Raw genomic sequence first — 135,908 nt, forward strand, 5'->3', positions numbered from 1 at the left:
TGAAAATTTACATCAAGACTCAGCGTCTGTATACAAAGACAATAAGAGAGTTATCCAGTACCTGACTGTAGTCATGAGTTCACAGGGAGAATGCCCCGGCGCAGGCGGGATGGGCAGTTGCATGGCTTTGAGGGGGTATTTGTGGTGTGACACTATCCAAATACATTTGGGTTTGCTATGTCTGTGTCGGTTTTTCTTGTCGTTCTCACTTTGCAGAGAGTTTTTAACTTGTTCATTTTTTGAAGTGAAAACTTGAATGTAAATAGTGACTGGTATAATAAAAAAAATAGTAAGTATGCTCGCATAGAAGTACTCCTTGAAAGGATGCAAATGTACTACTTTTTGGAATTCACAAACATTGGCAGTATGGCGTTACTATTCTCAGAAAGCTGCACCCGCCTCGGGTTTCCCAGCATACTACTGGAAATCAAACACTCACACAGCATTGGGATGAATTCGTGCAAGTAGCCTAACCAATGGTAACAAACTGGGGCAGCATTCCAACCCCTCGTTTCTCACCCTCTGTGCCACTCTAGACAGAGGCCCCTCGAATGCTGCTCAGCACTGACCCTGCTCCTCATGGAAACATCCGTCCTGAATTGTGGTCATCGCACCCCTCCACCCTGCAGCCAACTGCTTTTAAAGTGGGGAAATTTGAGATTCACGTCCCCCTAATCTCATTGACTGAGGCGCATTGACGCCCTTGGGCTAAGTTAGCGCTCTATAAGTTTTATATTCATTCATTCATCCCTGCCTGGGTGTGCTCAGCAACACCACTGGTCTTCTTTTCTGCCTCCTCATGTCACTGGCCCAATTACTATCTCCACACAGCTTTACCTTCCCTTTCTTCTTTGTCGCGAGGAGATATCCCTGTATCCCTAAGCTGTGAATCCTGCTTCGCACACACCACCCAAAATCAGGAAAATAAACAGGTGACACCAGATTCTTCAGAATCCAAATCTTTTTTTCATTTTTTTTTTCAAAACAAACACTTTCTTTCACAGTTATAGGAGAAGGGACCGACCCTTCCGCGACCCATAGCCAGGAAGGATCCGGCATGGTTTGGCATCAACAATGTTGCAAAAACAAGAGGCGCCTTTTCTGCAACAGAGGCGGGGCGCCGGGGTTCCCCAGCCAGCAGTGCCAGCGCCTGGGGTCTTTACATGACACAGTACGGTTCCCTGGGCAGCTGGGGCCTAGTCCTCCAGCATGGCAGGTGTGCGCTAAGGCAGCTCTTTAGGTCCTTGTTCAGCAGGAAACACACAATAGGGTTGACCCCAGCCTGCGCGAAGCTCATCCAGACAGCCGTAGACAGGTAGCGGTGAGGTAAGCTACAGGCCTTTACGAAGACCCGCCAGTAGCACGCCACAATGTAGGGCGACCAGAGCACCAAGAAGAAGAGCGTCAGGATATAGAACATCCTACCCAGCCTCTTTTCACTCTTGAATTCGTCCATGCCCAGCAGCCGCCTATTAGTGGTGTGCGCGTTCTGCCTGATGCCCAGCAGTGTTGGGGGCATGGGGCCCCGACCAAAGCCAGCGATCCAGTTGGCGGCAGCCTGACCAGTGGCACCTGGCCCATGGAACGTCCAGTTCTGGCTGATGGCTGGCACCATCTGCACTGGCTTCATCTTGCGATGGCGATACTCAAAAAGGATGAGCTTGACGTAGACAATGTGCGTGGCCACAATGAGCACAGCCAGCATCAGCATGAAGCCCAACGTGTCATTGGCCTTGAAGTAGCGGTGCTCAAAGATGCACTGGTCCTCCTCACGGATGAACTTGTAGGTGCCAACGTCAAACACTGGTGGGAAGGCCATCGCCACGGACAGCGTCCAGACCATGCAGATGATGGCGACACATGTCCAGAAGGTCATGCGCTTGGAGTAGAAGCGGTGGTGTGCGATTGCCATGTAGCGTGTGACGCTAATACAGAAAAGCATGAAGGCCGCGTGGAAGCAGAAGAGCACAGCCATGAAGGCCACAATTTTGCAGCTTAGGATGCTGTATGTCCAGGCTGAGCCATTCTTGATGGACACCAGCACGAAGGGGAAGCAGACCGCTGAGCGGATGACATCAGCCAGGCAGAGGTCCAGCAGGAAGTAGTAGGGGGCCTTGTGCAGTGCACGATCCTTCAGCACCAGCAGGGCCAGCAGCAAATTGCCCACTAGACTGATGCAGATGATGAGGCCCAGAAGCAGCAGCTTGATGTAGGTGGAGATGGCAGCAGAATGAGAGACGGTGCCGCTGAGCAGCTCATGGTCTGTGGCGTTGGCCATCGCGAGATGGCACAGCGTCCCGCCTCAGCTGTGCGACCTGGTCCTTGGCAGGCCCGGGCGCCAGTCAGCCATCCTCTGTAAGGAAAGAAAAGAAGAGATGTAAGCAATGGGGGTGAGAGGGTGCTACAGAGACAGTAACACATTCTAATGGGAAACAGTAGGGACGGTGTGAGACACAGTGTGCTGAGAGGGAGGAAATGAATCTAGAGCCAATGTTTAATGAGAGAGACAGCATACTGAAATTACAAGGGATATCCTAACAAGCTGGATCATCCTGGGAGAAGCAGTGTCACATGGGAGAGGTGCAGAAGACATCGCACATCATAGAAGGATCTAAGTTTCAATTCCAGCAGAATCTGGTACCAGTGGAGACATTCACCGACACAAGAGCACCAACGACATGGAACAACATTAAACATGATTCTTGGCTTTAATTGCACTTTCGTGTTTATTTTGAAACACTGGTGAAAGGTGAAAGTGAAGGACATGCGCATACAGATGAGAGTCATATGAAGGCGCTCACAGGACCAGCCATGGAGGAAGTGACATAGGAAGGCGCTCACAGGACTAGCCATGGAGGAAGTGACATATGAAGGCGCTCACAGGACTAGCCATGGAGGAAGTAACATAGGAAGGCGCTCCTAGGACCAGCCATGGAGGAAGTGACGTATGAAGGAGCTCCCAGGACCAGCCATGGAGGAAGTGACATATGAAGGCGCTCCTAGGACCAGCCATGGAGGAAGTGACGTATGAAGGAGCTCCCAGGACCAGCCATGGAGGAAGTGACATATGAAGGAGGTCCCAGGACCAGCCATGGAGGAAGTGACATATGAAGGCGCCCCTAGGACCAGCCATGGAGGAAGAAACATATGAAGGAGCTCCTGGGACCAGCCATGGAGGAAGTGACATATAAAGACGCTCACAGGACCAGCCATGGAGGAAGTGACATATGAAGGAGCTCACAGGACCAGCCATGGAGGAAGTGACATATGAAGACGCTCACAGGACCAGCCATGGAGGAAGTGACATATGAAGGAGCTTTTGGGACCAGCCATGGAGGAAGTGACATATATATGAAGGAGCTTCCAGGACCAGCCATGGAGTAAGTGACCACCACCCTCCACGCACTCAACACCGGCCGACCAGCCGCCTGCCACCAAGCCACTCCGAAGCACACCCACGGACCCTTCTCCTGCCAAACCTGCAAATTCACCTGCGTCTAAACCTACGCCCCACCACCCAGACCAGGCAACAACAACAACCAACTTAAGTGCATCCTGCTCAACACCCGCTCCGTCCACAAGCACGCCGCTGAACTCAGGGACCTCCTCGATACAACAGCACCAGATGTCGCCTTCCTCACAGAAACCTGGATGAACGCCTCCTCAGCCCTCGACATCGCCAAAGCCATCCCGGACGGCTACAAGATCACCCGAAAGGACCGCGTCAACCAAACCGGAGGAGGAATCGCCATCATCTACAGGAATACCATCAACGTCACGACCAACTCCTAAGATGCCTTCACCACCGCCCAACACCTACACTTCCAGATCCACACTGACCCCAAGACCACCCTCAGAGGAACCCTCATCTACAGACCCCAGGGCCTACGCACACAATTCAGTGAAGCCATCGCCGACTTCATCAGACCACATGCCCTCGCCTCATCAGACTACATCCTCCTAGGGGACCTGAACTTCCACCGGGAGAACAACAATGACAACAACACCACCACCGTGTTCGACAACATCGGCAACCTCGGAATCAAGCAACTGGTGAACACGCCCACCCACTACGCCGGCCACACGCTCGACCCCATCTTCTCCGCCAGCAGCCACGTTGCCTTCAGCCACTCCACCGGACTACACTGGACCGACCATAGCTGCATCCACTTCACCTTTAAGAAGACCACATCCCACCACCACCCGCAACATATCCCCTGTAGATACTGGAGCAAAGTCACCGCAGACCAGCTAACCACATCACTGAGCCAGAACCCACCTATCACCACCACTGACACCAACTACGCAGCCCGCAACCTCACACAGTGGATCGTCAACTGCGCCGACGCCCTTGCACCACTGAAGAACCCTCCAGACAAGCCCGGCAACAGGAAAACAACATGGTTCACCGACGACCTCAAAGAATCGAAGAAATCCTGCCGAACCCTCAAGAAAACCTGGCGCCGCGAACAGACAACAGAAAACATGACAGCCCTCAAGAACGCCACCCGCAAACACCACCAGCTGATCCGCACCACCAAAAAGACATCGTTCAAAAAACGGCTGGACAACATCACACACAACAGCAAGGAACTCTTCAGCATCATAAAAGAGCTCTCCAATCCCAACGCCAAAAGCAACGACATCACACCGTCACAAGACCTCTGCAACTCCCTCGCCACGTTCTTTCACCGCAAGATCGCCGATATCCACAACAGCTTCGGAGCCCAGACTCCGCCCCCAGCCACCGAACCAACGCCCCCCACAACCACCCTCAGCGCTTGGACTCCCATCAGCACGAAGACACAGCCCACGCTATGAACACCATCCACTCCGGCTTCACCTTCCGACCCTTGCCCTCACCACATCTTCAACAAAGCCGACACCATCATCGCTCCCCACCTACGGAACGTCATAAACAACTCCCTTGCATCTGCCACCTTCCCAGAGAGCTGGAAGCACGCAGAGATCAACGCCCTACTGAAGAAACCCACAGCAGACCCTAAAGACCTCAAACACTTCCGCCCCATCTCTCTTTTTCCCTTCCCAGCGAAAGTGATCGAGAAGATCGTCAATAAACAGCTGACCGCATTCCTCGAGACCAATGGATCCCTCGACCCATCCCAGTCCGGATTTCGACCCAACCACAGCACCGAGACTGCCCTCATCGCAGCCACCGACGACATCAGGACCCTACTTGACAACGGGAAAACCACCACCCTCATCCTCCTAGACCTCCCAGCCGCCTTTGATACAGTCTGCCATCGCACCCTAATAACCCGCCTCCACAACGCCGAGTTCTAAGGGAAAGCCCTGGACTGGATCACCTCGTTCGTCTCCGACAGAACCCAGAGAGTCCGCCTCCCTCCCTTCCGCTCCGCGGTCACCGAGATCATCTGCGGCGTACCCCAAAGCTCATCACTCAGCCCAACCCTCTTCAATATCTACATGAGCCCCCTCGCCACCATCGCACGCAAACACAACCTCAACATCATCTCATATGCCGACGACACCCAGCTGATACTCTCCCTCACCAAAGACCCAGCCGCTGCCAAGCTCAACCTCCAGGAAGGTATGAAAAACGTCGCTGAATGGATGAAACTCAGCCGTCTGAAACTGAACTCAGACAAGGCGGAGGTCCTCAACCTCGGACCATCCCCATCCGCCTAGGACGACTCCTGGTGGCCCACGGAACTGGGCACCGCACCGACACCCACTGACCACACACGCAACCTGGGATTCCTCCTGGACTCCTCTCTGACGATGACCAAGCAAGTCAACGACATCTCATCCTCATGTTTCAACACCCTGCGCATGCTCCGTAAGATCTTCCGGTGGATCCCTACCGGAACTAGAAAGATGGTCACCCAGACCCTCGTCACCAGCCGTCTAGACTACGGGAACGCCCTATACGCAGGAACCACAGTTAAACTTCAGAAAAGACTCCAACGCATACAGAACGCATCCGCACGACTCATCCTCGACATCCACAGCCACATATCCGCCCACCTCAGAAACCTGCACTGGCTCCCCATCAACAAAAGGATCACATTCAGGCTCCTCACCCACGCACACAAAGCGCTCCACGACACAGGTCCCGAATACCTCAACAACCGCCTCACGTTCTACACTCCTACACGCAAACTCCGCTCTGCCAGCCTCGCCCTCGCCACCATCCCACGGATCCGCAGAACCACCGCCGGAGGAAGATCATTCTCCTACCTGGCGGCCAAGACGTGGAACTCCCTCCCCGCCCACCTCAACTGACCCAGTACCACCTCACTTTCAGGAAACACCTCAAGACCTGGCTCTTCAAGCAGTAGCAGCACTCCCCCCCCCCCCCCCCCCCCAGCGCCTTGAGACCCTCACGGGTGACTAGCGCGCTCTACAAGTGTATTAATTGATGATTGAGTGACATATGAAGGAGCTCCCGGGACCAGCCTTGGAGGAAGTGACATATGAAGGCGCTCACAGGATAAGCCTAGGAGGAAGTGACATATGAAGGCTCTCACAGGACCAGCCATGGAGGAAGTGACATATGAAGGCGCTCACAGGACCAGCCATGAAGGAAGTGACATATGAAGGAGCTTCCGGGACCAGCCATGGAGGAAGTGACGTATGAAGGCGCTCAAAGGACCAGCCATGGAGGAAGTGACATGAAGGAGCTCCCGGGACCAGCCATGGAGTAAGTGACATATGAAGGAGCTCCCACGACCAAACATGGAGGAAGTGACATATGAAGGCGCTCCTAGGACCAGCCATGGAGGAACTGACATATGAAGGCGCTCACAGGACCAGCCATGAAGGAAGTGACAGATGAAGGAGTTCCCACGACCAAGCATGGAGGAAGTGACATATGAAGGAGCTTTTGGGACCAGCCATGGAGGAAGTGACATGAAGGCGCTCACAGGACTAGCCATGGAGGAAGTGACATATGAAGGAGCTCACAGGACCAGCCATGGAGGAAGTGACATATGAAGGTGCTCACAGGACTAGCCATGGAGAAAGTGACATATGAAGGAGCTCACAGGACCAGCCATGGAGGAAGTGACGTATGAAGGCGCTCACAGGACTAGCCATGGAGGAAGTGACATATGAAGGAGCTCACAGGACCAGCCATGGAGGAAGTGACATATGAAGGTGCTCACAGGACTAGCCATGGAGAAAGTGACATATGAAGGAGCTCACGGGACTAGCCATGGAGGAAGTGACATATGAAGGAGCTCACAGGACCAGCCATGGAGGAAGTGACATATGAAGGTGCTCACAGGACTAGCCATGGAGAAAGTGACATATGAAGGAGCTCACAGGACCAGCCATGGAGGAAGTGACGTATGAAGGCGCTCACAGGACAAGCCTTGGAGGAAGTGACATATGAAAGAGCTCCCGGGACCAGCCATGGAGTAAGTGACATATGAAGGAGCTCCCACGACCAAACATGGAGGAAGTGACATATGAAGGCGCTCCTAGGACCAGCCATGGAGGAACTGACATATGAAGGCGCTCACAGGACCAGCCATGAAGGAAGTGACAGATGAAGGAGTTCCCACGACCAAGCATGGAGGAAGTGACATATGAAGGAGCTTTTGGGACCAGCCATGGAGGAAGTGACATGAAGGCGCTCACAGGACTAGCCATGGAGGAAGTGACATATGAAGGAGCTCACAGGACCAGCCATGGAGGAAGTGACATATGAAGGTGCTCACAGGACTAGCCATGGAGAAAGTGACATATGAAGGAGCTCACAGGACCAGCCATGGAGGAAGTGACGTATGAAGGCGCTCACAGGACAAGCCTTGGAGGAAGTGACATATGAAAGAGCTTCCGGGACCAGCCATGGAGTAAGTGAGATATGAAGGCGCTCACAGGACCAGCCAATGGAGGAAGTGACATATAAAGGCGCTCACAGGACCAGCATTGGAGGAAGTGACATATGATGGCGCTCACTGGACCAACAAGGGAGAAGTGACATACAAAGTAGCTCAAGGTAGCAACCTTGGAGGAAGTGACATACGAAGGAGATTACAGGAGCCGCCCTGGAGGAAGTGACGCATGAAGGAAATCATGCAAACAGCCGAGGAAGACATGTTATACTGAGGAGGCCATAGGTGCAGCCCCCTGAGTGAAGTTGCAAACCGAAGAGAACATCGGACCAGTTGAGTTGTGTCATACTGAGGAGAACATGGGAGCAGCCAAAGGGGATGTGGCATACTGAGGAGATCATGTTACCCATCATGGAGGAAGTGTCATACCAAGGAGAACATGAGAGCAGCCGTGGGAGACATATTATACCTCGGTGATCATGGGAGCAGCCGAGGAGGAAGTGTTCATACTGAGGAGATCACGTTACCCACCATGGAGCAAGAGCTCATACCAAGGAGACATGGGAGCAGCTGAAGAGGAAGTCTCATATTGAGGAGATCATGGGCAAGGGAGAGAGGAGGACACATATATGTCAGTCTGAGAGACAAAGGATACACGAGGGTCATTCTGGGATAATTGGGGAGGGTCAGAGATACACAGAGGTCTTTTCGAGAGACAAGGAAGAGGGTGAGAGATGCACAGACAAACTTTAGAAGGTGAACCCGGTCAAGAGCGAACAGATATCCGTGGTTTGTGCTTTATGATTTTAGGCTATATTTTAGTTTATTCTTTAACAATTCATAACTTTGGTTCTACTGATTGGAATTTTGTCTTGTTTTATTTATTGAATTTTGATCTATTTTTCTAACTTGGTGTGTGATCCTTGTTGTGTGGTGTTTTTTTTACAGTTTTACTGCTTGAAGTGTTGCACAAATACTTTATAGTACAATACAGAATGGTCCCAGTAAACTAAGACTAGCAGGACATTATATATAGCATTACAAACGCATCAGAATAGCAATACTCCACAAAAGATGCACAGCAAATGTTATTTAATCACACTGCTACATAGGAAACTTGCATTATACACATATCAAATTTCAAATTCAATACATACAAAGGTGCCCAACAGGACAGGGACAAGGAAGAGGGGTAAGTGAGTCTGGTGAGGATAAGAAATCGTGAGGAAAGCATGGAAATTTGTGAAAGCATAAAAATGCCCAGCTCAAATTAATTCAGGCCCAAATCTTCAAGCCAAGGGTACACGAATTATTCATTAGTTCAAGTAGCTAGACCCTATTTTTGAAACACAATTGATTCAGTCTCTGTTTTTTCCGGGGGCTGGCGTAAAAAGGGAGAATGTCGACGTTTCGACCCCAAAAGTTTATCGTAGGCTGATTAACACGTTACACAGGGGACTTCATCAGGATTGTGATGGAGGGAGGGCACCTAAAGTCAAAGTATAAACCACAATTGATACTAAAGAAAGGTAGAAAATGCTAACAACCACTTTCATAGCCAAAAAAGGTCCGCAAATAATTACCAAAGATAATCCTACAATGAGGGTTTCAATGGGGGTGGAGGGCAACTGGCTCCTAAATGGAGTGAGCGACAGCAACACCTAAAAAATATAAGATGTTGTGATAGGGGACCATGATAGATTACAGGTCATTACACATGAATTGTCAGGACCTGCTTTCCATCGGTCTGCTCAGTAACTCTTTCTTCAGGAAACATTAGAGACGCTATCACATTGCCTCAAGAGCCCATCAATCACCCAGAGCAAGGGCTCAAAGTCCTTGTGGGCCGGTAGCATCCTACCTTCTTTTGCCATATCATCCAGCATCAGCAACCCTATCGTGAAGAATGTATCTACCCAAAGAGCACTGTGTGCTAGGCTCTCCCCAGCCATAACTTCTCATAGTTTTTGCAACCAAGAACCCAGTGGTGGGTGCAAACCTCTGCCCAAAAGAGCAGTCTACCAGACCCAGATCAATGCCAAGATCTCTGAGCAGAAAAGTCTCAGTTTAGAGCATTTCCAGAAGACATATATGGCTGACATCACTTTCATCTTATACCTTTATATGAGGTCTCACTGTGTGGAGCAGCTGATATCTTCCCTAAGTCTCTGCCATTGATTCATAGTAGCATCTCTACCCAAGGTTTAGTCTCATCTCATTGTATAATTTAATTTCTGGCTCTTACACACTTATTTAGTATTTTGTACGGGGCACTGTTAGATTCAACGGAGCCCGCCATGTATCTCTCAAAGGCAGTCAATGGTCACCGCTTGCCGCACTATAGATTTTCCAACCCAACACCTAATCATAGAATTTCTGTTCTTTCAACATATCTGAGATATTAGAAACAGCCACCCATTCGCCACCGCTCATACGCACTATCCTCTGGGAATGCGTCAATAGGGATGGAGAAGATGCAGTATCGCAGTCCTGTCTAAGACCGTCCACTTTGCTTTACTAACATGAATACAATACAGATTACTGGGCCCACGTAGCTTCAGCAACCATATTACGTAGCATAGGGGTTACTCGTGAGAGCCCAATCCATATACGCCCATTGCTAAGAATATTCTCGCTTCGTCCTCTCTCTTAAAACCTACAAATGTGCGACATTTTATCACGTCAGTCCATCCGAGCATCCCAGCTGTATGCATCCTTTTTATATTTGTCAATTCTGCCACTTCAGGCTTTAATAATGGTTTAGGAATAATTTAGACAGTTCTAAAATACCTTTGAACGTGTTTAACTTTGTATTTGCTTTGTTAAGTTTATATTTCAAACAGGAAAATACTGGCTTTTGAGGATTGTCCTATTTTTGCTTGTGTTGAACAGTTTTCAGCGAATGTTTTAGGTACACAAAACAGGCGGTTTCATACCAATCCAAGCTGAATGAATTCCGTACACAGCGTATTGACAAACAGTAGTATACCTGATGGATACAATTGTTTAATACAGCTGATCAATCAATCAATCAGGATACTTGTAAAGCGCACTACTTACCTGTGAGGGTCTCAAGGCGCTGAAAGGGGGGGGGGGGGGGTGCTGCTACTGCTCGAAGAGCCAGGTCTTGAGGAGTCTTCTGAAGGCGAGCAGGTCTTGGATCTGCCGTAACTGGGTCGGGAGGGTGTTCCAGGTCTTGGCGGCAAAGAAGAAGGATCTGCCACCGTAGGTCGTTTGTTGGATGCGGGGGACGGCGGCGAAGCTGGTGGAGCGGAGCTGGAGGGTGGGGGTGTAGAAGCTGAGTCTGCTGTTCAGGTAGGCTGGTCCGGTGTTGTGGAGTGCTTTGTGTGCGTGGGTGAGGAGCTTGAAGGTGATCCTCTTGTCGACGGGGAGCCAGTGCAGGTTTCTTAGGTGGGGGTGATGTGGCTGCGACGAGGGATGTTGAGGCTCAGGCGGGCGGAGGCGTTTTGGATGCGTTGCAATCATTGTAGGGGTTTGGTCGGGATTCCTGCGTAGAGTGCATTGCCGTAGTCCAGCCTGCTGCTGAAGAGGGCTTGGGTCACCGTTCTTCTGGTTTTGGTCGGGATCCACTTGTAGATCCTGCGGAGCATGCAGATTGTGTTGTAGCAAGAGGAGGAGATGGCGTTGACCTGTTTCAACATGGAGAGGGAGGAGTCGAGGATGAATCCTAGGTTGCGTGTGTGGTCCATGGGTGTAGGTGCTGTTCCAAGTGTGGTCGGCTACCAGGAGTTGTCCCAGGCAGAGGAGGTGGGGCCGAGGATGAGGACCTCCATCTTGTCCGAGTTCAGTTTCAGACGGCTGCTCCTCATCCGCCTACCCGTGGGCAGTTGCATGGAAATGTCCGTGCACTTCCCTGGTGGTTGCATGGAACGGCCTGTGCACATGGGTGGTTGCATGGAAATGCCCGTGCACTACCCATGGGTGGTTGCATGGAAACACCAGTGCACTACTCATGGGCGGTTGCATGGAGACACCCGTGCACTACCCAGGGGCGGTTGCATGGAGACACCAGTGCACTACCCATGGGCGGTTGCATGGAAACGCCTGTGAGCGACCCCTGACACCCCTGGTAGGTCGCTCCCCCCCACGCAGCTCCGACTGTGTGCTCCTACTGCCGCTGGTAAGTGTCCTCCGTCCTTTTTGCTTCTGTGCCACTGTCTCCCCCTCTTGTGCCTCGTTGTCTGCTCTGTGCCACTCGTTCCCCCCCTTGTGCCCCATTTTACCTTCTGTACCACTGTTTCCCCCTCTTTGTGCCTTGTTTTCTGCTCTGTGCCACTCGTTTCCCCCCCTTGTGCCCCATTTTGCTTTCTGTACCACTGTTTCCACGCCGCTGTGCCCCCGGCGGCCCCGCCTCCTGCCCACTCGCTGCTCCCGCCTCCCAGCTGCTCCTCCCTCCCACCTCCCCATATATGCTGGACGCTGCACAGCCGCGCAGCGGATGCATGCAGCAGGCGTGCCGCTGGCACGCCGAAGGCGCACCTAAGGCAAGCCCGTCTGCGCCCGTCTGCGCCCGTCTGCGCCCGTCCGTGCCTGGACCGCGCCCAGCGCCAGAACCCCTGGACCCTGACACCAGACTCCACTTTGACGCCAGCACCCTCCACGCACTCAACGCCGACCGAAACCACACCTGCTTCCAGGCCACTCCGAAACGGACCCACGGACCCTTCTCCTGCCGCACCTGCAGTTTCACCTGCGACAGAGCCACCAAACCTCCAAGGACTGGACTCAACCACCTCCGCTGCATACTCCTCAACACCCGCTCCGCACGCAAACACACCATCGAGCTCTGGTGTCTGCTCAATACCTCTGCCCCAGACGTGGCCTTCCTGACTGAGACCTGGTGGAACGACTCCTCGGCGCCCGACATCGCCATAGCCATCCCGGACGGCTACAAGATCACCCGCAGGGATCGCGCCAACTGAATCGGAGGAGGAATAGCGATCGTCCACAAGTCCACCCTCAAGGTCGCCACCCACGCAGACAACACCCTGAACACCGCCGAACACCTCCACTTCCGGATCCACACCGACCCCAACACCACCCTCAGAGGAACACTCCTCTACAGACCCCCCGGACCCCGGGCTCAGTTCAGCGACTCCATCGCCGACCTCACCAGCACCCACGCACTCGCCTCCACGGACTACATCCTCCTCGGGTACCTGAACTTCCACCTAGAGAACAACAATGACGCCAACTCCGCCACCCTGATCGACAACCTCGCCAACCTTGGCCTCAGACAACTCATCATCGCACCCACCCACGCCGCCGGCCACACGCTGGACCCCGTCTTCTCCACAGGCACCCACGTTGCCTTCGACCACACCACCTGTTGGACTTGGCCCTTCTGGCAGGTTCACCCCTAAACTTTTTGCTTTTAATGGTGACCTAGTGACGGTGATTTTTGGTTTCTGCGCACTTTCACTGTGTCCCAGTGGAAAGTGCGTGCGCACTCTGAGTGCGTGGAGTAAGGTTGGCCTGTCCGCCCATAGGAATGCATGGGGAATGTATGTGTCCCTGGTAGTTCCTGATGCGTGGGGTGTACAGGCTCGAGTCTGGTATGTGCGGACTCGTGTGATTGAATGCTGCGAAATGATGTATGCGGCGTGTATGTGTCTAGTGTGGAAGTGCCACTTCTAGACATGGCTGTGTGTGTGCTGTAAAGGTACTGGCGCGTGATTGGCTGAAGCTGGCTGAGGAGCCTGGCTCCAGGAGTCTGTGTGGGTCTGCCCCGGTGGTGGATGGCGAGATTAGCATGCTGATGTGAGGGAGGGGCTGCGCCTGGGTCCTGAATAGGGCCGGGCTTTTCCCACACAATGCTGGCTCCGCCCTCTGTGGTGCAACTGATGACCCTAGCCTGCCTGGTGAATGGAAAGGGTGGCTGGGGAAAACAAAATACTCCAAAACCAGCTGCGACTGGTTTCTCCCCCACCCTGCACCTTTAGACAAAGGAATTTCATGTATAAAAAGAGGCTGTGACCTCTTCTAAAACGTTCTTGTTCTCAACTCGAATCTACCAGGGGCATGCTGCTGCTTGGGCCCAGGGGAAGGCTTGCCTCCCTGGGCCCTGCCCAGCCCCTGGACTGCTGAGGTCCTGGACCCCTGAAGGACTTTGCTGTTTTCTGCGTGCCCTAGCGCTTTCCTTGGCCCCTAGCGCTTGGGAGCGCTGTTCCTCCTACCTAGCGCTTGGGAGCGCTGGTGATTGCCTTCTAGCGCTTGGGAGCGCTTCATTTCTGCCGTAGCGCTGAGAGCGCTTTGTTTGTCAAGCCGGTGCCCACCCAGCATTTGCCTGTCACGTGAAGATCTCTTGGACCCCCAGCGAATGCCTACCTCGCTTTATTTCTTATTGTCCTTATTCTCGAGGGAGCCTACCCTTCGTCATCCCCCCGAGTTCACCGCCGCTGGCCCGGGACCCCTCGTGACGTCCTCCCTGGGTCGCGCTAGGATTGGCTGCCGGCTCGGGATTCCCTTGTGACGTTTCCCCCAGGCCGCGCCGTGATTGGCTGCCGGCCCGAGGAGTTTTGGAGTGCGGCCCCCGAAGCGCGACGAGGCAGGGAGCGGCGGGAGCCTACTCCGCGCTCCTGCCTTTCCCCCCAGAAGCCGCCGCCCCCCCCCCCCCGGGGCTCCCAGGAGCGAGGGAGAGCCCTGGAGAGCGAGAGGAGGCCGGCGAAGAGGAAGAGACCGGCACGTCCCCAGACCCGGTGAGTGCAGTGAAGGAGAGGAGGGGCGTCGGGGCACATTGCCGGTGCCCGCCCCTCCCCTCCAGCGTGAGTGCCTGGGTGCTCCGAGGCCCGTGGGGCCTCCCCTGATGCAGAGTCCCCCGATAGGGACTCCACCTATGCGAGTCAGAGCCCGAGAGGCTCAGGGGGCAGTTCTCAATCGCGAGTCCTCCGAGAGGGACTCCACCAACCCCCCCCATGTTTAGCCATGAGCCCGAGAGGCTCCCCGGTGCCCAGTTGTCCCCGAGTCCCCCGGGAGGGACTCCAGCGAAGGCCCACATTGAACCAGCGCCCCGACAGGCCCCAGGGCGGCCTAATTGTTTCTCGAGCCCTGAGAGGCTCCCCCGTTGGCATTTGTTCTTCCGGGCCTGCAAGGCTCGGTCCCGGCATCCTTGTTGTCGAGCCCAGAGAGGCTCCAGGCGCCACAGTGACTTGGAAGAGACCACGAGACTCAAGGGGGCATCTCAGTTGTTCAGAGCCTGCGAGGCTCCAACGTGGCCCCAATCATTGTTCTACAGCTGCCCAGCACTTCTTGGGCAGCTGCCACGTTTAGGACCCTGACTTTGGACACAGGGCGTCCTAGCCCTAGAGAGGCCAGTTGGCCTAGGGACAGTCACAGGTGGTGACTAATGTAATTTTTGCGCAATTGTGTTCTTTGATACACCTCTGAATGTTTTTAGGCATCATGTGTTTTCCTTCCCTGCACCTCTGAATGTGTTGTTTATGCATCATGTGCCTTGTTCCTTACACCTCTGAATGTATGTTATGCATCATGTGTTATGTGCTTATACCCCTACAGGTATTGTGATACTTAGGTGGTTGTTCTTGCTAGTACAGGTGGTGCTAGTGAGGTCCTGGTTCCCTACGTAACATTTTCCTAAGGTGGTTAGGGTTGCGTAGGTGGTAGTTACCTGGTTACCAGTAGTTACTGGTGTGTGCTATTTTGTGCTACAGTGATTTTCTATGCTATGTTCTAAGTGATATTCCAAGTGCTAGTTCTAAAAGTGCATATTCCTGACAGTGGTCCAGGTGGCCCTGTCTTGTACATATCCCCTGTAAATTCTGCCCGTGCCTGTTGGCACATTGTAAAGTGTGTGTTTTTATCTAATGTGTTTTGGTGTAATACAAAGGCTATTTTTATACATAACCTTGTGTGGAGTTTCCCTTGTGGTGGGCCTTGGGTGTTGTTGCTGGGGGTGCGTGTGCAAACACTTAACTCACATCGCCTCCAAGTTTAGCCTTACTGCTCGTGCTACGTTACCAAGGGGGTGAGCAGGGGTTATCTTGGCGTGTAACTCCCTTGCCCTGACGTGGAAGTGGTGGTCTCTGACTGACTTTGGCGCAAGCCCTGGCCAGCCAGGTATCCCATTTCTAACACCACCGAACTCCACTGGACCGACCACCGCTGCATCCATTTCACCTTCAAGAAACCAACCACGCACCACCGCACCCAACAGCTGCCTCGCCGCTGCTGGAGCAAAGTCACCGAAGACCAGCTGATCACCACCCTCGCTGAGAAACCCACCCGCCGACCCCACCAACCCAGACGCTGCAGCCTGCAACCTCAGACAGTAGATCGACGACTGCGCCAACACCCTTGCCCCGCTCAAGAAACCCTCCAATAGCCACGCCAGCAAGAGAGCCACCTGGTTCACCAACGAGCTCCAGACCTTCAAACGCGCATGCCGGAAACTGGAGAAGATATGGCTCCACGAACGCACACCGGAAAACCATGCAGCCCACAAGGACAGCACCCGCAGACATCACCACCTCATCAGATTAGCCAAGAGATCCTCCTTCAAAGACCGCTTGGATAACAACGCACACGACAGCAAGGAGCTCTTCAGCATCGTAAAGGAACTCTCCAACCCCAGCGCCAACGCCAACGACATCCCGCCCTCACAAGAACTGTGCGACTCACTAGCCACCTTCTTCCACCGCAAGATCGCTGACAGCTTCAACACCACGACCACCTCAGACTCCACCTCCCCTGTAAACACTACCAGCGCCAACCGCCTGATCTCCTGGTCCAACGTCAACGACGACGAGACACGCAAGGTCATGAACTCGATCCACTCAGGATCTCCGTCAGACCCGTGCCCACACCACGTATTCAACAAAGCAGACGCTGCCATCGCACCCCAACTACGGAAGGTCATCAACATTTCCTTCGAAACAGAGACATTCCCGGAAAGCTGGAAGCACGCCGAAATCAACGCCCTCCTCAAGAAGCCCAAGGCGGACCCCAAGGACCTCAAGAACTTCCGGCCCATCTCCCTGCTCCCGTTCCCGGCAAAGGTCATCGAGAAAATCGTCAGCATGCAATTGGCCCGCCACCTGGAAGACAACAACATCTTGGACTCGTCCCAGTCCGGATTCAGACGAAACCGCAGCACCGAGACAGCCCTCATCGCAGACACAGACGACATCAGGCGCCAACTAGACAACGGCGAAACATCAGCCCTCATCCTCCTGGACCTGTCAGCCGCCTTCGACACGGTCTGCCATCGCACTCTAAAGACACGCCTCCTAGAAGCCGGATTCCAAGAGAAGGCCCTTGACTGGACCACGTCCTTCCTCTCCGGCAGAACCCAGAGCGTCCGCCTCCCAACCTTCCGATCTGAAGCCACCGACATCATCTGCGACGTCCCTCAGGGCTCATCTCTCAGCCCGACGCTGTTTAACGTCTACATGGCCCCCCTCGCACAAGTGGCCCGCCATCACAACCTCAACATCATCTCCTACGCCGACGACACCGAGCTCATCCTCTCTCTCACCAAGGACCCACACACCGCCAAAACCAACCTCCAGGAGGGAATGAAGGCCGTTGCCCACTGGATGAGGAGCAGCCGTCTGAAGCTGAACTCGGACAAGACGGAGGTCCTCATCCTCGGACCCACCCCCTCAGCCTGGGATGACTCCAGATGGCCGACCACACTGGGAACAGCACCAACACCCACTGACCATGCACGCAACCTAGGATTCATCCTCGACTCCTCCCTCTCCATGTCTAAGCAGGTCAACGCCGTCTCCTCCTCCTGCTACAACACCCTCCGCATGCTCCGCAGGATCTACAAGTGGATCCCGACCGAAACAAGAAGAACGGTGACACAGGCCCTCGTCAGCACAAGACTGGACTACGACAACGCACTCTACGCAGGAATCCCAGCCAAACACCTACTACGACTATAACGCATCCAAAACGCCTCCGCCCGACTGATCGTCAACGTCCCCCGCCGCAGCCACATCACCCCCCACCTGAGAGACCTACACTGGCTCCCCGTCGACAAGAGGATCACCTTCAAGCTCCTCACCCACGCACACAAAGCACTCCACAACGCCGAACCAGCCTACCTGAACAGCAGACTCAGCTTCTACACCCCCACCCGCCAGCTCCGCTCCGCCAGCCTCGCCCTCACCAGTGTCCCCCGCATCCATCGAACGACCTCCGGCGGCAGATCCTTCTCTTACCTCACCGCCAAGACCTGGAACACCCTCCCTAACCGCATACGGCAGACCCAAGACCTACTCGCCTTCAGAAGACTCCTCAAGACCTGGCTCTTCGAGCAGTAGCAGCACACCCCCCCCCCCCCCATAGTGCCTTGAGACCCTCACTTGTAAGTAGCGCGCTTTACAAGTACTCTGATTGATTGATTGATTGCACTACCCATGGGCAGTTGCATGGAAACACCTGTGCACTACCCATGGGGGGGGTTGCATGGAGACGCCCGTGCCCTACCCATGGGGGGTTATGGAGATGCCCCTGCACTACACATGGGACGTCCCCTTGAGGCAAAGTATTGCAAGGCAGCGCATTGGGCAGCTTTACGTTACTTTGGGTCACAATCCGATGCAAATTCCTATTTGTTTGGCGTTGTTAATTCCATCCACTACACTTTGCGTATGGTTTGCATTAAAAAAGTGATGCAAACCAGACACAAAGTGTTAGTAAACCAGGGCCTGTGATTTGCCCGCACATTGTTATATTATGTTGGTTTGTAGAGCACTAATCAAATGTGAGGGTATCCAGGCGTTAGAACAGGAGGAAGATGACATTTCCCCGCACGGTCATATAAATAGCCAGGTCGGAGGAGGAAGCTCTGGTGTGCTGTGGGAGTTTGTTCCGAGTTTTGGGTGCGATTTAGGAGAACACGCGCTGTCCTGCTGTGCTTTTGCGAATGCAGGGTATGGGTATGAGTGAGGCTGAGGATAGGTGTCTGTCTGGCTGGTGGAAGTGTATTTGGGCGTTCAGGTATTCAGGTCCAGTGTTGTGCAAGGCTTTGCAGGTGTGCGTGAGGAGTTTGAACTGGATGCGTTTGTGAATGGCGTGAGGTAAGGTGAGATATGGGTGCGGCGTGGGAGGTTGAGGATGAGTCTTGTGGCGATGGTCTGGAGTCTTTGTGGGAGCTGTTTGGAGATTCCGGCATAGAGTGCGTTGCCTTAGTCAAGTCTGCTAGTGATGAGTGCTTGCGTGATGTGATGGCTTGTCTGGAGTGCTGGGGCCGCCATTTGAAGATCTTACAGAACACGCACAGGATGTGGAAGCAGGCAGTGATTACTGCAATGACTTGTGCCGTCATGTTTAGCTTGCTGTCAAGGGTGATTCCCTTGTCCGGCATGGATGGTTGTTGTTGGTTCTGGCCGGGGTTGGCCAGCAGGTCGCGTTCCATGGAGAGGTCATGTTTCCGAGGACCAGTACTTCTGTCTTGTCAGAGGCAAGTTTCAGGCAGTTACTTCTCATCCATTCTGCCAGCATGGTCATGCAGTTGGTGAAGATGGTTCCAGTGGTGGTTGTCTTGTCTGTCAGCGAGAGGATGAGTTGGGTGTTGTCGGTATAGGAGATCATGGGGATGCTTTGGGATTGGATGATGTTCTATGTCACGTAGACATAGAAATGGGTAGGGCTGAGGGATGATCCGCAGATCAGCTTCTTTAACTCTGATGTGAACGGTGGCAGTCTGACGTTTTGGGTTCTTCCTGTGAGGAAGGAGCAGATGCATTTGAGATCAGATCTTTGGTTGCCAATCTCGTGGAGCCTTCTGATGAGTATGGTGCGGGAGACTGTGCTGAAAGCTGCAGAGAGGTCGAGCAAGATGAAGGCCACTGTATCACCTCGGTCTTGGATAGCCCGGATATTGTCTTTGGCTGCGATGAGGGTGGTTTCGGTGCTGTGGTTAGTTCTAAATCCTGATTGAGTTTTTGTGCAGTAGGTGGTGAGGTTCGAGGTGGGTTGTGGGTTGCTTGTTGACGGCCTTCTCTATTACTTTGGCTTTTGCACACTGCACACTGGGATTACTATGTTTCCAGCGTAGGGGCCTGTGGACAATATTATCAAACGAGGAACACAGAGAGTTCTCAGCTAGCCTCGGAAACCCTTGGATTGTGATGCGTTCACACTTCAGTGTTATTAATGACGAAAGGTGCCAGACTGAATGCTAAAAGTGTGTTCAGTACGCTAGAGAACATTTGCCATTTGCCCTAGTTTTTCAGCGGCTATGGTGCGAAGAGAAACATCACAATAAGTTTAACCTCAGGTGACTCAGACTCTGGAAACAGTCCCTAAAGCCTGAAAAGGCACTGTAGGAGCAGGAATTCATTGAACTGCTTAGGGCATCTGTGTCACTGCCCGTGTTCGACTGTGCATGGTCGGTCGAGTGCACTCAACAGTCTGAGAGAGTACCGGAGAGTACCAGAGGTGCTCCAGGGCTTTGCTGATGGCTCTGCTGACCAGAGCATTTAACCAGAGTGCCCCCCACCCACAATCGACGATGACTACAGCCCCCTCGTACTAGGCTAGGGTGAAACTAACGGTGGGTGCCAACTGATAACAGGTCATGGACGCATGTCTTTTGTCTACACTCTTGAAGGGAGGCAGTGTACGGTTCCTGCCCTAGCACAGCCTGCAGTAATATAGTGGGTGGGAGTCTGTGTGTCTGAGAGAGGTACAGTCTCTGTGTGTCTGTGTAAGTGTGTCTGCACATGCATGCATTGGTATGTGCAAGCATGAATGTGTCTGTGTGTAAGTGAATGCATGTGTCTGTATGTGTGTTTGACAGATGGTCTATGTGTATGTGCCTGTGTGAGGGTGTGTCTGCCCATGTATATATTGGAATGTGCATGCCTGAGTGTGTGTCTGTGTGGGAGTGCATGCATGTGTGTGTGTGCGAGTGTGTGTGTGAGAGACAGTCTATGTTTTGAGTATGTGCCTGTGTGTGTGTGTGTGTCTGCAAACACATGTACTGGTATGTGCATACATGGCTGTGTGTCTGTGTGGAAGTGAATGCATGTGTCTGTATGTGTGTTTGACAGATGGTCTATGTGTATGTGCCTGTGTGAGTGTGTGTCTGCCCATGTATATATTGGAATGTGCATGCCTGAGTGTGTGTCTGTGTGGGAGTGCATGCATGTGTGTGTGTGCGAGTGTGTGTGTGAGAGACAGTCTATGTTTTGAGTATGTGCCTGTGTGTGTGTGTCTGCAAACACATGTACTGGTATGTGCATACATGGCTGTGTGTCTGTGTGGAAGTGAATGCATGTGTCTGTATGTGTGTTTGACAGATGGTCTATGTGTATGTGCCTGTGTGAGTGTGTGTCTGCCCATGTATATATTGGAATGTGCATGCCTGAGTGTGTGTCTGTGTGGGAGTGCATGCATGTGTGTGTGTGCGAGTGTGTGTGTGAGAGACAGTCTATGTTTTGAGTATGTGCCTGTGTGTGTGTGTCTGCAAACACATGTACTGGTATGTGCATACATGGCTGTGTGTCTGTGTGGAAGTGAATGCATGTGTCTGTATGTGTGTTTGACAGATGGTCTATGTGTATGTGCCTGTGTGAGTGTGTGTGTGTGTGACCATGTATATATTGGAATGTGCATGCCCGAGTGTGTGTTTATTTGGGAGTGCATGCATGTGTGTGTGTGTGCGAGTGTGTGTGAGACAGTCTATGTTTTGAGTATGTGGCTGTGTGTGTGAGTCTGCAAATGCATGTACTGGTATGTGTGTCTGTGTGGGAGTGCATTTGTGTGTCCATGTGTGTGCCTCATTGTTTACTATGAATCTGAGATGCGTTTGCTCTTCCACTGGTCGTTACCGAATTGTGTGTCCCTTAACCCCTTCGACGCTGATGACGAGCTCAGCTCGTCATGAGGTACACCTCTTGTACGCTCATGACGAGCTGAGCTCGTCATGAACCGCGGGTTTTTCAAAAAGTCAGCGCACAGCGGGAAAATGCGCCGCACCGATGCGGTTAATGAGTAATGCCAGCCCGCTACCAAGTGCACCCTTCAAAGGATTCCAAAACAACAAGGTGATTGAAGAATTGCTTGGACTAATCTCAGCCACTGCCAGGGGCATTCCGACCGTCATCTTTTGTGTGGTTGATGTGACGCCCTAAGTGACCATGGGTATGTATGCCCAGTGCTGCGGCAACACACGATGGGCGGAATACTGAATGAATCAAACATCCACCCCCAGTCAAGAGATTTGGGTTAAATACAATGTTCTTTGGCTCGCCATGCCACCCCTGTTTGGACCCAGCCATATGCAAATCAGTCTTGACCCCGTGCCCCGTGGGAACAGTCCAGACTGAACTGCTAAGCCGGGTCCTCCCTGGACTGGAAACAAGGATCCTGGGACCGGATTCGGGGTAACACCCATCTTCATTCAGGATAGCTTTAATCTAGTGGCCAAGTGAGCAAGGGACCCACGTCTGGGCGTAACCATCCCACCCAGGGCAGAAAATGCTGCGGCAACAAATGGTGGACGGAATGCTGAATGAATCAAACATTCACCCTCAGTCAAGAGTCTGGGTTGAATCCATAGTACTTTTGCTCACTATGCCACCCCAGTTTCTAGGCTTAGATCTCTGTACTGGGGTGAATGTATGACATTGTTCAACATTCTGTCCATCAATTGTTCTTTTTGCATTTGTTACCCCGAGTGCGACGGGTATGCCCAGACTTGGGTCATGTGCTCTCCATGGCACTGGAGTCAAGCTAGCCTGGCTGATGAGGGGTGAAACCCCGAAACTGGTCCCAGGATGCTTGTTTCTGGTCCAGGGAAGGCCTGGCTTGGCAGTTCTGGCCGGACTGTTCCCATTGGGCCCAGGGTCAAGACTGATTTGCATATGGCTGGGTCCAAACTGGAATGGCATGTGGAGAAAAAAAAAGATGGATTTAGGCCCAGATCTCTGTACTGGGGTGAATGTTTGACATTGTTCAACATTCTGTCCATCAAGTGTTCTTTTTGCAAGGGTATGCCCAGACATGGGTTCTGTGCTCACTGGGCTACTGGAACTAAGCTGTGTCTGACTGAAGAGCCCCAATCAGGGCGAAACTGGTCCTGGGTTTCTTGTGTACAAAATGTCAGAAAAAGGCCTGTCAAAAAGCAACAAAGGAGTAGCTCTTCCCCGACAAGTTGAGCATCCGATCTGGCTTACTGGGCACTGGCACGCGAGATATTGAGCAGTTGCTCTTACTAACTGAGCACTAGCACGCGACATATTGAGCAGCTGCTCTTACTAACTGAGCACTAGCACGTGACATATTGAGCCACCACTATGCCTTATTGAGCACCAGCACCTTCGAATTTTTGAGCAGCTGCTCTGGCTTACTGAGCACCAGCTAATGACATATTGAGCCACTGCTCTGACTTACTGAGCACCAGCCATTGACATACTGAGCAGCAGATCTGGTGCAGTGAGCAATGGTACTCGAACAAATTGAGGAGCATTCTGGCTTACTGTGCACTAGCACTCAACATATTTAACAGACACTCAGGCTTTCTGAGCACTAGCATGTGACACATTGATCAGCCACTCTGGCTTTCTGAGCACTAGCATGTGACACATTGATCAGCCACTCTGGCTTACTGAGCACTAGCACTCAAACATACTGAGCAGCAGCTATGGCTTACTGAGCACTAATACTTGGATATATTGAGCAGCCACTCTGGCTTACTCAGCACTAGCACTCGAACATACTGAGCAGCAGCTATGGCTTACTGAGCACTAATACTTGGACATATTGAGCAGCCACTCTGGCTTACTGAGCACTAGCACTCGAACATACTGAGCAGCAACTATTGCTTACTGAGCACTAATACTTGGATATATTGAGCAGCCACTCTGGCTTACTGAGCACTAGCACTCGAACATACTGAGCAGCAGCTATGGCTTACTGAGCACTAATACTTGGATATATTGAGCAGCCACTCTGTCGTACTGAGCACTAGTGTTGGACCCGGCCTCGTGGCATGGTCCTACCCCTCCCGCATGGCGGGCCCAGGACGGCATCGGCCTCCGTCGACCCGCCGTCAACCCCCCTGAACACGAACCATCGACGAGAGCAGCCCCCCTGGCAACCCACGGCTCTCCCCTCTGGGACCCCGGCAGACCCTGCTCGCCAACACTGCCGGTCTGGCGACCATGCCAGACCACCCTTTCCGGCCCGACTCCATCTTGGGCCCATCACGTCCCGAGCACGTGGCCACAGCCTCCCTGGCCCTGGCCCCAGCGAAGCCCCGACATCGAGGCACCAAGATCCTCCCAGGTGGTAGAGTGGCCACTTGACGGATCCCGGAGGAGGGGAGTTTCGATGGACCTCCAGCCGTCCCCGGACGCCTGGTATCGATCGCCCTCCAGCCTCCCTGGGCGCTGGCTCCACCCCCCTGCTGAGTGTCTGGACACCTTCATCCCGGCCCCTCTGACCCCCAGGCCCGAGGGTCCGGACATCAAAGGACTCCAGTCCTATATCTGGGCCAGCCCTGGAGTAGGACTCCAGTTGTATCTTGGAGTCGAAGCCCTGCTGACCTTGTGGCGGCTGATCCTGATCCGAACTCATGCCCTAGAATCTTCGAGGCCCTGCTGACGCTGTCGCGGCCTGACCGAGCTGAACCACCTTCGAGGCCCTGCTGACGCTGTCGCGGCCTGACCAAGCTGAACCATCTTCGAGGCCCTGCTGACGCTGTCGCGGCCTGACCGAGCTGAACCATCTTCGAGGCCCTGCTGACGCTGACGCGGCCTGACCGAGCTGAACCACCTTCGAGGCCCTGCTGACGCTGTCGCGGCCTGACCGAACTGAACCATCTTCGAGGCCCTGCTGACGCTGTCGCGGCCTGACCGAACTAAACCATCTTCAAGGCCCTGCTGACGCTGTCGCGGCCTAACCCACGCTGAACTATACCAAGGCCCTGCTGACGCTGTCGCGGCCTGACCCCGTGAGCTATCCACGCCCCAGTTGGTGCCAAGACTGTCCCGCTACCCCCTTACTCCCGAAACCAAGACTTTACGGATCCCTCGATCCCGGCCTGCTAACCGGCCAAGAACGTGCCTTCATTTTATTATATAAAGATACTTGTGAATATTCCTTCGTGTGGTGTCCATCTGTAGTAGTGTGATTGCTCAGCTGTTACGATTGTAGGAGAGGAGCCTCTCCAAGGAGGCCTCCCTACGGCGCTCGGCCTATTCCAGAGAGAGGTGGGTCTCGGGGCGGACAGTCAGACATCTTCTGTCTCCCCTGGGATCGCCTTTCTAACAACTAGCACTCGAACATACTGAGCAGCTGCTATGGTTTACTGAGCACTAATGCTTGGACATATTGAGCAGCCACTCTGTCTTACTGAGCACTAGCACTCGAACATACTGAGCAGCTGCTATGGTTTACTGAGCACTAATGCTTGGACATATTGAGCAGCCACTCTGGCTTACTGAGCACTAATGCTTGGACATATTGAGCAGCCACTCTGGCTTTTTGAGCACTAGCACTCGAACATACTGAACAGCTGCTATGGTTTACTGAGCACTACTGCTTGGACATATTGAGCAGCCACTCTGGCTTACTGAGCACTAATGCTTGGACATATTGAGCAGCCACTCTGGCTTTTTGAGCACTAGCACTCGAACATACTGAACAGCTGCTATGGCTTACTGAGCACTAATACTTGGACATATTGAGCCGCCACTCTGGCTTACTCAGCACTAGCACTCGACATATTGAGCAGCCACTCTGGCTAACTCAACACTAGCACTCGACATATTGAGTAGCTACTCTGACTAACTGCATGCTAGCACTCAACATATTGAACAGCCACTCTGGCTTACTGAGCACTAGCACTCGACACACTGAGCAGCTGCTATGGCTTACTGCACACCAGCACTCTGAAATATCGAGTAGCTTTCTGACTTACTGAGCACTAGCCCTTGAACATACTGAGCAGCCTCTCTGGTGTACCGAGCCCTAGCACTCATCACATTGAGCAGCCACTCTGGCTTACTGAGCACTAGCACTCGACACACTGAGCAGCTGCTATGGCTTACTGCACACCAGCACTCTGAAATATTGAGCATCTTTCTGACTTACTGAGCACTAGCCCTTGAACATACTGAGCAGCTGCTCTGGCTTGCTGAGCGCTAGCACTTGACATATAGATCAGCACTCTGGCTTACTGACCACTAACTAGCACTTAACATATTGAGGAGCTGCTCTTGCTGAGTAGTAGCCCTCAAATTTTTGAGCAGTGCCTCTGGCTTACTGAGCACAAGCATGTGACATATTGAACAGCCGCTCTTGCTAATTGAGCACTAGCAGACAACATATTAAACATCTGCCCTTGCTGAGTACTAGCACTCGATATATTGAGCAGCCACTCTGGCTTACTAAGCACTAGCAGCACTAAAACATATTGAGCAGCCACTCTGGTACACTGAGTAGGACGTTTTGAATATCAGCAGCACCACAGATGAAAGGTGAGCAGTCCTGACATGATGTGCAGTGTCCTGGCATACTGAGCACTGGCACGTGACACGTTGAGCAGCTGCTCTGGCTTACTTAGCACTAGCACTCAACATATTGAGCAGCTGCTTTTACTGAGTACTAGCACTCAACATATTGAGCAGCTGCTTTTACTGAGTACTAGCACTCAACATATTGAGCAGCTGCATTTACTGAGTACTAGTACTCAACATATTGAGCAGCTGCTCTGGCGTATGAGCACTAGTACTTGCCTTTTTGAGCAGCTTCTCTGGCTTACTAAGCACTAGCAGCACTATGACATATTGAGCAGCCGCTCTGGTACACAGAGAAAAAGAAGCATCTACACCCCCCCAAAAACACGTTAATAAGATGAACCTAATGACACATCAGACTCCTACCTGGAATAAAATCCCTCATTCGAACAGTACTTCAATCACTATTCATTTCAAGGCTGGACTACGGCAACTCTGTACTTATGGACACGTCCAGAATCCCACCCTTTATGCCACGGCCGGGCTACTTTATGGGACTCGAAGATCAGGACACTTCACCGAGTCTTTATCACACTCAGTTGACTGGTGAGGAAGGGAATGATTCAAGCAGCTGGTATGGTTCATAAAACAAAGCACCAAACTAGAGACATACCCACCTACCCCTTAAATGAACTTATAGAGGCTCTCACCGACTCCAGACTGGTAACCATCTCTGTCTCTAAACCATCCTGCACGCAAGCAAGAACTGTAACTCTGGCTACAATATATGTAAACAAGATCCTGCTTCATTGCGCAGATCACTCGGATATACTGAACAATAGCTGAGAAGGATCCATGGCATAGATAGCAGGAACCTGGCACAGCGAGCAGCAACCTGGCACACTGGCCACACACTGGCACAGCGAGCAGCAACCTGGCATACTGACCACACACTGGCACAGTGAGCAGCAACCTGGCACACTGGCCACACACTGGCACAACGAGCAGCAACCTGGCATACTGACCACACACTGGCACAGTGAGCAGCAACCTGGCACACTGACCACACACTGGCACAGCGAGCAGCAACCTGGCATACTGACCACACACTGGCACAGCGAGCAGCAACCTGGCATACTGGCCACACACTGGCACAGAGAGCAGCAACCTGGCATACTGGCCACACACTGGCACAGTGAGCAGCAACCTGGCACACTGACCACACACTGGCACAGCGAGCAGCAACCTGGCATACTGACCACACACTGGCACAGCGAGCAGCAACCTGGCATACTGGCCACACACTGGCACAGAGAGCAGCAACCTGGCATACTGGCCACACACTGGCACAGTGAGCAGCAACCTGGCAAACGGACCACAGACTGGCACAGTGAGCAGCAACCTGGCATACTGACCACACACTGGCACAGTGAGCAGCAACCTGGCACACTGGCCACACACTGGCACAGTGAGCAGCAACCTGGCATACGGACCACAGACTGGCACAGTGAGCAGAAACCTGGCATACGGACCACAGACTGGCACAGTGAGCAGCAACCTGGCATACTGACCACACACTGGCACAGTGAGCAGCAACCTGGCACACTGGCCACACACTGGCATAGTGAGCAGCAACCTGGCATACTGGCCACACACTGGCACAGTGAGCAGCAACCTGGCATACTGACCACACACTGGCACAGAGAGCAGCAACCTGGCATACTGGCCACACACTGGCACAGAGAGCAGTAACCTGGCACACTGACCACACACTGGCACAGTGAGCAGCAACCTGGCATACTGACCACACACTGGCACAGTGAGCAGCAACCTGGCATACTGACCACACACTGGCAGAGTGAGCAGCAGCCTGGCATACTGACCACACACTGGCACATTGAGCTGCAACCTGGCATACTGACTACACACTGGCACAGTAAGCAGCAACCTGGCATACTGACCCCACACTGGCACAGTGAGCTGCAACCTGGCATACTGACCACACACTGGCACAGTGAGCAGCAACCTGGCATACTGACCACACACTGGCACAATAAGCAGCAACCTGGCATACTGACCACACACTGGCACAGTGATCTGCAACCTGGCATACTGACCACACACTGGCACAGTGAGCCTAAACCTGGCATACTGACCACACACTGGCACAGTGTGCAGCAACCTGGCATACTGACCACACACTGGCACAGTGAGCAGCAACCTGGCATACTGACCACACACTGGCACAGTGTGCAGCAACCTGGCATACTGGCCACACACTGGCACAGTGAGCAGCAACCTGGCACACTGGCCACACACTGGCACACTGAGCAGCAACGTGGAATACTGACCACACACTGGCAAAGCGAGCAGCAACCTTCCATACTGACCACACACTGGCACAGTGAGCAGCAACCTGGCATACAGACCACACACTGGCACAGTGAGCAGCAACCTGGCACACTGACCACACACTAGCACAGTGAGCAGCAACCTGCCACACTGGCCACACACTGGCACACTGAGCAGCAACGTGGAATACTGACCACACACTGGCAAAGCGAGCAGCAACCTTCCATACTGACCACACACTGGCACAGTGAGCAGCAACCTGGCACACTGGCCACACACTGGCACAGTGAGCAGCAACCTGGCATACTGGCCACACACTGGCACAGTGAGCAGCAACCTGGCATACCAACCACACACTGGCACATTGAGCAGCAACCTGGCATACTGACCACACACTGGCACAGTGAGCAGCAACCTGGCATACTGACCACACACTGAGCAGCAACCTGGCATACCAACAACTTACTGGCACATTGAGCAGCAACCTGGCATACTGACCACACACTGGCACAGTGAGCAGCAACCTGGCATAGTGGCCACACACTGGCACAGGGAGCAGCAACCTGGCATACCAACCACACATTGGCACACTGAGCAGCAACCTGGCACACTGGCCACACACTGGCACATTGAGCAGCAACCTGGCACACTGACCACATGCTGGCACAGAGAGCAGCAACCTGGCACACTGACCGCACACTAGCACAGTGAGCAGCAACCTGGCATACTGGCCATAACTGGCACAGTGAGCAGCAACCTGGCATACTGACCACACACTGGCACAGTGAGCAGCAACCTGGCATACTGACCACACACTGGCACAGTGAGCAGCAACCTGGTATACTGGCCACACACTGGCACAGTGAGCAGCAACCTGGCATACCGTCCGCACACTGGCACAGTGAGCAGCAACCTGGCATACTGACCACACACTGGCACAGTGAGCAGCAACCTGGCATACTGACCACCCACTGGCACAGTGAGCAGCAACCTGGCATACTGGCCACACACTGGCACAGTGAGCAGCAACCTGGCATATTGGCCACACACTGGCACAGTGAGCAGCAACCTGGCACACTGACCACACACTGGCACAGTGACCAGCAACCTGGCATACTGACCACACACTGGCACAGTGAGCAGCAACCTGGCATACTGGCCACACACTGGCACAGTGAGCAGCAACCTGGCATACCGTCCGCACACTGGCACAGTGAGCAGCAACCTGGCATACTGACCACACACTGGCACAGTGAGCAGCAACCTGGCATACTGACCACACACTGGCACAGTGAGCAGCAACCTGGCATACTGGCCACACACTGGCACAGTGAGCAGCAACCTGGCACACTGGCCACACACTGGTACAGAGAGCATCAACCTGGCATATTGGCCACACACTGGCACAGTGAGCAGCAACCTGGCACACTGACCACACACTGGCACAGTGAGCAGCAACCTGGCATACTGACCACACACTGGCACAGTGAGCAGCAACCTGGCATACTGGCCACACACTGGCACAGTGAGCAGCAACCTGGCATACCGTCCGCACACTGGCACAGTGAGCAGCAACCTGGCATACTGACCACACACTGGCACAGTGAGCAGCAACCTGGCATACTGACCACACACTGGCACAGTGAGCAGCAACCTGGCATACTGGCCACACACTGGCACAGTGAGCAGCAACCTGGCATATCAACCACACACTGGCACATTGAGCAGCAACCTGGCATACTGACCACACACTGGCACAGTGAGCAGCAACCTGGCATACTGGTCACACACTGGCACAGTGAGCAGCAACCTGGCATACTGGTCACACACTGGCACAGTGATCAGCAACCTGGCATACTGACCACACACTGGCACAGTGAGCAGCAACCTGGCATACTTACCACACACTGGCACAGTGAGCAGCAACCTGGCATACTGGCCACACACTGGCACATTGAGCAGCAACCTGGCACACTGACCACATACTGACACATTGAGCAGCAACCTGGCACACTGACCACATACTGACACATTGAGCAGCAACCTGGCATACTGACCACACACTGGCACAGAGAGCAGCTACCGGCATACTGACCACACACTGGCACAGTGAGCAGCAACCTGGCATACTGACCACACACTGGCACGGTGAGCAGCAACCTGGCATAGTGGCCACACACTGGCACAGCGAGTAGAAACCTGGCACACTGGCCACACACTGGCACAGTGAGCAGCAACCTGGCATACTGGCCACACACTGGCACAGTGAGCAGCAACCTGGCATACTGGCCACACACTGGCACAGTGAGCAGCAACCTGGCATACCAACCACACACTGGCACAGTGAGCAGCAACCTGGCATACTGGTCACACACTGGCACAGTGAGCAGCAACCTGGCATACTGGTCACACACTGGCACAGTGATCAGCAACCTGGCATACTGACCACACACTGGCACAGTGAGCAGCAACCTGGCATACTGGCCACACACTGGCACAGAGAACAGCAACCTGGCATACTGGCCACACACTGGCACAGTGAGCAGCAACCTGGCATACCAATCACACACTGGCATATTGAGCAGCAACCTGGCATACTGGCCACACACTGGCACATTGAGCAGCAACCTGGCACACTGACCACACACTGGCACAGAGAGCAGCTACCGGCATACTGGCCACACACTGGCACAGTGAGCAGCAACCTGGCATACTGGCCACACACTGGCACACTGAGCAGCAACCTGGCACACTGACCACACCCTGGCACAGTGAGCAGCAACCTGGCATACTAGCCACACATTGGCACAGTGAGCAGCAACCGGGCACACTAGCCACACATTGGCACAGTGATCAGCAACCCGTCATACTGGCCACACCTGTACTGTGTGTAGTTTGTTTTGCGCACCTTGGGACCGATGTAGGTAATTTCGATTTACCTACTCTTAAATACCGAATCATACCGATTCGGTATTTAAGAGTAGGTAAATATGAAATAGGCAGATGTAGCTAATTTTTCTTATTAAATTACCGAATCTGTATGATTCGGTATTTACCGATTCGGTAAATACCGAATCAGTATTTGCCATTGACTCCTATGGGCCTTGAAGCCCATAGGAATCAATGGCAAATGCCGATTTGGTAATTACCGAATCGGTAAATACCGAATCATGCCAGGGGGAACAGGGTGTCACTTTGACACCCTGTAGCACCCCAATGTCAGGCTTGTGTGCCATGTGGCACACATACAAGCCCTAAGGGCATGTCTGTGTGTCACATGGCACAGGTGTACATGCACAGATGTGCATGTACACCTGAATTCGTTAGTTACCATGCAATAGTATTACATGGTAAATAACGAATTCTGAGGGGCCTGTGGCACTGTTTAAAGCGCCACCTACATCTGCATTTACAGATTCGGTATTTTTACCGAGTCTGTATTTACCAATTCGGTAATTTTACCGATTCGGTAAATACAGATTCGGTAAAAATACAGAATCTGTAAATACATGCCCCCTACATTGGAAAAGGCATTTACCGGTTGGTAACGGCCGAATCCGGCCGTTACCAACCGGTAAATGCCTACCTACATCGGGCCCCTTGTGTTCCTACACCGCTGAATGTGTTCTTATGCATCATGTGTCTTCCCTACACCGCTGAATGTGTTTTTATGCATCATGTGTCTTCCCTACACCGCTGAATGTGTTTTTATGCGTCATGTGTCTTACTGACACCGCTGAATGTGTTTTTATGCGTTATGTGTCTTATCTACACCGCTGAATGTGTTCTTATGCATCATGTGTCTTCCCTACACCGCTGAATGTGTTTTTATGCGTCATGTGTCTTACTGACACCGCTGAATGTGTTTTTATGCGTCATGTGTCTTCCCTACACCGCTGAATGTGTTCTTATGCATCATGTGTCTTACCTACACCGCTGAATGTGTTTTTTTGCGTCATGTGTCTTACCTACACCGCTGAATGTGTTTTTATGCATTATGTGTGACGCTTCTGCTTGTTCTATGTTCTAAGTACTAGTTCTACCAAGTGCATATTCCTGACAGTGGTCCATGTGGCCCTGTCCCATGTATATAATCCCCTGTAAATTCTGCCCGTGCCTATGGCACAATGTACATCCTGTGATTCTGATTCTGATGTGTTCTGATAATACAAAGGCTATTTTTATATAACCTTGTGTGGAGTTCCTTTTGTGGGGGGCCTGGGATGTTGTTGCTGGGGGTGCGTGCGCAAATGCTTTACACATTGCCTCCAAGATAAGCCTGACTGCTCGTGCCAAGCTACCAAGGGGGTGAGCAGGGGTTATCTTTGGCGAGTGACTTCCTTGCCCTGACTAAAGTGGTGGTTTCTGCCTGACTTTGGCGCAAGCCTCAGCCAACCAGAAATCCCATTTCTAACTAGCAGCAACCTGGCATATTGGCCGCATGCTGGCACAGTGAGCAGCAACCTGGCATACTAGCCACACACCACTGAAAGCGGTTTTATGCATCATGTGTCTTCTCTACACCGCTGAATGTGTTCTTATGCATCATGTGTCTTCCCTACACCGCTGAATGTGTTTTTATGCGTCATGTGTCTTACTGACTCCGCTGAATGTGTTTTTATGCGTCATGTGTCTTACCTACACCGCTAAATGTGTTCTTATGCATCATGTGTCTTCCCTACACCACTGAATGTGTTTTTATGCGTCATGTGTCTTACTGACACCGCTGAATGCGTTTGTATGCGTCATGTGTCTTCCCTACACCGCTGAATGTGTTCTTATGCATCATGTGTCTTACCTACAGCGCTGAATGTGTTTTTAGGCGTCACGTGTCTTACCTACACCGCTGAATGTGTTTTTATGCATCGTGTGTGAAGCTTCTGCTTGTTCTATGTTCTAAGTACTAGTTCTCCCAAGTGCTTATTCCTGACAGTGGTCCATGTGGCCCTGTCCCATGTATATAATCCCCTGTAAATTCTGCCCGTGCCTATGGCACAATGTACATCCTGTGATTCTGATTCTGATGTGTTCTGATAATACAAAGGCTATTTTTATATAACCTTGTGTGGAGTTCCTTTTGTGGGGGGCCTGGGATGTTGTTGCTGGGGGTGCGTGCGCAAATGCTTTACACATTGCCTCCAAGATAAGCCTGACTGCTCGTGCCAAGCTACCAAGGGGGTGAGCAGGGGTTATCTTTGGCGAGTGACTTCCTTGCCCTGACTAAAGTGGTGGTTTCTGCCTGACTTTGGCGCAAGCCTCAGCCAACCAGAAATCCCATTTCTAACTAGCAGCAACCTGGCATATTGGCCGCATGCTGGCACAGTGAGCAGCAACCTGGCATACTAGCCACACACTGGCACAGTGAGCAGCAACCTGGCATACCGTCCGCACACTGGCACAGTGAGCAGCAACCTGGCATACTGGCCACACACTGGCACAGAGAACAGCAACCTGGCCTCACACTGGGACAGTGAGCAGCAACCTGGCATACTGGTCACACACTGGCACAGTGAGCAGCAACCTAGCATACCTGCCACACACTGGCACAGAGAACAGCAACCTGGCCTACTTGTAACACATTGGCACAGTGAGCAGCAACCTGGCATACCGTCCGCACACTGGAACAGTGAGCAGCAACCTGGCATACTGACCACACACTGGCACAGGGAGCAGCAACCTGGCATACTGGTAACACATTGGCACAGTGAGCAGCAACCTGGCACACTAGTCACACATTGGCCCTGTGAGCAGCAAACTGGCACACTAGCCACACATTGGCACGGTGAGCAGCAACCTGGCATTCTGACCACACACTGGCACAAAGAGCAGTAACCTGGCACACTGGCCACACACTGGCACAGAGAGCAGCAACCTGGCTTACCGTCCGCACACTGGCACAGTGAGCAGCAACCTGGCACACTGGACACACACTGGCACAGTGAGCAACAACCTGGCATACTGGCCACACACTGGCACAGTGAGCAGAAACCTGGCATACTGGTCACACACTGGCACAGTGATCTGCAACCTGGCATACCAACCACACACTGGCACACTGAGCAGCATCCTGGCATACTGGCCACATGCTGGTAAAGTGAGCAGCAACTTGGCACAGTGAGCAGCAATCTGGCATTCTGACCACACACTGGCACAAAGAGCAGCAACCTGGCACACTGGCCACACACTGGCACAGAGAGCAGCAACCTGGCTTACCGTCCGCACACTGGCACAGTGAGCAGCAACCTGGCACACTGGACACACACTGGCACAGTGAGCAACAACCTGGCATACTGGCCACACACTGGCACAGTGAGCAGCAATCTGGCATACTGGTCACACACTGGCACAGTGAGCAGCAACCTGGCATACCAACCACCCACTGGCACAGTGAGCAACAACCTGGCACACAGGCCACACACTGGCACACTGAGCGGCAACCTGGCATACCAACCAGACACTGGCACAGTGAGCAGGAACCTGGCAACTGGCCATGCACTGGCACAGTGAGCAGCAACCTGGCGTACTGACCACACACTGGCACAGTGAGCAGCAAACTGGCATACCAACCACCCACTGGCACAGTGAGCAACAACCTGGCACACAGACCACTCACTGGCACACTGGGCTGGCCCACGGACTATCAGAGGACTCCACTACCCCATAGGCAAACATTTTGGAGACTTCCTCCTTAATGCAGGACCAAACTCTGTCTGGGACACGGTAGGCCTTGTGCCGCACAGAGGGGCTACATCGTGGACACACCAATCGGTGACACTGGGGACCAGGGAAAATAGGTCTGAGAACTGTCTCAATAACTGGCGACCGTCTTCGTGCTGTTCAGGGGTCAGGGAGGAGGAGAGAACCACCCCCTCCATGGAGCTATCCTTTTCCTTAGCACACAGGAGATCGGTTAGAGGCTCGATTTCCTCTTCCACTCCATCATCGGTGGCTAGGAGCATGCTCACCTCAGACCACTCGAAATGGGGCTTGAGGCGGTTCACATGGAGGACCCTTAAAGGGTTCCTTGGGGACTGTACATCCACTAGGTAGGTGACCTGGCTCTTGCGCTCCACTACCATGAAGGGACCGGTCCATTTGTCCTGGAGCACGCAAGGTTCCACTGGGTCCATCACCGACACCTGCTGACCAGGTTGAAACTCTACCAGAGTGGCATTCTGGTCATACCAGCGTTTCATTTCTTCCTGGCTAGCCTCTAGGTTGGCCTCAGCGAGTTCCCTGAATTTCCGAGTCTGATTCCTTAACGCCAGGGTGTATCTGAATACATCCTGGGGAGGGTTCCAGGGGTCTGTCTCCCAGCCCTCTTTGACTAGGCTTAGAGGTCCTCGGACAGGGTGACCATAGAGCAGTTCAAAAGGGCTGAACCCTAAGGACTTCTGGGGAACTTCCCGGTAGGCGAACAGGAGGCAGGGCAGGAGGATGTCCCACTTACGCCTCAGGGGTTCTTCGAGGCCCATGATCATGCCCTTGAGGGTCCGGTTGAACCTCTCAACCAGGCCATTGCCTTGGGGGTGGTACAGGGTGGTGAATTTGTAAGTAACCCCACATTCCTGATACAGGGACTTCATGTATTTGGAAATGAAGTTGGTCCCCCTGTCGCTTACTACCTCACGGGGGAATCCCACCAGGGAGAATATCCCAATCAGGGCCCGCCCCACCAGGGGGGCCATCATCGTTCGGAGGGGGATGGCTTCGGGTACCTGGTGGCATGGACCACCAGGACTAGGATGAATTTGTGGCCCATGGCGGTCCGGGGATCCAGAGGTCCCACAATGTCAATCCCCACCCGCTCAAAAGGGGTACTGACCACCGGGAAGGGCTGGAGGGGGGCCTTGCTCCTTCCCCCACTCTTCCCACTTGCCTGGCAAGTCTGGCAAGACTTGCAGTGGGTTTCTACGTTTTGGTGCATCCGGGGCCAATAGAAGTGTGTGACAAGCCGGTGGTAGGTTTTATCTTGCCCCAGGTGCCCCGCTAAAGGCACATCATGAGCCAGGCCCAATAGGAAGTCTCTGAAGCGTAGGGGTACCACCAGCACACGGGCTGACCCTAGCTCAGCAGACTTAGGCTCGATATATAAGAGGCCATTTTCCCAGTAGATCCAGTGGGACCCGGATTGGTCGCCGGCCGCCTGGGAGGCGGCCTGCTGCCGCTCGCCTATGAGGGAGGGGCAGGTGGTCTGTTCCTGGCAGTACTCTTCCCTGGAAGTTCCACCCTCTTGTCGCCACTAGTCCAATCCAGGTAGGTCACCCAGTTCAGCGATCTGCTCGCCTGTAGGGCCCAGGGCATCCCCTTCAGGGTTTGCCTCCTCTAGGGTGGTGGGACTGGAGAGGTCTGGTTGCCCGTACTCCCCCTCTCTCCCCTTTAAGGCGGGGCTTTGGGCCACTCTCTCCAGCTCCAAATCCTCTTGAGCACCCATCTTGGCGGCCATGGACCGAGTGGTGGCGCACGCCCACTTGGGCAGTCCCAGCACTCCCAGGTGAGCCTTCCGCTCTACCTGTGTCCATGGTGAACTCTCCAGATCGTTGCCCAGTAACCAATCTACAGGCATGGTGGGTCGGACAGTTACTTGTAGGGTGCCTGAGACTCCCCCCCACTCAAAGGGAATTTGGGCCATTTTGCAGAGACTCTCAGAATTGTCTGCCGAAATGACGGGACAGAAGACGTGAGGTACAATTTGTTCTTCAGAGACCAAGTGACAGCGGACAGCCGTGACACTCGCACCGGTGTCTCGGAGGGCCCCTACCCGGTGCCCGTTGATGGTCACCCACTGGCGGTATTTCTTAGTGTTGGCTGGCAACGGGGTCCCGGAGACCATTTCACCATTCCCTAGGGAGACTAGGGACATCGCTACGGGCTCCCACTCCTCGGGAGCCTCTAACTCCTCCCCTAGGGCGACAGAGGCTGCCTGGCGGGTGGGGTGCCAGAGATGACTGACTTTTTGTAGACGGGACACTGGGTATCACTGGCATAGTGGCCTGGTTGTTGGCATTTGTAACAAGATATGGTGTTCCTTAGCCCCGGTCTGCCTGGAGGGACTTGTTACGGGGGGAGACTGTGAACATTGCTGCTGGTTCCCTTGGGGGCTACGTGGGGGCCCTGGCTGGAAATCCCTCTGCCTACCTTGGCCTCCCCCTCCTCACTGTCGGGGACCCTGCCCACTCCTGGCATAGTCTCCCACTGGGCCCCTGGGGACCCGGGTGTTCACCCAGCGGTCTGCCTCCACAGCAAGCCTTCTAGGGTTAGTAAGCTTGCTGTCAAGGAGGTGCTGGCGTAGTTCAACGAAGCAATTTAAGGACAGGTGCTACCAGGCTATCAAATCAAATAACTCTTCAAAAGTGGTGACCTTGCTGCCCTTGATTCAACCTTCTAATGCTCTGCAGTAAAAGTTAACATACTCTACCCAGGTGGTGCCAGGGAGCATTTTGCAATCCCTGAATCGTTCTCGGTACATCTCGGGGGTGAGCCCATATCTAGCTAACAGTGCCTCCTTCATGTGGCTGTAGGAATTCAGTACCGTGGAGGGTAGGTCTAACAGGGTATCCCTCCCCTCACTCAACCCGGCCCCCCAATCCTTCTCAGGGACCCGGTGGGAGGTCATAGCAACCTCATAGGCTTTAAACCATTGTTGGATGTCGCCATTCCTAAAGTATTCCTTGACTACGTCTTTGGGGATGTGTACCTTGGCTTCTACAGGGGGGGCCCTCGGTTCCCCGGGGGCCCGGCTTCCTCACTCCTATCCTTGAGCTCAAGTTCCCTCAAGCTCCGTTCATGTTCTAACTGGAGTTTCCTGCCCTCATGCTCCCGCTGTAGTTTTTTTCTTCTAACTCCCCTTGTAACCTCAATTCTTCTATAGCTAACTTCCTCTCTGCTAATTTTAGTTCCCCTTCGATTTTGAGCTTAGCCAGTTCTAACTCGTGGGCTCGGCTTCTCTCTCGGTCCGCCAGCTCCTCTGGGGACAGGCCTCTCTCTGACGCGCTGCTACGCGCAGGGGAGACTGCTCTCTCTCTCTCAGGGACCCCGGGTTAGTCCTGCCACCCATCCCCAACGCCGTTCCCTTCTACATGGGGGGTGGGGCTGGACTCTACCCAGGCCCCCTGGAAATCTTCCTTGGTGCTTAGGCCAGTGGTAGGGATTTGGAAGTCTTTACAGAATTGTTTTAGCTCCCTATGGGTGTAACTTTCTAGTTGGTCTTCCTGAAAGGTCAGGTTCACGCTGGGTCCGGTAAGACTCATGCTTGTCGGGGGGGGAGACTCTCCTTCAGCCAGTTTTGGAGCGAGTTGGACAACTGGGTTTAGTTTCCCAACCTTAAGGCTACGTTAGGGTCTGTCCTCACTATGTAGTAGGTCAGTCACTCACTGTACAGTCACTACAAATACCTGTTCATATCCTTCCGCTGCTACCAGTGTTGGAAGGGGAGGTTCTCTGGATGGTAGGGGTAGCTATCTCTGACCACCCAGGGACCCACCTCCTCCAGGAACGTTGCCGAGCGCTTTGTGTCGGACCCTCAGAGGGGAGGGTTAGGCATTTACAGTTGTGCACAGTAAGGTCTCACCACACCACAAAGGGACACCACACCAGTTGATGATACGAATAAAGGGTTCTTTCTATCACAATTCCTATCGGGCTCGCACTGTCCAAGAGTATACTATACAATCAGGTGGGGGGTAGGCACTTCCCCAGGCACGTGGAGACTAAGGGACAGTTCGGTCGGGTTCTTTACGTAGGAACATTGGCAGTACTCACAGTCCAAAAGGAGAGGGGGTCCCCAGTACACGGGCACGAGGTACCCAACGTTGGGCTCGGTTCTTCTGAGCCGTTAGGAGTAGTGGGGATGTTGCGGAGGGTGGTACGAGGCGAACCTGGCTGCCGGCTCTCAATCCCTGAGGCACGGGGGAGATTGTTGGATGGCCGATGCGGGGCGTACCAAGCGTATGGCTCTCAATCCTCGAGCCGTGTGCTACGCTGATGCTTCCAGTGCGTGGTGTACGGCTCGCACTCCGTGGTCTGCGGTGATCCTTCTAGGTGGCAATCAATCAATCAATCAATCAGGCATATTTGTAAAGCGCGCTACTCACCCGCTAGGGTCTCAAGGCGCTGGGAGGGGAGGGATCCGCTACTGCTCGAATAGCGAGGTCTTGAGTTGTTTCCTGAAGGAGAGATGGTCCTGGGTCAGTTGTAGGTGGATGGGGAGGGAGTTCCATGTCTTGGCCGCCAGGTAGGAGAAGGATCTTCCTCCGGCGGTGGCTCTGCGAATACGTGGGACGGTGGCGAGGGCGAGGCTGGTCGAGCGAAGCTGGCGGGTGGGTGTGTAGAATGTGAGGCGGTTGTTAAGGTACTTGGGGCCCAAGTCATGGAGAGCCTTGTGTGCATGGGTGAGGAGTCTGAACGTGATTCTCTTGTTGACGGGGAGCCAGTGCAGGTCTCTCAGGTGGGCAGAGATGTGGTTGTGGCGGGGGATGTCCAGGATGAGTCGTGCGGAGGCGTTCTGTATGCGCTGGAGCCTTGTCTGTAGTTTGGTTGTGGTTCGGCCTTGTTGAAGAGTGGTGCGGGCAGGGGTCGGTTGGGGATCCGGAGTGGATGGTGTTCATCGTGCGGGTGGTGTCTTCGGTGCTGACCGGGGTCCAGTTGCACAGGGTGGTGGTGGGGGGCGCTGGTTCGGTGGTTGGGTGCGTGGTCTGTGCGCCGAAGCTGTTGTGTATGTCAGTGATCTTGCTGTGGAAGAACGAGGTGAGTGAGTCGCAGAGGTCTTGCGAGGGTGTGATGTCGTTGTTGCAGGCGCTGGGGTTGGAGAGCTCTTTGACGAGGCTGAAGAGTTCCTTGCAGTTGTGGGTGTTGTTGTCCAGTCGTTCTTTGAATGTTGCCCTTTTGGTGGTGCGGATCAGTTGGTGGTGTTTGCGGGTGGCGTTCTTGAGGGCTGTCATGTTTTCTGTAGTCTGGTCATGGCGCCAGGCTTCCTCGAGGGTGCAGCAGTTTTTCTTGGAGGTTTTGAGTTCGTTGGTGAACCACGAGGCTTTCTTGCTGCCGGGTCTGCTGGGAGGGTTCTTCAGTGGTGCGAGGTCATCGGCGCAGTTGGTGAGCCACTGTGTGAAGTTGCGGGCTGCTTCGTTGGAGTCCGTTGTGTTGGTGGGAGTGTTTTGGCTGAGGGAGGTGGTGAGCTGGTCGGCGGTGATCTTGCTCCAGCTCCTGCGGGGAACCTGTTGCGGGTGGTGGTGGGTCGTGGTTCTCCTGAAGTTGAAGTGGACGCAGCTGTGATCAGTCCAGTGTAGTCCGGTGGAGTGGCTGAAGGAGATGTGCTTGCTGGAGGAGAAGACGGGGTCAAGCGTGTGGCCGGCGTAGTGGGTGGGGGTGTTCACCAGTTGCTTGAGTCCGAGGTTGGCGAGGTTGTCCAGCAGGGCGGCGGTGTTACTGTCATTGTTGTTCTCAAGGTGGAAGTTGAGGTCCCCTAGGAGGATGTAGTCTGAGGAGGTGAGGGCGTGCGGGCTGATGAAGTCTGCGATGGCTTCGCTGAATTGTGTGCGTGGACCCAGGGGTCTGTAGATGAGGGTGCCTCTGAGGGTGGTCTTGGGGTCGGTGTGTATCTGGAAGTGAAGGTGCTCGGTGGCGGTGAGGGTGTCTTCGGAGTTGGTCGTGATGCGGATGGTGTTTCTGTGGACGATGGCGATGCCTCCTCCGGTTTGGTTGATGAGGTCCCTCCGGGTGATCTTGCAGCCTTCCGGGATGGCTATGGCGATGTCGGGGGCTGAGGAGGAGTTCATCCAGGTTTCTGTGAGGAAGGCGACGTCTGGTGATGTTGTGTCGAGGAGGTTCCAGAGTTCAACGGCGTGTCTGTGGACGGAGCGGGTGTTAAGCAGGATGCACTTGAGGTGATTGTTGCTGGTGCCTGGCCTTGCGGGTGCGGTGCAGGTCCGGAGGCAGGTGAATTTGCAGGCTTGGCAGGTGAAGGGTCCGTGGGTGCGTTTCGGGGTGGCACGGTAGCAGGCGGGGTTCCGGCCGGCGTTGAGTGCGTTGAGAGTGGCGGCGTCGTAAGTTCATCGCGTGGCTGGCATCATCAGGGGCCAGGGGTCCTGGCGCTGGGCACGGTCCCGGCGCGGTCGGGCGCAGATGGGCTTGCCTTTGGTGCGCCAGCGGCGCGCCCGCTGCGCACGTCCGATGCGCGGTCGCTGCGTGGTCTGCATGAGAGTGCTGACGGGAGGGAGGAGCAGCTGGGTGGCGGGAGCAGGGCGGCGAATGGGAATGCAGGGGGGTCCGGGGGCGGGGCCGCAGGGAGCAGCGGCGGAAAAAAACGAGCGGCAGGAGGCAGCGGGCAACCAGGGAGAGCAGGCGGCAGCGGCGTGGGGGCGACCTAACCTGAAGTCAGGGTCAGAGGTCGCTCCTCTGGCTCGGTTCGCACTCCTCGAGCCACGGGACACGATGGTGGTTCCAGTGCGGGGCGTACCGGGTGTACGGCTCACACTCTGTGGTCTGCGGTGATCCTTCTAGGCGGCAAGTACGTGTCACACCGCTGGCTCGGCTCCCACTCCTCGAGCCGCGGGACACGATGGTGGTTCCAGTGCGGGGTGTACCGGGTGTACGGCTCGCACTCTGTGGTCTGCGATGATCCTTCTAGGCGGCAAGTACGTGTCGCACCGCTGGCTCGGCTCGCACTCCTCGAGCCGCGGGACACGATGGTGGTTCCAGTGCTGGGTGTACCGGATGTACGGCCCGCACTCTGTGGTCTGCGGTGATCCTTCTAGGCGGCAAGTACGTGTCGCACCGCTGGCTCGGCTCGCACTCCTCGAGCCGCGGGACACGATGGTGGTTCCAGTGCTGGGTGTACCGGATGTACGGCCCGCACTCTGTGGTCTGCGGTGATCCTTCTAGGCGGCAAGTACGTGTCGCACCGCTGGCTCGGCTCGCACTCCTCGAGCCATGGGACACGATGGTGGTTCCAGTGCGACGCGTACCGGGTGTACGGCTTGCACTTCGTAGTCTGCTGGGATCTTTCTAGGCGCAGGGACATGCCAGTGTCAAACTCGAGTCGCGACCAGGTCAGCAGGGCTCGAGCAGGGAGAAACAGAGCGTCCTTAGGGGTGAGTGGAGCCGCGACCTAGTCAGCAGGGCTCACTCCGGGTGCCAAGAGTCCATTTTTCCGGATCCAATCGAGCGAGCCGCGACCAAGTCAGCAGGGCTCGCTCCGGGTCCCAGGAGAGATAACCTTCAGATCAAACACCGGACGAGCCGCGACCAGGTCAGCAGGGCTCTCTCGGACGACAGCAAAAAACAACCCCTGAAAGCAGACGGGCCGCCAGTTATAGTCCTTTTTCCTTTGAAGTCCTGAGCTGTCGCAGGCGGGTCTATGGTGCCCCGGTGCTGATTGAGGTCTCCCTGCCAGCTGGCGTCTTGCCCCTTTGAAGCCTTGCCGCCGGGTTTCCAGATGACCGTTGGAGAGCGGGGCCATCCCTTGGGGAGGCAGGAGGTGTGATCAAAACTATTCCACCCCCCTCATTTGGGAGAGGCTCGCTACTCTCAGCCTGGCATGGGGCGTTTGGCGCTCAGGTTTTCCTTGGTTCGGGGCCCTGCGTGGGGAGTTAGGAGAGTAATGTAAGGAGACCCACGCCAAGGATGCCAGGTCTAACACACACTGAGCAGCAACCTGGCATACTGGCTACACACTGGCACAAAGAGCAGCATACTGGCCACACACTGGCACAGTGAGCAGCAACCTGGCATACTGACCACACACTGGCACACTGAGCAGCAACCTGGCATACTGACCACACACTGGCACAGGGAGCAGAAACCTGGCATACCAACCACACACTGGCACAGTGAGCAGCAACCTGGCATACTGACCACACACTGGCACAGGGAGCAGCAACCTGGCATACTGGCCACACACGGGCACAGTGGCCATTAAATATATTCAGCAGCGCTGAGAAGTGCAGATACTATCCCATTAAATGTATTGCAGAGGTGCTGAGAAGTGCAGGTATACTCCCATTACATGTATCTCAGCAGCGCTGAGAAGTGCAGGTACTCTCCCATTAAATGTATTGCAGCAGTGCTGAGAAGTGCAGGTACTCTTCCAATAAATGTATTGCAGCAGTGCTTAGAAGTGCAGGTATTCTCTCATTAAATGTATCACAGCAGCGCTGAGCAGTGCAGGTACTCTCCCATTAAATGTGTCTAAGCAGTGCTGTGAAGTGCAGGTACTCTCCCATTAAATGTATCACAGCAGCGCTGATCAGTGCAGGTACTCTCCCATTAAATGTGTCTAAGCAGTGCTGAGAAGTGCAGGTATTCTCCCATTACATGTATCTCAGCAGCGCTGAGGAGTGCAGGTACTCTCCCATTACATGTATCTCAGCAGCGCTGAGCAGTGCAGGTACTCGCCCATTAAATGTATCACAGCAGCACTGAGGACTGCAGGTACTCTCCCATTAAATGTATAACAGCAGCGCTGAGCAGTGCAGGTATTCTCCCATTAAATGTATCTAATCAGCACTGAGGAGTGCCGGTACTCCCCCATTACATGTATCTCAGAAGCACTGAGGAGTGCAGGTACTCTCCCATTACATGTATCTCAGCAGCACTGAGGAGTGCAGGTACTCTCCCATTACATGTATCTCAGCAGCGCTGAGGAGTGCAGGTACTCTCCCATTACATGTATCTCAGCAGCGCTGAGGAGTGCAGGTACTCTCCCATTACATGTATCTCAGCAGCGCTGAGGAGTGCAGGTACTCTCCCATTAAATGTATTGCAGCAGCGCTGAGGAGTGCAGGTACTCTCCCATTTCATGTATCTCAGCAGCGCTGAGGAGTGCAGGTACTCTCCCATTACATATATCTCAGCAGCGCTGAGGAGTGCAGGTACTCTCCCATTACATGTATCTCAGAAGCACTGAGGAGTGCAGGTACTCCCCCATTATATGTATCTCATCAGTGCTGAGAAGTGCAGGTACTCTCCCATTACATGTATCTCAGCAGCGCTGAGGAGTGCAGGTACTCTCCCATTACATGTATCTGAGCAGTGCTGAGAAGTGCAGGTACTCTCCCATTACATGTATCTGAGTAGCGCTGAGGAGTGCAGGTACTCTCCAATTACATGTATCTCAGCAGCGCTGAGGAGTGCAGGTACTCTCCCATTACATGTATCTCAGCAGCACTGAGGAGTGCAGATATTCTCCCATTAAATATATTGCAGCAGTGCTGAGCACTACCTGCACTGCTCAGCGCTGCTGAGATACATGTAATGGGAGAGTACCTGCACTCCTCAGCGCTGCTCAAATACATGTAATGGGAGAATACCTGCACTCCTCAGCGCTGCTGAGATACATGTAATGGGAGAGTACCTGCACTCCTCAATGCTGCTGAGATACATGAAATGGGAGAGTACCTGCACTCCTCAGCGCTGCTCAGATACATGTAATGGGAGAGTACCTGCACTCCTCAGCGCTGCTCAGATACATGTAATGGGAGAGTACCTGCACTCCTCAGCGCTGCTCAGATACATGTAATGGGAGAGTACCTGCACTCCTCAGCGCTGCTCAGATACATGTAATGGGAGAGTACCTGCACTCCTCAGTGCTTCTGAGATACATGTAATGGGAGAATACCTGCATTCCTAAGTGCTGATGAGATACATGTAATGGCAGAGTAACTGCACTCCTCAGTGCTGCTGAGATACATGTAATGGGAGAGTACCTGCACTTCTCAGTGCTTCTGAGATACATGTAATGGGAGAGTACCGCCACTCCTCAGTGCTGCTGTGATACATGTAATGGGAGAGTACCTGCACTCCTCAGTGCTGCTGAGATACATTTAATGGGAGAGTACCTGCACTCCTCAGTGCTGCTGAGATACATGTAATGGGAGAATACCTGCACTCCTCAGTGCTGCTGAGATACATGTAATGGGAGAGTACCTGCACTCCTCAGTGCTTCTGAGATACATGTAATGGGAGAGTACCTGCACTCCTCAGTGCTTCTGAGATACATTTAATGGGAGAGTTCCTTCACTTCTCAGTGCTGCTGAGATACATGTAATGGGAGAGTACCTGCAGTCCTCAGTGCTGCTGAGATACATGTAATGGGAGAATACCTGCACTCCTCAGCGCTGCTCAGATACATGTAATGGGAGAGTACCTGCACTCCTCAGTGCTGCTGTGATACATGTAATAGGAGAGTACCTGCACTCCTCAATGCTGCTGAGATACATGTAATGGGAGAGTACCTGCACTCCTCCTCGCTGCTGAGATACATGTAATGGCAGAGTACCTGCACTCCTCAGCGCTGCTGAGATACATGTAATGGAAGAGTACCTGCACTCCTCAGTGCTGCTGAGATACATTTAATGGGAGAGTATCTGCACTCCTCAGAGCTGCTGAGATAAATGAAATGGGAGAATACCTGCACTCCTCAGTGCTGCTGAGATACATGTAATGGGAGAGTACCTGCACTCCTCCTCAGTGCTGCTGTGATACATTTAAAGGGAGAGTACCTGCACTCCTCAGTGCTGCTGAGATGCATGTAATGGGAGAGTACCTGCACTCCTCCTCAGTGCTGCTGTGATACATTTAAAGGGAGAGTACCTGCACTCCTCAGTGCTTCTGAGATACATGTAATGGGAGAGTACCTGCACTCCTCAGCGCTGCTGAGATACATATAATGGGAGAGTACCTGCACTCCTCAGTACTGCAGAGATACATGTAATGGGAGAGTACCTGCACTGGGGCGTGGCTTGGCACGCAATGGCGGAGGTCGCAGCCGGGTAGAGCTCTGAGCCGAGCTCCCCTTCCCCGGGCCGATTCTCCGCCATTTACGCTCAGAATCACCCGAAATCGCAGGCGGACCGTCCCGGAGCCCTCCTGAGCCAGCAACCTGATTTTCGGTTCCGGGAACCGAGCGTACCAGCACCGGACTTTCCTACGGGCGGCAGGCGGATTTGGCCGCCACCCAGACGGCCGGCAAAACTGCGGGAGCCCGCGGCCTGGGCCTGCCCTACAGGCCTCACTGCGGAGCGCGGGGCTGGACTTGTGTGGTGCCCCCGCGCACAACACCTGAGACCCGGGGCCGCATTGCCGCTCCGATCCCGCCCCCCGCTTTGTCCCCGGAGGTTCCTGGGGGCCTGGGCCGGGAGGTGCGGGACGCCTGGCCGGCGCGACCGCAGTGGCGGGCGCCATTAACAGCGGCCCCCTGACTGAATGCAAGGTGGCCCCCTGGGATATCAACATCGTCGCCCAGCTGCAGCCTGAGAGCGAGACGCCTGACCCTGCACACTGGACCCGGTGGGTCAGCCGTGGCTGCGGACGGAGACCCCTCTCCCGCGCTGCGGAGGAGGCCCTTCCCCAGGCCGATTCTCCGCTATTTACGCTCAGAACCACCCGACATCGCAGGCGGACCGTCCCGGAGCCCTCCTGAGCCAGCAGCCTGATTTTCGGTTCCGGGAACCGAGCGCACCAGCACCGGCCTTTCCTACGGGCGGCAGGCGGACTTGGCCACCACCCAGACGGCCGGCAAAGCTGCGGGAGCCCGCGGCCTGGGCCTGTCCTACAGGCCTCACAAGCGGACTTGGCCGCCACCCAGACGGCTGGCAAAACTGCGGGAGCCTCACTGCGGAGCGCGGGGCTGGACTTGTGCGGTGCCCCCGCGCACAACACCTGGGACCCGGGGCCACATTGCCGCTCCGATCCCGCCCCCCGCTTTGTCCCCGGAGGTTCCTGGGGGACTGGGCCGGGAGGTGCGGGACGCCTGGCCGGCGCGACCGCAGTGGCGGGCGCCATTAACAGCGGCCCCCTGACTGAATGCAAGGTGGCCCCCTGGGATATCAACATCGTCGCCCAGTTGCAGCCTGAGAGCGAGGCGCCTGACCCTGGACACTGGATCCCGGTGGGTCTGCCGTGGCTGCGGACGGAGACCCCTCTCCCGCGCTGCGGAGGAGGCCCTGGACACATCGGGCGGGGTCGCGGCCCTGCGGCGCCTATCCTCACCAGTGGGTCGGCGGTGCTGAGACCAGACCGCGACCCCCAGCCCAGCGAGCACCTCGCCCCGCCCGGGGGGACACGACTGCTGAGCCGACGGCGGCCTAGAGGACGGTAAGGGTCAACACCGAAGCACAACGTCGCAAAGGCCCGACCACCCAGTATCATTGGCGGTGGCCTTGGACCTGCGGTCCCGCCTTCCTGGACCCTCCGGCGCCCACACAGTGTCATTTGGCCTGCCCAGTTCACCCGAGGACCCCAGCGGACCCCCCGCACAGAGGCTGGAGACGAAATAGTGTTAGTTGACTACTAGAATAACACGGGACATCTTGCTGCAACGTCATCGGCCGCCCACAGGGTGTGTGGAGTCAACCGAACTGTTGGTGGTTGCTGGCCCCGCATCACTAATATACCAACGTGACCGGGCACCACGGGCATTGCTCGCCAGCGCCCGAGCGCATACATCGCACAGTTAGACAAGATGCCCTGCACATGTCCGGATGGGTGAGAACCCGCACTGGCACCGGGGGAGCTTTGCCGACGGGAAAAACGAACAAAACACTGCGCAAGATGGCCGCGGACCAGGTGACCGCGAGATTGGACAGCGTTCTAGCCGCCATGGAACGCATGGAACAATCGCTCCAGCTGACCAGAACGTCCCTGGAGTCCAAAATAGACAGCGTTGCCATAGACCTGACTCATCTATGTGATGACCACAAGAAACTGTCTGATCGAACCAAAACACTGGAAGGCACAGTGACGGACCTTGGACCCAAAGTCACGCAAACGGATAAACAGGTACAGGACCTTGTCGATAGAGTAGAATTCCTTGAAGAGCGCGCCGAGGATGCCGAAGGGAGGGCGAGACGCAACAACATCAGGCTTGTGGGTGTCCCGGAAAAATGGGAAGGCCCTCGTCCTACCCAACGAGTTGAGGACTGGCTGCGAGAACTACTACCTGAGGGCACGCTATCGGCTCAATTTGTAGTGGAACGTGCGCACCGCGTACCCACGAGACCCCACACCACAGGCGCCAACCCGAGGTCGCTACTCTTTAGAGTCCTGAACTACCGGGACAGAGACGCGATCCTGAGAGAAACCAGGAGACTTGGGGAAGTCCGCATCGAAAATACCACTGTGATGTTTTTCCCGGACTACACCATCCAGGTGCAACGCCAAAGACACGACTTCCTGGACGTGAAACGACGTCTCCGCACCGAGGGCCTCAAGTACTCCCTACTCTATCCAGCCAAACTGAGAGTGGAAGCGAGAGACAAGACCTACTTCTTTAATACTCCTGAGGAGGTCAACGAATGGCTTGATAGTGGTATTAACTCAACGCCCAGACAGGCGCAAAGCTACGAGACGAGACCGCGACCACGCGGACAACGCCGCCGCCGCAGAAACAGGGAACAGGGAACTGGTCGTCTAGAAGAACTGACGAGACACTCCCCACCACCGGACCAGATGATCCAGGAACAACGCGATGCACTCTGGAGGGTCTCCCAGCTGAGCGCCTCGCCAACCTCGGATGTGGTTCAGGCCCCCAGCCCAGGAGTGGAACCCAGCGATGATGAGGCAATCTACGGGATACCAGACTCCCAACAGTCGGTGGAAATGCCAGTAGTCACGCCTCAAACGGCAGACATGCTACATTGAAAGCACACAAGAATCACTATTCCAGACCCAGCCCAGGCGGCGGGAATGAGAACATTGTCCGGGCAGCTGCGGCGCAACTGAACCTATCAGCCGCTGCCCGTGATGTCCACCGCAGACCTGAGGACATGAGGCATGTACCTGCGCAGTGAGTACCTGTCCGGCTATATAGCCACTGTCGGGGAGGATGGGACGCGGGAACACGCCACAGCTCTGTACATTCTCTCCCGCCCACCAGCTGCTCGCATAGCTTGGGGACTGTCTGGCGCCAGAGACTTGGTGGTAACGGCGCTCCTGCCTCCCCACTGCCGGATACAGGTTACCCCGCAGCGCGCAACGGGGTTGCCTTTCTGGGCACTAACGTTGTCCATAAGGCCCGGGGAAGGGCTTTGATCTTCCTTATTGTACACTTAATTGACTCGCCAGGACCGTGAGTAGCACACGATCCCCCTAGACTTGAATCGTTGTCCCTCTTCTTTAAAGAGTATGGACGGTGGCCCGTTTAGCTGCTGCCCTTTTGGTATTTCAGGGAAGTCTCCCTATAGTTGGTTATTGTTATTCCATGTTTCTTCCTCCCTTTTTAATGTCTTCCTGATTAATCATGAGTGCGATGGGGGGGGTGGCCGGGGGAGAGTTGGCGGTGGAGATTTTGTGGATGGGTGCTGGGCTGTGGTTACGGGGGTGGGAAGGAGGAAAATACTGATGTATGATGACAGCGACCAAAATATGTACCTGGAATATTAGGGGTATGCACACACCAGCACGCCGTTATCAGATATACTCATACTTGAAAAGACACCAGGTACAAATTGCACTTCTGCAGGAAACACACTTGAACAAGGCAGAGGTGGTTGCACTGCGGCGTAGATGGAGGGGGCAACTGTATGCTACTGAGTACTCCTCGTTTGCCCGGGGAGCGCTCATATGGGTGAAGCCAGGCACTCCCTTTGCGATGATTGAAGTGCTGACTGATCCGGAGGGCAGATATGTGTTGGTAAAGGGCCGCATGGATGGGCAATCTATAGTACTAGCATCCATATACTCTCCGAACACGGAACAGGGGGGCTTCCTGGCACGCGTCTCGGAAAAACTGGCACCCTGGCATGGAGTCCCCTGGGTGCTGGGAGGGGATTACAACACAGTATTGGATCCCGCACTGGACCGCTCGGCCCCACCTAGGCCTGATGCTGCGTCTCTGGGAGCCGTTAAAGCGCTCACCCAATGGGCGACACAGTGGGACCTGAGGGATGCATGGCGCGCGCATAACCCTAACACCAAAATATACTCCTATTACTCAGGGGCACGCTCGTTACATGTCCGCCTGGATAGATATATGGTGTCATCGGAATTGTTACCGCACATAACAGATTTACAATACCTTGGCCGAACACACTCTGACCACAACCCACACACGCTGCTGATAGCTTGGGAACGCCCCCACCCGCCCATCCCCACGTGGCGCTTGCAGCCGGCCCTACTGCTGGACGCCCCCTCCCGAGACTCCCTGCAGGCACGCGTAGCAGATTATTTCACTGACAACTCAGGCACGGCGTCCTCCCCGCAGGTCGAGTGGGACGCATTCAAAGTGGTAATGCAAGGTCACTGCTTGGGAACACAGGGCGGTATACAGAAACAGTTAGAAACCGAACTGCGCCGGGTGGAGGCTGACTTACTCCGCCGGGAACAGGAGGCGGTTGAGGGGACGGACGCCGGACTGGATGAGGCCCGTGTGGAACATGGGGCGCTGCTAGAAAGACTGCGTCACGTTAATTATGCGGCGCACTCGGCGCGGACACACCAACACAGCGACAAACCCGGAAAACTGCTGGCCTGGCTAGTCAGACAAGAAAACCGTACTGAGCCGATATCAGCCATCCAGACGCCCATGGGAGAAGTAGTGCACACACAGAGCAAAATACATCAGGCCTTTGTGCAGCATTATCAGGCCCTATACAGGTCACAGCTGAGGGTTTCGTCGGCGACTATCACAGATTACTTAGCGAACATCCCACTACCGTCTCTTACAGAAGCGCGACGGGGAGACCTGGGAGCGCCTTTCACGCAGGAGGAGTTGCGTGAAGCTATCTTCGCACTTTCCAATGGCAAATCTCCGGGCCCAGACGGCCTCCCTGCCGAATTCTTTAAAACATGTTCCGATATACTGATCCCAGAACTGCTCAAACTGTATAACGCTGCGATAGAGGACTCAGCACTTCCTGCTACGCTAAATGAAGCTAACCTAGTCTCTCTTCTGAAGCCGGGTAGAGACGGTACCAACGTGGGCTCCTACAGGCCTCTGGCTATGTTGAACACCGACTATAAAATCTTCACCTCTTTGCTGGCTCGTCGCCTAGCCACGGAGGTCCCTGCCTTGGTCCATACTGACCAAAACGGTTTTGTGCCAGCGAGGAGCACCTCGCGCAATATCCGCCGTCTCTTCCGGGTACAGGTAGAAGCGGTGTCACAATGGCCGAGATCGGGCTGTCTGGTCCTAGACCTCGAAAAGGCCTTCGACTCGGTGGAGTGGCCCTACTTGGGGGCAGTGCTGGACAAATTTGACCTGGGAGGTGCGTTCGAGGAAATGGTGGACCTCATTTATCAACAGCCGAGTGTCAGAGTGCGAACGGGCGGGCTACTCTCTGAGGCGGTGCGGGTGCGCAGAGGCACCAGACAAGGTTGCCCACTATCGCCCCTACTCTTTTCTCTGGCAATTGAACCCCTGGCAGCGCTACTGCGGTCGCGGGGAGCGGGATGGGGAATCCCGCTGGCTGATGGTACACATGTGGTTTCACTGTACGCGGACGATTTGCTTCTGTACGTCCGAGACCTCACAGCAGTGCCAGATGAATTGTCGGATATTTTCCAGACATTCGAAACAGTATCAGGACTTAGAGTCAACTGGGCAAAGTCCAGAGTGTACTCTTTCAGCCGTGAAACACAGGAATGTGATGTGACCCTTGGAGGTGTCAGACTGACCTGGTACCCCACCTCCTTTAAGTACCTTGGAGTGCACATATATAGGGACTTGGAGAGCATATTGGAAGGTAACCTGGGACGTGCCGTGAACTCTTTACGAGCACAGATGGCTTTCTGGAGGACACTGCCCCTGAACGTACCGAGCAGGATTGCTCTGATCAAAATGATAGCACTGCCCAGATTGCTCTATCACTTTGCCAACATCCCGTCCTACGTCCCCGCTAAATTCTTCCGAGACCTAGAATCAATGGCCCGCAGCCTGATCTGGAATGGGGGACGGCCCTGTGTGGCCCTGACAAAACTATACTCCCCAGCAACAGAGGGTGGACTGGCAGTTCCTAATATGGAACTGTACTATCTAGCTGCGCAGCTGCAATGGGTGACGCACTGGCTAAGTGGCACGCACCTGGATGATACGGCCACCTCTACGTACACATGGACGCACGCGCAGGTATGCGCACTGTTCCATCCCTTGACTAATGGCCCGCGCCCGCTGCCCCTACATGTAAATATTTTTGTCCACCCTAAGCGTGGAAGGGCATACTCAGACATGAGTCCCTTGCTCATTGCACCATCAGGATTCAAGCAAGCCGGGCCGAAGACGGCTGTAATGCCAGAAACCGGTCCCCGGAAGCTTGTTTCCTTCCCAGTGTAAGAATTGGCTTTTGTAGTCTGGTCTGCCCTGTTCCCATGATGCACTGGGCCAGGGACAGACTAATTTGCATACAGCCAGGTTCTGAAACTGGGATGGTGCAATGAGCTAAAAAACGGTGTTGGATCTAGCCCTGATCTCTTGACTGGGTGAGAGTATTCTGCTTAATTCAGAGACTCTGTCCCTCACCACCCCTTGTTGTAAATATTTTTGTCCAACCTAAGCGTGGAAGGGCATACTCAGACATGAGTCCCTTGCTCATTGCACCATCAGGATTCAAGCAAGCCGGGCCGAAGACGGCTGGAATGCCAGAAACCGGTCCCCGGAAGCTTGTTTCCTTCCCAGTGTAAGAATTGGCTTTTGTAGTCTGGTCTGCCCTGTTCCCATGATGCACTGGGCCAGGGACAGACTAATTTGCATACAGCCAGGTTCTGAAACTGGGATGGTGCAATGAGCTAAAAAACGGTGTTGGATCTAGCCCTGATCTCTTGACAGGGTGAGAGTATTCTGCTTAATTCAGAGACTCTGTCCCTCACCACCCCTTGTTGTAAATTATTTTGTCCACCCTAAGCGTGGAAGGGTATGCTCAGATGTGAGTCCCTTGCTCATTGCACCATCAGGATTCAAGCAAGCCGGGCCGAAGACGGCTGTAATGCCAGAAACCGGTCCCCGGAAGCTTGTTTCCTTCCCAGTGTAAGAATTGGCTTTTGTAGTCTGGTCTGCCCTGTTCCCATGATGCACTGGGCCAGGGACAGACTAATTTGCATACAGCCAGGTTCTGAAACTGGGATGGTGCAATGAGCTAAAAAACGGTGTTGGATCTAGCCCTGATCTCTTGACTGGGTGAGAGTATTCTGCTTAATTCAGAGACTCTGTCCCTCACCACCCCTTGTTGTAAATATTTTTGTCCAACCTAAGCGTGGAAGGGTATACTCAGACATGAGTCCCTTGCTCATTGCACCATCAGGATTCAAGCAAGCCGGGCCGAAGACGGCTGTAATGCCAGAAACCGGTCCCCGGAAGCTTGTTTCCTTCCCAGTGTAAGAATTGGCTTTTGTAGTCTGGTCTGCCCTGTTCCCATGATGCACTGGGCCAGGGACAGACTAATTTGCATACAGCCAGGTTCTGAAACTGGGATGGTGCAATGAGCTAAAAAACGGTGTTGGATCTAGCCCTGATCTCTTGACTGGGTGAGAGTATTCTGCTTAATTCAGAGACTCTGTCCCTCACCACCCCTTGTTGTAAATATTTTTGTCCAACCTAAGCGTGGAAGGGCATACTCAGACATGAGTCCCTTGCTCATTGCACCATCAGGATTCAAGCAAGCCGGGCCGAAGACGGCTGTAATGCCAGAAACCGGTCCCCGGAAGCTTGTTTCCTTCCCAGTGTAAGAATTGGCTTTTGTAGTCTGGTCTGCCCTGTTCCCATGATGCACTGGGCCAGGGACAGACTAATTTGCATACAGCCAGGTTCTGAAACTGGGATGGTGCAATGAGCTAAAAAACGGTGTTGGATCTAGCCCTGATCTCTTGACTGGGTGAGAGTATTCTGCTTAATTCAGAGACTCTGTCCCTCACCACCCCTTGTTGTAAATATTTTTGTCCACCCTAAGCGTGGAAGGGCATACTCAGACATGAGTCCCTTGCTCATTGCACCATCAGGATTCAAGCAAGCCGGGCCGAAGACGACTGTAATGCCAGAAACCGGTCCCCGGAAGCTTGTTTCCTTCCCAGTGTAAGAATTGGCTTTTGTAGTCTGATCTGCCCTGTTCCCATGATGCACTGGGCCAGGGACAGACTAATTTGCATACAGCCAGGTTCTGAAACTGGGATGGTGCAATGAGCTAAAAAACGGTGTTGGATCTAGCCCTGATCTCTTGACTGGGTGAGAGTATTCTGCTTAATTCAGAGACTCTGTCCCTCACCACCCCTTGTTGTAAATATTTTTGTCCACCCTAAGCGTGGAAGGGTATACTCAGACATGAGTCCCTTGCTCATTGCACCATCAGGATTCAAGCAAGCCGGGCCGAAGACGGCTGTAATGCCAGAAACCGGTCCCCGGAAGCTTGTTTCCTTCCCAGTGTAAGAATTGGCTTTTGTAGTCTGGTCTGCCCTGTTCCCATGATGCACTGGGCCAGGGACAGACTAATTTGCATACAGCCAGGTTCTGAAACTGGGATGGTGCAATGAGCTAAAAAACGGTGTTGGATCTAGCCCTGATCTCTTGACTGGGTGAGAGTATTCTGCTTAATTCAGAGACTCTGTCCCTCACCACCCCTTGTTGTAAATATTTTTGTCCAACCTAAGCGTGGAAGGGCATACTCAGACATGAGTCCCTTGCTCATTGCACCATCAGGATTCAAGCAAGCCGGGCCGAAGACGGCTGTAATGCCAGAAACCGGTCCCCGGAAGCTTGTTTCCTTCCCAGTGTAAGAATTGGCTTTTGTAGTCTGGTCTGCCCTGTTCCCATGATGCACTGGGCCAGGGACAGACTAATTTGCATACAGCCAGGTTCTGAAACTGGGATGGTGCAATGAGCTAAAAAACGGTGTTGGATCTAGCCCTGATCTCTTGACTGGGTGAGAGTATTCTGCTTAATTCAGAGACTCTGTCCCTCACCACCCCTTGTTGTAAATATTTTTGTCCAACCTAAGCGTGGAAGGGCATACTCAGACATGAGTCCCTTGCTCATTGCACCATCAGGATTCAAGCAAGCCGGGCCGAAGACGGCTGGAATGCCAGAAACCGGTCCCCGGAAGCTTGTTTCCTTCCCAGTGTAAGAATTGGCTTTTGTAGTCTGGTCTGCCCTGTTCCCATGATGCACTGGGCCAGGGACAGACTAATTTGCATACAGCCAGGTTCTGAAACTGGGATGGTGCAATGAGCTAAAAAACGGTGTTGGATCTAGCCCTGATCTCTTGACTGGGTGAGAGTACTCTGCTTAATTCAGAGACTCTGTCCATCACCACCCCTTGTTGTAAATACGCTGCCCCTACATGTGGCAGTGGCCCGCAAGTGTTTCCTCCGCAGTTTAAAACTAACACGGGAAGTCAAGCCGTATGCCCCTGCGATTCCTTTATTGGGCACACCCAGGAGAAACGGAACAGTAACAGAGCGCATTCTGGAGTGTTGGTCGGAGGCTGCAGTGGAGACAATGGGTGACCTATATGCGGACGGCGCAATGCTTCCATATGGGGAGCTGGTAGAGAGCACGGGTCTACCGCCGGGGCAGTTCCTGACCCATGCGTCCATATTAAGAACATATACGGACTCTTGGGGAGACATTGGGGAGGAGCCGCAGATGCACCATGTAATGCAATACCTCCATGTAATGGGTAACGGTACTCACATTACCCACTGGCTGGCACAGGCTCTCCTCCTACATATGCTTAGATCAAGAGGGAGAGAGAGGACTAGATAAGCTAGACCGAATCCCCTGGATTATATGCATATATCAATAAGGACTAGCTAGATTAAGAAGGATAAAGAAGACTCAGATGGGTACGTCATGTAGCAGCAAGGAATGAGGAGAAACGTTGTTTTCCTCATAAAGCCCTCACCCACCGACCTAGTCGGTGGCATGCTTCATCATCGGGCCCACCACAGTGGCACCCAATGTGCCCCGGGTGTGCTTCAACGCCAGGAGACTGCGGAGCTGGTATGTTGCTGAGTGTGCGGTGAAGAAGGGTGTGAGAAGTGAAGTTGATTAAAAGCTATGCAGGCGGTCCCAGCACCCGAGGGTTGCTTATTTTTAATGAACTGGGCCTCTGCTAGCGGATAAAAGGCAAGAAGACGTGTTGGAGTGCTTGTTATGACCTCCAGCGTCTAGTGCGGTCTACATGTTTCAGCCAGTGCCTTGTTAATTTTAAGCTGGCTTTCCTCAGGACCTTTTTGTATGTGAAAGTGCAAAAGTAAACTTAATATTTAAGTGGTTATGTGGTCTTTTGGCTATGTGTGGCGCACGCTAAGGCGCTATAGCTGTTTGAGGGGATTCCCTCAAGCTTGACTACATACAACACATAGGACAAAGACAAGACGTACAAGGTAGAGTCATTTCAGTATGGTATAATGTACCACAAGATGCCGGCTTATAAGGTGGTGGTCGGCCTATAATCGGCTATGGTGAGCTCATGGCACGTGCATGAAGCTGGTGAGAATTGTAACAAAACCGATAGTGTTTTGGTGGTGGGCTAAAAAAGCGTATTTACAAGGTGAGGTACAGGTAAGTGTAATATTGGATCCTCACTCTGTTTTGTCTTGTAAAAAGCTTCATGGGTCGCCTGGCAGAGAAAGAGACCCTAGTGGAATAAAAGGTAGTTCAACAAATCTCCAACCTGTTGGGAAAAAGGTGGCTTACCCTGTTGTAGCTGTAGTGGATCAGATTTACTCACGAGTTTTTCGGTCTGGTTCCTCCTTGGACCTATTCGTCCTTCCGCGGCGCCCGGTATGAGGTGAGTGGGGCGTCCGGTTTCGTTTTTATACTCCCTTGTAGATCGATTTCACCTGTGAGTGGTAAAAACAAAGGGAGGGATGCGCGCTAATAGCCGTGTCATTGTCGGCCTGATCGCGCATGTGTAGTGGAGGTGGTGCGCGGTATTGCGCATGCGCGAATAGTTAACGCTGGTACTGAGTCTGTGAGCATGCGCGGTGAAGTCGCGCATGCGCGTTGGTGCCCATTGAAGTCAGAATCTTGACTGTGGTGTGGGCAAATCGCGCAATTATGTGATGGGATGGGTATTGATCTTAACCCCTTCGACGCTCATGACGAGCTGGGCTCGTCATGAGGTAGCCTCCTCGCACGCTCATGACGAGCCCAGCTCGTCATGTAAAGTGCGCTTTCGCAAAATCCAGCGTACGGGGGGGAATCATGCCGCACGCATGCGGTTAATGAACTGCCAAGGCCTGGAACAGGGGTAGTGATGGCCTGGTCGAGTGGTTGGCTAACCGAGGTGACTACTCTATAGTACCCAGACCGAAAAACTCGTGAGTAAATCTGATCCACTACAGCTACAACAGGGTAAAACAACGTTTCTCCTCATTCCTTGTTGCTAGATGACGTACCCATCTGAGTCTTCTTTATCCTTCTTAATCTAGCTAGTCCTTATTGATATATGCATCTCCTCCTACATACACAGCGGTCTACACAGCCGGCGCGGGACAAGTGGGCGGCCCACCGACAGAGGGAATGGACGGATACGGAGTGGTCCATGATCTTAGCCTGCCCTATGAACATCCCACGCAATGCCCGCTTCCTCACCATCCAATTGTATATAATACACCAGGCATACTTGTCGCCAGATAGGATCATACTTCATGATCAACACCGCAGCCTGTCCCAGATGCGACCTGATAGGCGCGGACATCTTACACATGCTCTGGAATTGCCCCTCACTAGACACATACTGGAGGGAGGTAACGTCCCTCCTAACGCGCAGCGCTGGCCCGGGACTACCACACACTTGGGAGGCATGCATGCTAGGTTTATATAGGAGGACCAAGCTAAACAAGACACACGCCAGGTTCTGGGATCTAGGCCTCATCACGGCCAAACGGCTGATCACTAAACATTGGAAAAGGAGGGAGCCGCCAATCCCTAAGTACTGGTGCGCTTCCTTCACTAACTGGGCCAGGGCGGAAAGCATAGCTTTACATCGGGAGGAGGTCGCGGGCCTAAGACAGTTCCCCATTGCGCAGCTCTGGGACGGTTTTGTGAGATCCCTCCAGAAAGAAGGTGCGAACAGGGGACTCATATAGGGTCCACAATACATGAAATGACACGAACGAAATGAAGGAAGGTGCGTTAGGTGAATGAAACCCCCCAACCCCCCCCCCGGCGATAGGCATTCACCCGCTGACATGAAACCATACAGGCCTGTTCTGGTGCCTTACCGCCCGCCCTCCGTGGAGTCACTCCTTCGATGCACTCTCCCTTCCCGTGAACCCCCCCCCCCCTCCCCCTACTACCACCCCCGTTTATATGTTCTGGATTCTTATCTCCCATACGTGGTTTGTCCACCAGGAAGTACACACGAATAACGACTTAGGCGAGGGGACTGGCACAGGCCACGTCTCTCTCTCCAGCTCACTGACGATATATAGACCCACCCGTACGAATCACTGCACAATGCAGAGATGAGATGTAAGACTCAGCTGTCCCTCAGTGGGTGGAGCGATTCGAAGCGAAGGCAGGCCACACACGTGTCTCATTTACACCCACATTCTTGTCACGCAACTACGGTCTGCGAGCTCTCCCTGGGCTCGAAAACAAGGTTGCGGAATGGTTCTCTGATGACACGACTGACAAAATGGGACATACCGATGAGAACTGTCCAGTTTACAGAGTTGAAATGTTCTTTTTTGTTTTTACTCATATTTACTAAAACATGACGTCATTTATACATAAATTGTACACAAGGGCACCTATAGCGTGAAGATTATTGCTCATGAAAAGTAATGTTTGGTAACCGGTACGCGACTACATGCATGATACTTGTGCTTCACTGTCTTATACGTGCATCCTCCAGTTGCGGCCGGCCCTATGGGTTGTAGGCTGCGCCATATGTACTACACTGTGAAAACTTAATAAACGTCTTTTAAAAAAAAAAAAAAAAAAAAATGGGAGAGTACCTGCACTCCTCAGTACTGCAGAGATACATGTAATGGGAGAGTACCTGCACTCCTCAGCGCTGCTCAGATACATGTAATGGGAGAGTACCTGCACTCCTCAGTGCTGCTGAGATACATGTAATGGGAGAGTACCTGCACTCCTCAGTGCTGCTCAGATACATATAATGGGAGAGTACCTGCACTCCTCAGTGCTGCTGAGATACATGTAATGGGAGAACACCTGTACTTCTCAGTGCTGCAGATATACATGTAATGGGAAAGTACCTGCACTCCTCAGCGCTGCTGAGATACATGTAATGGGAGAGTACCTGCACTCCTCAGCGCTGCTGAGATACATGTAATGGGAGAGTACCTGCACTCCTCAGTGCTGCTGAGATACATGTAATGGGAGAGTACCTGCACTCCTCAGCGCTGCTGAGATACATGTAATGGGAGAGTACCTGCACTCCTCAGTGCTGCTGAGATACATGTAATGGGAGAGTACCTGCACTCCTCAGTGCTTCTGAGATACATTTAATGGGAGAGTTCCTGAAATTCTCAGTGCTGCTGAGATACATGTAATGGGAGAGTACCTGCAGTCCTCAGTGCTTCTGAGATACATTTAATGGGAGAGTTCCTGCACTTCTCAGTGCTGCTGAGATACATGTAATGGGAGAATACCTGCACTCCTCAGCGCTGCTCAGATACATGTAATGGGAGAGTACCTGCACTCCTCCTCGCTGCTGAGATACATGTAATGGGAGAGTACCTGCACTCCTCAGCGCTGCTCAGATACATGTAATGGGAGAGTACCTGGACTCCTCAGTGCTGCTGTGATACATGTAATGGGAGAGTACCTGCACTCCTCAATGCTGCTGAGATACATGTAATGGGAGAGTACCTGCACTCCTCAGCGCTGCTGAGATACATGTAATGGGAGAGTACCTGCACTCCTCAGTGCTGCTGAGATACATATAATGGGAGAGTACCTGCACTCCTCAGTGCTGTTGAGATACATGAAATGGGAGAATATCTGCACTGCTCAGCGCTGCTGAGATACATGTAATGGGAGAGTACCTGCACTCCTCAGTGCTGCTGAGATACATTTAATGGGAGAATACCTGCACACCTCAGTGCTGCTGAGATACATGTAATGGGAGAGTACCTGCACTCCTCAGCGCTGCTCAGATACATATAATGGGAGAGTACCTGCACTCCTCAGCGCTGCTCAGATACATATAAAGGGAGAGTACCTGCACTCCTCAGTGCTGCTGAGATACATTTAATGGGAGAATACCTGCACTCCTCAGTGCTGCTGAGATACATGTAATGGGAGAGTACCTGCACTCCTCAGTGCTGCTGAGATACATGTAATGGAAGAATACCTGCACTCCTAAGTGCTGCTGAGATACATATAATGGGAGAGTACCTGCACTCCTCAGTACTGCAGAGATACATGTAATGGGAGAGTACCTGCACTCCTCAGCGCTGCTGAGATACATGTAATGGGAGAGTACCTGCACTGCTCCGTGCTGCTGAAATACATGTAATGGGAGAATACCTGCACTCCTCAGTGCTGCTGAGATACATGTAATGGGAGAGTACCTGCACACCTCAGCGCTGCACGGATACATATAATGGGAGAGTACCTGCACTCCTCAGTGCTGCTCAGATACATTTAATGGGAGAGTACCTGCACTCCTCAGTGCTGCTGAGATACATGTAATGGGAGAGTACCTGCACTCCTCAGCGCTGCTCAGATACATATAATGGGAGAGTACCTGCACTCCTCAGTGCTGCTGAGATACATTTAATGGGAGAATACCTGCACTCCTCAGTTCTGCTGAGATACATGTAATGGGAGAGTACCTGCACTCCTCAGTGCTGCTGAGATACATGTAATGGAAGAATACCTGCACTCCTAAGTGCTGCTGAGATACATATAATGGGAGAGTACCTGCACTCCTCAGTACTGCAGAGATACATGTAATGGGAGAGTACCTGCACTCCTCAGCGCTGCTGAGATACATGTAATCGGAGAGTACCTGCACTGCTCCGTGCTGCTGAAATACATGTAATGGGAGAATACCTGCACTCCTCAGTGCTGCTGAGATACATGTAATGGGAGAGTACCTGCACTCCTCAGCGCTGCACGGATACATATAATGGGAGAGTACCTGCACTCCTCAGTGCTGCTCAGATACATTTAATGGGAGAGTACCTGCACTTCTCAGTGCTGCTGAGATACATGTAATGGGAGAGTACCTGCACTCCTCAGCGCTGCTCAGATACATATAATGGGAGAGTACCTGCACTCCTCAGTGCTGCTGAGATACATTTAATGGGAGAATACCTGCACTCCTCAGTGCGGCTGAGATACATATAATGGGAGAGTACCTGCACTCCTCAGTGCTGCTGAGATACATGTAATGGGAGAATACCTGCACTCCTCAGTGCTGCTGAGATACATATAATGGGAGAGTACCTGCACTCCTCAGTGCTGCTGAGATACATGTAATGGGAGAATACCTGCACTCCTCAGTGCTGCTGAGATACATGTAATGGGAGAATACCTGCACTCCTCAGTGCTGCTGAGATACATGTAATGGGAGAGTACCTGCACTCCTCAGTGCTGCTGAGATACATGTAATGGGATAATACCTGCACTCCTCAGCGCTGCTGAGATACATGTAATGGGAGAGTACCTGCACTCCTCAGTGCTGCTGAGATACATGTAATGGGAGAGTACCTGCACTCCTCAGTGCTGCTGAGATACATATAATGGGAGAGTACCTGCACTCCTCAGCGCTGCTGAGATACATATAATGGGAGAGTACCTGCACTACACAGTGCTGCTGAGATACATGTAATGGGAGAGTACCTGCACTCCTCAGTGCTGCTGAGATACATGTAATGGGAAAGTACCTGCACTCCTCAGTACTGCAGAGATACATGTAATGGGAGAGTACCTGCACTCCTCAGCGCTCCTCAGATACATGTAATGGGAGAGTACCTGCACTCCTCCTCGCTGCTGAGATACATGTAATGGGAGAGTACGGGCACTCCTCGGTGCTGCTCAGATACATATAATGGGAGAGAACCTGCACTACTCAGTGCTGCTGAGATACATGTAATGGGAGAGTACCTGCACTACTCAGTGCTGCTGAGATACATGTAATGGGAGAGTACCTGCACTCCTCAGCACTGCAGAGATACATGTAATGGGAGAGTACCTGCACTCCTCAGTACTGCAGAGATACATGTAATGGGAGAGTACCGGCACTCCTCGGTGCTGCTGAGATACATGTAATGGGAGAGTACCTGCACTCCTCAGCGCTGCTGAGATACATATAATGGGAGAGTACCTGCACTCCTCAGTGCTGCTGAGATACATATAATGGGAGAATACCTGCACTCCTCAGTACTGCAGAAATACATGTAATGGGAGAGTACCTGCACTCCTCAGCGCTGCTCAGATACATGTAATGGGAGAGTACCTGCACTCCTCCTCGCTGTTGAGATACATGTAATGGGAGAGTACCTGCACTCCTCCTCGCTGCTGAGATACATGTAATGGGAGAATACCTGCACTCCTCAGTGCTGCTGAGATACATGTAATGGGAGAATACCTGGACTCCTCCTCGCTGCTGAGATACATTTAAAGGGAGAGTACCTGCACTCCCCAGTGCTGCTGAGATACATGTAATGGGAGAGTACCTGCACTCCTCAGTGCTGCTGAGATACATGTAATGGGAGAGTACCTGCACTCCTCAGTGCTGCTGAGATACATGTAATGGGAGAGTACCTGCACTCCTCCTCGCTGCTGAGATACATGTAATGGGAGAGTACCTGCACTCCTCAGCGCTGCACGGATACATATAATGGGAGAGTACCTGCACTCCTCAGCGCTGCTGAGATACATGTAATGGGAGAGTACCTGCACTCCTCAGCGCTGCTGAGATACATTTAATGGGAGAGTACCTGCACTCCTCCTCGCTGCTGAGATACATTTAATGGGAGAGTACCTGCACTCCTCCTCGCTGCTGAGATACATGTAATGGGAGAGTACCTGCACTCCTCCTCGCTGCTGAGATACATGTAATGGGAGAGTACCTGCACTCCTCAGTGCTGCAGAGATACATGTAATGGGAGAGTACCTGCACTCCTCAGCGCTGCTGAGATACATTTAATGGGAGAGTACCTGCACTCCTCCTCGCTGCTGAGATACATGTAATGGGAGAGTACCTGCACTCCTCAGTGCTGCAGAGATACATGTAATGGGAGAGTACCTGCACTCCTCAGTGCTGCTGAGATACATGTAATGGCAGAGTACCTGCACTCCTCAGCGCTGCTGAGATACATTTAATGGGAGAGTACCTGCACTCCTCCTCGCTGCTGAGATACATTTAATGGGAGAGTACCTGCACTCCTCAGTGCTTCGGAGATACATGTAATGGGAGAGTACCTGCACTCCTCAGCGCTGCTGAGATACATTTAATGGGAGAGTACCTGCACTCCTCAGCGCTGCTGAGATACATGTAATGGGAGAGTACCTGCACTCCTCCTCGCTGCTGAGATACATGTAATGGGAGAGTACCTGCACTCCTCAGTGCTGCAGAGATACATGTAATGGGAGAGTACCTGCACTCCTCAGTGCTGCTGAGATACATGTAATGGCAGAGTACCTGCACTCCTCAGCGCTGCTGAGATACATTTAATGGGAGAGTACCTGCACTCCTCCTCGCTGCTGAGATACATGTAATGGGAGAGTACCTGCACTCCTCAGCGCTGCTGAGATACATGTAATGGGAGAGTACCTGCACTCCTCAGTGCTGCTGAGATACATGTAATGGCAGAGTACCTGCACTCCTCAGCGCTGCTGAGATACATTTAATGGGAGAGTACCTGCACTCCTCAGTGCTGCTCAGATACATTTAATGGGAGAGTACCTGCACTCCTCCTCGCTGCTGAGATACATGTAATGGGAGAGTACCTGCACTACTCTTCCATTAAATGTATCACATCAGCACTGATGAGTGCAGACACTCTCTCATTCAAATTAAAGAAGTTCATGTACTGGGTACCGGATAGGACCGGGCCACTTAAAGCGCTGGTTTAGATGAAGTGAAGCCTGTGAGAGGAGCGGGTTGTTGTAAAAATGAAGCAGTCACATCGGAAGGGCTTTTGCCCCCAAGCCTCCGCATGCTCCCCACCCACCTGTTGGATACCGTAGCCGCCCCCCCCCCCCACACCCCATACCCCATACTTCTCCTTACCTCTTGTGTCTGCTCTGCTCCTCTTCAGCCTCCTCTGTTCCTCCTCGGCCTCCTCTTCTCCTCCTCTGTTTCTCCTCCGTTTCTCCTCGGCCTCCCAGGCTCCTCCGTTTCTCCTCAGCCTCCTCTTCTCCTCCTCGGCCTCCTCCGTTTCTCTTAGGCCTCCTCTGTTTCTCCTCCTCTGTTTCTCCTCCTCCGTTTCTCCTCGGCCTCCTCAGCCTCTCCTCGGCCTCCTCAGCTCCTCCGTTCCTCCTCGGCCTCCTCTGTTTTTCCTCGTCTCCTTCCTCCGTTTCTCCTCAGCCTCCTCTTCTCCTCCTCGGCCTCCTCCGTTTCTCTTAGGCCTCCTCTGTCTCTCCTCCTCTGTTTCTCCTCCTCTGTCTCTCCTCGGCCTCCTCCGTTTCTCCTCAGCCTCCTCTTCTCCTCCTCGGCCTCCTCTGTTTCTCTTAGGCCTCCTCTGTCTCTCCTCCTCTGTTTCTCCTCCTCCGTTTCTCCTCAGCCTCCTCTGTTTCTCCTCGGCCTCCTCTTCTCCTCCTCGGCCTCCTCTGTCTCTCCTCGGCCTCCTCTGTCTCTCCTCGGCCTCCTCAGCCTCTCCTCGGCCTCCTCAGCTCCTCCTTTTCTCCGGGCCTCGGATGCCAGCGCTCAGCCCCGCTGCCACCTGTTCTGGTTGCCGTGGAGACGGAGCCTGGAGTGGTTTCGCCCTGGCACGGGCGGTGGGGGTGGATCAGGGGAGTAGGCGTCGGGGGTCCCCGAGTTGCCCGCTGCGTCCCTGGGGGGCCATGGCCTCCTCAGCCCTCCCGCGTGGGTGTGGCGGGCTCTCCTCCCCGCTCCATCGGGTCAGGGGGCACCGAGCATCCTTCCCTGGGTACCAGTGCGCATCTTTGGGGGCCGGGGAGGCTGCGCCGAGCAGGGGCCCCGCCTGGGGCTCCAGGTGCCAGTCTAGGGCCCCGCCTAGGGTTCAGATGCCAGCCTTCAGTCCAGGGGCCACCAAGGGTTCCAGATGCCAGCCTACAGCACTAGGGTCCGCCGAGGGGGCCAGTCACATCCCAGGAGCCAGGGGCGGGCCCTGGGCATCCTTGGGTACCAGACACATTCCGGGCACCGGCGGGCCCTGCACCTCGCCCGGGGGCGGCGGGGACTGTCCCATGCGGAGGGTGCCAGGCCTGGGCCCGCTGCGACGGTCCAATGTCCGGTCTAGGTCCGGTCTGGGTCCGGTCTGGGTCCGGTTCTGTCCCGGTCTGGGTCCGGTCTGGGTCCGGTCTGGGTCCGGTTCTGTCCCGGTCTGGGTCCAGTCTGGGTCCGGTTCTGTCCCGGTCTGGGTCCGGTTCTGCTCCGGTCTGTCCCGGTCCAAGGTCCGGTTCTAGGCTCGGTTCTGCCCCGGTCCTGTCCCGGTCCTGCCCCGGTTCTATCCGTGCGCCCGATGGCCGCGTCCGGCTGCGCTCCGCCTCCGCGCTCTCCCGGTTCTCGGCATCTTCTGTCCCGGTGGGGGCCCCAGATCCGGGCCCCTCCTGCGCTGGTGCCGGTCCTAGCTCCGGTGCCGGGCCCTGGGCCCACGGGCCCCCATGGTGCCGCCCCCACCGAGGCTAGCAGGCCCCGGAGCCCCGCCGGGCCCTCTGCCTCCAGAGGCCCCCTGCGCCACCGGCCGGGTCCAGGGGCCCAGCCAGCCCCCCAGCTCCTGCAGGGGCCCTCGGGGAGCCGGACACTGACCCCCCCGGGGAGGGCGAGCAGATGGGCGAGCGATGGAGGACAATGGGCCAGCGAGGCCCAGCCGAGCCTTCAGGAGAGAGAAGGAGGGAGGTGGAGGCAGGGAGGGAGGGGGAGGGATGGAGGAGTGAGGAGCCAGGGAGGGGGGAGGGAGCGAAGGTGCCAGCCAGGGGAGGGGCGGGGGGAGGGACAGACCGAGGATGGGGGAGGAGGAGGCGAGGGAGGCAGAAAGAAGGGGTGCAGGAGGCAGGCCCCCCCGGGTATGGCGTCACCACCCTGGGTACCACTCACAGGCAGTGACGCAGCAGCGCCTGGAAAGGCCCAGTGCAGCGCTGCGCCCATGCCCAGTCTGGTGCCCGCCTGGCAGCACCTGACATGCCCCTGTGGGGGAGGGGCGGCGCTAGGAGGCCCCTGCTAGCCACTGGGTCATGTACGATGATGGGGCCCCTGCAGAACGGGACCAAGGGCCCCTCAGTTTCCCACATCTCACACATGGTGCTATATAAAAACGCATAAATAAATAAATAAATAAATAATAAGAATAGGGCTCCTATGAAGGTTTGGGGCCCCCTGTAGGGGCTGGAGCCCGAAAGCAACATTTGCCCATGTTAGTGCCCACATAACATTTTGGGAAGTGACACAGAATAAAGGGCTGAATGGAATGACACCAAACCAGGCAGAACATTAGAACTGTGACCCCAAAGCACTGCTTTTCATTATCTGGTGTAAATCCCTTCTGCTGTTTTCGAGAAACCTGCAATTAAACTACCATGATATCCGAGCAGGAGCCCAGCCGTACCGTAATTAAAAAACAAATCGAGTGATCTGATTGGCCGAGAGGGCTTATTTTCCTGTGGTACGTGTAAGTCTTGCAGGGACGGTACTGGCCTCAGTGGCTAGCTCCAACATGAAGAAAAGTGCTGTAGTCGCCATTACAGGGCTCGGGGCGCCTGTGTCCCCAAGTTAAAATCAAGATCACATATAAAGAGGCAAGGTAGTGGCACCCTGACCCCTGGGCACGTCTTTGAGTGGGGGGGTCCAGGGACCAAAAAGAAAAAAAATGTGTGCAAGTTTCTATACGTGAAGCTTGTACGGTCTCCTGGTACCGTAGGTAACGCTTGAGCTGTAGTACCGTAGGTGATACCAGAGCTGTGGTACTGTAGGTGACGCTGGAGCTGTGGTGCCGATGAAGTTAAAAGAAAAACCATAAACAAGGAAATTGTGGGGTGGGGTCCTTGGGTGGTTGACCGCCTGCATGGTGTTGGGTACCAGTGCAGGGTTGGCTGCACATGCGGAGTGGTGGCAGGGCCTGGTTGCAAGCCAACCCTATGCCAGACTGCCAACTACACGCCACACATAGTCAGAGGCCGTTGCTATCAGAGACTTGGCTGCTCACGGGGCTGGCTGCACACAGGGGAGGGGAGGGTGGGAACAGGGCCTGGCCACAGGTCTGGCCTGAGGCCAACTGCACTCTGCGTACACACTTAGGCCGTGCAGGATATTGGCCACCTGCAGGGAGTGGGGTGCAGGGTCCGGTAACAGCCTTTGAATTAAAGCACAATCTGTATGAAACTAACGTCTACAACTCACAGCAGCTGCACTCAGTTGTGCTTTACAGGAACGTTATAGTTAGGAAAAATAATTTTTAAAAAACCTTAGAAATTCACTGAAAAAAACAAAGGTTATAGGGACATTATAGTTAGGAAATAGAATGTAAAAAAACCTTAGAAATTCACTGAAACAACCACAGGTCACAGAGATGTTATAGTTAGGAAATATAATAAAACAACCCATAGAATTTCACTGAAACAACCAAAGGATACAGGGACATTATAGTTAGGAAATAGAATGTAAAAACACCTTAGAAATTCACTGAAACAACCAAAAGGTCACAGGGATGTTATAGTTAGGAAATATAATAAAAACAAACCATAGCAATTCACTGAAGCAACCAAAGGTTACAGGGACAATATAGTTAGGAAATAGAATTAAGAAATATCTTAGAAATTCACTGAAAAAAACAATGGTTACAGGAATGTTATAGTTGGGAAATATAATTTAAAAAAAACCTTAGAACTTCACTGAAAAAATCAAAGGTTACAGGGATATTATAGTTAGGAAATATAATAAAACAAACCATATATTTTCACTGAAACAAGCAAAGGCTACAGGGGTGTTACAGTTAGGAAATATAATAGAACAAACCATAGAAACTCACTGAAACAACCAAAGGTTACAGGGACATTATAGTTAGGAAAAAGAATTAAAAATATCTTTGAAATTTACTGAAAAACCAATGGTTACAGGAACGTTATAGTTAGGAAATAGAATACAAAAAAACACCTTAGAAATTCACTGAAAAAAACACTGGTTAAAGGGTCAGTATAGGTAGGAAATAGAATTTAAAAAAACCCTAGAAATTCACTGAAACAACCAAAGGTTACAGGGACATTATAGTTAGGAACTAGAATAAAAAAATATCTTAGAAATTCACTGGAAAACCAATGGTTACAGGAACGTTATAGTTAGGAAATAGAATACAAAGATACATGAAATGGGAGAGTACCTGCACTCCTCAGCACTGCTTAGATACATTTAATGGGAGAGTACGTGCACTCCTCTTCCATTAAATATACTGCAGCAGTGCTGGGTAGTGCCAGGACTATTCGATTAGACGTATTGCAGCAGCACTGAGAAGTGCAGACAGTCTCCCATTCAAATGAAAGAAGTGCATGTACTGGGTACCGGACAGGACCGGGCCACTTAAAGCGCTGGTTTAGATGAAGTGAAGCCTGTGCGAGGAGCGGGTTGATTGTAAAAATGTAGCAGTCACATCGGAAGGGCTTTTGCCCCCAAGCCCTGCACCCACCTGCTGGATACCGTAGCCCCCCCCCATGCCAGGCGAGGGAGGCAGAAAGAAGGGGTGCAGGAGGCAGGCCCCCCGGGTATGGCGTCACCACCCTGGGTACCACTCACAGGCAGTGACGCAGCAGCGCCTGGAAAGGCCCTGTGCAGCGCTGCACCCATGCCCAGTCTGGTGCCCGCCTGGCAGCACCTGACATGCCCCTGTGGGGGAGGGGTGGCGTGAGGAGGCCCCTGCTAGCCACTGGGTCATGTACGATGATGGGGCCCTGCAGAATGGGACCAAGGGCCCCTCAGTTTCCCAGATCTCACACATGGTGCTATATAAAAACGCATAAATAAATAAAACAAATAATAATAAGAATATGGCTCCAATGAAGGTTTGGGGCCCCCTGTAGGGGCTGGGGCCCGAAAGCAACATTTGCCCATGTTAGTGCCCACATAACATTTTGGGAAGAGACACAGAATAAAGGGCTGAATGGAATGACACCAAACTTAGCAGAACATTAGAATTGTGGCCCCAAAGCACGTCTTTTCATTTTTTGGTGTAAATCCCTTCTGCTGTTTTCGAGAAATCTGCAATTAAACTACCATGATATCCGAGCAGGAGCCCCGCCGTACCATAATTAAAAAACAAATGGAGTGATCTGATTGGCCGAGAGGCCTTATTTTCCTGTGGTTGATGTGAGTCTCGCAGGGATGGTACTATTCTCAGTGGCTGGCTCCAACATGAAGAAAAGTGCTGTGGTCGCCATTACAGGGCTCAGGGACTCGGGCGCCTGTGTCCTCGAGTTAACATTAAGATCACGTATAAGGTGGCAAGGTAGTGGCACCCTGACCCCTGGGCACGTCTTTGAGTGGGGGGGGTCCAGGGACCAAAAAGAAAAAAAAGTGTGCAAGTTTCAATACGTGAAGCTTGTGCGGTCTCCTGGTACCGTAGGTAACGCTTGAGCTGTGGTACCGTAGGTGATTCCAGAGCTGTGGTACTGTAGGTGACGCTGGAGCTGTGGTGCCATAGGTGATTTCAGAGCTGTGGTACTGTAGGTGACGCTGGAGCTGTGGTGCCGTAGGTGATTTCAGAGCTGTGGTACTGTAGGTGACGCTGGAGCTGTGGTACTGTAGGTGATGCTGGAGCTGTGGTACTGTAGTTGACGCTGGAGCTGTGGTACTGTAGGTGACGCTGGAGCTGTGGTACTGTAGGTGATGCTGGAGCTGTGGTACTGTAGGTGACGCTGGAGCTGTGGTACTGTAGGTGATGCTGGAGCTGTGGTACTGTAGGTGACGCTGGAGCTGTGGTGCCGATGAAGTTAAAAGAAAAACCATAAACAAGGAAATTGTGGGGTGGGGTCCTTGGGTGGTTGACCGCCTGCATGGTGTTGGGTACCAGTGCAGGGTTGGCTGCACATGCGGAGTGGGGGCAGGACCTGGTTGCAAGCCAACCCTATGCCAGACTGCCAACTTCACGCCACACATAGTCAGAGGCCGTTGCTATCAGAGACTTGGCTGCTCACGGGGCTCGCTGCACACAGGGGAGGGGAGGGTGGGCACAGGGCCTGGCCACAGGTCTGGCCTGAGGCCATCTGCACTCTGCGTACACACTTAGGCCGTGCAGGATATTGGCCACCTGCAGGGAGTGGGGTGCAGGATTCGGTAACAGCCTTTGAATTAAAGCACAATCTGTATGAAACTAACATCTACAACTCACACCAGCTGCACTCAGTTGTGCTTTACATGAACGTTATAGTTAGGAAAAATAATTTTAAAAAAACCTTAGAAATTCACTGAAAAAAACAAAGGTTATAGGGACATTATAGTTAGGAAATATAATGTAAAAAAACCTTTGAAATTTACTGAAACAACCACAGGTCACAGAGATGTTATAGTTAGGAAATATAATAAAACAACCCATGGAAAATTCACTGAAACTACCAAAGATACAGGGACATTATAGTTAGGAAATAGAATGTAAAAAAACCTTAGAAATTCACTGAAACAACCAAAGGTCACAGGGACATTATAGTTAGGAAATAGAATTAGGAAATATCTTAGAAATTCACTGAAAAAACAATGGTTACAGGAACGTTATAGTTAGGAAATATAATTTAAAAAAACCTTAGAACTTCACTGAAAAAATCAAAGGTTACAGAGACACTATAGTTAGGAAATAGAATTTAAAAAAAACCTTAGAAATTCACTGAAACAACCAAAGGTTACAGGGATGTTATAGTTAGGAAATATTATAAAACAAACCATATCTTTTCACTGAAACAAGCAAAGGCTACAGGGGTGTTACAGTTAGTAAATATAATACAACAAACCATATAAATTCACTGAAACAACCAAAGGTTACAGGTACATTATAGTTAGGAAAAAGAATTAAAAATATCTTTGAAATTTACTGAAAAACCAATGGTTACAGGAACGTTATAGTTAGGAAATAGAATACAAAAAAACCTTAGCAATTCACTGAAAAAAACAATGGTTAAAGGGACAGTATAGTTAGGAAATAGAATTAAAAAAAACCTTAGAAATTCACTGAAACAACCAAAGGTTACAGGGATGTTATAGATAGGAAATATAATAAAACAAACCAAAGAATTTCACTGAACCAAGCAAAGGCTACAGGGGTGTTACAGTTAGGAAATATAATAAAACAAACCATAGAAATTCACTGAAACAACCAAAGGTTACAGGGACATTATAGTTAGGAAAAAGAATTAAAAATATCTTTGAAATTTACAGAAAAACCAATAGTTACAGGAACGTTATAGTTAGGAAATATAATAAAACAAACCATAGAAATTAACTGAAACAACCAAAGGTTACAAGGATGTGATAGTTAGGAAATACAATAAAACAAAACATAGAAATTCACTGAAACAACCAAAGGTTACAGGGATGTTTTAGTTAGGAAATATAATAAAACAAACCATAGAACTTCACTCCAACAACCTAAGGTTACAGGGATGTCATAGTTAGGCAATATATTAAAACAAACCATAGAAATTCACTCCAACAACCTAAGGTTACAGGGATGTCATAGTTAGGAAATATAATAAAACAAACCATAGAAATTCACTGAAACAACCAAAGGTTACAGGGACATTATAGTTAGGAAATAGAATTAAAAATATCTTAGAAATTTACTGAAAAACCAATGGTTACAGTAACGTTATAGTTAGGAAATAGAATACAAAAAAACCTTAGAAATTCCCTAAAAAAAACAACGGTTAAAGGGACATTATAGTTAGGAAATAGAAATTAAAAAAAAAACTTAAAAATTCACTGCAACAACCAAAGGTTACAGGGATGTTATAGTTAGAAAATATAATAAAACAAACCATAGAATTTCACTGAAACAAGCAAAGGCTACAGGGGTGTTACAGTTAGGACATATAATAAAACAAACCATAGAAATTCACTGAAACAACCAAAGGTTACAGGGACATTATAGTTAGGAAAAAGAATTAAAAATATCTTTGAAATTTACTGAAAAACCAATAGTTACAGAAACGTTATAGTTAGGAAATAGAAAACAAAAAAAACCCTTAGAAATTCACTGAAAAAAACAATGGTTAAAGGAACATTATAGTTAGGAAATAGAATTTAAAAAAAACTTAGAAATTCACTGAAACAAACAGTTATAGTTATAGTATAGTAGGGATGTTATAGTTAGGAAATATAATAAAACAAACCATAGAAATTCACTGAAAAAAACAATGGTTACAGGAACGTTATAGTTAGGAAATATATATTTTTTAAAACCTTAGACATTCACTGAAAAAACCAAAGGTTACAGGGACATTATAATTAGGAAATAGAATTAAAAAACAAAACCTTAAGTGGGCGTGGCTTAGCGGGCGACGATGGCAAACACAGCTTCCTAGAGCTCCCGCCAGCCCGATACTTATCCGACTCATTATCCTGGCCCCCGGACCCAAACGGCGGACCGCTTGTGGGGCAATTGTGGCGGAAGGTGACAGGAGTCCTCCGGTGCAGAGAGCGGCGCTCCTGGACCGTCCAGTGCAGTTGAATCGCCAGCAGCGGCCTGCGGCCTAGTCCAGGACGGTAAAGCCGGGGCCTCGATTTTGGCGCATCCGGGCCGGAGGGCTCGCGCGAGGGCCGGCTGCACAGTCATTCTACCTGGGCCTGGAGCTTCTTGGGGACAGCGGAGCAACGAACGGGTCCTCGGCCATCTCTGCTGTGGCGGCTGAGAAGACCAGTGCACAGAGGACGCCCGAGGGGAGCGGCGGCCTACCTTGATTCAGTGAAGCCGGGGCCTCGAGTTTGGTGGTTCCTGCCCGATGGTGCTGGCGTCCGATATCGGACGGAACAGAGACGCAGTGGGACCTGAGGAGCTGTGGCCCCTGGTGTGCGGCCTCATCCGGATGGCTGGGCATAACGCTGCTGTGCTCCCTTGGACCGTGGACTAGTGAGTGGCCGGACGGACCAGCGAGAATCGAGCCCGTCCCTGGTGCGGCCCTGTGGCGGACTCCGAGGTGACGGACGAAGAACAGTGAGTGACTCCCCTGGGGCCCCCCCATATTGGTGTGATTAACCGATGAGCGAGGGAGGACGGTTGCTGGAGTGAGCAGTGCCCCGCGGCACCCGGCGCGATAGCGCAGAGAGGCCGGGGGCTGTCTGGCTGCGAGAAAGCGAAACCACGAGGCCGTCAGTGAGGTGGGGCGCAGGCCAGGGGCCCCGCGGCGGACAAACCGGGACTGGCCAGAAGGAAGTGCCCTGATAACAACCAGGGAGCCATCCCAGTGACCGACGATAGCAGCGTGGGGGACATTTGCGCCCAGGGGCAGAAAAGACACTTGGTTAGAATACCTTGGACACTACTGGAGGTGCGGGGTGTCTGCGCTGTCACAATCTGCGAACGCTCAGAAAACAGCAGCACCGGGGTGGACCGCAGACATGACCAGAGGGGGAGGCGGTCCCTCCAAGCAGGGGCCCATCGATAAATTCACGGGGCCAAGTGGGGGGCCCGGAGCGTCTGGAGGAGGCCATGGAGCAGGGCCGGACAATGCAGCGCTCATGGCGGCGATCACCCAGTCCAGGGATATGCTGGACGCCAACATTGGGGCAGTTGGTGCGGACGTGACCCTGCTGCGTCAGGACCTGCAGAATGCAGTGGCACGCATCACAGAGGCGGAATCCAGAATTTCGGTGGTGGAGGACGACGTTGGGACCCTGAAACAGAAAATGGTGGCGATGAAAAACATTCAAAGGGGCCTTGCGCTCCGTGTGGAGGATGCCGAGGGGCGCGCACGCAGGAACAACCTTCGCTTCGTGGGTTTTCCGGAGAGATGCGAGAAAGGCAACATGGAACGTTTTTTATCCCAGTGGTTGGAGAGCTGGCTACCCACGGGGGTTCTATCCAATTGCTTTGTAATTGAGCGTGCCCATTGGGCCCTGACACAGAGGCCACCGGAGGGAAAGCGGCCCAGACCAGTGATCGCTAGACTCCTGAATTTCCATGTAGAGATACTATCTTAAGGGAAGCATGGGCCAAGGATTCCATTTTATTCGAGAATCGGAAGATCATGATCTTTCCTGACTACACCAGACTCGTGCAGCAACAGCGGCATTCCTTTATTGCCGCCAAGGCGAAACTACGAGGTCTGAAGATTCAGTACTCCTTGCTCTATCCAGCCCGACTACGGGTGGTCTTCCAGTCGCGGACACATTTCTTCGACACCCCGGAAGAAGTCTTTAAATGGACAGACGAGACAGTGAGGGTCAGGCCGCATGCCCAACCGGGGCTGAATCAAGACCATTCGAGAGGATCGTCGCAGGACCAGGGGGACCAGCATGCCCGGGGCAAAAGGAACAGGAGGTCTAGATCGCGGAAGCGCTCCGCTTCCCTCAGTGGGACACAAGATGGTGCGTCTATGGACTCTGATCACTCTGGAAAGGACCATTGAGGGACCAAGGAGAACTGTGTCTATCCGTTGATACCACGGGCTCCAGCTGAGGGGAGTCGCATAGCCAGGTCCCATCGCCTAGATGGATGAACACTGCCTATATTGCTATTTCTAAATGGTTTCTTTAACACGTGCGAGGTTGCGGGGTGGGGTTCGGGGTGCTACTTTACAGGGGCTACTTGCCTCCTACTAGGGTGGGAGTGGACTGGGGGGGGGGGTGTTTCTATTGTTTACAGGGGTAGTTGGGATCCATTGGTATGGTTGGCAACAGATACTTCAGAGTTCTATGAGGTATAGGGGTGAAGGGCAAGGGGCAAAGGGGGGGTGGGAATGGAGGGGTCTGGTTGGGGACAAGGTGGGTGGGGGGGTTTTTGTTGGGGGGATCAGGGGTGGATGGGGGGATTGCGCGTGATTTCTAATGCTTTGCTAATGACTGTGCTGTGTGCTTGGGTGTGGCGCCGGGGGCCTGCTTGGTTCGTTCCATTCGACTATGGCTGACGCGCCGCTTCCAGGGCTCCCCAGAGAGTCCATGCGGGTAGTAACTTGGAATGTCAGGGGGATGCTTGACAAGATCAAACGGGGGGCGATTTTGCGATGGGGGAAGAGGGAGGCAGCGGATGTATTATTGTTACAAGAAACACACATGATGGGAACGAAAGTGCTTAGCCTGCAGAGATTTGGCTACCAACAGGTCTATCATGCCGGGTTTTCTAGGGGGTCCAGAGGGGTTGCTGTTTTGGTACATCGCAGGTTGGCCTACATCCATGAGAGACAGTGGACTGACCCACAGGGTCAATACATTTTTATCAAGGGGATGGTGGGTACCGAACCAGTGGTTTTTGGGAGTATCTATGCCCCTCCTCCATTGCAGTGGTCCTTGTCTGAGAGGCTGTTTGCGGTGTGGGCGGACATCCCGGAGTCCTTGGCTGTGCTGGGAGGCGATTGGAATGAGGTAATGGATGTGTGTATGGACCGTCGGAGATTGCAGGGGATACTGACAGCTGCTGCCCCTACCCGGCTGAATGCGATGGTGGAGGGAATGGGCTGGGTGGATGTGTGGCGACATATGCATCCCAAAGTACCAGAGTACACATATGTTTCGGCGGTGCATGGTTCCTTCTCGCGACTGGACTATGTTTTTGTGCCCAGTGCGTTCCTGAATAGAGTGCGGGAGGCGGGGATCTTGCCTAGAGGGTTGTCTGACCACTCCCCGGTGGCCGTCAGGGTCGAGCTGCATAAGAAACGACAGCTGTTCCGGTGGAGGATGTCCTCGTGGCACCTTCACCAGGCCGACTACATCCAGCATCTGCGGGGTGCGATTGCACATTACTGGCAGGAGAATCTGGTGGAAGATATAGATGCAGTCGTGGTCTGGGAAGCCATGAAGCCCACCATAAGAGGGATAGACATTGCATGGTGTGCGGCGGCCCGTCGATGACGTCGAGAGGCAATCGCTGAGGCGGCCACGCAGGTGGAAACTCTAGAACAGCAGTGCCAGGGAGGGGGAGATGAGGTGGCGGTGAGGTTGCTCCTGCAGGCACAGCAGTCATATGCGTCTGTGTTACTTGATGAGGCTAGACAGGCGTGGCTGGCCACGCGGAGTAGAGTCTATCAGTGGGGAGATAAGTCCTGTACCATGCTCCATAGGCTATGTCAACATACCCTCCAACCACTTACGCTGCCGGGTCTCACTGATGGGGACGGCGTGGCGATCACGGACCCAGCTGAACTGGCGGCGAGTTTCGCCCGTTATTATATGGAGCAATATGCTCCGCGGGATTGTCTATCGGCGGACGCGATCGATAAATTCATTGAAGACTTGCCTCCGAGGGCAGTCTCAGATGAGACCAGAACAGCGCTAGACCTCCCCCTAACGGCGGAGGAACTGGGAGACGCGTTGGGACAGCTCAACACAGTGAAGGCACCTGGGCCAAGCGGCTTCCCGAGTGAATTCTATAAGAAATTCCAACTCCAATTGGGGTCCCATTACCGGAGTGCACTGGAGGCGGCATGAACACAGGGTAGAATGGCAGCTGACTGGCGACACGCCGAAGTTGTGGTCTTCCAAAAGCCGGGCAGACCCCCAGACAGACAGGACTCCTATCGCCCAATATCCCTGCTCAATATCGAGGCTAAACTGCTGGCTAAGGCATTGGCGAACCGCCTTCTCCCGTATGTGACTGACCTGGTCCACCCGGACCAGGCCGGCTTCATGCCACATAGGGCAACGCGGCACAACATCAGACGGGCACAGGCGGCGGTCGATGCTATGGGGGCCACAGGGGAGTGGCGGCTCTACTACTAGCAGGTATAGATAGAGCCTTTGATTCGGTCAGTTGGACATACCTGTTCGCGCTCCTGTCTCGCCTCAATCTGGGCCCGGTATTTATCTCCTACATCAAACTGCTCTATACCAATATCACGGCATCTGTGCGTGTCTCCGGGGCGGTCTCCGAGAGGTTTCCAATCGGCTGGGGGACCCGACAGGGGTGCCAGCTCTACCCGTATTTATTTGCACTGGCTATGGAGCCCCTGGCCTCTTGGGTACGCATCAACGCGCAGATGCGGGGCTTTGAGTGGGGCGGAAAACTCACCGATAGAATTTCACTATATGCAGATGATGTCCTCTTCTTCCTTACAGATTTAAACAGATCGGGCCCCCGAGTCTTGGAAATTATGCGCATTTTTGGTGAGGTATCGGGCCTTTGTCTAAACCCGCGTAAGTCCACCCTATGGGTGTTGGGTGGCGGGGTAGAGGCAGACTCTTGGGCATCAGCGTTGCAGGTAGTGGCCAGGGGATTGAAGTACCTGGGAGTGTTCCTCTCCGAATCCACAGATATTGCATGGGAACGTAACGTGGTACCAGTGTGGGAGAGGGTCCAGACGGATGTCAACGGATGTTTGACGGATGTCAAAACATGAATATGCCTCTTACTATATTCGGTAGGTCTGTGATCTTCAAAATGGTCGCACTCCCGCGCCTCTTATACCAGCTGCAGAACTTCCCACACCTATTCGCTCCCCAGTGGTTTCGGCAGGTTAACTCTGTTCTGGGCCGTTTCCTGTGGGCTGGAGGTGCTGCAAGGGTGGCGCTGCGGACATGCTTCCTGTCCACGTATTGTGGTGGTGTGGCCACGTCGGACCTATTGTCCTATTATCAGGCCTCCCACTTGCTAGTACTTAACGAATGGTGGTATGGGGACAGAGGAGACCCAGCATATGCCCTGGAGCGCTCGCTGATGGGTGACAACATGCTACACATGATCCTGTACTCGGCCAGGCTGCGGAGGAAGTTGCCATGTGCCACGCGAGTGGTCTTTGTTATATGGCGACAAGCGTTGCGTCGCATGGGCTGGTGGGGTAGATTAACAGCAGAGACTCCGTTGTGGAAGAACGGGCGGCTCCCCGAGCTGGCCTCGTTGACGGGGTTTGGTGGATGGGACGCCATCGGGATCTCGTCACTAGGACACATTCTGACCGGGGTCACCCTCAAATCATTCCAGGAGCTCAGGACCGAGTTCCATATGCCCAAGACCCAATTCTTTCGGTACCTACAGTTTCGTCAAGCGCTAGCACCTAGCATCGCTGACTTGGAGTCGCTACCGGAATTCAGCCCAGTGGAGGCGAAAGTTTTCATGGGAGACCTCGGGGATAAGAAAGTATCCGGAATCTATCAAACACTAGTCACTTACTGCTCCACCTCCCTACTTCCCCTCAAAGATGCATGGGAGAAAGATTTTGGACCCCTAGATGACGATGATTGGAGGGAGGCACTAGAGTCCCCAAGAGGGACTGCCATAGCGATACGACTCAGGCTAATCCAATTCAAATATTTACACAGGGCCTATTACACCCGGGAACGGTTGTGGAAGGCGGGCCTGATTGTGTCCCCGGAGTGCCTGCGCTGTGGAGTTGAGAGGGGTACGCTGCTGGTCTTGTGCTGGCCTGTCCAGATTCTGGAGTGGTATTTGGAGATGTTTGTCAGTGGTGTTGGGATGGGATCTTCTCCGCACCCCTCAATTAGGGCTTCTCTATGTATTGGAGGGTGTAGGTGGAAATATATACAAGCGCCATCTCTTGTTACTGGGGCTAGTTGTTGCCAAAAGGGACCTGGCACGAGCATGGAAGGGAGAGCGAGCCCCCCCACTGTGTGCATGGAAGGCTGGACTGGACTACTTTATGGGGCTGGAGCGCCCGGTGTTTGAGGCCAGAGGATGCCCCTGTTAGCATTATAAAATCTGGAAAAGGTGGGCTGATTATAGGGGGTTGACTCTGGAGCTTCCAGCAGAACCGGAGGATGGAATACGGGTGGAGGATGACCCTCAGGCCTAGGGAGGTACGCCATACCTAGCACATTACGACCAAGTACTGAAGGCTTAATATGCTCACGTGCATAGGGTTAGGGAGGGATAAGGGGTGGGTAGAAGGGCAGTTGGGTGGTTGGGGAAGGTGGGTGGAGGAGGGGGGGTTCTTGTTTTACTCTTTTCATTGATTAGGCTTTGCAATAATACTAAAACGTGTCATGATACTCGGTGGTGATCTCCTGATTGTGGAGAGCCGCATATATGCTTTTGCCTGATCAATCAATAAAATTTGTTGTGAAAAAAAACAAAAAACCTTAGAAATTCACTTAAACAACCGAAGGTTACAGGGATGTGATAGTTAGAAAATATAATAAAACACACCATCGAATTTTACTGAAGCAACCACAGGTTACAGGGATGTTACAGTTAGGAAATATAATTAAACAAACCATAGAAATTCACTGAAACCTTCCCAGAGAGCTGGAAGCACGCCGAGATCTTCGCCTAACTCAAGAAACCCAAGGCTGACCCCAAGGACCTCAATAACGTCCATACCATCTCCCTGCTCCCGTTCCCGGCAAAGGTTACCAAGAAAATCATCAACAAGCAAATAACTCACTACCTCGAGGACAACAACATCCTGGACCAATCCCAGTCCTGCTTCCGCAGCAACCACAGCACCGAAATTGCCCTCATCGCCGCCACCGACAACATCAGGACCCTGATCTACAACGGAGAAACAGCAGCCCCCATACTCCTGGACCTGTCAGTCCCCTTCTACACGGTCTGCCACCAGACACTACAAACACGCCTACACGACGCCGGGATCCAAGAGAAGGCCCTGGACTGGACCACATCCTTCCTCTCTGGCAGAACACAGAGCGTCCACCTCCCCCTTCAGCTCCACCGCCACCGAGATCATCTGTGGAGTACCCCAGGGCTCCTCCCTCAGCCCTACACTGTTCAACATATACATGGCACCCCTCACCTACATCGCCCGCCAGCACAACCTCAACATCATCTCCTACGCCGACGACACCCAGCTGATCATCTCCCTCACAAAGACCCTTACACTGCCAAAATCAACCTCCATGAAGGAACGAAGACCGTCGCTGAATGGATGAGGAACAGCTGACTGAAGCTGAACTCGGACAAGATGGAGGTCCACCCCCTCAGCATGGGATGACTCCTGGTGGCCGACATGGCTAAAAACAGCCCCAACACCCATGGACCACGCATGCAACCTAGGGGTCATCCTTGACTACACCGTATCCATGACCAAACAGGTCAACGCCGTCTCCTCATCCTGTTTCAACACCCTACGAATGCTCCGGAGAATCTTCAAGTGGATCCCCACCAAAATGAGAAGAATAGTAACACAGGCCCACGTCTCCAGTAGGCTGGACTACGGAAACGCCTTCTACGCAGGAACATCGAACAAACTCCTGAAACGCATCCAGAATGCCTCGGCACGACTGATCCTCGACATCCCCCGCTGCAGCCACATCACACCCCACCTGAGAGACCTACACTGGCTCCACGTCAACAAGAGGATAACCTTCAAACTCCTCATCCACGCACACAAGGCCCTCCACAATGCTGGCCAAGCATACCTCAACAAACGACTCAGCTTTTACGCCCCTACCCGCAAGCTCCACTCTGCCAACCTCGCCCTCACCCCAGTGCCACGCTTCTGAAAAACAACCGCCAGCGGCAGATCCTTCTCCCATCTCACCACCAAGACCTGGGACACCCTCCCTACCAACCTACGGCAGACCCAAGACCTCCTGGCCTTCAGGCGACTTCTCAAGACCACTGAAACAACTAAAGGTTACAGGGACATTATAGTTAGGAAATAGAATTAAAAAAATCTTAGAAATTCACTGAAAAAAACATTGGTTAGAGGAACTTTATAGTTAAGAAATAGAATACAAAAAAACAGAGAAATTCACTGAAAAAAACAATGGTTAAAGGGACATTATAGTTAGAAAATTGAATTGAAAAACCCTTAGAAATTCACTGAAACAACCAAAGCTTACAGGGGAGTTACAGTTAGGAAATATAATAAAACAAACCATAGAAATTCAATGAAACAACCAAAGGTTACAGGGATGTTACAGTTAGGAAATATAATAAAAACAAACCATAGAAATTCACTGAAACTACAAAAGGTTACAGGGACATTATAGTTAGGAAATAGAATTATAAAATATCATAGAAATTCACTGAAAAAACAATGGTTACATGAACGTTATAGTAAGTCAATATAATTTTTTTTAAACCTTAGAAATTCACTGAAAAAAACAAAGGTTACAGGGACTTTATAGTTAAGAAATAGAATTAAAAAAAACTTAGAAATTTACTGAAACAACCAAAGGTTACAGGGATGTTATAGTTAGGAAATATAATAAAACAAACCAAAGAAATTCACTGAAACAACCAAAGGTTACAAGGATGTCATAGTTAGGAAATATAATAAAACAAACCATAGAATTTCACTGAAACAACCAAAGCTTACAGGGGTGTTACAGTTAGGAAATATAATAAAACAAACCAAAGAAATTCACTGAAACAACCAAAGGTTACAAGGATGTCATAGTTAGGAAATATAATAAAACAAACCATAGAAATTCACTGAAACAACCAAAGGTTACAGGGATGTTTTAGTTAGGAAATATAATAAAACAAACCATAGAACTTCACTGAAACAACTAAAGGTTACAGGGATGTTACAGTTAGGAAATATAATAAAACAAACCATAGAACTTCACTTTAACAACCTAAGGTTACAGGGATGTCATAGTTAGGCAATATATTAAAACAAACCATAGAAATTCACTGAAACAACCAAAGGTTTCAAGGATGTCATAGTTAGGAAATATAATAAAACAAACCATAGAAATTCACTGAAACAACCAAAGGTTACAGGGATGTTTTAGTTAGGAAATATAATTAAAAAAAACATAGAAATTCACTGAAACAACCAAAGGTTACAGGGACATTATAGTTAGGAAATAGAATAAAAAGTAAATTCTTGGAAATTCACTGAAAAAAACATTGGTTAGAGGAACGTTAAAGTTAAGAAATAGAATACAAACAAACCTTAGAAATTCACTTAAAAAACAATGGTTAAAGGGACATTATAGTTAGGAAATTGAATTGAAAAAAAAACCTTAGAAAGTCACTGAAACAACCAAAGGTTACAGGGTTGTAATCAACAACATTTGGTTCCAGTCCTCATTGAGATTACTACATTACAGTTAGGAAATATAATAAAAACAAACCATAGAAATTCACTGAAACTACAAAAGGTTACAGGGACATTATAGTTAGGAAATAGAATGATAAAATATCTTAGAAATTCACTGAAAAAACAATGGTTACAGGAACGTTATAGTTAGGAATTATAATTTTTTTAAAACCTTAGAAATTCACTGAAAAAAACAAAGGTTACAGGGACATTATAGTTAAGAAATAGAATTTAAAAAACCTTAGAATTTCACTGAAACAACCAAAGCTTACAGGGGTGTCACAGTTAGGAAATATAATAAAACAAACCATAGAAATTCACTGAAACAACCAATGGTTACAGGGATGTCATAGTTAGGAAATATAATTAAAACAAACCATAGAAATTCATGGAAACAACCAAAGGTTACAGGGAAATTATAGTTAGGATATAGAATTAATAAATATCTTAGAAATTCACTGAAAAACCAATGGTTACAGGAACGTTATGGTTAGAAAATAGAATACAAAAAACCTTAGAAATTCACTGAAAAAAACAATGGTTAAAGGGACATTATAGTTAGGAAATAGGACTAAAAAAACTTTAGAAATTCACTGAAACAACCAAAGATTACAGGGATGTTATAGTTAGGAAATATAATAAAACAAACCATAGAAATTCACTGAAACAACCAAAGGTTACAGGGATGTTACAGTTAGGAAATGTAATAAAACAAACCATAGAACTTCACTGAAACAACCAAAGGTTACAGAGATGTCATAGTTAGGCAATATATTAAAAAAACATAGGAATTCACTGAAACTACCAAACGTTACACAGACAATATAGTTAGGAAATAGAATTAAAAAATGTCTTAGAAATTCACTGAAGAAACCAATGGTTACAGGAACGTTATAGTTAGGAAATAGAATTCAAAAATATCTTAGAAATTCACTGAAAAAAACAAAGGTTACAAGGACATTACAGTTAAGAAATAGAATTTTAAAAAAAACTTAAAAATTCACTGAAACAACCAAAGGTTACAGGGGTGTTTCAGTTAGGAAATATAATAAAACAAACCATAGAAATTCACTGAAACAACCAAAGGTTTCAGGGATGTCATAGTTAGGCAATATAATAAAACAAACCATAGAAATTCACTGAAACAACCAAAAGTTACAGGGACATTATAGTCAGGAAATAGAATTAAAAAATATCTTAGACATTCACTGAAAAACCAATGGTTACAGGAACGTTATAGTTAGGAAATAGAATACAAAAAACCTTAGAAATTCATTGAAAAAAACAATGGTTAAAGGGACATTATAGTTAGGAAATAGAATTTAAAAAAAACTTTAGAAATTCACTGAAACAACCAAAGGTTACAGGGATGTTATCGTTAGGAAATATAATAAAGCAAACCATCGAAATTCACTGAAACAACCAAAGGTTACAGGGATGTTATAGTTGGGAAATATAACAAAAGAAACCAAAGAATTTCACTGAAACAACCAGAGGTTACAGGGGTGTTTCAGTTAGGAAATATAATAAAACAAACCATAGAAATTCACTGAAACAACCAAAGGTTTCAGGGATGTCATAGTTAGGCAATATAATAAAACAAACCATAGAAATTCACTGAAACAACCAAAGGTTTCAGGGATGTCATAGTTAGGCAATATAATAAAACAAACCATAGAAATTCACTGAAACAACCAAAAGTTACAGGGACATTATAGTCAGGAAATAGAATTAAAAAATATCTTAGACATTCACTGAAAAACCAATGGTTACAGGAACGTTATAGTTAGGAAATAGAATACAAAAAACCTTAGAAATTCATTGAAAAAAACAATGGTTAAAGGGACATTATAGTTAGGAAATAGAATTTAAAAAAAACTTTAGAAATTCACTGAAACAACCAAAGGTTACAGGGATGTTATCGTTAGGAAATATAATAAAGCAAACCATAGAAATTCACTGAAACAACCAAAGGTTACAGGGATGTTACAGTTAGGAAATATAATAATACAAACCATTGAAATTCACTGAAACAACCAAAGGTTACAGGGCTGCTAAAGTTAGGAAATATAATAAAACAAACAATAGAAATTCACTGAAACAACCAAAGGTTGCAGGGATGTTATTGTTCGGAAATATAATAAAACAAACCATAGAAATTCACCTAAACAACCAAAGGTTACAGGGATGTCTTAGTTAGGAAATATAATAAAACAAACCATAGAAATTCACTGAAACGACCAAAGGTTACAGGGACATTATAGTTAGGAAATAGAATTATAAAAAATCTTAGAAATTCACTGAAAAAAAACAATGGTTACAGGAACATTATAGTTAGGAAATAGAATTAAAAAACCTTTGAAAATCACTAAAAATAAACAAAGGTTACAGGGATATTATAGTTAGGAAATAGAATTTATAAAAAACTTTAGAAATCTACTGGAAAAAAAAATCGTCAAAGGGACATTATAGTTAGGAAATAGAATTTAAAAAAAACCCTTAGAAATTCACTGAAAAAACCAAAGGTTACAGGGACATTATTCTTAGGCTCAGATTTCACTCGTACAAAACCAGTGAAATTCAGAAGTTTAGTTACTTATACCCCTGCAATGCCCTACTTATGACCTCACATATTACATCTCTCATGACATGGTCAGTGACATCACCGATGACATCACTGATGACATCTCAAATTATTTCACTGATGACATCATTCATTAAGGGTGAGCGTTTTCTAAAAGTTTATGAGTGTTAAGTATATATTGTAAACTACTACATTACTTAAATTAATATAGTTTGTGTCCAAGTAATGAGTGATGCTATATGTAACACATATTATGTGAGTGGCTGTAAAACCAATCAATCAGGATTTATTAAGCACAGCTAATCACCTGATAGGGTATCCAGGGGCTTACAGGCCCCCGAGGCTTATTCGAACAGCCAGGTCTTGGGGGCCATTTGGAATTCCAGAAGTGAGGGGATGGTCCAGAGGTGCATGGGCAGGGTGTTCTGGGTCTTTGCTGCAATGTGGGAGAAGGAGTGTCCTCCACATCTGCTCCAGTAGATGCAGGGAGTATGGGCAAGTGAAAGGCAGATAGAGTGTAGTTTTCTCGATGGGTGGTTGAAGTTCAGGCAGTGGTTAATGTGGGTGGATCCTTGGTTGTATATAGCCTTGTGTGCGTGGGTCAGCAGCTTGAATTGGCATATCTTCTTTCCGGGGAGCCAGTAGAATTTCCTGAGGTGGGATGTGATGTGGGTTCATCGGGGAAGGCCGAGAACGAGTCTGGCTGCAGAATTCTGTATGTTCTGAAGTCTCTGTAGAAGGTGTGCAGCGATTCCTACTTTGAGGGCATTGCAGTAGTCCAGTCGGATCTTGATGAGGGCTTGTGGTCGTGGTGCGTCTCGTGTGTAGAGGTAGCCACTTTAAAATCTTATGTAGCATGTGCAGAGTGAGGAAGCAGGCAGAGGAAACTGCGTTGATCTGTGATTTCATGGTGAGATTGTTGATGATTCTGAGATTTCTGGTGTGGTTGGAGGGAGTGGGTGCAGGTCCTAGGTCGGATGGCCATCAGGAGTTGTTCCATGTGTTGCTGCTGTTGCCAAAGTTCAGTACTGCCATCTGTGTTCAGCTGCAGGCAGTTGTTCTTCATCTAGTTGGCGACGTTTGTCATGCATCTGTGGAAGATGGTTCTGGTGGGGTCATTGGTGAGTGAGAGAGGCTGTGTGACTGTGTGTATTTGTATGTGAGTGGGTGTGTGAGTGGCTGTATGAGTGTGTGAATGGGGGTATGCGTGGCTGCATGGGTGAGTGAGTGGCTTTGTGACTAGCTGTATGGGCGAGTGAGTGGCTGTGTGTGTGGCTTTTTAAATGAGTGAGTGGATGTGTGAGTGGCTGTGTGGGTGAGTGAGTGAGAGGCTGTATGGGTGAGTGGGTGTGAGTGACTGTATTGGTATGTTAGTGTGTGTGAGTGGCTGTATGGGTGAATGAGTGGGTGTGTCAAGGGTGTATGAGTGAGTGACTGAGGGCATTAGTATTTTATGGGTGAGTGAGTGGGTGTAAGTGACTGTATGGGTGAGTGAGTAAATGTGAGAGGGTCTGTGAGAGGGCCTGTATGGGTGAGTGTGTGCTTGTGTTAATGATTGCATAAGTGAGTGAGTACATGTGTTAGTATCTGTATGAGTAAGTGAGTGGGTGTGTGAGTGAATGCATGGGCGAGAGGGTGTATGACTGACTGTATGGGTGAGTGAATGCATTGTGTGAGTAGCTAAATGGGTGACTGATTAAGTGTGTGAGTGTCTGCATGTGTTAGTATCTGTATGAGTGAGTGTGTGAGTGGCTGTATCAGTCCACTATTGGGTGACTGACTCAGTGTGTGAGTGTCTGCATGGGTGTATAAGTGCATTTTTTAGGGTCTATTTGTCTAAATGACTGGATGTGTCTTTATACATCTAAAAAAAGTGGTAGACTCTACCTTACAAGATATGGACTTTCACACTTGTCATACTTTCAATATGTGGTTGTTATTTTTTAATATGTGTGTTTATAATGAAGTTCGATTTTTATTTTGTGTTCCTTTTATGATCTGTCCTCAGAATATCCAATAAAGATAAATTGTACTTGAACTTGTCTGGATGTGTCAGTAGCTGTATTGGTGAGTGGGTGAATGAGTGGCTATATGGGTGGTTGTGTGAGTGGCTGTATAAGTGAGTGGATCTGTGAGTGGTTCTATGGATCAGTGAGTGGGTGTGTGAGTACTTGCGTGGGTCGTGAATAGGTATGTGAATGTTTGTGTGGATGTTTGAGAAGTAGTAAGGGTATGTGAGTGGGTATGTGAGTGGTTCTGTGGATGAGGTCATCAGTGATGTCATCATTGATACTATTTGAGATGTCATCAGTGATGTCACTGACCATGTCATGTGTGATGTAATACATGAGGTCATAAGCAGTGCACTGCGGGGGCGTAAGTTATAGCTAGCTCATATAACCAAAACTGCATAATTTCGCAGATTTTTGTATGAGTGAAAAATGAGCCTAACTATAACGTCCCTGTGACCTTTGGTTTTTCCAGCGAATTTGTAAGGTTTTTTAAATGTTCTTTCCTAACTGTAGCCACTAACCTTTGACACTGGGTGAGTGCATGGGTGTCTCAGTGGGTGTATGAGTGGGTTTGTAAGTGGGTGTGAGAGAGCATGAGTGGGGCTTAAGTGGGTATATGAGTGTCTGAGTGGGTCTGTGAGTAGGTATGTGAGTCTATGAGAGGGTCTGTGAGTGGGTGAGAGAGTATGAGTGGGTGCATGAGTGTCTGAGAGGGTCTGTGAGTGGGTGAGAGAGTATGAGTGGGTGCATGAGTGTCTGAGTGGGTCTGTGAGTGGGTGAGAGAGTATGAGTGGGTGCATGAGTGTCTGAGAGGGTCTGTGAGTGGCTGAGAGAGTATGAGTGGGTGCATGAGTGTCTGAGAGGGTCTGTGAGTGGGTGAGAGAGTATGAGTGGGTGCATGAGTGTCTGAGAGGGTCTGTGAGTGGCTGAGAGAGTATGAGTGGGTGCATGAGTGTCTGAGAGGGTCTGTGAGTGGCTGAGAGAGTATGAGTGGGTGCATGAGTGTCTGAGAGGGTCTGTGAGTGGGTGAGAGAGTATGAGTGGGTGCATGAGTGTCTGAGAGGGTCTGTGAGTGGCTGAGAGAGTATGAGTGGGTGTATGAGTGTCTGAGAGGGTCTGTGAGTGGGTGAGAGAGTATAAGTGGGTGCATGAGTGTCTGAGTGGGTCTGTGAGTGGGTGAGAGAGTATTAGTGGGTGCATGAGTGTCTGAGAGGGTCTGTGAGTGGGTGAGAGAGTATGAGTGGGTGCATGAGTGTCTGAGAGGGTCTGTGAGTGGGTGAGAGAGTATGAGTGGGTGCATGAGTGTCTGAGAGGGTCTGTGAGTGGGTGAGAGAGTATGAGTGGGTGCATGAGTGTCTGAGTGGGTCTGTGAGTAGGTATGTGAGTCTATGAGAGGGTCTGTGAGTGGGTGAGAGAGTATGAGTGGGTGCATGAGTCTCTGAGAGGGTCTGTGAGTGGGTGAGAGAGTATGAGTGGGTGCATGAGTGTCTGAGAGGGTCTGTGAGTGGGTGAGAGAGTATGAGTGGGTGCATGAGTGTCTGAGAGGGTCTGTGAGTGGGTGAGAGAGTATGAGTGGGTATATGAGTGTCTGAGTGGGTCTGTGAGTAGGTATGTGAGTCTATGAGAGGGTCTGTGAGTGGGTGAGAGAGTATGAGTGGGTGCATGAGTCTCTGAGAGGGTCTGTGAGTGGGTGAGAGAGTATGAGTGGGTGCATGAGTGTCTGAGAGGGTCTGTGAGTGGGTGAGAGAGTATGAGTGGGTGCATGAGTGTCTGAGAGGGTCTGTGAGTGGGTGAGAGAGTATGAGTGGGTATATGAGTGTCTGAGTGGGTCTGTGAGTAGGTATGTGAGTCTATGAGAGGGTCTGTGAGTGGGTGAGAGAGTATGAGTGGGTGCATGAGTCTCTGAGAGGGTCTGTGAGTGGGTGAGAGAGTATGAGTGGGTGCATGAGTGTCTGAGAGGGTCTGTGAGTGGGTGAGAGAGTATGAGTGGGTGCATGAGTCTCTGAGAGGGTCTGTGAGTGGGTGAGAGAGTATGAGTGGGTGCATGAGTGTCTGAGAGGGTCTGTGAGTGGGTGAGAGAGTATGAGTGGGTGCATGAGTGTCTGAGAGGGTCTGTGAGTGGGTGAGAGAGTATGAGTGGGTATATGAGTGTCTGAGTGGGTCTGTGAGTAGGTATGTGAGTCTATGAGAGGGTCTGTGAGTGGGTGAGAGAGTATGAGTGGGTGCATGAGTCTCTGAGAGGGTCTGTGAGTGGGTGAGAGAGTATGAGTGGGTGCATGAGTCTCTGAGAGGGTCTGTGAGTGGGTGAGAGAGTATGAGTGGGTGCATGAGTGTCTGAGAGGGTCTGTGAGTGGGTGAGAGAGTATGAGTGGGTGCATGAGTGTCTGAGAGGGTCTGTGAGTGGCTGAGAGAGTATGAGTGGGTGCATGAGTGTCTGTGTCTGTGTGTACATTTCTGAGTTCACTCATGAGTGGGTGCATAAGTGAATGGGTCTGTGAGGGGTGGTGAGAGTGTCTGGGTTGTTCTGTGAGTGGGTACATGAGTGCCTGAGTGGGTGCTGCTCGTTTTCTGCTTGTTTTCTGTAGGCCTGGGTGGAGTTTTACTCCGCAAACATTTGTGGAATTACTGAAAAGCTCTCAAATTCCACGGAGTCCCATGAGTGGGCGGAGTATTGCTCGGCCACCCGAAATGAAGTCCAGTTGGCTGCTGAGGGTTGTTGGGTGCCAATAACCATTGCTCTATCTATCTGTGTTTTCGATATGTATACTTTCAAGCCATTTCGCTTTTGTTAACTTGTTGGTATTCCATGCTGTTTAAATACTGTCCTCTTCTGTTACTATCTTCATACTCATGAAAAGGGCTCTGATACCTCTGGGTCTAGCCAGCGGTATATATAAAACTTCTAAAATAAATAAATAAAATAAATAATAATCCTTATTGTTGCCACTAGTAATCCCCCACAGCAGGAATGCTAAGACCTCATCGGAGGAGCTGCCGCCTTTCTCAGCCACTCTGTAAACGCGCCTCCTGGCGCACTACTGGTTGGGAATGAAGTCGTCTTAGCTGCTGAGTGTCGTTAGGGGCCAGAACCTCTACTGTTGCCACCAGTTAGTCCCACACAGTGGGGTTGCTGAGACCTCGTCGGAGGCCTCAACCCCTTTCTCAACTACTCTGCAAACGCAACTCCTTTTGCACTACTGGGTGGGGGATTAACTTTGCTTGGTTGCTGAAGGTCTATGGGGCCAAGAACACCTATTGTTGACACAAGTAAGGGTCCCACAGCGGGATTGCTGAAACCTCCTAAGAGGCCCGCCCCCTTTGTCAACCACTCCGCAAAGGGGCCTCCTGGTGCACCACTGGTTGTGGGATGAAGCCCCCTTGGCTGCCGAGAGTTGTTCGGGCCTCTGTGTGCTCCTTTATTATCACTATTTTGCCACTTTCTGCTCCTTTCTGATTTTTGTTTTGCCTTTCTGACCTTTATTTTGCCTTTCTGCTAGTTTCTAACCTTTATCTTACCTATTGCTGCTTGATTCTAACCTCTATTTTGCATCTTTATGCTTGTTTCTGACCTTTATTGTGCCTCTTTCAGCTCGTAGCCAACCTTTAGTCGCCTCTTTTTTCATTTTTCTGACCTATTGTGTTTTTATCTAGGAACCTAAATCGATATTCCTATTTTATGCCCTTGTCCGGTTATAATCAATACTATCCATACAACGGCATAATAATCATATCCATATTCAGTCGTAGCACGTGCTGTCACATTAAGCAAGGCTACTTCCCCGGCCCCCTAGAAAGCACAACGAGTTCTCTAAACAAACCAAACCTCCAGCAACCTGGGTAATCCCCCTTGCTTTTGTTTTGATTTCATCCTAGAACTCCTATAAAGCACTGTAAGAACGGCCAGTTCTTAGTGACATCTTCATTGACGTCTTATGTCCAACCTTACGTCAAACCCGGCACCTTTCAGGTATAAATATACCAACGTTGCCTTAAGCAAACACACAGTGGTGATTTGGAGCAGAGCAGCTAACTACTTGCCCGAGAGCCCAGCTGATGCGAGAGCCCACGGACGCTGCCCCTCCTCTTTGACGCACTGAGAGAGACGCTGTCTTTTCTCCTGCCGAGAAATCCAGCTCCGGTGTTTCCAGATACCTTCGCGGGTTACTGGGATATCGAGTCCTGAGAGAGAGATACAAGACCTCCTGCTTTCTAATACCCAGGTACGGAGCTGACTAAACCCTTAAAGAGAATTCTTGAGTTAGATTCTTGGCACAACAAACTTAACTTAAACTGCTACTTACTTACTCCTTCCCACGTATTAGGCTCAGGTCAGGTACACAGGGGTAGGCGTATTTAGAAGCACCAGTTGAGTATGTTAGTCAATGTATATAAGTATTTATATATTTTATCTATTTTAAAGTATCATATGGCTAAGAAACCATATCAATGCTTTTACAGTATTATTTCTTAATCCTCCTTTTACTGTACGCACTTTACTTTACTATGAGTACTGCAATCGTGCCAATTAATTTCTCTTTTATGAGGAAGAAGACTGCTCAATAAATTACACCTTTTATTGAAAACGCCCGTCTCTCTTTTCTCTGCACTGTGGTGAAACTAAGTACGCACATTTGACTGAGTGAAATAGCTGTCTATTGTTTTCACACGACTCTAGAGATACACTCTTATTCTGAGGGAGCAAAGTTGTGATGTTATATGGTTGTCAGAAGCTAATCCCTTCTTGTCTATCCAGGGAGGTTAAACTCCTCCTCGTTTATTCGAGAAAGTTTCTAGTGACCTCTGAGCTAGCTGGCAAAAAACTTAAGTCTAATATAGTCAGTAGAGAGCTAGTCAAACTCAGTCCTACGTCTACACTGCTGAATATATTATTCCAATGCACAGAGCCTATTGGGACTATAGGAACTACACTACAGACCTTTAATCTGCCTCTTGCTGCTCATATCTGCCCTTTATTTTGTCTATTTCACCTTTTTTCCCCAGGGCCTGCAGGGGGAGCCTCAAGGCCCCCGCGGTCCCTGCTGGCTCCCCGCCTTCTGCGGGAGCTGGCATTGCTTTCACAGACAGGAAGCTGTTTAACATGCAGCTCCCTGTCTGTGAGAGAAACCATTTCATCTATTTCCCAGCCTACTTGACAATGGGCAGGGAAACAGGCGTAAGATCTGCTTCCAGGAAGCAAGGCAGCATTTATCCGCTCTCGCTTGCTGAAAGTGGAGTGTTTGCTGTGGCTTGGTGGGAGCTGTCAAAGCTCCCGCCAAGTCACAGCAAAAAGCTACATCCTGGGGTGGGCCCCCGGGACATAGCAGGAGCTGGCCCAGGGGGTTGGTTGTCCCCAGGGCCATTTTTGTCTCCATGAGGAAGGCCACATGGCCCTCCTCCTTTTACTTTAACAGGCCTGGCCCAGGAGGTGGTGGTCCCCAGGGCTGAGATCAGCCTTGCAGGGGGTCTGTGGGGCCCTCCTTCTTAAATTCAATAGAAAGCCCCAGGGAGGTAGTGGTCACTGGGGCCAGGGGTCTGCACGGAACCCCTCTTGAATATATATATTTTTGCCCTGGGGATGGGGCGGTCCCTGGGGCCAGGCATGGTCTGAGCACTCCCCCAATGAATTGTTTGATTATGGCCCCGGGGAGGTTGTTGTCACAGGGCCCAAGGGGGTCCAGGTGCCTCCCTTCTTATTAACTTATAAGCTCTGGGGAGGTGGTGGTCCCTGGGGCCTAATTAAGCCCCAGGAGGGGGGCTCCATGTGCCCTCCTCCTTTTACTTCTTGCATGCCTCCGGGACATGGCCCACTCAGGGACTTAAATGTAGAGAGGTGCAGGAGACCGTGAATCTTTTTTTAAACAATTGGTGGGACCCACTGATCCAGCAGGACTCCTGCTGGAACGAAAATGCTTTTTTGACTCAGATGGGGTTTTTGCGGGAACCCTTCCAGAGGCCTAGGGGTGTGGGTATTCTTACCCTGCCCACTTCTCTTGCTTTTTTCAAATTGTTTTGGGACTTGGCTTCAGTACAGGGACTGTTGGATCTGTGAACGATACGCGTCCCTATATATACAAATTTACATTCCCTTTAATATCTCAAAAACTACTGAATGGATTTACACAAAATAACAAAAAGGGCTCTTTCTGGACCAAGAGGTACCTCTCTGCCAAATTTAATGTAAGTCCATCCAGCGGTTCGGTCTGTAGTCGGGACTAAAATCTCTATGCGAATTAACATGGGAAAACACTTTTTTTCTCAGCCCCGCCCACTTGACGGATCGCTCTGAAACATTCCATATACAACAAGAATCACGGCACACCTTTTGGGGAAAACTTCGTGAAGATTCGTCAACTGGTGCCAAAGTTATAGGCAAGTCAAAAAACGTTTTTTCTAACTATAACACAAGCTTGCTTTACATATGGGGGTTGTATATATGATAGCAATATCACTCAATCAATCAAGCGGTTGTTAAAGCGCAACTACTCACCCGTAAGGGTCTCAAGGCATGTGGGGGGTTAGCAGGTTTCAGTCCATCAAGGGGGGTCTGTCGAAGATGGGGAGCGATGTTGTCTGAGGTGGAGCGGAAGGGCTTTCCAGGCTCTGGCCACAAGGAAGGAGAAGGAGCGGCCTCCTGATCTGGTCTTTCTGGTGCGGGGGACCACGGCTAGGAGAGTTGGGCTGATCGTAGGGTCCTCTGGGGTGCTTGGAATTTGAGTCGGCTGTTCAGGTATGCTGGTCCGGTGTCATGGAGGGCCTTGTGGTTGTGGGTGAGCAGCTTGAAGCTTCGATGGGGAGCCAGAGGAGTGTGCGCAGGTGATGGGAGATTTGGCAGTGTGTTCGCAGGTCGAGGACCAGTCTTGCGGCCGCGTTCTGGATGTTCTATAGCTTGCGGTGAGGTTTTTGTTTATTCTGGCATAGAGTGCGTTGCCGTAGTCGAGTCTGCTGGTGATCAGGGCGTGAGTGACGGTCTTTCTGTGTTCGAGGGGTATCCATTTGAAGGTCTTATGTAGGAGGCGGAGGGTGTGGAAGCAGGAGGACGAGACGGAGTTGATCTGGCGGTCCATTTTAAGCTCGGAGTCAGGATGATTCCCAGGTTGCGTGCATGGTCTGTGGGGTGGTTGGGCTTCCGAGGGCGGGAGCCACCAGGTGTCATTCTAGGCATCGGGGTTTGGGCCCATGATGAGTACTTCTGTTTTGTTGGTGTTTAGTTTTAGGCAGCTGTTTTTCATTCATTTGGTACCGACTTCCATGCCTTCTCGAAAGTTGTGTCTGGCGGTATTGGGTTCTTTGGATAGGGGGAGGATGAGTTGGGTGTCGTCTGCGTATGACAAAATGTTGAGTCCGTAGATTCTGATGATGCTTCAGGTTATTCTGAGCTATTTTGAAGTTACTTTCATAGCTCTAATGCCATGCCATGTCGTAGAGCTATAAATTTAGTTTTAAAGTATTGTATAGACTTTTTTTCAAGTGTTCCGTTATTGTTTAACGGTAATCTATAATAAGGTAGTCATACTTCCTATTCTGCTCTCGCAACATTTGGAATTAACTTAAAAAAATAGTTTTCTTGTAATTCTGAACAAAGTAAGATATTAAAGATGTTGAGTAACTAAGTAAAATTGACGAGGAACTGTTCCATTCAATATATAAAGCAATGTTTTTTTCACGATCTTGTGAGAATCTCACGAGAGGCCTGGTAGAGGGAACACATCCCAAGTAAGAGTTGTGATTGACTCATATGGCGGTCTTTACTTACAAAAAGTAAATTCTATCCTTTTGGTTTATTTGCCTATTGGATTTTGCTGTGGGTAGGTCTTTTTGTCTTGCTCTGTTTGCCTTTTTGTTTTGGCATCGAAAAAGACCTTAATTAGATTCTAATGAGCAGCCTGGTGCTGTTGCCTTCCAAATAGTCTTTTGTATGGCAATTTCTTGACATGAGGCCAGGTGGCAAAAGTCTCTGCAAAGTATGTTATCTGCAAACCTTATGAGAAAGAGTTCAGCCGGGGGAGTAGAAACAAACAGTATAGTAAGAGTATAACAGGCATGTGGAGGCACCTCAGGTCTACGCGTCCACAAAGGCTTGCTCGTGCTGTGGAGCAAGACAACTCCTCAGTGGTTTCCACCTCATTTGAACCTGGAGATACTATGCCTGTCAGGTACTGAGTGCTTAAGCAGATAACAACCCTGCTTATTTTAATAAAGCACCTTTTTGCTGCTTATGTATATAGATATTTTTTTCATTGCAGACAAGCAGGTCTGCATAGGACAAGTTTGTCCAAGATCACAAATGCCCCCCTAGGCAGTAGTTTATTTTTAACAGATTTTTTCAAAATTTTCTTTTTTTTGTTTTTAAGGAATTGTTGATGTTATTTTCCCCAAAGTTGTATGTTTTAGTTCTATCCTGTACTAACATTTAAAAAGACAATTAAAAAAAGTTAGAAAACAGAAACAAATGTAATATTGTTAGAAATGTTTCACAAAACGGCTCTTTTTAGAGCTACCCTATAGTTACATTATCTATGTCGATTGTAGTATGTCTTCCTTTTTTCTTCTTAAAAAATCTCATGAGAGCCAGGAAAAGCCCATCATAGTTGATGACACTAGTGAGCCTCTCACAAGAGTTTGCTTGAAGCTCATAAGTGCCAGGTAGATAATTGCTTTCGTGCAGTCAAAGGGGGCAGTGCTGCCTGCTTTACTCTCATGAGCCTCTAGTAAGACCGTACCAAAATTTGAAAATCACCCAATAGAAAAACTCATACTATTTATCAAACAACTATCCACCATATAAACAGCAGTTGGTCACAACCTAAGCGACTTTTGTACCAATAATCTACCAATCACATTTATAATTTTGTCACCTGCCCATTTTTCTGTCCTCATATAATTCTATCTTGCTCCTGGAGTTTACTCATTCTGCTGGGCACTCCTCTTGTGACTGAGATCTCCACACTGCACCAAGGTTCACCTCTGGATTTTGGGACACAGATTTATCCACTAGCTAGATAATATGCCATTAATTGTGGTATTGACAAGAATCTTGGATTTCCAAACTTGGACATCACTTGGATTGGCCATCGAGGTATGAAGTGGCAGCAATTGTGAGCAATGGTTGATAGCATTTTAGATTGTGAGCACCCAGATATGATGATATTGCACTGTGGTGGCAATGACCGAGGCACAATTACCCCGAGGTTGCTCTTGAAATCCAAATGAAGGATACCTTTTCACAATTGAAGTCTCTCTTTCCTCTTTGTCTATTCTATTATATGTCAAAGGCAAAAGTGGCAATGTTCCAAAGAGTTTGAGAAGTCCCAGAAGCATGCCAATAAAACAGTTTCTGCATTTCTCCGTGAACATGGCATGGGTTCTAAATATCATAACAATATCCGTTTTTGATATGCTAGGTGTGTACAGGTGAGATGGAATGCACTTCACTGCAGAAGGGAATAGGATCTTCTACAATAACATCAAGGAATTCATCCAATTCCATGTGTAACTGAACATTACACACCATAAACACAAAGGCTCTTGTCAGAGCCACCCTATTGCTACATTATGTAGTTCTTGTGCGTCATAACTACCTTTTTTGGGGGAATACTGATACCCATAAGACTCTTGCAAAAGCGGGAGCACACAAATATCTGCCTCCACTCGCATATTTGTCAGACTCTCTTGAGACTCTCCCAAGCTCAAACATTTTGCATTTATCTCATGGATAACAATCCTGATTCCTTGGGTGCGGGTAGTAAAATGTAGAACCACATAACTCTCAACGCTGTGACCTCTCTCCTCAGGCAGATTTTCTCTACACGCCCTACTTCCTTATGATCCCGCAAGAGTCTTACAAGATCATAATTTTATTTTTTGAGGATAGATATTGCACTCTCTTTGATTATAGTATTTATTAGGAGTGGCCGAAGTTCGCAAAGTAGCGCTACGCGAAGCTACGCGAAGTGCACTTCGCACTACGCAAACTTCACGTAACACTACGCGAGCTGCGTAGTAGCATGTTCGCACTGTGCAAGATGCATTTTCAATGATTGCACAGTGCGAACAAGCATCCGGCACTGTGCAATCATTGAAAACGGCATCTTGCACAGTGCGAGCTCTAGTTTTCTGCCTCTCGAGTAGATTTTTACTCGAGCGGCAGCTTTCTCAACGCGAACTGGTAGTTTCTCATCGCGAGCATGCACCACCACTCGCAATGAGAAACCTGACCTCTCCGTGTTGAGAGTCTCGCTGGGATGTCATGTTGCTTGCTCGCGGTCGCGAACATGACGTTAAGGACCGCAAACAAGCAAAAAATGACTGCTGCACTACGCTACGCTGCGCTACGCGTGTTCGCACTGTGCTACGTGCAGCTCGCGTAGTGCGAAGTTGCGCAAACTTTGCAAACTACGCAAGCGTAGCGTAGTGCTTCGCCCAGGGTTAGTATTTATGCTTTATAGTTTCGACTACTAGGTTATGGGGGAAAAGTGCGCTGTCCACAAAGAGCTTTCCACAGTATAAGAGGAGTGCATAGTAGGGTGTAAGGAGAGACTGGCTTCATCACTGACACCTCTCACCAGGGCAACAACTCTGTATAGTAGGGTATGAGGAGTGACTGGCCTCTCTGCGGAGTCCTATCCTCAAGGTGACCTGTGTGCAGCGTAGGGTGGAAGGAAAGACTGGCTTATCCGCTGACATCCTTCCTCAGGGTGGGCAGTATGCTTAGTATGGTGTGGGCGGGACAGGCCTCTCTCCAGAGACTTCTCTCTCAGAATATGGATGACCGCAGTAGGGTGTGTGAAGGGGCTGACCTCTCAGCTAAGACCCCTCTCTTGGATGACGGGTGTGCGTAATAGGGTTTACAGCGAGTGCAGGGAGATGGGCCTCGCCGCTGAGACGTGTCTGTCTGATGACAAATATGCATAGCAGGATGTGGTGAGGGACTGGTCTCTCTTTTAAGACCTCTCTGTCAGATGACAAGTGTCCATAGTAGAATGTGTGAAGGGACTGGGTCTCCGCTGAGACCTCTCTCTGTAATGATGGATGTACGTAGAAGGGTGTGAGAGACTACCCTTGCCACTTAGACCTCTCTTTGGGCTGACAGGAGTGTGCAGTAGAGTGTGAAGAGAGACTAACCTCTCCGCCGAGATCTCCCTCTCTGGGATGATGGGTGTGTTTAGTAGAGTTATGTTATGTTAATTGTAGCTTATATATCGCATAATCACCTGCAGGTCTCTTAGCGCTTGTAGAGAAAGCTCAGGTAGCCACAAAAGTCCCAGGAACATGCAGGCCAGTAACTTATACTGTAACCAGGGCTTCCTTAAACAAATAGGTCTTAAGACTTTTCCTAAAGGAAAGGAGAGCAGAGTCCTTACGAAGGTTCTCTGGTAATTCATTCCAGATTCGAGGGATTAAAACCGAGAATGCTCAGCCACCTTTCGATGCCAATTTAACTCTTGGATGGGCCAACAAGCCTGCAGTGGATGATCGCAATGTGTGTTCTGGAACATAATTCAACAGACGCTCCTTGATGTAGTCCGGAGCTTGGCCAAAAATGGCTTTATGGGCGATGCAGACAGAGTGTGTGGAGAAACCGGCCTCTCCTCTGAGACCTCTGTCTTGGATGATGGGTGAACATAATACAGTTCATGAAGGGGCTGACCTCTCCACTGAGACCCCTCTCTTGAATGACTGATGTTTATAGTAGAGTGTAGGGGAGTGCCTGGTCTCTACACTGACATCTGTGCTCATACCTCTCTCCACAGAGATGGGTATGCAATGTAGGGAGTGGGGGATGGACTGGCCTCTCTGCAGACAGCCCTGTCTTGGATCTCTGGTCCACATAGTATGTGTGTGGCGGAACTGACCTCTATGCTGAGAACTCTCTCTTAGATGATGGGTATGCATAGTAGGGAGGGAGGAGGGGCTCCCCTGTCTGCTCACACCTCTCCTTAGGGTGACAGGTGTACAACTAGAGTGTGGGAGGGATATGGTCTCTATGCTGATAAGTCTGTTTTGGATGACAAGCATAGAGACTACGGTCTGGAGAGAGAGTGCTCTGTCAGCTCAGACCTATCCCCAGAGTAACACATGAGCAGTAGACTTTGGACAGAGACTGCTCTCTCTGGTCCTACATCTCTTTTTGGTGATGAATGTGCATAGTAGGGTATAGAAATGGAGTATTCTATCTGCTGGGACCTGGGACTTGGTAGATTGGTGTGGATCGTTGGATGTGGGGACACGCTCATTTCCCCCCTGACCTCTCCCTGTGGGGACCGGCAGGCGTACAAGGCTGTAGACAGGGACAGACTTCTCAGCTGAAAGTTCTCTTCAGAGTCAAAGGCATATACATTAACATGTGCAAAAAAACTGCCCTCTCCACTATCACATCCCCACCTGCTGATAGCAGTGTGTAGTAGAGTATGAGGATGCTCTGGCCTCTGTGCCAAAACCTCTCTCTTATATGAGAGGTCTGTATACTACAGTGAAAAGAAGGTAAGTCTCTCTAGTGAGACACCACTCGTGCACGAGAAGTCACCATGGTTCAATATTCAAGTAATTGCCTTCTCCATTAACACGTCTCTGTAGCATAAAAGATGTGCATCGAACATATACATGTAAGAGCACTTCTGCGGTCCCTGAAGATGGAACTGCCAGTTTTAGTCAACATTGCAATACTGTAATAATATTGAAATCTGTAATAACTATAAGGTAAACAATCACTAGAAACTTTACTTTTTTTATTACAATAAGATAATTTGACAACAATACAAAACTACAACTATATTAACAAACTAATTCAACAATTATAAAACAAACAAAACAAACAACTTTACTAATTTACAATATTTTCTTTGGACTCTGATGAATGGCACCAAACCCTCCGTCCTTTCTCCTTCACTCCTCTGTTGGATAGTGGTGTGGCTCGCTCTCTTTCAGTCCCCTCAGCCTGCCAAACAATCTCCACTTTTACAGTTTTTCCATATCAGACTTAGTGGCAAAATTGTCTCAGCAAAGTTTCACCTTGTCAGAAGAAGTTCAGCCGGAGTGTAGAAAGAAGCCGTGTCAGATATATCTCACATGAATGTGGAAGCATTTAAGATCCGATCTGAACTGCATCTACCATGATGCCCAGGGGCGACTCTGCTGGGAGGTGAAGCAGTGTGCTCCCTCACCAGTTTCTCATTTAAGATCCACACATTCACGAAGGCTAGCTCAGACAAAGTTAGCTCGTGCAGCTTAACTAGACATTTCTTCAGGTGCCCACACGTCATTACTGCTCAAGCAGATAACAGCCCTGCTTACCTGAATAAAGCTTGCTGCTTATGTAGCCAGATCATTTTCTCATCAGACACACGTTGACATGCACAGAACAAGCTGCGGCAAGATCACCCATTTGTTTAGAAACTTTGTTTATTGGCATTTCCAAAGGCATTCAACATACAATATAGGATATAAGTATCACAATTTCAATTTCTCTAGTTTGCTTTTTACATTTCAGTTATCTATCTAGTATTTGTACCTGGGATTCATCATACTGCTTCATTTTAACTCAGCTTCTAATATTTAATACATTCTTAACCCCTTCCGTGCTCGTGACGGAACCACTCCGTCATAAGCCACCGGCGCACTGTGCTGGTAAAGGAGTGGTTCCGTCACGGTGCGGCCGCCCCACCCACGCTGCAGGAAGTCCACGCCTGCGCGGCAGTTCTAATCAGCGGGTGGGGCCGTGACGGAACCGCTCCGTCACAAGCACATAGCGCCCGTGGCTCGTGGCGGAGTGGTTCCGTCACGAGCATGGTGGCGCCGCGCGCACCCCCTCCCCCCAGCACCGCGGCAGAATTACCGCCGCGGCCAAGGGGTTAAACATATCGGCTCTATTTCCCAGGAGCTGTAGACTTTCACAGGGCATCGAGAATGCTAAGCGATCTTCACTTGGCCACATAGCAGAAGCCCTGACTCCCACTAGGCAACCAGTTCCTGTGGAGACAAATGTGCTAATCAGTACTCCATCGAACCTGGGGAGTGCTGCTGCACCACTAAGGGACCCTTTGTTGAATGTTTCTGTAATCCGGGAGTCAGTCCCAACCTTGACTAGTACAGTAGTGTCTGAGAATTTTAGGCCACAAAATCAATTGTCCCAGGGGTATAGGGAAGGAGCAATCCCCAAAAGGAAGCGTGGCCCACACTCATCGGGGGGTAAAGAGGCGAAGGTTGCAAAACATCGTAACCCAATGGAGAACAACAGGGAGAGGAACCATGTAGAACAAACATCTATAGACACTAGTGTTCAACATAGTACTCAGGCAGATCATCAGCCTGTACCTCTAGTTAGCTTACTATCAGCTAGTGGTCCCCGGGGGGTGGGCGAAGCTGTAGTAGACCACAACAATTTGGCTAGTTTGTTGGAGACCCTAATCCATCTGTTAGAAACTAGATTCAAAAAAATGGAGGCTAAGCTGGCCAAAATAGAAGAGGCATCAGGGGCTACTATAGATTACCTAAAGTCAGCTAACCACCTACAGGGGAATATGGGTAACAACTGTGTGACTGCCAAATTAGTGGGGCCATCACTTATAACAGTGCCCCCTCTTCCGAGTATCCCACTCCCACCTACCCAGCCCCCACCCCTGATATTCCTCCCACTAAATCTGCCACTGGTACAAATAGGACCACGGAGACACAGGGCCGTAACGCTTTGGAAGCAAAAACTCAATTTAATAAGCGAGCAATACACCTTCCCCCTGAGGCAGCTCCGTTTGTAGTCGTTTTAAGCGGGGTCCCAGAGCTTGTTGGTCCTGTCAATGAAACATTCCTATCTCTAAAAAATAAGGTTCTAAGCTGGCTTAATAAATATAGACCCCTCCCCCCTGGGACCAATAGTGAAATTATTCTAGTCTGGCGAGTACCGTGGGTGGGCTCTACAAAGAAAAATAGCACTGGCGACTGTGTCCTAATAAACTTCAGGGACCCGATGACGGTGGCCCACATTTGTAACTGGCCTTAAGCAACGCCAGATACCTCTATTCAGGCCCTGCCACTGTCCGCCTTTTACCCTGACAAACTTGAGCGGTTTGGGGGAGAGGTGGATGAGGGCTGGTCCTGGGTAATACCCAGAAGACATCGCAGAGAGAACTGGTCTGGGCTGCCACCTAGAGTCTGTGGGAGGGGCGACTGGAATACCCCCTATAGCTATGGTCTGTACAATCAATTCTCACATCCCAATAGGTTCAGTTGCCTGGACATGGTTGACTGACATCACAACAGGGCTGGGGTGTATCAGGGGTGGTCTAGTATCCCAGTTGAGCCAAGTAGAAATGTACACATAAGGGCAACCACTTTTAACAACCCAAGTAAAGGCAAGTCACGAGATGCTAATACTGATTCGCTCCCCCAAATAGGGGTATGTGAACGATCACTTTCTAGGTCTAATGATAGGAGTACGCACCCATGTGGTCTGAACAGCTCCCAAGCATCCCAGGTTCTACACGACTCGGAACCAGCTAGATCAACTACCTGTATTATGAGCGATAAGGGGGACCTGGGCTCAATTTCCATTGTCTCCTGGAAGCTGGCTGGGTTGCAGAATAAACTTGAGCCCCCGGAATGGGGGTCATTTATAGACATGCAAGACGTCTGCCTTTTCCAGGAAACATGGGCTAGGGAAGATTACTGGCGTACAGGATTTGTTACTTTCTCAATTCCAGCGAAATGGGGGGGGGGAGGGTCGTCCATCTTGTGGACTCCATATCTGGGTGGGCTCCCACCTAGGGTGCAAGGCAAGATCCCTTGAGACAAACTCTGTGGACGTCCAATGTGTATTATTGGAGTGGCCAAATGCTCTCAAATTGGCATTGGTCAATGTATACTCTAGACCAGTGGGTGTAGGTAACGTCTCAGTTGCCATCGAGGAATTAGCCTTGTTTTTGAATACTATCCCGCAAGCCATCTCCTACGTGGTAGGGGGTGACTTCAATTGCCAATTTGAACCACTACTATCATTTTTGGAGGGTGCTACCATGGAAGAAGAAGACCATTGGGCAATTCCCCCGGTGGTGGGCCCCCCAGTGAAGTCTTGGACACCACTAGCCACTCAAATTATGTCCCTGACCCTTATTAATACTTTAAGGGCCTGCAATGGAGATATCCCTCCAAAACCTACCTTCAACAAACCAGGGCATAAATCCCAGTTGGATTACATTCTAGTAGAAATGCGTGATTGGGCCAGAGTTAGGTGGACTAAAATTATAGGAAACCCTAAAGATATCCAGCAGCTCTATGCCAAAACAGTCCCAGCCTTACAAAAAGTTGAAATTCTTATAATGCAATCTCCAAGTGAGGAGTATTATAATAAATGAGGGGATATTTATTTGGAACTAACTGGCGCCCTGGCGGAGGTACTGAACCCCGTAGTGCAGAAAAAGAAAGGCAAATGGATGAGACCCTCTTGGTACAATGCTGCCTGTAGGAAGGCCAAAATTGGCCTTCTGGAAGCCTTGAAGCAACAGACAACATTGCACTGGTTAGGGCCAAGAGGAAGGAATATAAAGTTTTAATCCAAAATGCCAAGATTGAATGGGATAACGACAACTGGATCGATATGATGGGTGCTCTAAAATTTAAAGACGCCCGTGAAATTCTGGCAGATTGTCAAAACCGGTTCTGCTGATCCGACCCCAGCAGTGGAAGCTGACATCGCACCAAGTGTGTGGGAGGCCCATTTTCGATCCCTGTATGGCCAAGCAGCTATAGACCAATCAGGGGACTCAGGTAGCTTAGTAGTTAACCCTTCCTCTATTCCCTCAATAGAGTGGGATTAATTTACTGTGGCAGAGGTTGAGGCAGCTATTTCCAGACTTTCAGCAGAAAAAGCCCCAGGGCTGGATAAATTACCAGGGGATTTGTTCAAGCACAAACCTACGGTTTGGGCCCCATATTTTCAGGTGGTATTTAATGCAGTCCTGGGTCGGATGGCGGTGCCTAGTACTTGGCTTGGAGCAGAGATTGTTCCCATCTTCAAGAAGGGCTCTCCTCTGCTTCCAGCCAACTATAGGCCTATAAGCCTAATCGATGTCCCACAATTTTTTTTCGCTAGGCTGATTCTGGATCGCCTATTAGAATGGATGCTTGATCATTCTGTCCTGACCCCATATCAAGCTGGGTTCAGGAATAGAGTTTCAACTATTGAACAAGTTTTCCGCCTGGCTCTCATATTTTGGAAAACGGTAAAGTTGGAGGGTGGCAGCCTCTACACCGTTTTTGTGGATCTTCGGGCGGCCTTCGACCTTGTACCCCATAAAAAACTCTGGTCTGTTCTCTTAAATTTGGGGGTTCCGCAACACCTACTAAATATAGTTATCCGTTTACATACAGATAACTTTGCACAAGTCAGATGTGGCAGGGGGGGAACCTTATCAAATAGATTCCCCGTTGACAGGGGGGTAAGACAGGGCTGTGTGTTAGCACCGACCCTGTTTTGCCTCTATGTCAACGGGGTCATCGCCCATCTGAATGGGGTGGAAAACAGTGATGCCCCTAAGTTGGCAGTCAGCAGGGTTCCGGCGATTATGTTCGCTGACAACACCCTGCTGCTGTCTAAATCGCCTATGGGAATCCAAGGAGAGCTTGATGGCTTTGAGGCGTTCTGTGGAGAACATGGCCTCGAGATCAACGCACTAAAAACCAAATTTATGGTTTTCAATCCACCATCAATATCTCGCCCCAACCCGTGTATTGGTGCAAATAGATTAGAAAGGGTTCGAACCTTTGAATATCCGGGGATTACCCTAAATGAGAAAATGACCTGGGGGCACCATCAAACAAAATCACAATTAAAATTGGCTCAACTGGTGGGAGGAATCACTAGGCTTACACATAGAAATAAATCTTCCACTAAGCCGATTGGGGCGCCGTTAGAGATTTATAGAGTTCAGGCCCGGGGTGCGGTTATGTACGGAGGCGAGCTCTGGGGCCACATGTGCAAACGCGAACTAGTGGCAACAGAGAATACATTTATAAGGCAGCTATTACTACTACCCCCTGGCACTCCCCTGTCGCCAATGAGGCTTGACTTGGGTCTTAAACCCCTTGACGAAGAACTGGGTGTTAGGCCCCTAACCTTTTGGCGCAGAATATGGACTACACCAGAGCTAGTTAATTATAGGACAGAGTTGCAGGAAATTCTGACCCTCCCTAATGTGGGGAAAATCCCCTGGTTCAATCATATAAAAAATAAAATAGGGCGATTAGGCTTAGCTTCTTCATGGTCAGACCCTCTGTCACCTTGCACCAGGGTATCACGGAAGCACTTGGTCACATTGTATTATAAAAGTAAACTTGAGGCACATATACATAATACAGATTCGGGTACCCTGACAGAATCATTTTTAAAAGCTAAGGATATCTACAAGTTTGAACCAGTTTTAGATATTATATTCCCAACCACCACCAGGAAATTGTACCTACAATGGAGGTATGGCAGTTTGCCAATCCGAGCATATAACAGCAAATGGTCTGAGTCCTCCCCGAGTCACTGTCCTGGGTGCAAATTAGAGCAAGAAACTGAGTTGCACATACTGTTCTTCTGTCGTGCCTATGCACGGGCAAGGAGGCATTGGATTGTCCCGGCCTGCAAAAACTTAGGGTTTTCTCACTGTTTGCAGGTGTATAGGATTTTTAAAGCTGATTCATCTGATATGATTGTTTTTGCCGTAGCCAAATTTTTAGAAAGCATATGGAATAAGAGAAGACATCTACTAATTGGGGATGGTGGATAACTGTTAGAACTGGAACATGCGTTGGTTTTCAATGCTTTACAGACGTAAATGTATTTTTTATTTTTTTATTATTATTATTATATATTATTTTTTTATTTTATATATATTATTTTTTTATTATATATTTTATATATTTATTTTTTATATATATATAATATATATTAAATTCTAATGTACCATTTATTCTTTTATCGAGTTGTTTTGTATCTTTTATGACAACATTTTGTCGAAATAAAGATTGTTGATGATGATGAATATGCAGTTTATAACATTATAAGTACAGTTTCCATTCAGAAATGGGCATGCAGAGTAAAATCTCAAGTAAAGGAAGCACCAGGGTCATTATATCAGGTATAAGTAAATTTAAGACCACACAAGTCCAAGGATAGCTTCCTTTCTCAGGGGCTTTATAGTAAATGGTTCATGTTGTCGTGTCTTACGGAGTGGAAAGTTCAGCACTGCGGCATGGTCACCGGTGGCTTCTTGCCCCCGCAGACTGCCTCCACCCCCCGGGGAGCCCCGAGGACATGGACTAGAGTCAGTCTCCTTGTCCTGGCAGGCACAGTTCACAGCTTTCACATTTTACAGCGATCCTGTGGTGCATCCGTGGACAGGCGTCTCCTCAGCAGCAGACAGTGGGCCTCATTTACAAAGCGCCACCTTGTGCCACGTTGCACCACTTTTTTGACCCAACAGCGGTGCTTCATTTGCTCCATATTTACAATGTTGGGGAATACGTCACTTTTCGTCTGGATGCGTCAGTTTTTCCAGCGTCGGTATCGGCTGCGTCGTGGTAGTTCATAATATATGCAAGGTAGACAATCTGTCGGAAACTCCCCCGTACAACTGACACAGGTGTAATTATAATTTTTTTTAAAGTGTCGCATTTTTGGGAAGCAGGCGGCTGCGCTTGAAATGCGTTCAAATCCCAGCGCCTGTAAAACCCAAGCGTAGGAATGACACATTGGCTGTTGAAGAGGAATCTGACCAGCTGAGGTCACTTCTAATGATGCCATCTGCAAGGACACCATGTCCCCCCAACAGGTAAGTGCACACGGAAGGTAGGTAATACATTACATGTCACACTACACTTCATGAATGACTTATGTCACCCATACGTGAATATAGTGGTGCACAAACGCACACTATGCCCACTTGAATGCGTGACATACATGACCAATGCGTTAAAGTGCGAGGCAAGTGTTTCACCTTTTGACACTCTATGACATTGGTTCCCCTATCAGTACGCTCGCTACTTGCATCGGTATGACCTGATGCAGCGCCTCTTTTTTGAGGCGTTGCTTTAGTTGAGTCCGTTTTCTGACCAACTACAGCAATGCGCCACTTTTGGGCAGGATGCTTTGCGGCATCCGTCACACGGATACATCAGAATTTCTGACGTATCCTCGAAACCTTGCGCCATGGATCTCTGTATTGTAAATACGGTGCATCCATGGGGTCAGGAAATTGTGATGCCTCGCTGTGTTACCGCTGCCATGCGTCAATTCTTGTAAATGAGGCCCGGGGTCTCTATGGTCCTTCAAGCCTGGCCAGGCAGGCAGAGGGACTCCCCGCTTCCCAGCCTCCAGCGCAGTCCTTCGTGTTGACTTCACAGTCCTGGCCTTCCTCTGGAGCCGTCTCTTTCTGGACTTAGATGGACATGGAAGTCAAAGCCCTTGGTCTAATCCCTCTCCAGCCACAATGTGGTACAATCTCTCCGGTGTGGCAAAGACCCAGCTAGGTGCCTGGTTGATTCCAAGCTTACGGAAGGGTATGCCAGTAACGCTCAAAGACTGGGCTGTCCTTGTAGCCTCTTTCCGTGGTGTCCCTCCCACTGCATACCAAGGCTGTCCAGGCTGGCTCGGTGGCCTCTGGTCTTACACTTCAATGGAGAACAGGCTGAAGACATATACATCCCTGTTCTTGTATCAACTCTTTGATGGCCCATCATGGAGTGGACCAGTGGCCCAGCCATCTTCTTCTCGTGTCTCGTCTGTGGGCCGCCTAGGGAGGTGGCTGTCCAGCAACCCCATTGTCCTCAGCACTGGAGATGCCTCTGAGGTCCTGCAAGGGGAGTCAGCCCTTCTGCAGCTCTTTCCTGCAAAGCACAGACAGGTTGCGTTCCTGCGGCTGAGAAACTGAATACAACAAACTACTATACTTCATACAGGAAACAAATGCACTGAGAAACCAGTTATTGGTGTACCAATGGGTAGAGTTAAAATATCAGTAATAACTGGTATAGGAAAAGTACAGGAAGCGGAGAGGTGTGGCGCAGCGGCCAGGGCGGCTGACTCTGGAGCGCAGGGCTCACGGTTCGATCCTCTGCGGCAGCTCAGCACCATATGACTCTGGGTAATAGATCACTTAATCTCCCCAACGGCCTCTAGCGCCTTGAGACCCTTAGGGGTGAGTAGTTTGTGCTTTACAAATCCTGGATTTAGATTTAGGATCCATGTGAAAAAGCAGAGTCACTCACAACCCGCTTCAACCCACCACAACGTACAACGTGGCGCAGTAGTGGAGCCCACTTCAGCCACTGGCAGTCTTCTGCGTGAGTGGAGGTATTCTGCCCAAGCACAATGTCATTACAGGAAGTAGTCCCTTCAGTGTCAATGCCATTTGGGGTCATTGCCTGATGTTGTACATTTTTCTCTTTTTTTGTTTTACTTTTTTAAACTTTGCGAGTGCCTGGGAGGGAGCTCTATAAACACTGCAATCAGACCTTCACTCTTAGTACTGTATGTGGTTTTGTATCATTTAAAATATCTGCCAGTTGCACATGCGCAAGCTGTTAATGTACTCTTTAGATGAACTTTTGAACCCATTCCAAGATCGCCACCTACATAGGTTTTAATAGTCATGAATACATAATAAAAAATCTATTTTTCTACTTTATATAGAAATGTATTTTTTTATTTAAACTTCAGATTTATTATTTTAATTTAAATGTACCCTATCCATGGAGTTTACCTATAATAAACCATACGAGAAAGTAAAAAGGCGTATTTAACACCAGAAAAATTGTAAAAATATTTTTATGTTAAATATTCCCGTACATTATTTTGATATAGTCATCATTTTAAATGTAAGTAAAATAATACATTCTACTGCACCATTACACTAACTTTGAATTAAATCTTTTAACAATTAAAATATTTTACATTAAATTAAAGTTGTTTTTTTAAGCTAAATTATACAAATAAATTACACCTAAATTAAAAAAAATGTTTTTAATAAGCATTAATAATTATTAAAAGTGACATATTAAAAGTAATTGAATAACTTTTTATTAAAACATGTTACATTAATTTATACATTAAAAAGGGTTCTCAAAATATTTTATGATTAAATAATACATGTTTTACCTTTATATCGGTTTTAACCTTAAATTATATTTATTTATATTTTAAACGATTGTGAATAATTTAATGTAAATCAAGATTATTGCCTATGGGGTTTTATTTTAAGTCCCTACCTCCTTTATTTCCTATGGTAGGGTGTTGAAGTACCAGTGGTTGGCCATGTGTGGTGATGTACATACTCCAGGACTTAATTGGAGTTAGTTACAACTAATTTTTTGGTTCTTTTGGTTGAAGTAACTTTGGGAATGCATTTTATTAATAGCAATGGGATTATTCTTTTTTTGTGGAGGGAGGGTTACATGCCCCTCCCTAAACCCTTCCATACTCCTACCTAAACCTCTCCCACTTAGTAGTAAGTGTGCCCCTTTTTATAGCCACTCCCCGTGGTCCCTCCCACATTTACTACTAAGCAGTAAACTTACATGTGTGGAGACCTCCTCATAGGAAAGACAGGAGAGGTGAAGGTGGAGATTTACACTCGTAAGTTTGGGAATCACATTTTCTAGTGCTTTAGAAGCACTGTTGTAGCACTATTAAATGAACTACAAACTTCAGGAACAAATGTAAAGGGTGAACACACTCAAGGCCCTCCGATCAATGCCTGTTTTTGTATACTTGCTTTTGGGGTTGAGGACCTGGGGCAGCCATGTGAGGGTTCGGCCAACTACGCCTCCTATTTGTACTGGATGCAAAGAGAAAATTAGTGTGTCATCAAAGGATTTTGTTGTCATTTGGTTCTTCCCAAAGTTGTCCTGGAGATGTTGGTTTGAAGTATGTTAATAAAGAAAGGATTCAGCCCCTGTAAGAGTATAGTCCTAGTTCAGTGTTTTAATCGAATTCCAGAATTGCATTATTGTGAACGTTATAGCCGACACGTGTTTCGCCCCGTGATGCATGCAAGCCTAGGGCTTTTTCAAGGCTTTGTTCTCCACAGGTAGACTGAATAGCAAACAAAGGTATCTGTAAGCACAGTTTTCTTTAAGTAAGACTTTTGTTGAGCGTCAATGCTCCTGAGTCCTTCTCTGCGGTCCCGTTTCGTAAACCCACATTTACTACTAAGCAGTAAACTGACATGTGTGGAGATCTCCTCATAGAAATAAAGGAGAGGTGGAGATTTACACTCGTAGGTGTATCAGTCCCTTTATCTCATGCTTTAGTAGCACAGCTGTAGCTCTACTAAATGAACAACACAATGCAGTTTGCGACTAGGCCCCTGAACAGCCCTCTGTTCAGGGGCCTGGATTACACAATCCAGTCCAGTGGGACTGGACGGTATAGGAAGTCGGTGTTACTCATACGGAAGTGACCAAACTATTCCACCAGAGACCAGATGAGAGTCTGGGGCGGGCCACAGGCACCAGGTCCTCCTGGATCACTCCCAGGCAGTCAGCTTATTCCTGATTGTCCCACAGCTACTGGGAACATGTGGGTCTTGTTCTTTCCTGGGCTGTCAGTCTCTTCTCAGGCAGGGAAAGGCAGGCTCCTTCACTCCCTACGCAAACTGGCTCCTAGGCACTTTAAATAGATACACAACTCATCAAGCAAGAAATCCAGACTCCAGGTGAAGTCCGCTCACCTCTGGGAAGAGGGTTATTTGCCGACACCAGCCCTAACTGCACAGTCAGCAGCCCTCTGGGTACTCTGAGGAGCACTATCTTACTTGACTTACCCTCCTACCCCTTTACACCACCCCTTTCTCCTTTACGCTCCATTTATCCCTCCTCTTTGCTCATTAATTGTTTTCCCGTTGAGACCTAGCTGTTTGGCTGATGCCCGGTGGAGCTACCCGATAGCTAAAGAGGAGACAGGCTTTGGACTTCCCCCTCGGCCGTCATCTACCCAGCCGGACTTAGGGCAGACTCTCCTTCGTCTCTCCATCCTATCTACCTCCTACCCCTTTACCCCTCCCCCTTACCCTTCTAAGCTCTGATGTAATTTTGTAATTTCTGTGGAACCATATGTAAAGTGCGTTGATACCTCCGGGTCTAGCCAGTGCTATATAAAACTCTCAAAATAAAATAAATAAATAAAATAAATAAATAAATGGTAGAGAATGTGGAACTGGGACAAAGTTGGGCGCTTTGTTCACAAATTCCAGAAAGGAGATGTGCATCTACTGTCTCGAAGTGTAGAACCCGTTTGAGGTGATTCTTCTTTTTAGTGTCCTTCCTAGGCGGATGTATGACGTTTAAATGCATGCTTTTACAACGCATGCCATTACGACGCAGGTTTTACAACGCAAGTCGTTACAACGACTTGCGTTGGGGGGCGCTGGATAGTGAATCGTTTAATTTACTATTCCAACTCCAGTCCCCGTGGATAGTAGGGAAGGTGTTAGTAATTAAACTATTCCCTATCCTAGAGCGCCCCCCAGCGCAATGCGTTGTAATAACTTGCGTTGTAAAAGTTGCGTCGTAATGGTAGTGCGTTGTAAAAGTTGCGTTGTAAAGGATGTTCCCCTTCCTAGGCTGTTCTCCAGACGAGTCTGTGACAGATTATCGACTACAACAATAACGGCTTACAAGAATAGCATGTCAAAACTATTGTTTACAACAGCCTTTCCCAAGCTGTGGGTTGGGAGCTGATTTTTGGAGGTTCTTGAAAGTCAAAGCAATAAAGATGCCTTTAAGTTCTGAGTGTATCTTGTCACATTTGCAGGGCTTCAAAGACCGAGGTCAAGTGTCGGGCTATATCTTCTGACAAGTTGGTTTTCATTAACATGGGGATTGGTGTTTACTTTTCTTTCTCTGTCTGCAGAGTGAGAGGAGTTTTAAAGTGGATTATGTGACAATATTGCTGCAGTACAGGGAGTGTGAAAGGAACCCACAACAAATTGTAATTACTTTTAAAATAACTGTACGCATTTAGTAGTTAGGAAAGCAAAAATGAAGCGCATTTTTCTTGTAATTGTGAAGTGCGCTGAAAACAGAGATTTTAATAAAATCAAACAAATCAACACTACTTGGTGATGCACAAATGATAAATATTCACAGAAGCCCGCTTCTGCACATTATCATTTGTGTGCTATATAGTTTTATCAGTAAAATTGTATATCAGTGGGGGGCGTGGTTAGCGGCAGAGTAAAATGGCTGCTGACTAAAGGAGCTCCGGTGAAGCCGTAGCCTTCTACATCGATCCGGACACTTATCCGTACTATAAATGCCCCTCAGGGACTTGCACTGAGGCCCGGGACCAAGCGGCAGCTGCAGGAGCAATTTCGGTCAAAATTTGACACCGGGTCCGTGCACAGCGAAGAGCGGACGCCAGAGGCCTGCAGATCGCGCGGCCGCCGGGGACTAAATTACCGGACGCACCCGCCACAGGGCATAACGGTGGAGGCAGTCTGGGAAACGTAGAGGTGGAGCTGGGAGCGCCTCGGGGCGAGGCAGAGGAAGGCGCGACATACCCCGAGTGCCGGAACAGACATGGAAACCCGGAGCTGCGGCCTCGGAAAAGTCGGCAGCGAGGTGAGGCCTGCCGACAGCATGAAAGCCGGGGACTGGAGTACCTGAGCCCCCCAGGGCCTATTCGGGCCAGAGACACAGAGGCCCGCATCCCAATTGAACTCGGGAGTGGCGGTACCTGCGCCAGCGGAGGGACCTGATACACAACCCCCCCCCCCCCACCTAACTGATCGTGTAGTGTGAAATCCCTACACCGGCGGGGGAAGGAGTCCGGAGGCCCACAAGAAACGTCCTGCACACTGAAGACGGTGGACTGAGCAGCCAATCATAAATACGGGGAATGGCTCAGTGACTGGTATACCTTACGGCGACCCCCCCCTCCCTACCTATTACTCACAAAACACAACTCCTGGGGGCAGCACCACACCAGGCGGAGGCCCTGAGTACATCACCGGGCTACAGGGACGGAGTAACCCGAGAACAACCCAGCGCTTCACAGCAGGGTACCCTACCAAATGCCGGAGACACCATGGTGGTCAGGGGCCCACAAAATCAGGCCACGCAATCTAAACTAGACAAGTATGCCTATGCTAAAGACTTTCCGCCACTGCCGGCGGACGTGAGTCCTCGGAGAAGGTCCCCGGGGGCGACGGCTCTAAAAAAGTTACGTTAGAAGATATAATGGCAACCCTTACTAGTGTCCAGACCACGGTGGGTTCCATCTCCACAGATGTGTCCCTATTAAGAGCAGACTTCCAGAAAATGACAGCCCGAGTCACAGAAGTCGAACAGGTCACCAAAACTCTGACAACCGACACTGCTGCCCTGCGGAAAACTGTATCCCGGCTCGAAACCGAGAATAAATTATTGGCTGAGAAGCTGGACGATCAAGAAGGGCGCTCTCGAAGAAACAATGTCCGAATTCTCGGAATTCCGAAAAGTGAAGGGAACCCGGCAATGGACCTCTACGTGGAGGACCTTATAAAGACTCGGCTACAACCAAAGGGACTCTCAGCCTTCTTTTCAGTAGAAAGAGCCCACCGAGTGCCAGGGGGTAGGCCCAAACCGGGGGCGCCCCCAGACCAGTGCTTGCCCGCCTGTTTAACTTTCGCGATCAAGATGCCATATTGCAAACGACCAGAGTGGCCCCATCGATCCGAATCCAGAACTCAGCAGTGTCTTTCTTCCCAGACTACACGCCGCCGCAGTTTCCTGGGGAAGTTAAAAGAGAACTACGAGCCAAAGACCTGCCTTACGCAATGCTATTCCCAGCGAAACTCAGAGTAGTGGCGGAGGGAAAAACATGGTTTTTTGAGACGCCGGAGGAGGCACACGACTGGCTGGAGGGCTGGCGCCGAGCGGATGGACCACGACGCGGGACTAGAGGCCAACGCCACCGAGGAGAGAGTGAAGACATGGGCAGACAGGAACCACGGCGGCCAGACGAAGACGGCCTACAACACACTCAAAATGAGGACCTCGGTCAAGGGTAACACTGGCAAACTGAAAATAATTGAACAATCAGAGCACGAGCATGGACAAAGATGCAGTTTTGCTGGCTTTGAGCACTGGGCTGATGCAGTATAAGGGGGAAAGGGAAGGACTGCGCTTCTCACTGGACCTCTTACCCCCCTCATGCAAGTACAATGTTCGGGGTTGAGATTGAGCACTCTGCTAAGTTGGGGAGGCGGGCAGTTCGAAGTCCGTCGGGCAGGGAGGCAGGGCGGGAGGGAGGGACACAGGGTTGGGGGGCTTGGGTTTTGAGTTTTTTGGTTCTAGTTTGTAATGGCAATGACAGAATGGCATCATACCCGCTGGCTGCTAGGCTTCCACACTACGCAGATGATGTAAAATACACACCCCTTGACTACCGAACTTATGGCAACACTCACCCCGGCTGAAGATAATCTAGAAGCGGCCCCCAGTGCACCGGTCACCTCCCTAACACTACTCACATAGAACGTACACGGCTTAGGAGATAAAATCAAGCGAGGTCTAGTATTGCAGGCTCTCAAACATCAAGCCCCCACGTTAGCACTCCTACAAGAAACACACCTCACAGGCACGGCGTGTAGGGCATTGGACAGGTGGGGATACAAAATGGCAGTACACTCGGAGTTCTCATCGGGCTCCAGGGGAGTAGGTATATTGGTACGGAAGACTTCCTCCTTCATAATACGGCAGACAAAAAAGGATGATCAGGGGAGATTTGCAGCGGTACGGGGTCAATGGGAAGGGAAAGCTATCAACATAGTGTCTGTGTACATCCCCCCGGCGCTCCACACAGTAGCGCTCCCAGCTCTTAGTGAATTTTTGCTTACGCTGCCAGAAGGGGACCTGATTATCGGGGGGGGACTTTAATGCCACAATGAATGCTAACTTAGACAGATACCCATTGAGGACACAGATACCTGGAATCTCTCGCCTGCAGAGTTTCACAGAGGCACTTGGGCTCGTTGACATTTGGAGACACCAACATCACGCAACACGACAATACTCGTTTCACTCAAAGGCACACAACAGCCTATCCAGATTAGATTATTTCCTGACTTCTACTAGTAGTTTGCAGAACATAGATGATATAACAATTAAGCCCAGAGGCATCTCCGACCACTCACCGATAATGCTGACCTTTTCACGTCACCATGTGACCCGTAGGAGGCTGTACCCTATCTACCCCAGGTACCTGCAGGTCCCAAAAGTTCAAAAGGAGATCCGCAAAGCTACGAAGCATTTCTTTGTGGAAAACACTACGTCTGTTAGCTCCCCGTCAGTTCTATGGAAGCTTATAAAGCGGTCATTAGAGGGCAAGCTATAGTCTCCATCACAGGCTACAAGCGAGAAAAGCAGAAAGAATTTCCTAGATCTAGAGTTGGAATTACACTCGGCCGAAACACACCACTTACAGGACCACTCATCCCCCTCAGCGCACACACTGCACCTCAAACAACAACAATATAGAGACCATCTGCTAAAGGAGACTACGTCCAACCTCACTACAACTAGGCATAAGATATATGATGTAGGTGATAGGGCAGGGAAGCTCTTGGCGTGGCTGGATAGGCGGGAGCGGGGTATTAGGGGAATAGCAAAAATACGGACGGTTGGGGGACAATTGACAACAGACCCACAGGAGATAGTAGGCACGCTGGCACGTCACTTCCGAGACGTTTATACATCGACGTCGCTCGTGTCAGAAGAGGAAGCTGCGGCCTCCATAAAAGATATAGTAATGCCCAGGCTCACTCAGGAGGCTTCCATGGAGTTGGAGACAGAACTTGCAGAGGAGAAATTGCACCCGCAATCCGTTTGTTACAGTCCGGAAAGGCACTGGGACCCAATGGGGTCCCAATAGAATTGTATAAGCAGATGGCGGACGTTCTTAGTCCCCACTTACTACGTATGTATAATGACAGCCTGGAAAGAGGCGAGCTGCCGCAAGATCAGCAACGGGCCACAATAGTGGCTATCCCTAAACCCGGGAAGCCCCCGACCGAATGCGCCTCCTACCGTCCAATCTCCCTGATAAATGCGGAGGCCAAAATACTGGCTAAAGTTTAGGCAAACAGACTTATAGCACACCTCCCGCACTTAATTCATCTGGAACAATTAGGCTTCATCCCAAATAGAAACACTGCGCTGAATCTCAGGCGCTTACACAGGGTGATGGCCAAAGCGCAGGCCCTGACGGGGCCGGCAGTCGTAATATCCTTAGATGCAAGAATGGCTTTCGATATGGTGGAGTGGAGTTTTCTTTTTGCAGTCCTTAGTCATTTAGGGTTCGGCCCCATGGTGGCAAAGCGGAACATAGCGCAAAAAATGGGGAGCCGAGGACTTACCATCTCTAACGGCCTGGTGTAAAGATATAGACCTAGCTATGATGGCTGAAAGAACGGTTTACAACCGGGGATGCACCCAGAAATGGACCAAAATAAGGGAAGCATGGAACACATACCGGGGGAACATATGTGAGCCTATACCTGACTATGAAGAAGACAGTTCCGATGATGACTTCTGAGGTATGTGGGAGAGCTGTGTTAAATACAATGTCTAGAGTCTCCATTGCAGCCAGCGGGATTAATGTAGAATTCACTGCTGGTTCTTCAAAGCGGTTATGTACATTGATTATAACATGTGATACATTCTGATTTACTTGCCAATGTTGTAACTGCAAATAATAAAAACAGAATTAAAAAAAAAATTGTATATCAGTGCAATTTAGTGGCCATTGCAATGGAAAACGATCAGTCTGTGAATGACAATGCTCTACCACACTAGGCTTAACGTACATTTGAAAAACAACACATCCATTAAAAGTAGGTAGGTTCCAAAAATTTTTCATGTAAAAATTGGTTTGTGGTTCTAAAAACCTTAGGAAGAACTGGTCTATAAAAATATCAAATTTACATATTTTGAATGTAAACTACTTAGTATTGTGTTAAAAATATAGTGGAACAGAATATTGTCAAATATATTGAAATTTTAATATATATACCATTAAAAGTAATACAATTACAATAAAAAGTAACATTTAAATATACATATTTTAAAATAAAAGTAATATAAACATTAATTAAAAGAGCTCAATATTAAAATATACCAACAATAAAAAACAAACAACACTAACAAGGGACTGAGACTAACTAATCCCACTCCAACGTAAGCTGCAGTAGGTAAATTGTTGGGGTTTGGAGGCTTCATATTTACTATTCCCACGCCAACATGAGCAGAATTAGGGCTACACTTACAAATAAATGAACAATTGGGGGCATGGCTTGAAAGCCGATGATGGAGGTCACATGAGTCTATTGCTCCATGGCAGCCCACCAGAAATACTACATTACTAGTGCACCGCGGCCCATGTGAACTGCCTCCCGGAGGGTCCACTGAGCCGGGCCCCCCCTGAAAGTGCTTTTAGGGACCGGAGAACCCTGATGCACGACAGCAGAGGACATAGGGGCTGAGTCCCCGGCCCAGCCCAGGCAGGACAAGATGGCAGATGGAGCTCGCAAGGAGTGATCGCGGAATTGCAGTGCACGACCCCACACGTGAGGAGACCCAGGTCCTGTGAGGCGTGGTCTCCCTGCAGGCTTCTTATACTCCAACCTGAATCCCTGTTGTAAGCTAGAACCGCATGGGAACTCACTAGGCCTCGGTGGTGAACTCTGTTCCGTTCGCAAAGTTTGTGGAGTTTTCGGCACTCCGCAGAGCTGAGTTTTTTCTTCGCTCGCCAACAGTAAGTTGGCGAGTACGAGTAAGGAAAATCCAAAGCTAGACCACTTCCCTGCATAATTTCTTAACGCGGGCAGTCGCGGATGCTCCCTACCACTGGCATTGAGAAACCTTCCTTTCGCGTTGAGGAAGTTGCAGCTCGAGTAGAATTTCTAGTCATTACTGCACAGGCTGCCGACAGCTTAGGATCAAAGCCCATGTTGGGGCTTGGCAAGGTTCAGGGAGACAGGAGCGGCTCCTGTGAGCTGTGATGCCGCACCCGGGCTTACAGACACAGTGTCCACCTAAACTCCTGACTGGGAGCCCCCAGCAGCGCCTACGGGGAGAGGTGTGTGCAGACCACAGTGCTCGTTCGTTATGGCCCTGAAGAGGAACAATCGACTGGGGCAGCGGGCATGCAGAGAGGTCTCATACCAACTGCCTGACATGGAGTAGCAGAGGTTGGACTTACCCCTCCCCCCTTGAAAAACACTAATGAGGGGTATAGCACATCGGGGGCCCATTGAATGCTGGAGGGTATGCCGAGTGCGGGGAGACATGAGAGATGTGAAACTGCTCGGGGATAGGCCAGGCTTGATGCTGACAGCAGTATGTGAGTGCCCCCATCACATCTACATCTCCATTTCCCCCCTCCCTCTCACTCCTGGCACTATCTGGGGCATCCTGGTGGGCCTAACTACTGATAAATAGGGTCCACGCCTTTCCCCCGAACTTAAGTGAACAGACAAGGGAGGTAGACTGACCACGCTTGCCTCCCTTGTGGGGTGCTGCTTTGGGTGCCTCCGCCTTTCATAATCAAGAAGCTCTGGGGCCCTCGTGGCTCCTGGCCCCCGTACAGAACCTGCCATTTGAGTGACCCCCCAACCTGGGCCCTCGAGAACCTGGTCACTGGAACGTGGAGCACTGCTGAAAAGGAGGGGGTGAGTGCTGTGGCCACGAACCAGCACTGGAGGGGCACGGTCCCATCCTGATGAGAAGTGGATTGCCCTATATGCACTACAAGAACTTCCCTGCCCTGCACAGCATAGAGGACTTGCAGCAAAACATAACTGTCTGGAGTCGGTCCACTGGGTGTAAGCCACTGACTGCCACTGACTGTGGATACATCGCTGTGGGCCCCGCCCCCTTTGTGGCCCGCTGGAGGTGTCTTGGAGAGAATCATTGGTGGAATCCCACATCCACGGCGAGCCTGGTGAGAAACTTGTTGATGGACAGTTGATGAGGCGGCAGGAACCATTGCCTTTGTGGGTGTGCTCATACTTCCCAGCCTGGCACGCTCTATTTGGCTCCAGACCCACACCAACCACACCCATCACTAGGGAGATCGCACATACTGGTAGGGAGGATAACCACTGCAGATATGGGGAAGCCAAAGACCAAACAGACAGGGGCACCACATGGCGCTGGAGAACCTCCCCTGCCAACAAATGAGGAAACTGAGGGCCCGGAGCCCATGGATGTTCCTCTACATGTACACCTTGATAAAATGCTTGCCACAATACTGGACACCAAGGTCAGCCTCCAGCAAGACATCAATGCAGTGTCAGCAGGCCTGGGCATTCTTAGAGCCGAACACAGAAAATTAGCGGACCTGGTCATGGGAGTGGAGGCCATAATAGAGGAACTACAGTCAGAACATAAATCACTGGCTCATAAGGTGGACGACCTGTCAGAAAGAGTGCATACCCTAGAGCGACAAGCTGAGGAAGCGGAGGGGCGAAACTGATGCAACAACATTAGAGAGGTGGGTCTCCCTGAGGGGTGGAGCAGAGCGATATGGAGTCTTTCTTCGAGCACTGGTTCAAGACAGAAGTTGCACTGAAACACCTCACCCCCTTCTTTGCTTTGGAATGGGCCCACATGTTACCGGCCTGTTCACTGGCTCACTCATGACTAGACTGCTTCACTACAAGGACAGGGATACAATCCACCAAAGAGCATGAACTTTGTGGTGGACAATGGGAGAGTGTCTGTATTCCCTTATCTCCCAGCGGGTTTTATCCCCCAGAGACAATGTTCAGATAACACCAAAAAAATCCTCCACCTCATAGAAATTATCATCGAACCCATAGGGACGTTATGGTCTTCTCCCACGATGCCGAGAAGGCATTGGACTGCGTTCACTGTCCATCTATGACAGACGTTTTAACACATTTTGGCTTTGGAGAATGATTTAGGGCCTGGGTTTTGAGCAATTACGGGGAACCGCAAGTCTTCATTAGAGTTAATGGGAGAAGTTCTGCCCCCTTCCCCATCTGGTGGGGCACACGGCAGGGATGTCCCCATCACACTGCTGTTTGCACTCTGTATGGGGCCTTTTGCTCAGAGGTTTGGGGATAACCCTGGTATCACTGGAGTGCATTTTAATGGAGAGTAAAAAACATTGTTGCATTGTATGGTGATGATATTATTGTGGCCCTTGATAATCCCAGAGATGCCGGTCCACCTTTTCTAGCGGAACTGAGGGAGTTTGGTGAGGCGTGGGTTTTTCATATCAATCTGAATAAATCACAGACCCCGAGTCTCCCTCTGTCGCCTGACCTCCATGGCCCATATTTCCTGGAGTCACTTGATACTGTGGACTCCCGGTCACATTCCCTATCTTGGCATACAGCTGGCATCCACATTGGAGAAACTAGAACTTTTAATTATCACAATCTTGATCGGCGGATCCGAGCTGATCTGGCCCAATGGCGGCCGTATCCTCTTTTTCTACTAGGCCGAGTAGTAGAGTTGAAGATGGTAGAGCTTCAGAGAATTCTCTTTTTCTTTCCGTCTCTCCCTCTTCAGCCACCTCTGGGGATTATACAATCTTTGAAAACAGCACTACAGCATTTTGTCTGGGCTGATGGCCGGCCCCGTATGTGATGGATATTGAGTTGGTGTCCTCAGAAGGGGGGGGTGTTGGGTATTCCAAGCCTGCTTCATTACTATTAAGTGACACAACTTTAGTGTTTGGTTGAATGGTCCTGGGCAGAATCTGAGAAACCCTGGTTATTCCTCGATCGAGCAGTGGCAGGCACTCCACTAAGGAGGATTCCATTCTTGTCCCATATCCATTTTCCACCCAGGCTCTATCTGTCCCCAGTAACGAGATCAGTCTTGAAGGTGTGGAATAGCTGAACGGTCCCAGAGTGCCTTTCGTCATTCCCATCTCCCTTTACCCCGGTAGTGGGTAATCCAGATTTTTCCCCAGGTCGAACTTGAGTGGCCTTCAGGGTATGGGAGGGGATGGGCTGCCGCTCTATTTGGCTCAGCTGAAGCAGAAGGGAGGGGGTCACTTGTGCAGTGATCCAGAGGGAAGAGCAGACAGCTAGAAGCCAGCCTTCTTGCCAGGGTGCCGGCTACCTCAAAGAAATGTTGGAGTTAACATTTGTCCTTTACCACAAACGCTAAAATTACGGCAAATGCCCTCCGTGGAAACTTCCATTATGGACAACGGACATTAGGGTAAATTAACGGACAGTCAGTGTAAATTATGGATCGGTGGTCACCTTACCCAGAAGTCCGGACCCTCGCCGGGCGCTGAGTCTTCTCGCTTAGAGGGGGGATGTTGGTGAGGCACCACCACAGAATCCTGCTCTGCGGCAGTGCTCTAAACTGAGGGAGGCCCTTTGGGAGAGCGCAGATGGGGGACACTGGGATGTGCTCCGGGACCCTGGTGTGGAGTTCTGGGTCATAGGCCCAAATGGCGAGTAAAGGACAACACAGACACTGCATGAATGGTACTGAACTGGCCAGTGTGGCACGTGAGCCTGGACCCTCTAATTAGCAGGGGTCACATCACTTGTGATGCCTGAGTTGGATGGGTGTGGGGTGAGTGAGAGATCAGTCCTTTGGGATTGGCTGGATACAGTGACGTGTCTGGCAGGACACTACACCTGGGTGTGTCTCCATTGTGCCGGGGTGCACTGTCATGCACTGCGAGGTTCGCAGCCTCCTCTACAGGAGAGGCCTCGTTGCACGGGCTTGGGCTCTGCAAACGCTTCCTCCTGCTACACTGACAGGCGGGACTGACGGCACAACTATTGGACATGTGTAGCCTCTGCCCTGCAACATACAAGATCCCTCAGTCCAGTGGGGCACCCCGGTGCGGTGTCCCAACACTACCAGAGGACACCCTCCCCGTTTGATTCCCAGAGCTGTCTTGAGCCCATCAGCTCCCTGGGCCAATGGAGCATCGCCCTGCCCGCTCCAACAACGGATCTCTTCTATGTGTGATAGGATTGGTGCGTTTATTCTCAATGCTGCGATGTGGTTGACTCGTTCAACAGTAGATGGCTCCCTTCCACTAAACCAACCTCTCTTACCCTCTCAACCCCTTGACCTTGACGCTGAATTTCAGGCTTACTCGGAAGCATGGCCAAGGGAAAGCAGCACAAGGAAAGCTCTGTGACCAACACCTGGGAATGTCATGCATCATAGGCAACCTCTAAGTAGCAAGTCAAGTTTCAAAGCTTTATTCGACAGCATTGTCATAAAAGCATTTTCACCCTAATCTAAACATGAATAAATACTATACTAAGTTACAATCAGTTTAAAATACACATTAAATACAGAATGCTGGCGAATTCATACTTTAGAAAGAAGATTTTACAGCTAAAAATACAGAGTCACTATACCTAGTACACATGATAATAAAACCAGCTAAAAACATAATACTGTTCATCAATCACATTTCATTGAAGTTAAAGTGCGGGTGCGAATAATCCATGCCCAGCCCAAGTATTTAGCTAGAGCAATTGCAAGACAAGGGGAGCAATTTGATCTTAAGATTCTAAGTGCTTCTTGGCATCTTCTTATCCCCAGATTCTTGCACACTGGTTTTAACCATCTACTTCTTGGTGCGGCATAAAGGGGGCATACAAACAAAAAATGTGGAATGTCCTCAGAATAGACCTTGCAATGGCAACACGTATTAACATTACTGGGTGACCATTTTCAAGTGAAAGCATTTAGAGGTAGGCAACCAACTCTGAACTGAAAATACAGCTTTCTGTCCAAAGGTTTTGTGATCAAATCCCAGTATTGTTCGCAAGTTGGGGCTATTTTGGACTCCAGATACTGAAATGTCAACATAGACGGCTGATTGGAAGTCAAAACAGATTGGTGTATCATGTCCCAGTACATTTTCTTCAACAACACCTTAGATGGAAAGGCTGTAGGGTCAGTGATAGACCATAAGTGGTCTAAATGCAGTTTTTGTAATAAGTTCCTGATTTCATTGAGCCAAGTTATTTTGTGGAATCGATCTGAACTGATAATGTCCATGAGTGCGGATGCATAGCGGCCCAGTTCAGGTGTTGTCTTTATGCGCCTCCAAAATAACAGTGGGCGCAACCGAGCCAAATCCTCATTCTTTTTCCTCCCTAAGTCATATAAAAGTGGGATCGATGGAGTGCTCTGCGGGACTCCAACCAATCGGCGTAAGAATTTATTTTCTGCAGTTGACAGCACACTCACATTGGCGAAACCCCACAGCTCTGCTCCATAAAGACATGCACCCAGCACTTTCATACTATAAATCTCCAGGACAGGATGAATAGGTTTTGTTAATGAAGATTTGTGTTTCAGTGCTATGGCCCCAGAAAGCTGGTGGAACTTTAAGACCACCGAATCAATGTGAGATTTCCAATTCATATTGCCCTGTAAGGAAATACCAAGGTACGTAAAGGCATCCACCTCTTCTAACGCTGCCCCATTAAAGTTTATTGTGCCCTTGAATTGTTTTGCAGGATTCATGTTCATAAACTTGGTCTTTGTGGTGTTTAGTTACAAGCCCCGAATCCGACAGAAATCCCCAAATGCATTAATTGTCTTTTGTAAGCCACTAGGGGTTCGCGAGACCAGAAGTGTGTCATCAGCAAACATTAATACTGGGACCCGCACCCCGTCAAGTATTGGGGCATCAGTTGGTGATTTCTTTAAATAGTCCACTACGCTATTGATGTAAAGGGAGAATAAGGTGGGAGCCAGGACACATCCCTGTCTACCCCACGCTCTACGGGGAAAGAGTCAGTGACCTCGCCCTGGGTCCCCCACCTAATCCTGGCGTAGTTGTTTTCGTGCATACGGACTAGTAATGTCAATAATTCGGGGCTAATTCCAAGCTCACTAAGGACAGTCCATAGTTTTTGACGAGGCACTAAGTCAAATGCTGACTTTAGGTCAACAAAAACGGCATACAATGGGCCATTTGTCAGGGTCACATTTTTCCAGTCAAGAGTTAAAAAATGGAATACCTGGTCGATAGAGCTAGCTAAGTAGCACAAAACACCTTTGAAGGCCCTGGAGGTGACGACTTCTACTCCCATGATGCAAGAGCACACAGACAGCTCCCTTAGAGAAACACACTGAGATTGGATCTCTTAAAACAGATGTCAAATCATGCTTCCTTGAAGTGTGAAAAGAAGTTACCCAACGGGGCGGTAGACTGGATGCGTAGAATGCTCACGATGAAGAGCAGAACATCCACTGGCATAGGATTTAAACTCTAGAAGATCAACAGATAGATCTACAAACGAAGAAAGAAGATCTTGAAAATACAAGTTGGTACAACAACATCTACATTAGGGGAATATCGAGAGAAGTGGAGGGGGTGACATTATGAACTTTAAATACAAATTGCACCAGACAATTCAGACTGAACCAGATGCCCCCTCTAAGGCTAGATCGTGCACATAGAACAATGCATACCTCATCCCGCACAGAGGGCGGCCTGGATATCCTCGCCCAGGCCCATATGTTCGAGGGTAAAGAACTTATTATGTGCAATGGTATTGAAAAGGCCAGTCTTATTTTCAGAGGCCTTGAGGTTACGTGGTTTTCGGCCCCGCTTCGCTATAGCCGCCATGTCGCGTTTAGTCGTCATTTTATGTTGCCTCACTCAGGCAGCACGGCTAACGCGATAAAATGGTCTTTCTGCCGTTTTCAGCTGCCCCATGTTTTTCTCGCTAAAAGACAAACTTTGTCCTTGTGTGCAATACTGATGTCAGGGTCTGGCCGAGTTCGCAAAGCCATGTCTAGACTGATTAATCCGTGACTTACTCCACTGTTTGGGTCCCACCATTCTTCTCTACCTTATCTTATTTAACTGGCCTTCACTATTCTCTTCGTGTGTTCTCTTGTTACATAGCCCTTCTTTTGAAGCATTCTACACATGTTTTGCCACCTGCAAATTGAATTACGGGCACTAGTGTTGATTAACCTGATGGGAGGAGAGCACACGGGGTCTGAAAGGAGGGTGTGTTTTAGACATCCGATAGCTTGTTTTCGAACTATTCCTATTTGTCAGTTTTGTGTATATTGGGAGTTGTCATTGTAAACTTGTGTTGTATAATAGACTGTGAGCCACGTATTGAAGTGGCAGTCTCTTGAGAACCTACCTGTGTGGTACTTCTTAGATAACTGTGCTTAGCTGCAGCTAATAAAACTACTTTTCTACGCCTAACAGAGTGTCCCGTGTCTCTGTCGGTAGAGGCAGGTGAACTCGGAGATCTTAGGCGTGCCCTGCGCCGCCTAGCCCATAAGGTCAGGTTCTCCAATTGGCGGCCCAACGTGTGGGCGACTTCAGCGGTAGTAGTTTTGCCCGAGAGTCGTGAGGAGCTTCGCAAGAAAATTCCGGAGGATTTCGCGAACCACGTGAGCGACCCCTGCAAGTCGAAGTGGACCGAAGGTCTTTTGAAGCGTGGCTACTCCTTCCCGACGGCTGCTGACGACTGCTGCCCTGACTGTCGCCCTGCCTTGACCCTTTGGTGATGATTGGTATCGCGAGATGATAGACGGACATCTGTTGGCGTGAGAAAAGCATTTAGTTAAGTATTTGTAGGTAGCGCCCACTCTCTTTGCTTTTGTATTTTGTTATTCGATTAGCACGCTAACCGAAGCCAAGGGGTAAGTACGTTTGTGCTGTGACTCTATTGTCTATAAATCCCTTGACGTTTGTAAGGAAGTCCAGTTTGTTACGAAATGCCTGGATTTAGAAAGTTCAAGAAATGTTGTTGTTTTTGTTGTTCTAGGGACTCCCGACTAGAGGATTCTTGTCCGATTCCTCCAGTTGGAACTCCTACTTACGAGTTATACTCGAAACATGGTCTGGGTCCTATAGTTTTTAATGAAACATGGATCCGATACACTAAGAAAGACGGTGTTTTACAGTGGCCACAAAATGGGTCCTTTGAGCCAGATATATTAGATAATTTGGAAGCGATTCTATTCAAGAGAAAAGCCCTGCCGGCAATGTTTGACTCCTTTCGCCTCTGGCGTAAGGAAGCCAAACAGAAAGAAATTAAGCAAATGAAGAAAGATAAGAAAGAGCAGAGTATGTCGATTCTACAGGCTGCCCAACAATTTAAAAATGACGAAGCTGATCAGGTGATTGAGGTGTCGGAAAGACAACATCGTATGGCAATAGATAGATGCTATCCTGTATTACCTACCGTATCAAAGAGTAAAACACCTGATGATGATTCTTTTATGTCCCATTTGTTGACATTACCTCCACCTTACGTGTTAGATGCTAATGCACCGCCATTGCAGCCTGTTGTTAATCCAGCTGCTTTGGTTCCTGCACAGTTGCCTATTCCTGTGATTCCGCCTCCGCCCCTTTGCCAGCGACATCTGTACCCCAATCTCCTGTGCCTCAGCCTTCTCCATCTGTCGTTTCCTTTGCTACAGATGCTTCGCCTGTTTTACAGAATACGTTGTCCCCTGTTTTGGTGTCAGATTCCCCTGCAGCTCGACGGCGTTTAGTCGACACTGTTTCAGGTCTTTTGTCACCTTTTCTTGGGCCTCTTTTCTTTTCTCCTGCGTCGTCTAGGAGACAATCCCGTAGTCAGTTTCCGGATTTGGAAGAACGGACTAAATTAGATTCCCTTGCTTATAATTGGATCATGAGTCGTGTACAGTATAGAACACGTGATATTTTAGATACTTTCCTTCAATGGAACGCGCCCACACAGAGATACGTATTTGATGTTATGTGCAATACTCTGATTAAGGAATGGGGAGACGTAGATTTAGACTCACCTCCTCAGGATTTATTCGAAAGACAGGATCAATTTGATAAGGGACTTATTGTGGGTCCTGCTGTAGAGCAGGCTGTTCAGAAGCTTGTTGCTTTTCGATCTACCCTTTTCTCTCAAAGTTCTCTTGAACCTGATCCCGCGGTTTGTCATAAGACGGCACAATATCCGATGCGAGAAGTTCCTCCAATATGGAGAGATGCGGGCCCACAAGCAGGTAATGTCCCTGGTGTCCCTGCTCATTTTCAGCGTATATGGGTGCATGATCCTTGGAAAAGGTCAGAAGTATTGGCACTTAAACAGTCTTTACCGGATCCTCGTAAGAATCCTGCTGGGTATTATAAAGAGCTGTCTCAGACTGTTGACGCTTGTATTATGAATTTGGCAGATATTGACTTACTTATGGGAAATATAGTCCCACAAGCAATATGGACCAAGGTTCGTAGGCAGGATCATGCGGCAGCTTTAGGTGGTGATTGGGCTGCCAATACAGCTGCGGATGCAGGACAAGTAGGTGGTGCCAAACCGAATGTCTTGATTACGGAATTGCCTGGAAAAATAATAGATTTGATGAAAACTATGATGCCTGCAGTGCGTGTTAATTGGGATAAGTTAGCGGCGTGTAAGCAAAAGACGGATGAAAGTGTCTCCGACTTCTTTACTCGTTTCGAGGAGACTTTCATCGACCATAGTGGGCAAGACATGAGTACTGAAGGTGGACAGCGATTATTCGTAGACAAATTTGTTTTTAATTTACTTCCAGAGTTATCGCACAAATTAAAACAATCAGAGAGTTCGTGGGCTGTCTCTTCCACTGGCCAGATATTGGCTACTGCTCAATATTATGAGAATAGGGATAAGGAAGATAAGGAGAAAGCGGAGAAAAAGACTAAAGACTTAAAAACGAAAGTCCTTCTGCAACAGGCTTATCCCCCTCGTTCTGCTCAGCCTCAATTCCCACAGCCCCCACAGTTTCAGAGGTTGTTACAGAAGCCAGGACCCTCAGTCCCACAACTTCCATTGGGCCCTAATCAGTGTGCTTACTGTAAGGAAGATGGTCATTTTAAGAATACTTGTCCAATTTTATTACAGCGGTACGGTGGGCCATTGGCACCACGGGGTCGTGGTGATTCTCGATCCATATCCCGAGGTAGGGGTCGTGGTGCGTCGACTCAGGAACGACGTCCCTCTCCCCCTCAGGACTCTGCAAATTATTTTGATCAGCAGAATTCTCAATCTGAACAATACTACAATGATGACTATTGTTTCGATAATGAGGATGTTGATTTTCGTACTAGCTAGGACAGCCATAGACAAAGTAAGGGAGTCGTATCAGTTCCAGTAGATCAGGAAGGACCTTATGTTAATGTTATAGCATTAGGTGTTACAGAACTATTTATCCTGGATACTGGTGCTATGAGAAGTTCCATAATGCATTCTAAACTCCCTGGGGCACCTTTGTCTGGCTTAACAAATGTTTCTGTGGGATTCTCTGGCGCCCCAGTTTCAAATCCTATTTCTTGTCCTTTGCCCATTTCTATTGGTCCATACGATTTGGAAGCTCCACTCCTTTTAACGACAGGATGCGGAGAGAATTTATTGGGTTTGGATTTTTTGAAACGTTTACATGCTACGCTGTATTGTTCACCCTCTGGTGTGCACCATCTTTAGGTGATAAGGTGACTTCTCCAATGTATGTATCTAAAGAACAGCTACCACTCGAGTTGCGTTCACTTCCTTCTACACTTTGGGCTGTGGGTCTAAATGATGTTGGCTTATTGCAAATCCCACCATATGTGATTACTGTTAAAGACAATGTTAAGATGCCACGTGTTCCCCAATATAAAATATCCAGTGATGGTGAGAGAGCCTTGTTGGCCATTGTTCATGATTTTGTTCAGAAGGGTGTGGTTGAAGAGACTAGAGGGAATGTTTGCAATAGCCCTGTTTTGCCTATTCTTAAACGTACTGATCCCTCTCAGCCACCTGTGTACCGTTTTGTGATTGATCTTCGAGAGGTCAACAAAATTGTTGTCCCTCAATTTCCTGTTGTGCCAGATATAACAGCTTTGCTTACTATGATTCCTGCCTCGGCAGTCTGGTTCTCGGTTATTGATCTTAAGAATGCTTTCTTTAGCATTCCTATTGCTGAAGAAAGTAGGGATCTCTTTGGCTTCTCTCTTGGAGGCCGAAGCTTCCGGTTTAAGCGTGCACCTCAAGGCTATTGTGAAAGTCCTTCCATATATAGTCAAACTTTAAAGTCTCAGCTTGACACCTTTTCTTTGCCCTCAGGTGCAACTCCTATCCAATATGTGGATGATTTGTTGATCGCTGCTGATTCGGAAAATGTTTGTAAAACAGCAACTGTATCGCTCTTATGACATTTGTCAGAGTTACATCATAAAGTGTCGTCTTCCAAGTTACAATATTGCCGACAAGAAGTTACCTATTTAGGTCATCTCTTGTCGAAGGAGGGAAGGCGATTGACTCCAGAACGTATTCACGCAATTGCACGAATGCCTGTACCGTCCACACAAAGAGAAGTGCGTGCTTTCTTAGGCATCACCTCTTACTGTAGACAGTGAATCCCAAATTTTTCCCTACTTGCTAAACCTCTGTTGGCACTTACACTTAAAGATACGCCCCAGCCTCTGCCTTGGACTGATGAATGTCAAAAGAGTTTTACAGATTTACGTACTGCCTTGTGTTCTGCTCCAGTGTTGTATACTCCAGATTACAGTAAACCTTTCACACTCTATGTCCATAAAGGGGAAGGTTGGCATTATCAGTATTGACGCAATAATTCAGCGACAAACAAAGGCCGTGTGCCTATTTTTCTGCAACATTAGATCCAGTAGCTAAGGCATTACCTAGTTGCCTTAGAGCAACAGCAGCAGCGGCAATTTCTATTCGTCAATCTGCTGGACTAGTTTTAGATCATACTCTTAATGTTATGGTGCCACATGCAGTAGATACTCTTCTTAACAGGACGAAAACTCAGCACTTAACGAGTGCTCGCTTGTCGGGATAGGAGTTGACACTTCTAGCTAGCCATATACACATAAAAAGATGTAATGTTCTGAATCCAGCAACATTGTTGCCTACTTTGGATGTGAACCATGTACAAGATCAGCATGATTGTTTTCTTCGCACTGAAGAAGAAACAAAAGGTCGAATAGATCTGAAGGATACACCACTTGTGGATCCGGATCGGATCCTATGGGTAGATGGGTCTTGTTTCAAGCTTCCTAATGGCGAAACCACAGCTGCTTATGCAGTAACGACTTTGTACACAGTGGTAGAAACTGCACGCATTCCGCATAACTCAGCACAAGCTGCAGAATTGATTGCGTTGACAAGAGCATGTGTGTTGGCGAAAGGGAAAAGAGTGACTGTCTATACTGACAGCCAGTATGCATTTGGCGTTGCCCATAGTTTTGGTCGTTTGTGGAGGGAAAGAGGATTCTTTACCTCCCATGGCACCAAGATACAGCATGGTCAGTTGGTAACTGACCTTCTTGAATCACTTGCTTTGCCTACTCAAATAGCGATCGTAAAGTGCAGTGCACATAAAAAGATTACTGATGACGTCGGTCAAGGAAATGCATTTGCAGATGAAATAGCGAAGGAGACAGCGAGGAATGTTGAAAGTCGCATGTATGTTGCGGGCCCTGCTAGATGGGTTGCAGAAGCTGGTATGTGTGAAGACACAGTGGAAAGTGTGAAAGCGATCCAGAAGGAGGCCACTGAGAAAGAATTGAGTGCGTGGAGAGAAAGTACGGGAATGTTGGATAGTACGGGATGTTGGACGGAATTGTCAGAACATCAACGATGGTTGCTACCAGATGCGTATGTACTGCCTGTAGTTACTATGGCCCATGGACCAGCCCATATTAATGCACGGGGTATATGTAAGCTTTTAGCTCCAGTATGGCAGAATTATGGTATCCCTAAATGTGCAGAAAATGTGGTGAAACATTGCATTGTCTGTTTGATGCACAATCCAGGAAAGGGAACTCCAACTCCAGCAGGTCATTTTGCACCCCCTACGTACCCATTCGAGGTACTGCAAATAGACTATATCCATATGGAACGTTTCAATAATCTCAAGTATGTCCTGGTGGTGGTTTGTGCCTTTTCCAGATGGATAGAGGCCTACCCCCTAAAGGACAACACTGCCCTGTCCACTGCAAAAATACTTTTGAAAGAATTCTTCCCGAGGTTTGGTTTGCCGCGCATTGTCTGGAGTGACAACGGAAGTGAATTTGTAGGTCAAATTATGCAAAAGGTGTGTGTGGGTCTAGGCATTAGACAGAAATTCCATGCGGCAAACATCCTCAGTCAGCGGGTCTGGTAGAGTGCTATAATGGCACTCTCAAACTTAAGTTAGCAAAGATTCAGGCCAGCACAGGCCTTTCTTGGCCTGATGCCTTGCCTTTAGCACTCCTTTCTACTAGAACTACTGTTCATTCTCGTTTGGGGCTTAGCCCATACGAGATTGTGTTCGGACGCCCAGCTAATGTCTGGGGAGTCCCCAGACCCAAAAAGTACTCAGATATTCCATACCCGCTGTTGGTTGACTATTTGCATGATCTCACCACTAAATTGCATGTTATTCGTCAACAGGTCCAAAACGCTTTACCAGAGGCCTCCTCAGATCCCGGACACTCCATCCAGCCTGGGGACTGGGTGTGTCTGAAAAACTTCCAGAGGAAAAAGAACTTGGAACCTCGCTGGGGGCCTCCAAGACAAGTGCTACTCACGACTCGTACAGCTGTCAAGGTCCTAGGAAAGAAGAACTGGATCCACTGTGTGCACTGCAAAAGGGTACCATTGCCTTTACCTTATGACCAATGGGTCCGAGAAGGTGTTGGTGATAGTGAATGTGAGAAGGTACCCCGCTTCGTACCGTTCAGCAGTGCACACCTGGATTGGACTAATTCAGAGAAAGAGGACGATGATGTCTTACAGGAAGCTGTACCCGTTCATTTGAGACTGAATACCACAGATCCCGAACATCTGTTCAAAGACCAAACAACGCCTGGAAAGAGACGATACAATTTGAGAAAGAAACTGCCTTAAAGACAATTAATTCTGGTTTCTTTTTATTTTGTTTATAGAGAAACGTTTTTTTTCCTTTCTTTTTCTTTCCCTTGTCCATCAAGTAGCAGGGTCACGGTAGGAGTCTTGAGCTGTGACCTGAATAGTGACTAGGTCAACAGGACTTGCAGTGTCATAGGACGGCTAACAATCACAGCCAAGTGATTAAGGAAGATTATCGTGAGCAACGCCTTTAGAGTAATGGATAGTGCAGGGAAAGGAAGTGATATTAAAATGATGAAGAGAGCTCATCATAAGAAATTATTATTTGGTCGTTGTGGCGTAGCACTATGTGTTCTAGTATGTTTAAGTAGTCTATTAGCATGCATAGGATGGCTTATTCACGTCCTGCAGTTAGCACCTGTTCCCGTTTCTGTCCCTCTAACTCCCTCTACTACTGTTTCACCGCATAAATTTTACTCACTCCCAGATCACGAGCAAATGAGAAGAATGGAATATTTTACCAATTCGTTCATTCAACTGTTACACCAGCATCAATTGATAGTAAATGTTACTGATTGTTTGGTATGTGGTCTCATACCACATAATACACATAGAGGAATGCCGTATCTAGTCCTCCCTTTTCATATGAAGGTTCTGCTTGGGCCTATCTGGCTATGTTTTCCAATGCATACCAGAACTTACTTCGATACCCTTCTGGTGGATCCTATAATGGTGGAGTGGATTTCAGTCATAGTTCTTTGATAAAGGGTATTGTAACTATGACAAAGATTGCACACATTATCAAAATTCCCAAAAACGAAAAGAGAGCATACGATGGGTGGAATATAACTCGTTATACTCTCAGCCTCACTGACAAGCTTAAGCAACAGAGTTCTACACCGATTTGGGCACTACCCCAAAGAGGTCATTTGTGCTTACAGATAAATGGCCAGAATACCAAAACTAAGCATGAGAGGAGCAACTGTTCCCATACTTATGTCTATACTCCGTCTACACCTGCACCATTGGTGGCATCACAAGGTACATATTTTATCTGTCATGACAAAGCTTATACATGGCTTCCCACACACTTCTCGGGAACATGTTATATAGCTTTTCTCCTTCCTCCTACATACACTGCTCCTGCTGATTATCACAGAAAGAGAGTTGCTAGAGGAGTTGTAGATTCGGAAGACACAGCAGGTCAAGAAGGAGGGGATTTTCTGAAAGGGTTTCTTCCCTTTTGGGGTCCGATGGCCAATAGCAAAAATATCAGACAGTTGATCCGTGTGGTTGATGCCACAATAAATGTAACTTCCGGAGCATTAAAGAATTTGACTGCGGAGCTTCAGGCGGATCGACTTATGACTTTACAGAATAGAATGGTTTTAGACATAATCCTTGCAGATAAAGGAGGAGTTTGTAAACTGATTGGGTCTAGTTGTTGCATTTATATTCCTGACAATGCCCCTACAGTATACCAAGCCATCTCTAAGCTACATGTCATCTCTGAGTCTATTCACCAAGATACTGGAGATTGGTCTGTGATGGGATGGTTTTGGGGACTATTGTCCACTTGAGGATGGAAAGTGCTAACTTTCCTCGGAATGATTTTAGCACTCGTCTTTTCTTGTTGTCTTTGTCTACAGTGTGGTCCAGCCATTTGTGGACTCTGTGCCACGATCTGTGTCTCCAAACCAGTAGCACAGCAGACAGAACACATTAAGATGATGGTGCAACAACATCTCAGTGACCTCATGACCATTGATATTGACTCAGACTAACATGGGTTCCTTTGTGCATTGCCTGAGTATGGCAAAAGGAGGGTCTGAGGTTACGTAGTTTTCGGCCCCGCTTCGCTATAGCCCCATGTCGTGTTTAGTCGTCATTTTATGTTGCCTCACTCAGGCAGCACGGCTAACGCGATAAAATGGTCTTTCTGCCGTTTTCAGCTGCTCCATGTTTTTCTCGCTAAAAGACAAACTTTGTCCTTGTGTGCAATACTGATGTCAGGGTCTGGCCAAGTTCGCAAAGCCATGTCTAGACTGATTAATCCGTGACTTACTCCACTGTTTGGGTCCCACCATTCTTCTCTACCTTATCTTATTTAACTGGCCTTCACTATTCTCTTCGTGTGTTCTCTTGTTACATAGCCCTTCTTTTGAAGCATTCTACACATGTTTTGCCACCTGCAAATTGAATTACGGGCACTAGTGTTGATTAACCTGATGGGAGGAGAGCACACGGGGTCTGAAAGGAGGGTGTGTTTTAGACATCCAATAGCTTGTTTTCGAACTATTCCTATTTGTCAGTTTTGTGTATATTGGGAGTTGTCATTGTAAACTTGTGTTGTATAATAGACTGTGCGCCACGGATTGAAGTGGCAGTCTCTTGAGAACCTACGTGTGTGGTACTTCTTAGATAACTGTGCTTAGCTGCAACTAATAAAACTACTTTTCTACGCCTAACAGAGTGTCCCGCATCTCTGTCGGTCGAGGCAGGTGAACTCGGAGATCTTAGGCGTGCCCTGCGCCGCCTGGCCCATAAGGTCAGGTTCTCCAGCCTGACTATTCAATTGTTCCAAGATTTGTCACTCACTACTCTAAAAAAGCGCTGAGGTTTCAGACTGTACTGGGGTGAATGTACGACATTGTTCTACATTCTGTCCATCAACTGTGTTTTTTGCAATTTTCACCCCGAGTGGGCTGGGTATGCTCAGACGTGAGTCCCAGGCTCTCCACACCACTGGAGTCAAGCTATCCAGGCTGATGAAGGCTGATAGCCAGAAACCGGTCGTTGGATGCTTGATTCCGGTCTGGGAAAGGCATGGCTTGGTAGTTCGGACTGGACTGTTCCCATGAGGCACAGGGTCAGAGCTGATTTGCATATAGCCAGTGTCTAACCCAGGGTGGTGTGGAGTGCAAAAAAACGATGGATTTAGGCCCAGATCTTTGTACTGGGGTGAATGTACGACATTGTTCTACATTCTGTCCATCAACTGTGTTTTTTGCAATTTTCACCCGAGTGGGCTGGGTATGCTCAGACGTGAGTCCCAGGCTCTCCACACCACTGGAGTCAAGCTATCCAGGCTGATGAAGGCTGATAGCCAGAAACCGTTCCTTGGATGCTTGATTCCGGTCTGGGAAAGGCATGGCTTGGTAGTTCGGACTGGACTGTTCCCATGAGGCACAGGGTCAGAGCTGATTTGCATATAGCCAGTGTCTAACCCAGGGTGGTGTGGAGTGCAAAAAAACGATGGATTTAGGCCCAGATCTTTGTACTGGGGTGAATGTACGACATTGTTCTACATTCTGTCCATCAACTGTGTTTTTTGCAATTTTCACCCCGAGTGGGCTGGGTATGCTCAGACGTGAGTCCCAGGCTCTCCACACCACTGGAGTCAAGCTATCCAGGCTGATGAAGGCTGATAGCCAGAAACCGGTCCTTGGATGCTTGATTCCGGTCTGGGAAAGGCATGGCTTGGTAGTTCGGACTGGACTGTTCCCATGAGGCACAGGGTCAGAGCTGATTTGCATATAGCCAGTGTCTAACCCAGGGTGGTGTGGAGTGCAAACAAATCGATGGATTTAGGCCCAGATCTTTGTACTGGGGTGAATGTACGACATTGTTCTACATTCTGTCCATCAACTGTGTTTTTTGCAATTTT

General features: G+C 49.9%; 1 protein-coding gene across 2 annotated transcripts; it reads right to left on the bottom strand.

Annotated features, from left to right (window-relative positions):
- Positions 1 to 949: 949 nt before the first annotated feature.
- GPR173 (G protein-coupled receptor 173) lies at positions 950 to 66,577 on the bottom strand. Of its 2 annotated transcripts, XM_078664518.1 has the most exons (4): positions 65,092 to 66,577; positions 64,913 to 65,028; positions 64,774 to 64,872; positions 950 to 2,353 (listed from the first exon to the last, which is right to left on the bottom strand). In XM_078664518.1, exon 4 carries the CDS (start codon positions 2,276 to 2,278, stop codon positions 1,160 to 1,162), a length of 1,119 nt encoding a protein of 372 aa, XP_078520644.1. In that variant the 5' UTR covers positions 2,279 to 2,353; positions 64,774 to 64,872; positions 64,913 to 65,028; positions 65,092 to 66,577; the 3' UTR covers positions 950 to 1,159. The 2 variants fall into 2 exon arrangements, with proteins under 2 accessions (XP_078520644.1, XP_078520643.1); XM_078664517.1 differs by having other exon boundaries at positions 64,774 to 65,028.
- Between the last annotated feature and the right edge of the window lie 69,331 nt (positions 66,578 to 135,908).

Source organism: Lissotriton helveticus, chromosome 10 (genome assembly GCF_964261635.1).
Source record: "Lissotriton helveticus chromosome 10, aLisHel1.1, whole genome shotgun sequence".
NCBI lineage: Eukaryota > Metazoa > Chordata > Amphibia > Caudata > Salamandridae > Lissotriton > Lissotriton helveticus.

Coding starts and splice junctions, on each gene's coding strand:
- GPR173 (XM_078664518.1), bottom strand. CDS start 2,278: ATGGCCAACGCCACAGACCATGAGCTGCTCAGCGGCACCGTCTCTCAT.